This window comes from Agelaius phoeniceus, chromosome 1, assembly GCF_051311805.1.
Source record: "Agelaius phoeniceus isolate bAgePho1 chromosome 1, bAgePho1.hap1, whole genome shotgun sequence".
NCBI classification, from domain to species: domain Eukaryota; kingdom Metazoa; phylum Chordata; class Aves; order Passeriformes; family Icteridae; genus Agelaius; species Agelaius phoeniceus.
Window position 1 is genome coordinate 147147165 of NC_135265.1, and position 144179 is coordinate 147291343.

General features: G+C 44.0%; 1 protein-coding gene and 2 long non-coding RNA genes across 8 annotated transcripts in view; 2 read left to right on the forward strand and 1 right to left on the reverse strand.

Annotated features, from left to right (window-relative positions):
• Nucleotides 1-8396: 8396 nt before the first annotated feature.
• On the reverse strand, nt 8397-108137 carry ST3GAL1 (ST3 beta-galactoside alpha-2,3-sialyltransferase 1). 3 transcript variants are annotated; one of them, XM_054635154.2, is made up of 7 exons: nt 108102-108137; nt 34882-35681; nt 23988-24184; nt 20640-20819; nt 15638-15683; nt 13325-13444; nt 8397-11918 (listed from the first exon to the last, which is right to left on the reverse strand). In XM_054635154.2, exons 2-7 carry the CDS (start codon nt 35191-35193, stop codon nt 11745-11747), a joined length of 1029 nt encoding a protein of 342 aa, XP_054491129.1. In that variant the 5' UTR covers nt 35194-35681; nt 108102-108137; the 3' UTR covers nt 8397-11744. The 3 variants fall into 3 exon arrangements, with proteins under 3 accessions (XP_054491129.1, XP_054491113.1, XP_054491121.1); XM_054635138.2 differs by lacking the exon at nt 108102-108137 and adding an exon at nt 88177-88424; XM_054635146.2 differs by lacking the exon at nt 108102-108137 and adding an exon at nt 64713-64808.
• On the forward strand, nt 87230-108802 carry LOC143695581 (uncharacterized). 3 transcript variants are annotated; one of them, XR_013184956.1, is made up of 3 exons: nt 87239-88125; nt 91174-91573; nt 98225-108802. It is a non-coding gene; the product is annotated as an uncharacterized LOC143695581 (long non-coding RNA). The 3 variants fall into 3 exon arrangements; XR_013184955.1 differs by lacking the exon at nt 91174-91573 and having other exon boundaries at nt 87230-88125; XR_013184957.1 differs by lacking the exons at nt 87239-88125; nt 91174-91573 and adding an exon at nt 88882-90599.
• A 29348-nt stretch (nt 108803-138150) lies between these two features.
• LOC143696155 (uncharacterized) overlaps nt 138151-144179 on the forward strand; it is a 20017-nt gene continuing 13988 nt past the window's right edge. Inside the window, exons 1-3 of one of the 2 annotated variants that reach the window (XR_013185569.1) lie at nt 138151-138389; nt 141140-141256; nt 143969-144179. The exon at nt 143969-144179 is cut by the window's right edge and continues 25 nt beyond it. This is a non-coding gene — a long non-coding RNA (uncharacterized LOC143696155). The remainder of the gene's footprint in view (nt 138390-141139; nt 141257-143968) is intronic. The other variant, XR_013185570.1, reaches the window with a different exon arrangement.

Here is a 144179-nt window from a genome sequence, read left to right on the forward strand (position 1 = left end):
TACTGATCTGTGTGCTGTGAACTCCCTTCCCTTGCCCATTCCCATTTTGGTAGGGACTGCATTCGTGGCATCATTTTCTTTGTACAGCTCTTTTCCAGCATAAATCACTTTCCATTGTTCCAGTCCAACCACCAAGTGGAAAAGAAAACATGCATGGGCTTTGATTGCCATCTCTCTTGCTGGTAAAGGAGAAGTGCCAAACCCACTCTGAGTCAAAGCTAACAGTGGGTGGCCAACACCTGCTTGGCAGTGGGGAGGAACGGTGAGGAGATGGCAAAGAACATGGGGATGGCTCAGCCTGCCCCTGGCAGAGGCATTTCCTCTGCTGCAGAGTGTTCTGGTGGGATCTGGCTTTGAGCTGACTCAGGTTGGGTCCACAGTGATGAATAAAACACAGACTGAAACCCTGTCCCACAGCTGTCCTTTCTGCTTGGTTGTTTGCACACTTGCTGGCCTGGTTTTGGGGGCCATTCTCAGGAGGCAGCACCTGGAACATGGATCTACCTGCAGCCAGCTGGGTGGATGTGAGCTGTGCTAAAGCTTTGGGACATGGACATCACCTGCAGTTCTCATCCAAACCCCCTAAAAACAATGGAAAGATCTCCTGGTGGCTCCTGCAGCCTGTGTGTCATGTCCTAAACTGGATTCAGGCCACAATGGGATCAGACCAACCTCACTGCCCAGGCAGCTTTGGGCTGATGCCAGTGCAGTGGTTGGTGTGAATGCTCAGCAGCAGGGCTGGTGTTGGGGGGTGAGAGCTTCCCCAGGGATGGATGTTGCTCATCAGGTGCAGGAGTTTATAACTGTGAGCATGACAAGTCCAGTCAGGGTAAATTTTGGAACAGTGGCCTGGGTAATGGTAATGACTGACCTATGGAATAAATAATTGTAGATGAAATCTGTTAACCTCATGCTTAAAGCAGCCATGCTGTTCTCTCCCTCTACAGATGAGGGTTTTTTCAAAACAGAATGGGATTTAATAACTTATAAAATAATAACTTAAAGTTATTAATTTTTTCCAAGGAAAATTTTCACTTTGTTCCAGAACCTATTGCTACTTGTAAATACAGATGCTTTTTACTCTTTTCTCTGACTTTCAAAATTACTCCACAACTCTTAAAAATTTGGAGGTGGGAAAAAAAGATTTGGACAACATGTTAAAAAATTTAAAACTTAGGCTCCAAGGATAGCTAGATTTTTGTTGTGTAAATATATGTATATTTCTATACAACCCCCTTTGTAAAAATAAGGTTAAGATAATTTTGAAAATTATATAGTCATTAATTCCATTTCTTCATTATTCTTTGTAGCACAGTAGCTACATTAAATATTTACATAGGCTGTGTATCTTGGGGATAGGAATCATTTCTTTTCTGTGTTTGTGCATCTGGTAGTGAGGACAGACACCATTATGAAGACTGAACACTTTTGCTCCAGCAACAAGGACTCACCATGTCACTGTCATTTTGGTGACAACCTGTGGCCCTGCTGCATGCCATTAAGTGATAGGATTTTTAGGAACCTGTTGAGGTACAGGAAAACATTTGACTGACAGACAAGTTTTGCCAGGCTTTCTTTTTCATGGCTGCTGAGCAGATCCAAACTGTCTGGTCAAGGCCCAGATCTTCCTGTGCTAAGCTCCAGGCAAGAGTTTGACAAAAGACAAGCTCAAAGTGTTGAATGAATGGATACCAAGTATGGCATACCTATAAATGCCATGTGGCATTTCCATAAATCCAGATCCAGAAAGTTAAATTCAAGGAGAAGGTACAGGTGATTACAAAATTGGTAATTTTTAAACTTCTTTTTTGGTTTTTTTCTGGGACTAATGGAAAATCATGCTGCCTGGTGTAAATTGATGTAGCTTTGGCCTCTGGGGGAGATGATCTACATCCATGAGAACATGGCCAAGTATTGCTGTGCTGCAGGACTGCACAGGAGTGGAGGGTCTGAAGGGCACAGCTTTCAAAGGAAGTGAGTACTTGAAACACAAAGAATTAAAGTTGTTCTGTACCAGTTGTGAGGCCAACATTTGTTGCTGTAAGCACAGTAATCTCTCTATCCTTCCTGCAAAATAGAGCCGCTCCCAAAATAACCTGGATGACAGGACTCTTCCCTGATGAGTTTAAAGGAATTTTTCTGTCTTTTGTTCCAAATCCTGCAACATCAGCTGGCTCACTAGAGCTATTCCCCTCCTGGTATAACCCCAAAACCACAGCCTTGCACATCAACAGAAAAATACTGTTCAATCAGTGTTTTTTCTCCCTGGAAACCTCAGCTGAAAGGACTCTTGGGAGGTGTCTGACCCAAGAGGGAATCCACAGTTCTGTATGAGACCAGAACTTTATCTAGCCATGCCCTGATCTCCTCCAGGACAGAGGTCCCATTTCTTCCCCTGGCTGACCTGTTTCCTTCTCACCCTCCTGGTGAGAAAGGGCTCTTGCCTCATGTCCAGCCTGAACCTCCCAAGGTGTAATGCACAGCTGCTCTTGCTTCTCTCCATTTATCTACAGAAATGAATGTGTCTCAGCCATCTTCACCTCCCCTTTACAGAAGGGCAAGGCATCAAAGCCAGACAGCATTTCTTGGCCTTTTTATACACTGTTTGCTCATATGGTAGAAAAGAAGGCTCAGGGCACACATTCATTCTAGGGACTAACCAGGACCTGATATCATCAATGTTATTTAGTCCATAGTGTGCTTGCTGGCACTGCTTTAGCTCATGGCTATCCATCCCCCCACAGACTGTGCCTGGGACACAGCATCAGCCAAGAACTGCTCCCAAACACAGCAGAGATGAAGCCATCCAGTATTTTTAAGACAGTGAGGTTTAGCTGTACAGTCACACTCCATGCCCTTGGTCACAAGAATGGGATATGATCTATCTTATTGCATCCTACTTTTATTATGTTTATATATCTACAGATATCATAACATCCCAGAACATCCTCTTAAGTGTCAGCTGCCAGGTTACCCTTTGCAATTCCAGCATTCCCTTCCTGCCACCTCTGGGGACACAGTGCAAACATTCAGCTTCATGTCACAGGAATCCCACTCTGATGGTGCTGCTGCAATACTCCTACATCATCTCATATACTTTTATTTAAAACACATGAGTTTAAGGAATACCATTATTTCAGGTAACAGTATTTTAGGACAGTACTTGGGGCTACAAGAGATGCAGGGTTAGGGGCTAATCAGAACAGACATGGTCAGTAGCTGGAGAGAACTCATCCTCAGCACAGGGGGGGAGACCAGCTCCAAAAAATTAAGTCTGAGCAGTGCTGATGTAGCCACAGGAATGAGTAGTTGTCTGTTCCTGGAAGGATATCTAGAGCTGGTAGATGAGCCTTATTGTGCTTCCCATTATCAGGAAGAAAGCACTGGGCAAAGAGCTCACACACTGCTGGCAGCCAGCAGCCAGATAGACCTGTTTTCATTGAACCCAGATAATTAATTTGCAGCATGGATTGTTTTTTACAATATATCTGTGCCTCATTTAACATTTGGTACTACAGCTGAGAATAAATAAATCCAAAACTACACAAGCTGATGGTGTAGCATAACATGCAAGTCCTTCTAGAAATAACTGAGTTGCCTTTATGGTCCACAAAGGACATTTTGTCTGCTATAACTAAAGCCTTTTACATCCCCAAATAAAAGTTTTGTACCACTACAACATAGCCAGGACCCCCAAATATGTGTTCCTTATCAGGAAATTAGGTTACAAGGGAAGAATATTTTATTTATTTTTTTCAATGATGAGCATTTCTATAGGGTCAGAGAAAAAAAAAATCCACAACGTATCTGGCGGTGCTGTCCCCTTTCAAACAGAAAGGAAAACTGCACAGAAAGCAGCACTGATAGAAACCCTTAGGGTGTGAAGCCTTGCAGAACTTCTCCCATCTTGTTCTCCCTCATGGCCTGTGGGCTCTTGCATTTAGTTATTACCCAGAGGCCAAAATAGATAGATTCAGCAAATAAATCCCAAGCCTTACAGCTGTGAAGACAGAAGTGTCAGGAGGGAACACACTCTGAGCCTGCGATGTGACGCTGCTCTGAGAGGGCTCCAGAAGCCAGGGATAACTCATGGGAACGGGAAAAGAGCACTCTCTAGTGGGGGAATTATTAAAGTCTGTTAGAAAAATCTGTTAGAAAACAAATAAATCACTGCACTGAATGCTGCATGTGAGAGCAGCTGCTGCTCCCTGTCTCTGTCCAGTGCTTCCTCTCCCACCACTGTGCATCTCCTGTCACTTGTTGGCCCTGGTACCCCTTAGCCTGGGCAAGGGGACAGTCCCTCCAAGGCTGTCCCACTTCTGACTCAGCTTGGGCTGGTTTAGGGAGCCAGAACTGGGGTTTCTCCCTTTGCCTGGCTGAGTGCACTTGGCACAGGGCAGGTTTGTCTGTGCCAGGGTGGCAGGGCCAGCAAGGGGGGCGTGGGAGGACAGCTGGGTCAGACCTTGATGGCAAAGGGCCCCCTCAGCACAGTGATTAGCAAGATCCTTCCCTCTTCCTTCCACTGTCACACGGTGGCAAACTCTGTCTCCATTAGGAAGGAGAACTCATTACTGGCAAAACAGACACTAATCAGATATTAGTTGTAACCATTAATGAAAGAGCTAATGAGGTGCTGAGATCCCCAGCTGACTAAAATGAGTTAATCACATCTCACTGCTCAAAGGCCCATTAATCTGTGTGCATGCTGATGTTTCCCATTCCTTTGCTTATTACAGGGAATAAAAACCACTGTTCTGGCTTCATTTGTGTGCATCTGCTGGATCTCTGCTAAGCTGTAAAGCCAAGTTGCAAAACCTGCAACTAGTGACAAGCAGTGACACTCCCTGGGCCCACAGGAAGCCACCACAGAGAGGTGGAATGGCACCCACCTTCAAGGAAGGAAGCAAACACCATTCCCACAGCCACATAACAGTGATTCCTCACTGCCCCTGGAGTTTGGTCTAAAATGTTATTTCAACCCTAAGAAGTAACAAGAAGTGAAGGGCCACCAATGCCCCAGGTGCATTCCTCCTGAAGCAGCTTGTAGTTTTTTCAGCTACTTTCCTGTCTTTACTGCTACAGGTGAGTATTAATGGTGAGTATTAATCTCACCTGATTCCAGTGGGAAATCTCTGGAATGGATGGGTAATGAGAAGCATGCAGCAATTGAGGTAGTTAAGTGTAAATTTGACCTAGATTTATTTCAGGTGTTGTTGGCATACATGTTTGCAGACTTCCAGAGATCCCCTGGAATCCACAAGATTCCTCCAATGTCTAGTTTATTTTAATCTGCCTGGATTGGAGTTAGTTTTATTCCTAGCACCCACAGAGTGCTGTGCTTTGGATTGGTGGCTGTGGGGAGTGAGTGAGGAGCTGTGAGGGTGCTTGGCTACTGGCCAGGGTCAAATCACATTTGTGCCCAAAAGCATCACCAGCCTAATTCACTCCTGGCCCACCTACTTAGATGAATCAAACAAATGGGTAAAACTCTGCTTTTCTTCAAAAGGTTCTCCAAAAGATCCATTTGCTTTATCTTTATGTATCCTGTCTTCACCTTTAAACCTGTTTATTTTTATTTCCTTACCTACCTATTCAAATCAAACCCTCAGATGATAGAGCCTGCCAGCTTGCAGAATTTCTCCCTGCAGCCAACTCTTTGGTGTCCCCAGTGAAGAACCATCAGTCATCAGTTTCTCCCATACCTTTTTCCTGTGGCTCTACCTCTGCAGGCAGGAGCTCTGTGCCTCATCAGCATCTTGGGGAACTTGCTCACTCTTACCCACCCTCTGATACCTGAATTCTTCAGCATTTAAAGGAGAAAGAGCTGAAATGGTGGTGGGACAAGGGGGAACAGTTTTAAATTAACAGACCAGAGATTTAGATTAGATGTTATTAAGAAATTATTTACAGTGAGGGTGGTGAGGCACTGGCACAGGCTGCCCAGAGAAGCTGTGGATTTCCCATCCCTGGAAGTGTTCAAGGCCAGGTTGGATGGATCTCAGAGCAGCCTGGTCCAGTGGAAGGTGTCCCTGCCCATGGCAGCAGGAACTGGATGATCTTGAGGGTCCCTTCCAAGCCAACCATTCTATCCAACCATCTCTGTGTTTTTGAATACAGCAGCAAAAAAATTTCACTTTTCTTTATCCCCCACTTCTCTCTTGGATCTAGTTTTAAAGGCACAAAACTTATTTCTGGGGATGAATGGGGATACAGTTCAGCATCATAAGGCCACCCCAGGACACGATGATTCTGTGATTGGTTCTGTGGCTGATGCTATGAAATCACTGTGCTATTTTGTAGCACGTGAAACCCCCTCTGGTCTTTGCACAGGCTGACCATGGGATGTGGCTGCAAACCCAAAAAAACACTGAAAAAAACACTTCAAAGCACAGCTCAAGTGAGTGTGGCCAGTCCATTCACAGCCCCAGCCCCAGACTGTGGGTTTGGGATGGGGCTGGGGGAGCAATGTGCAGCTTCCCTGTGGGGTGGCAGCTCTTTGGGGCCAGCCCCAGTAGAGCAGGGAGAGGAACACAAAAATGCCCCTGGGGAGAAAAGGCCGTAAGGGGCTCCTTGATGTAACACTTGATTTGGGGCATCCTTGGGGGTGCTGCACGATGCAGTGTTGGTGGAACAGCTTAGGAGGCTTTCCTCACGGATCTGGGTGGACAGGGAGGCCAGCTGGCAGTGCCTGTGTAACTCTGGAGTCCCTGATTATGTGGAAACTATTGTGGAAAATGTCCTCTCTTAATAGGAGTATTAATGTCATGGGGACAGACAAACTCCCACAAGGATATATTTCTATTCTGCCAGCCAAAGGTTACCTTAGAAACTACAAACTAAGGGGTAGACCAACACAGTAAATTTCCTACAGGAGAAAATTTAACTGAAAACACAGAGATTTTCCTCTGCATACAAGTAGCTGACCATGAAGAACTTTTCACTGTGTGAACCCTATTTTATTTCATATTGCCTGGAGACAATAAATGTAATGAGATCAACTCCCTCAAATTCTATAGAAAAGACAAGGGAAATCAGATTTTTAAGGGTGGCAAGGGACTCCTTTGCCTTTTCATTCATTGGGTTTAATTGCTACTCTGACTGTGAGCCATCAAAGGAACCCATGCCGTGGACTGAAGCCATAGAGTTCCCCTGTGGGTCCTTTTGTTCTTCATTTGATGGTATAAGCAAAGTCCTCTGTCCAAGTCCTGTGGCTGGTCCATCTGTCTGCATGCTGCTGTTGTTGTTGCTGTATGTCTTACTCGTCTCAAGTGGTTTCCAGACTGTAATTTTATGCAAATTACTTTCCTGACAAAATAATTTCAGATCTGGAAGCTGCATTGCATTGCACCTCTTGTGAGTGGACGTGAAGCAAAATACAAAATGAGTTCTAAGACAGCTGTTCCCTGGTGTTATTTTGCTTTGCTGAGGATAAGAAAGGAGCAAATGCTTTGCATCTCCTCTGCACATGAAGTGACTGGAATAGCTCCTCAGGCCTGTGTGTCTCTACTTTCCACCTATTTTCAACAAGTGTGATTCTGGCTGGGCTGTATCCATTAATATCTTACTGATGGAGCCTGGGTTGAAAAGCAAAGTGTCAAGAGAACCTGATCCTCTCAGGGTCACACTAGACAGCAGCTCCTACTGTGACCAGCTCACCACTGCCTGTGTTTGAACAGGAGCTCCCTGAGCTGACCTCTGGTGACTCCCTGAGCTCCTTCCACCAGCATGGTTCCATATCAAAGGGCCCCTTGCATCACTGCAGACCATCTACCCTACTCAGTCCCTTAAACAATGAAAAGGAAAGGACAGATAAGGAAAGGGAGCAGTTGATGAGGTCCATGAGAGACAGCCAAGGTGGTGTTTCCACATGTAGAGCCATGGTCATGCAGATGTGGGTGTGACCTGCTGAGGGGACACCTGACCACAGGGAACCATTTCCTGGAGGGATTCTTCTACTGGGCAGCTGAGCCAGCCATGACTGCAGTGCCTGTGTGACCCTGAGAACAGGGACCTGGGGTGGATCCTCAGATCTCAGCCAGCTCACACAAGCTGAATTTCTTCTCAAGTCACTGATTTCTGAGTCTGCATTATTTTCCCTTATTTATCTTTAAATAGAGCATAGATCCATCAGGAGACCACATGAATATTAAGTTCAATTCTTTTCTCCAGAGAGGCCTAGAGCTGCCATGTGAGCAGTGTGATGATCACAAGCAGCCTGAAACATGCCACTGTCACCCAAGGGATCACAGCATCATAAAGGCTGGAAAAGATCTTTAAGATCACTGAGTCCAACTAGATGGGTGTGAGGAATAAGTTTCATTACACTGTTCCATGACAGAGGAGGTTCTAGGAGTTAATGAAAGTACTGGAGGACAAAGAAGTGTGCACAGAAACACTTTGATTTGATTACAATAAAAAATTTATTTTGATTCATATCATACTGAAAAATTAAATAAATAAAGTGTCAACAAATGATTGTGTGAGACTCCCACCATTAGAGAAAAAAAATAATAATTGATTGTGTAGTCAGAGAAAAGTACAAAGAAAACCTGGACATGGGAGGAAAAAAGTGCTCAAGAGATTCGGCTTTGGTAAAAAACATAACACACACTCAAGGAGTGCTTCAGAGATTTTGCAGTGGTGGCAAATACAGTCCAAGAGTTTGAAGCCTTGACATGTTGTTAAATGTTTTCCTCGGTTCTTTTAAACTAAATAAACCCAAAAAGTTTCTAATAGGAAAACAGTCTTCAACAATGCCAGTAGGAATTAATTTTTCCCTCAGCATCATCTGTTGGTATCTCCTGATTCTGAAGGCAATTGAAAGAGCAGCAAAATTGTGGAGAAACTGAGACAAGACTCAAACACAACAGTCAGCTGCCTAAAGGACTCTAGAAAAAGTTCCCCTGGAACAGAAACATGATGGCACAGACTATTCCTCATCCTACACCTGGAGAGATCCACTCTCTGCTCTCCCTACACTCTGAAAAATGGACATCAGTGGTACACAGTTACTGCTTGCTGTTGGCAACAAAATTAAATGGGAATTGCAGCTTGTTCCATGATGAAGACACTAAATCTATCTGCATGTATGAGCCATGAGGTTTTATATGTGCTGTCAGAGGCAGAATGTTCAGGGGGAAATAGAAATTTTATTAGAACAGCAAAAGAAAACTTTCAAATAACACAGGCTAGAATATAGCTGGCTTCTTTTTCCACTATTTTTGATTCCAAATTGATTTGATTCCCTGTGATTAAAAAAAAGAACAAAACAAACAAAAAAACCCCAACAACAAAACATCAAAGGGATTTAACCACCAAGAGTTTTCTTCCAAGTCTTTCTAAAAATGACTGAAAGAGCAGTCAGTGTTTCTGAATTACTAATACTTGTCTATGAGGAAAAAAAGAAAAGTACTTGAAGCTCCAAGATCCAGCCACACTGTGAAGCTATGACTGGCATTTTACACTAGTCTTTTACCTCTTAAACTTGCTTTGTTTGTATTACTGCAGCATCTCACAAGAGCCATATTGATTAACAGCAATCTAAACAAGCTGGAATCCTTAAAGCAAACAAACATGGTTCAGGCAGTAATGCTTCATTCTTTCACAAAGGACTTGTAGAAGACAGTGAGCCCATCAAATCTGCTGTGCCTGTGACATCCAGGTCAGTTCATGCTGGGAAATGGCTTCTTGACATGAGGATTGTGAACAGGTCTCATCATGAGGATTTGAGGATTTGAAAATCCTGCCCTTTCCATATTGCTGCAATGAAGGGTCACACGAGCTGAGGGATCTCAACTCCCACACAGGCTTTTGGCATTCTTGGCTCTTTATGAGCCACAAGTCCAGTAATACTCACATGGGTAAAGCAATTCATGTTGGTATGGGGTGCTGCCTTGGAGGCCCAAAATTCCAGTGCCCAGGACACTGTGCCCAGGACACTGTGCCATGTGCTGCTGCCTTGGAGGGCACCTCACTGGTACCAACTGGTGCAGAAAGACAAGGGGATAAATCTTGGATGAAGTACATCACTGTTGAAGGGTTTTCACTGACTCAGAAACTCATCTGCTTGGACATTCTGCCACAACTGGTGCATAGAAGAGAGGAGGTTTAGATGAGGATTTTTTTTTGCCAGAAATTCCAACCAATGTGATACATTAAAAATTAAATATGCCATTTTTCCCAAGCCTGATCAAAAGTTCTTTGAAGCCTGTGGCAAGAACTCCTCTGGTTTCACCAAGGCTGAAAGTGGATCCATAATCCATGAGTCCTGTTTTCATCATACGGAGAAGAAAGGACCACAGTTTTCTATTCTTCACTGACTGAACTTGGATTTACACTTTATCTGTCCTTGAAGCTTTAATGCATTGATTCCAGCAAAAATCTGTGAGAATAAAACCTCCATTGTAACTTCCCTCCTCTCACTGCCTGGGGGTAGTGACATCAATATACTCATTTCTCCAGAGATGTACATGATTTTGAAATTGTCTCATGCTCTAAGATGAGCTTGGACAGACTGTGTCTTTGTAGGTGCTGCTACAGAGCAAAAGATTCTTAGTGTATAACTAGTTAATATTCCAAACCATGATTTTTTTTTCCATTTTGGATAGAGACTTTGTAAAGAGATACTGCATTTTTAAACTTGTAAAAAAAATTAAGAAGAAATTTTTCATTGGGACTTTTGAATATTTTTCCATAAAAAAGGTAAAAGCTACCTTCAAAAATTGTCTTATTTGTGTTTGTTCAAATACAATATAGGAGTTGTTATTATTGGTTTTGACTACAAAAGCATACCAGACAGAAGCTAAACTTTGGTTAATTTTTCCCCCTTTTATAAAAATGTTGAATTTAGGGTTTGTCATCTTAAAAAAAATCACATTTGTTGCACAATTATAAAAGGCACATATAAATGACTTGAAGAAAGTCCACTTTCCAATTTTAAACTGATTAAATAAAAAAAATAAAAAAAAAAAACCCAATCCAGAGTATTTTCCACCAAAACACCCCCAAAAACCCCAAAAATTACATATAATCAAACGAGACAAAGAAGTGGCTAAAAAGGCCATTTTTTTCCTGGAGTTTTCAGTATTATTTCCTCCATCATTATGGCTGTGTAGGAAGCAATATTAAATAATACATGAGATGATTTGATTCATATTTTCTAGACACTATCAATGCAAAATGAGGCAATGGTTGAAATATTTACTCCTCCAGGCAACTTCATCATGTTTTTCCTTAATACAGCATGAAAACAGAAGTAATAAGAGAACAGAGAAGAGGTGGTTCAAAAAGAACACCAACAGCAGAAGTGAATTCATTTCTTTGAGGTAATCCTTACTATGATGTTCACAGCTGCCTTAGCAGATTTCAGGTCCCAGAAGTAACTTTCACTCTTCTTCAAGGATCTGCTGCCTTGCTCGAGGAGAGAACAGACACACAGACAGCAGTTCCCGTGCTCAGGCTTCCTCTAATTGCAACAGGCAGATCTTTCATCAGTAATTCAAGAATTGAGCCATAGAGCCTAAGCAGAGATTAATTTATTCCAGCTGATTGGCAGCTCCCAGCTATCCCAGGATGGGAAATCATGTGCAGCTTGGAAGCCTCGGCCTCGTCCCTGCGGTGTGAGATGCTCCAAACCCACTGCAGATCCACGCATTCAAACCTGGCTGGTGCCCAGATCACCTTCACTGAGCTTTGTTCTGCTGCATGCTGGAAATTGCAGCCCCCACTTGTCCCCATGGCCAGGGTCATCTGCCCTTGAAGAATTTTATTTTTTCAATGGAGGCAAGAGTCAAAGTTATATTGAACTCAAAATCCCCGTCATGGACGCCGGTCTTCCGGAAAGCCCCTCCTGAAGTGTTGTTCTCCCAGTAATGGTGCCAGTGTCCTTTGCTGTCTGCTCCAAAGCCATACACATTCACCTAGGAGGGAAGGGAGAACTAGTGTTATGGACTGGAAAGTAATTGCTCTTCATCTGAAGTGCTGAAGAAACTCTTTCTTCTCAGTATATTTACAGGCAGCAGCACCTGAGGTGCTCAGTGGTGTCCTGAGCTCTCCTGCTGCATGACAGGACCACAGAGAAACAGCCCAAGGCCTACCCAGGGCATGTGACATCCTAAGCTATGCTGAGACACCACCAGATCTGAACTCAGAGGGAAAACGAGATTACTATCCATTAATTCTTGTTTAGCAATATGAAAATGCATTCCTATCCCTTAGGCATGATTGACCTCAGGAGATCCGTGGCTTGGGATGGGAATCTCCTCTTCAGCTGATTTAAGCCACAAAAAGTGAAAAAAAATTTGGTTTTGTCCTGGTCTTCCAAATAATGACCTAAGGTGACTACCCTTATATGCTTGACTATATGATATTTGCAGTTACTTCAGAGAAAGATGGATTTTATGTTCTTTGCATGTGTACCCAGCTACAGCCTCTCCCCTCCCAAAGGCTCATTTGTCAATGGCTGTGCCTGTCTCCTCTGATGGTAACAGTCCAAACATCACCAGTGATTTATTTACACTGAGAGTGGTGGTAAGTCTTGCTGGATTAGAATGGGTCATAGCCCCAAACCAGCTCCCTAAACCAACCACACCCAGGTCCATTCAAATATGAACTATTTTTGTTTTTTGTAATGTCAGAGCCTTGTTCATTGCCTGCTTATCAGAAAACAGGCTCCAGCCAATCTGCTGTGACTATGATAGCATTTCTTCCAGTATCTTTAGGAGTATTTCCATCACCTCTCCAAGCAAAACTCTCAGCAGCAGATGTGTGTCCAGGACAGGGATTTTGCCAGCAAAGTGATTTTGATGCACCATGCTGACAAGCCCATACTTGCAGGATTTTGTAGAGCTGACCTGGCCTTACTCTAACTAGCTGAGTCTCCAGTCACCTTGGGGCACCTCACATCACTCAAACCAGGGAATTTCCCCAGGTGACTGCTGGAGCAAAGGTACTTACTACAACCTACAGTATAAACCCACAAGCCTGAGTTTGAAAATAGGAGACAAAATAGAATTCAACCTTTCACTAGCAAGATGGGCACAGATACCATTCATGTTTAGATGTCTTTTGATACCAGCTGGAATCTCTGTTTATGTTTAATTATATTCTCCTGGAGTAAATAGTAAACCCTATGACTTGCTGACATTAAAAAAATCTATCACTGGCACTGGAGCGTGTCTGCATGCTTCTGAGGAGTCTGCACATGTTTGAAGACAAGGTGGAGAGGGGGAAACAAAGGCTGAGTGAGTGGCCAGGGGTTGTTCCTGGCTCTTCAGGGGAAAAGTCCTGATTTTTATCCATATATCCACACACAGACAGACTTTACCTCATCACAGACATGGAGAGCAAACATCAAAGACAGAAGGCCTGTGGAGGGGTATCTCCCATGATGCTCCAGCCAGTTTTCATAGATGTATTTCATAAAAGCTGGATTATAAACCAGGATCTAGGCAAAATTGGAGAGAAAGACTCATTAGTAACATACCCTGGGGAAAAAACAATGGTAGCACATCATTCCTAAAGGACACTGGGGTAGGGGATGGGGTAAGAAAGGAATAATAGCTATTTCTTGGAGGCAAAAATAAGTCCCATATTAAGGGCATTCAGGAGTATTTCCCATGTGCAATTACACATCAATAGCCCTTCCTTGGTCTTGATATCCCTCCTGCTTGCAGTAATGTAAATCCTGGAGATTCCTACTGAAATCAATTGGAATGAAACAGCACAAGTGACATGGAAATTAGGCATTGGCCATTCAACTCCCCCGGCAGCCTGCAGGTGAGCTCTGGGGAGCTGGAGTCCTGAACAAGGCAAACATGAGATGCCACAACACATTTCACAGAACCATGGATTAATTCAGGTTGGGAAAGACCCCTAAGATCATCAGCTCCCATCAGTTTGAGTGGGAACATAAGAACAGCTGCCTTTTCTGCACAATGTGCCAGCCATGTCTTGGTACCTCTACAGGTACAGATCTAAGGAAACCAAGGGCCAAATGCAACTATCAGGAAGCCTATCAGGTCGTGTATGCTTCTTTTATCTTTTTTTATCTTTTATCTTGTTTTTCAAATATGCCATTTTTCTATGCTGTATGTTTTTTTCTTACAAGACATAAAATGCATTTGTTTATCTCACAAAGGTCATCTCCCAGAGACAGAGCACTTAAGATAAGACCTGAGAGTACAGTAAATCCAAGGACTGGTAGGAGCCCTTGGTTTGAACCCCCTCCCCTGAGTGAGGGAAACAGAGATTTTTCCCTCCATGCTGTGTTTGTAATTAGAGTGACAGCATTTCAGTGGTATTTGGTTAGCTGCAAGGCTTTTCCTTTTACAGAGTCAGAGGTTAATTGCTGATGTTGCATCTGTGTGTAATCTCTTCTCACAGGCTGTTTTGCATTGCACAGTGTGGGAAGAAACACAGGGTTCTCCTCTCATGCTCAGGAAGCTGCTGCATATCACTGTACCCTGGGCTGCTGCCACTCAGCTGTGCTGTGAGTTTAACAACCTGCCCTGGTGCTTCTCACAGGGGTGTTGCAGAGGTTGTCATGTACCTCACAACAGGTCAGGATGAGCTAAGGGATTATTTATTGCACCCTAGAGGTCCATGGTTTGAAGCAAAGGAAAATAAACTGATACTAGCTCAGGGTGTCACCTGAAGGCTTTGGCAAAACCTGGCCTCTTGAATGAAAAGTGTGTGCCTTAATTTGTAATTTTAATGTTCTGGAACTAATGCCATACCTTAACAGCCTTTGATGGACTAGACACCTGTACTTCTTTGGAAAATCAGTCTCCCCAAAGGCTAAGAGAATGAGACCTTCGTTTCTCTGGAAGCCAGAGGTTCTCTCCTGGTTATAGAAGAGCCTGCCTGGGTTAAAGCCAAACCATGCAGCTACACCAGCAGAAGTCTTTGCACAGGGGCTGAAGTTCCTCCATGGGTATCAACATCCTGCCCCATGGCAAATCCTGCCTCCAGCCTGTCCCTGTCTGTGCTCTCATGCACACTGTGCTTGAGCATTGCCTGTGAGACCTGGAACAAACCTTGCTGGACCTGGCCTGAGCTCAGCCTCCAAGCTTGTTTAATTGGGTACAGGTAATTACTGCAGCTGTGGGCTAAGAGCCTAGCACCAGGAATTCTGCACTGATCTGGAAACACACTGCTTTATGTGTTCAAAGTTCACTTAGCTCCTTATTACAAGGAACTGACCTGGGAGTCAGGAACACCCTTGGTGTTCAAATATTAAAATTATTCAAGAAAACCTCTGAAGTCTCTCCTCAGTATCATTACATACAAATGGCTGCAATGGGTAGGAACAGAGCATTTACTGTGGAGGACAATGCTGCACTTTTTATGTTCCTGAGCAGCACCAGAGGAAGTGATGCAACCTTCAGCACAGAGCTCATGCAATGGCATAGCCACAAAAGCAATTTCTTTCCAACCACAGTTATTTAGTGGTTGATCTATGGCCTAAATGGCACACAGGAGCCAAATCTTAGCTTAACTGAGCGTTTTAAAGTGTCTGTATTTTGGCTGCAAGTTTTTATCAATGTCAAGGGCTTGCTTGGATTCTTGCAGTCTCCCAAACAGGCAAAAGACCTACAAATAAATTAGCAGAACAAATCCACAAACCAGCACTGCTCACCTTTTCTTTTTTGACTTTGATTTTCCTTGGAACTGGAACATAAGTGCTGTTAAAGAAAAAAGAAAGACAGCACCATTATCAATAAAAGCCCAACTTATTAGTATTTTCATCTAATTCCAAAGAAAGAATATTCTTCACATACAGTGATAAATTCAAATTATTCTAAAGTAATAAATTCAAGAAGTTGTAAAATGAGGCTGCAATTAAGTAACAGCAGGAAAAAACCTGAGCTGTCACTGAAGCAATTTTATAGGAAACTATTACATTCTTAAATATTCAAGGTAATTATTGACAGTAGGACACGAAGATTTAGTTGAGAAAATACTGTAGAGTCAATACTATGTGGAGCTTGAGACTTCTAATTCTTGGATCATTACTGTTGCAGTCTTTGCTCTTTGATGATGGGAAAGACTTTCCATTTAATTTCATGGCAGAAAAACCTTCTCCCACCAGGGGGAGACTTTTCCTCTCCTAACACTCGGAGCTACCACATGATTTTCAGAGCCGGTGGCAGCAGAGTTCACCAGTTCTGTGGTTATATGGAACTCGGGCATTCCCAGCACATAGCCCCTCTCAGAGAGCTCTTTCCCTCCTCCTCAGGGGGATGCTGAAGGCTTCCTGCAGTTTCCAGCATTAAACTTCCAAGTTACACCTTATGACTGGGTTGAAATCACGAGTCATGTCTTGAAAATGAAAAAAACTTTTATTCCCCATATCTCATACACAGTGTGTGCTGGCATTGCACAGCTCATCACGAGTGCTATAAGAAAAAAATCATCCTGAGTTTGTTTCAAGTGAAGAAATTTGGGTGAGCTGGCCTTGTAATTGGAGTATATTCCAAAATATATCCTGCACACTTTTTAGATGGGTTGTGCTAAAGCGCCAATTTACCTTCCATTAGTTCAATCTCAATGTTTTCACTTGGGTTTTGGTGACAAGGTTCCTGTCATCAAGGTTTTATTTTCTTTGAACCATGGAACATCATCACTTTTAAAACTTAGTCTGAATCTGCCCAAACCAGTGGTGACCTGGCAAAGCTCTCCTGTATTCTGGGCTGGAGGCAGTGAAAGAGGAGATGGTGGTTCCAATGCTCCTAGGAGGTGATGCTGGTGGGGAAAGGGACACTCATGCAGATTTCTCAAATATGTCCTTGCAGCTGCAGCCCATGCCTGACCTTGATCAGCAAATCAGTAAACACAGTCTTGGTGATCCCATCCCCTTTTTGTGCTCAGGAAGACAAAAAGGGCTTCTTTGCTGGTAGAATCTACTTAGTATCATATAAATAAACAGGTAATCTTTCCTAAAAAGGTGATGTGGAAGAAACAAGAGGGCTGAGTTTCATGGATAGATACAGTAGAAGACCAAAGAGATGAAAATGCAGTGTCATGACAGTACTTGTGGACATCTCTGATCTAACCAGGAGACTGCTGGAGCTTTTGTCAGATGATATATTAGTCATTTTAATCAAGATCTGCTTCATTGTTTCAGAAGAAATACCCAAGTCCTGCTGTCATGTGACTGCAGAATTTCATAAAATGACACAGAAAATATTGGCACACTTGGTTAAGACCTCTGCTCTGATGCTCATGTAAAACCTGGGCTGCAGGGCAGCCAGGGAATGAGTGACCCAGGAGGTACCAAACAGGACTGGTGATGGAGGTGATGGAGGTGGCTGCAGGCAGTGGAACATCAGCTGGGAAATATCTTCCATGAAGCATTTTTCAGGGCTCCAGTGGAATCTGTCAGTGACCCTGTACAAAACATTCATTTCATTGTACAAAACATTTACTGAACCCTTGACCTGAGATGTGTAACATTTTAGGGAATACAGTAACTGTCTTTGCCAAACAAAGTGGAGGTTTTTCACCATACAGATTCCTAGAAGGTTTACAAGTGAAGGCAACCAGGGTAAATATATGGCTCCTGAGGGTCTGAAAGTTTCCTACCCCAGAAAAGGCATTTCTTAGTCTTTTCTGGAACAATGCTTAGTCTTAGAAAGATGTTTTTAGATGGAAACACATCAGTCAAATGGGACTGAGAATGTCTGAGAGAATCACTCAGCTGTCAATTGAAGCTAATATTAAGGCAATCTGAAGTTTGGCTTTTGTTTTGAATCATAAAAAATTGCATGGATTATGGTAATACTAAGAGAGGAATATATTTAACTCACAGGTTTTGAGTTTGAGGAAATTCTTTCATACAGAAAATTAAAGACTGTGTAAAAGTCTAACCAATACAGGATGCTTATCTTTTTTTAGCTATGAGTGCACTTGGGTTCTTGTTAGCCTAAACTCAGCTGACACTATGCAGCCTGTGCACATGGAACAATGCCCAAGCAGACCAGGGTAAGGAGATAAGTACTTCTTCCTTTCTAAAATACTGACTTTCAAATGTGTTTTATTTTTCTTTCATGCTTTCTTCCCTTTAAAAATGTGCACTCAACAATTTCCTAATACCCATTATCTGACACTGTGTGTTTAATGCAGGCTCATAGGTTAATTCTACAAGGCTAAAATTATGCTGTGTACATTGCTATGATTTGCATGCTTATGATTCTCTGCTTTTACTATTCCAGCTTATTAATTATGCAATTTCTCAGTTTTGAGTACGGCAAATATCTTAAAATAGTGGTATTTCTTTCATGTGGTTAAATAATTGCACACTAATTTATACCAGATGCTTACCAAGCCCATGTATACAATCTAATTATAAATATATAATATATCCTGTAATTTATTAAGCAAAGGTGTTTTCCCTTTCATGTGCTGTGACTGCATTGTGGTCAGTTATATCTCCCTAACAGGCTAAGGGCTCACTTGAAATCAGTGCAGGGCTCAGAGCTCAGAAGCACCAAGAGCTTTCTCCTGGGGCAGGGGCAGGCAGTGGACCTGCTTGAAAAACATGTGCCTATGTAAATTATAGAACAATAGAATCATTTAGGTTGGAAAGACCTCTAAGATCATTGAATCCAAAAGTTAACCTACCACTGCCAAGTCATCACTAAACCATGTCCCTAAGAGACACACCTATAGTGTTTTAAATCCTTTCAGGGACAGTGACACCACCACTCCCATGCTTCAGTGCTGGACAACTCTTCTGGTGAAGAAATTGGTTTTGATATTCAATCTAAACCTCCCCTGGTGAAACTTGAGGCATCTCCTCTTTTCCTGTCTGTTGTTATTTGAGAGAATAGACTGACCCCCACCTGCCTACAGCTCCTGTCAGGCAGTTAGAGAGATTGGTAAGGACCCCCCTGAGCATCATTTTGTCCAGGCTGAGCATCCCCAGCTCCCTCAGCTGCTCCTCATCAGACTTGCCCTGCAGACCCTTCCCCAGCTCCATGACCCTTCTCTGGACAGGTTTCAGCACCCCAATGACTCGTAGTGAGTGGCACACTTTTCTAAGTGTACTGATTTTTCCAAGTTATGAGTGTGTCTTCAAAGTGGATTTTTTTCAAGACAGTTTGTGATTGTATATTAAATGCTGGTGATAAAAAAGGTAAAAAGAAGCTAACACAGATTTTTTACAAGTTAAGGGAATCTTAATAATAAATGAAAAGAATCTAAAATGTATCTACAAAGAGAGAAAAGGAAATGAAGAGAAGAAATAAATCTTCATTTGTTTTTCCATCAAAGAGTCTTAAAATTGGGAAGTGGGTCTTATGCCCAGTCAGCAAGCCCAAGACACACTTTTCCAAGTTTAAATATTCTGAGACTTTGAAATTGGGAAAAAAGTTTAAATGTCTTGAACTCTTTCTCTCTGGAGTAAAGCAATCTGATCTGCTCTTGCTGCCTGTGTGTAGCAGAGTGTCACCAAGCAACCCCACAGGGCTGTGGTTTCACATCCAGCAGATAACCTCACACACAGTACAAATGTCACGTATTTCATTCTCTGGATTAGGAAAAGCCAGCTTAGAGGGAGGAAAAGAATCTGCTAGCAGGCTTCCAGAAGAAACATGCATTTTGATCACATTTCTAATTCTGGTGCTTCCATAAATCTAGCAGGAGACAAGCTTTACTTCTGACAGCACTCAGAAAAGAACTGGGGAATAAATTCCAATGTGCCACATCATTGCCAAGTAGAACTCTTGAATTTAAGGCTAAGACATGCAGGTGACACATAAAACATTGTTTCCTCTGCACAGTTCTCAGTCACATTCCACCAGGAAAGACAGACCAAATTCCTGACTAACATATCCAGGGGAGCTCATCCTCTGGACGGGGCACTAAGTGCTGTGGTGTGCATCTGCTCTCCCTGCCTCAGGTGAGCAGCCTGCACAGCCCTCTCTGCCTCCTCATCCTCTTCTGCAAGTGTACTGACTCCCAAGGTGTTATTCTTGTGCTGAGAATAACACAGGAACAGGCAGGAGGTTGTATTGTAGAAAGAGCAAAGAAGGCTTTACTCAAGAGAACCACACAGTTTTTATAGTGATATGATAGATTTTATTTGATTTGCTAACTAACAAAAACATCTTCACACTGTCTTTAAGAAGAACAGAAAGATGAAGTAGAAAAACACCATTTGCACATTGTTTATACTTAACAAGTTATTACATCTTTACAACTCTCTAAAACTTCTCACAAGCCGCTGTGAGAAACGCTTGCTGTTTCTCTCTCTCTGTCCCATTGCATCCACACCAAGGATGTGTCCCAAGGAACCAGAGAGGAGGAAGCATGAGCAGAAAAGCCCAAAATGAGGCACTGAACCCCAAAGCTCAAGTCTTCTCACCAAACTGGTCACCTCCACCAGCAAAAACTTCCCTTTTCATTTCTCTGAGACCACTGGAGACGTAAGGGACTGGATCTCGATCCTTGCCTCAACAACAATCATAACATTAAACTTTTCCTAGAAATCAAGTGTTTAGGGCTGAACTCTGAATTGAGAGGGTCTGTAAAGCAGCCCTAGGCCTTACCAGAAGCAGGGATTTGCCCCACATAGGCTACCATCTCCTACAGCAGCATGAAATATGGAGCTCCCACCCCTTGTGCCTGCCCTTACTCACAAATTGATGGTGCCTGTGGTGAGAGCGGTGATGACCCAGCGCAGATCCAGGGTTTTGAAGGGGATCAGGATCATGCTCACATTTGCTGCCAGCTCTCTGTAGCTCTCAGGATAAACAAAGTGGTGAGTGGTCTTGCTCCCAACATCTGATTCGTAGCCAGCAGTGGGGGCACGGTTCATTCTGCAGCCCGAAAATAAGAATTGAGACAGAAGGCGAATTAGGGAAGCACAAGAACATGTGAGTTTTCACCAAGTCATTTGCTTGGGGTCAGGAATATGCTGCCATGGCTCAGGGGAGTCCTATATGCAGGGTCTTCAGACAGCCCTGAGAGGTGTAGGGGTCCTCAGGCAAGCTGGAATGATCATAACCCATGTGACTGAACAGTAAATGAAAGCTCAGCTTTAGTGTGGAATTCCTTGGACTGAACAGGAGTGTACCAAGTGTATTTCTGAGCACATCCCTGTGTTCCCTTTACAGTCATCAAAAAAGTGGTGAGTCCATGAGGACACATCTCACTTCATCCTAAAGCTGCATGCTCCAGCTGGTGAGAAAAACATTGCTCTGAAGTACATCAGCTTGACTTCTTGCAGTTCCATTTCCCCCTTATCCTTCCAGGTGTATTTGTATATCTTAGGGTCAGGGTAACAGACTATGCTATGTGTGATGAGAAGCAGCAAATATTCCTTATGGTTCTTCCACAAAAAGGCACAAAAGTCAGTGCCAAATAGACACAAAGACAGTGACAAATACAAGACCTGCTGCTGACCCTTCATTTTCTCAAACCTTACCTTTTCTTTGTAGTAGGTACTCCAACAGACACTCAGGGTCACTGCACACACATGGGGTGCTTTAGGGAACCCTGGGGTCGGTGCATAGAAATCTGCCCAGGGCCTCCAGGGCTCAGTTAAGACATGTTGGCCAAACAGGGCTGCCCTACCTCATGTTGGATGCATCACAGATTCACAGAATCAGGGGATATTCTGAGTTGGAAGGGATCCACAAAGATCACTGAGTCCACCTCTTAAATGAGTGGCCCATACAGGGAACAGAGAGGGGATTTCTGGACTCAGGACTGCAGAAATGCCTCTGTGCCTGTGTTCACTTCTGAAAGCCAGTCTGGGAACACATCAACAATTCTCTCCCTGATGCTTTAGCTCCTCAGTGGCAGAGATTTGCATATTTCTGTGGTGCAGCACAGTGCACATTAGAGATCCCTGAAGCAACTTGTACAAATCCATGGTGCTGTGCAAAACCATGGAGAAACCCCTCAGTTGTCTCTGAGCAAAATGTTTTTTTCCCTGCAATAACATTATCTCAGCTCCTGGCAGAAGCACAGGGAGGACAAGGAAGGATGTAGCTGACAAGGTAATGAGGAGCATCATACACTGCCAGGCAACATGCTGCCCTGGTTAATGATAACAGGAGAGGCAAAATCTGTTTATCAAGTCTATGCCAGGCTGTGTTATTGCAGCTCTCCCCCAGGTGAATTACTTAAGTTTCTTCTAACTCCCTTCAAGGGAGTTATTAGTGTAGTTAGAGTATCCTGCCAGCTCGTGGATTTGTTACTGAGTTCCCTTTTACTGCCTTCCCTGCCAGAGACCCACACCACTGTGTAGAAACACTGGAAAAGCACAGGACTTTCTGTGTTTTGCCTTGAGATTAGTCAGTCAAAGGTATCAAATATGGGTCTTTCTTTCCATCAAGACAAAGCCAAGGGTGACATGTTGGTTATCTTACAGCCTGCCCTTGGGTCCATGTACCTTTCCTGCCACCATGGTGGGGCTGTTGGTGCCATACAGCAGAAGGCAGAGCTCACACCCAGGCTCAGCAGGAAGGACCAAGTAGGAACTTCCTTCTGTTGGAAAGTAGATAGTTATACAAATAAAAGTGGGGTATTTGGAAGGAAAGGTGCCTCCTCAGACTCCTTGGTTCTCCTCTGCACTTGGCTATCTTGCCAGAGCATGTGGAAGTGAATTTCAGGTCAGAGAGATTTTGTGTTTGATGCATAGAGGGGTCACCTTCTCTTCTCACCCATGGTGAATCCTAAAACCTTGTGCAATCCTCTCAGATCTGGCTTAAGATTACTGAAATATAAATCTGAGACTGAAGGAGTCATTAGGTCACCCAGAGTTTTGCCCTTGCTAGGGATGGCTGGCTATGGGATGGACAAGGCCTCGGAGCAGGAACATGCACCTGGATGTGTTACTCTTTAGTTATTACTACCAGCTTTTGAGTCCAGCAAGGTCTTTTCTGCAGGGGTCTGGAAATGTAAGACAGGCAGTACAAGAAAGTCCACAGAGGAATGGGGCTGTCTCCTTAAGGAAGGACACAGAGTTAAGCACCACAGCTTCCCACATTTACAACCTGTAGGAATAATGTTGAGGGCTCTCCCTTTCCCTTCATGGATCTGAAGACCAGGTTGGTGCCTCTGTCTTTGGGGAGGTACTTCTGGCAGGGAGCAAGACATGCAACTGAAGGAAGCAACTCCTGATACAATTTGTGAAGATGTAGGTGTCTCTATGCCATGCTCAAGCCACATCAGAAGCCAAGGTGGCTTAACAGTTCAAACAGTGTTGACCTTTTGTTGATTTGTTCTTGACTTCAGTGCACAACTTCCTACTAAGGCTTTTGTTGCTTTTGAGAGAATATTCCCCCATGTGGCATTTCAAGAGCAATCTCTCCCTTCCTGCCCTTTATTGCTCTCCAAATTGTACTGTGCTGACAGCTGTGGTGTGAAAGAAAAAAATCATCCTGAGTTTGTTTCAAGTGAAAAAATTTGGGTGAGCTGGCCTTGTAATTGGAGTATATCCCAATTGCTCTGCTTACCTAGCTCCTGCTTGCCTTTCAGTAGAACAAAGTAGCCAACCTTGCTGCCTCAAAAGGGAGAAACAATGCCATCCTTACAAATTACCTGCAGCCAAACAGGTGACTCCTGTCCACTGAAAAGTGTGTTTGGCTTCCCCACCCTACCACTGCTTAAGAATGAACTAGTGAAAGAAAGTCAAATCTAATACAATCAGCTAAATGTCCAAAAGATCACTCGTGAGCACTGGCTGCAGAAATAACTTTTACTCATAAATGCAAATCTTTTTTTCTCCTTTATTTTTTAACACAGGCAATTATGGGCTGTGCAGAACAAGCTACACCATCAATACCTATTAATGTTTTTTCATCCAAGCTAAAACACAAGGTGATATCTCCAACACACATAGTTGATACCCCTGAAACTTAGACTTAAGTACCAGGTTTCACTAGGCAGACCCTGAAACCTTGTTTACTCACTTGTCCCCCCCATTACCAGTGAATTTTAGCCAGCAAAGGCAGCTGTAGCTGAGTGTTTCCTCTCACCTGAGCACGAAGTCGTGGGAGTCGATGTCGTGGCCGTACTGGGACTGGCGCAGGTTGCCCGAGTTGCCCACGACGGCGCAGCGCCGGCAGGAGTCGGAGCCGCGCTCCTGCAGAGGATCCCCGTCCCCAGGGATCAACCCAAACAGCTCTGCCAGAGTGGCATTCAAGCTCTTTGGAGCTTTCTCTCCTTGCAGCTTCTGTTAGGGAGAAAAAGCACTCCAGGTTACCAACACTGGCAGCTTTTCTGTGAGGTAGAGATGGCTTGGACGTCTCCTCAAAGAGCAATCCTGCAGCTACCCTCAGATACTGCCTTCTGCAGTACAAGGCTTCATGTTGGAGCCAAAGTGTGAAAAAAATCAAGTGGAAAACTCCTTAACTTTTCAAACTTGGCTTCCTTTTTCTCCTCCTCCTCCTCATCAGATTCCCACACTTCCTCTATCTAGCCATGACAGAACAGATCAGGTATTTTCCCCGAGGCTGGCCTTAGCAGAATAAATGTTCCTCTGGTGTTCTCTAAGCCTAAACCCACTCTGGGTCAGGTATTTTCTGTTAGGATATGTGTGAGATTTCTTTTATTTATTTATGTTTAAGATTTCTTTTAACTCTCCTATAAATGACAGAAAAGCCTCAGGGGAGCTGATGGAAGACAGAAGTGGCTGATATCCCTGCCACAAATTTTGGCACATGCCAAGAGTGGGAGAGGGAGATGGGAAGTGAACTGTGGAGGAACCAGCTGCTCACACAGTAAGAAACTCTACTAGAGCTAGCCCTGAGGGCTGGATATGTATGATCATCTAAAAAAGCCTCCAGGATGAAGAAAACCACCCGGATTTGGTCATTGTGGCTGTTGCCATGGAGGGGAACTGCTCTGTAGCAGCTCTGTGGTGCATGGTGGAAACAATGGCTGCATTGGGAAAGCAGAGGCAAGGTGCAGGGCAGGTGATGGTCAGACACTCCCCTTCTGGGGCTCAGCTCTCTGAGATTTACTGAAGAGGCTGGCAGTGCTGGCATGCTCACACACTGCATTGCTCACCCTCGTGGTGCCACGCGCTTCCAAGCTCACAAAAGGAGAACAGCTCCAGCACAAGCCAAAAAGGCTCTGTCTTGCTCTGCCAGCCCAGGGCAGGGAAAGACAGGGAGGGAGAGAAGAGAAACACCTTTTCCCACGACTCCAGGAATGGCCTGGGCTAACCTGGCTTTAGTTTCCAATGTGTTTCCCTTGACTGCACCAGGAACTGTTAATTTCTCCTGCTCTCTCCCTCTCTCACACAAACAGGTGCAGCACTGTAATTTTTGTTTATATTCTGTGCTTTTGGCAGGACCTTATTTGCACTGAAACAAACAACAGGTCTCTGGAGCTCAGAGCTAGAAGATGACATTGAGAACTTGGAACAAAGAAGACAAAGAAATGCATACACAGACTTAACCTTCCCACTAATCCTTCCTAATCTATATACATATATATGGACTGCACAAGGTGATTAGGATGCAAAGTAATTAGGATGACCAGACAAGCATTGTAATTATGACTGTGTATGTCACCATTCAGTGCAAGGCTCAATTATATAAATAAAAAAGGTCATTTTCTAAATTTGTGTGTGATCCAACAAACACATGGCCACATATCTAACCTCTTGTGTGTTCTTTATGAATAGAATCTAACCTTGTCTTACTTTGAATATGAGAAAAACAATGTTAGAAAACTTGTAGCCTTCAAAATAATTTGCGGCTTCACAGATGTCACAGAGGCTAGTACAGGTGTATAATGTAGTAAAATACAATCTTTTTTGAAAAAGGTACTTATTTTGAGTCATTTGAACACACATTTACAAATACCATATATAATCTCTTTCTCTGTAAAGATGAGCTGACTTTAAGTGTCTTTAAAAAATGAGAAGGAAACCCACCAAAACCTTATTCTTGAACTGATTTTGCCTGAGAAAATTCAAGAACAGGAAGGCAATTTTCAGAAAATTCCAAGTACCTGAGTGCCCTTTTTAAGTTACATTTTCTTTTTGTCCAGATTGACAGCGTCAGAAAAGGGAAAGACCTGGAGTAGTGATGCATTTTTGCTGCATTAAGATAGTAAGAAACATCCTGGATAGGCACCTCCATTTACACAGCTCAGGCATCCACCATTCTTTTATGTTTCTGTCCAGAGTAACTCTACTGTAACCAAGCTGAAACAACACCAACCTGAAAGCAGGACACCATTGTCCTACAATCCCTCTGTTGTACCCAATTCCATGGGGAAGACCATTACTAATGCTAGAAATTCCCTGAGTGACCTCAAATACAGTGATGACCTTACTGCAGTGTGTGCTGAATATCCATACAATGACACATCTGTCCTTAACTCATTTCAAGTGCTCTGTTGTGATTTCCCAATGATTATCTGTTTGAAATACATGTTTCAGGCCTAATCTTCTATCAACACTGGTTACTCTTTGACATTTCAGCAAAACAAAGAAGAGGAAGCAAAAAAGCTGATTAACTCCAAGGCATATTCAGCTTATAAATGTTCAGACTTAACATACAGCCAGTTCCTTATTGCACAATGTTTGCTTAGCTTATTGAAAAAAGATCACATTCATAGCATTACAATTACAAACCAATTATAGTTTATTTTCACACACCAAATTTTTATCCTATTTTTTTAAAGTATTGTTGTCTTTTCTTATTTTTTTCTCCTCCTTGTCAAGCTCCCACCAGTCTGGCCTTTCCCAAAAGGAAATCAACAAAATCACAGAGTGAAAGTCTGTCCATGCTGTGCAGGGCAGAGCCACAGCAGTGCCATGTGGCTCTGCTAGGACAGCATTCTCCCTCCAGGTGCTGTGGGTGTGTGACAGGGACATGAGTATGGATATAGCTGCTACAGGTGGCCTTAACTACACTGAAATACTCGACCCCCATGTCCTGAGTGAAGTGGCTGCTTTTCTCAGAAGTCTGTGCAAGTAATATGTGTGTCTAAAGAAGCAATTTAACTTTTTGTCCAAGACCATAAAGCATCTTTAACCCATGTTGTGCCCCATATAAAATATCACTCAACAGTCCAGCTTCCCTCCATAAGATCTTTGTGTGTCACTTGAGAGTCAACTCTCCACCTCAGATTGTTATAAACTGTATTTGGGAGTTCAAACTGAGAATTTTCCTTAATCATTTCCCAACCTTAGAAACTCCCCATTTCACACACAGAAGTGAACAAGCCGGTTTTGCATCTTCTCATTTTAAAAAAGCAAGCAATGGAAAAAAAAAAAAAAAAAAAAAAAAAAAAAAAAAAAAAAAAAGAGAAAAAAACCCTCAAAGTCTCAAAGTTCATGCACTCCCTTTATTCACCCATCAATGGCTCTCCAAGGAAGATCCTGTTGTTTCCTTCTCATCACTGTGCACTCTCCCACTGAGGATAACAAGGGATTTGCTGCTTTTTTAAACTTCTCAGGAGGTTTCACTGGGCTCTCAATACCAGCACACTGACAGCACTACTGAGCAGCAACACCCAAAATTTGGCTAAGGGGTTGCAAAGGGAGAGTGTGAATTCAGCCAAGGCTGCTCAGAGCTTGGAGTGGTGAGAACACAGCTGAAGCCATGGATCACCGAATGGTTTGGGTTGGAAGAGGCCTTAAAGATAAACTCATTCCAATACCCCTACCATGGGCAGGGACAGGTCCCACCAGACCAGGCTGCTCCAAGCCCCATCCAACCTGGCCTTGAAAACCACCAGGGATGGGGTATCCACTTCTTTGGGCAGCCTGTGCCAGTGCCTCACCACCCTCAAAGGAAAGAATTTCTTCCTAATAACTGATCTTAAACCTGTCCTATTCCAAGTTAAAACCATTCCTTTTTGTGCTATCAGTACATGCCCTTGTGAAAAGTCCCTATCCAGCTCTCCTTTCAATATCTCCACTCAATATCTTTAGATATTGAAAGCTGGCAATAAAGTTTCCCCAGAACCTTCTCTTTGTCAGATTCAACAACCCCAATTCTCTCAGTCTGTCTTTACAAGAAAGGTGTTCCAGGTATCCTCCTGGCCTCCTCTGGACTTGCTCCATCCACATCCTTCTTATCTTGGGGCCTCAAAGGAGTCAGGAGAACCTCCAAGGAAAGCTCTCCTGGTGTGCATCCAGCACCTACAGCTAAGTCTGGCAGTGTATGAACCACAGCTTCAGAACCCCAAATTATTAGCAGGTGGAATAGATGAGCCTGCAATCATGGGTGTGATGTAGATGCAGACAGACCTTGGTTCAAGGCAGAACCTCGTGGTGGACAGACAGGCACAGCTGTGGCAGCAGCCAGCATGGGTGAGGCAGCCCTGCCAAAACACAGCCAGGCAGCCTGGAGCTCTGGGGTAGCAATACTGGGCTTTGTGGCTTTTCTAATTTTTTAAACTGTTTTTCAAAGATAAAGAGCAAATGAGAATGAGAATCTCTTTTACCCAGCTACTAATTGCCTCACTGCTGCAGTTTGGAGGCATTAACACTCATGCAACACTTTCCAGCTACAAGATTAATCCTAGCAAGAGTCTGGTGGGGCAAATCCAGGTAATCTCTGTTCTAAAGGCTCAAGGAGAGCCTAAAAGGAAATCATCAATTTTAAAGATGCCTCTTTGGTCTGGAAAATATGGCTTTATTCTTGTTATATTTAATGTCCTTCAATTACTATGCATGAGTTGAAGGGGAAGAATAGAGGAACTGTCAAGAGTTTGGGCTTTGTTTATTGATCTGTGTAGTAAAAAAATTTACATTCTCAAATATAAATATATACATGCATATATTTTGCAAATATCACACAATAATATGCTGAGTTGTACAATTTCTGACTTCCATGGTTGGTATGGGTCACCTCTACACTACTCTGACCCTTGTGCTGAGAGAGACCTGTGAGCTTGGACCACCTCCACATCCATCTGTCCTCACCATAGGAGGAGCAGCTCCAGCCCAGCTGGACTTATGTGGGGGCTGCCACTGAGGGTGAGAGGTGGCCCAGGGTCAGGTTCTTCCCATATGTCCAAATCTGGTCTAAATGTCAGACTTAAAATCAAGCAGCTCAACTGCAGGTGGGGCTGGTGGGACTGGGACCAGAGCCTGGAGCCTGGCCTGGATTTGGGATTTGGTACCCCCTTCTGCAGTGATCTAGAAGCTGCATGCTACCTTCAAAGTGCTGAGCCCTCTGTATTGCTTTCCAAGTGTCACAGACAGCATCCCAGTTTCAAAGGAAACTTCTGGTGATCAAAGTATTTGGACAGATTTTCCTCAGAGAGCATTCAAAATGCATGACTCAGGTGCCAAGCAGCTCTGCTCCTGCCTTAAAAATCAGTGCAGCTGCCCCAGCTTCCCCACACGTGTTGGGTGGGGATGCCCCTTTGTTCACCAGCTGAAAGCAAATTTTTAAGCCATATGTTACATTTTTCCCACAAATATAATGAGTTTAAACTAATATTTTCTTTTTGATAAGCTAATAACATGGCCCCAAGATCTGAGCTTTCTTCCAAAGAAAATGCAAAACCCTGAAACATTTTAAGACTTGAGATAAAAGTTCTTATAACATGATAGTTTATGAACAATGTGCTACAGAGAAGATTGCCAGGAAACTCTGAGCCTAAATTTACTTATCACAACTTCAATCCATCAACCTCAACATTTGGGCTTAGAACAGCAGGTTCTGATCTCCTGTTTTTTATACTTTCTGACCACCAAGAACAATGTATCCAGCCCTTAGAACAAAACAAGAAAACTATAAATAAATGCTGTGCTTTGTCACAGCATGTAATTCTTGCCATGTTTCCTTACATATGGGTTAGGAGATTTAGTAAGAACATTTAGAGAAATTTAGTGAGAGCATCCACAGCATTTGTGTCATGGTAAAACAATGGAAAGCTTGCAGGTGAAGCAGCTCAGGGAGGTGAGAAAGAAAACATAAACAGAAAGGAATGTATCACATAACACCAGGTCCCACGTTGCAAAAACACTCTCACAGTCCCTGAGCATAAGATGAGAGAAGGCAGAGGAGAAAGAGAGAGAGAGGAGGTGGGAGACAGGAAGTGTGAGAGGGAGAAAAGGGAGGGAGGGAGGAAGGAATTTCCAACAAAATGTTCACAGCCTGAAGTGTTATTAATGCCCAGATCCTCCCTGAGAGAAGGGGATTCCAATCCAACTTTAAGTCACAAAAAGTACAGAGCAGCTGCAGGAGTGTATGTGGGAGAATCTGGGCCCTTGTTTGCTACCTGATAAAGCAGGGACAGTTTATCAGCTGTGTATATTTAAGCAAATGAGAAGCAGGGAGCAACCCTGACACATCCCCCTTGTTCCCATGAACAAAGGAAAGCCAGGTACATTTTCAGGGCTTTCTCTGGAGCAGCCCTGCCCCAGGCAGCAGGATAAGCCACTGCAGGGATGGTGGCACTGACCTTCTCCCCCCTGCTCCCTCCCACCTGCACAGGGGGCAGCACCAAACCCAGTACACACAAACACTTGCATTCAGAGCAAGCTGGAATATTTCCTTCTAAAGGTCACATCCTACCAGGCTGAAAGTGTTCAAACTACATATTCTCCAAATAAACCATGAAGCAGCCTGGCAGCGGTGGGAAGAGCTGTAAGCAAGGGAAACCACCCCGTTCTTTGGTCCCAAACATCCCTTTGTCTCCAATACTGGTCATTAACTCTGAAATCCTCCTCACTGTCCTAGTCCTGGAGGGATCCTAATGCTGCAGGACTATTGGGATGAGCAGCACTTATTCACATCTACAGCACAGGGTTAAGGGGGAGGGAGGGCAGAGTCTGGGGGACAGGCAAGGGCTGTGCCTGCTTTTAGGGCAGCACATCACACGGGTCTCCCCATGGGAGGGAAGGCACAGCCATGCAATAAAGAGCTCCAGTGCATCTCAGAGCCTCAGCTCAACAAAATTACAGCTCAACAAAACCACCCCACTGTCTGAAATCAGCTCCTGAGAGTGAACACACAGTCACCAGCCCCAAAAAGAAGTTGGAGCAATCTCAGGTTTCCTCATACCTCCTTTTTATGTACAAATATAGCAAAAAGTCACAAATTACTGAGCTGGTAGAGCACACAAGAGTGAAACACGGCCATGAGTAATGTTTTCTTAAAGACTGGCCAAAATCTCAGAATTGCTTTGAAGGTGAGCCTGAAAATGAACAGCAAACAGGGAGTTGCCCTCAGGATGCACCTGGGAATTGTTTCCTGAAGAAATGACACTCTCTTGGAAAAGCTTAGCCAAAGCAACATGTACATAAGGAATCAGCTGCAATGAGGAGGTGAGGCCACATCCTGCCTGGGGTTTACCCAAAACCATCTTTCAGAGGAGTCAGGGCACTTTCTTCATCTACGACACATTAGGGCAAAGACTTTCAGTGAGTAAAAACTTCCAATACACAATGCAGTTATGGGGGACATCAGAATATTTCACACATCCACGTTGAAGATTGAAAAAGTCTAGGAATCTTAGAAGATTTATTTTTACCATCTGAAAAAAAAGTTGCTTTGATTTTGTATTCTGAAGTGGTGTATTCCCTTTGAACATGATCTGAATAATAAAAGAATGAAAACACTAAAAGATGGTTAGACAGCCCTGAAAATTAATGAACAGCTTTTGTTCAGGATGGGGAGGGGAGACTTTCGGCTGTTCTGAAAATCTGCTTTTTTCATTCTGCTGAAAAAGAAACAAAACTCCTCTGAAAGAATCTGTTTCAGGCTGAGCTGAACTTTTAACACACTGGTGAGGCCACACCTGGAGTGCTGTGTCCAGTTCTGGGCCACTTCAAGAAGGACATTGAGGGGCTGGAGCAAGTCCAGGAAAGGCAACAAAGCTGGGGAAGGGTCTGGAGCACAAGTCCATGAGGTCATGAGGTGACTGAGGCTGAGGGAGCTGGGGCTGTTTAGCCTGGAGAAAAGGAGGCTCAGGAGTGACCTTGTCACTCTCTACAACCACCTAAAAGGAGGCTGTGGCCAGGTGGGGTCAGCCTCTTCTCCCAGGGAACTGGCGACAGGATGAGAGGACACAGTCCACAACTAAGTTTGGAAGGTTTAAGTTGGACATTAGAAGGAATTTCCTCACAGAAGGGGTGATTAGATATTGGATGGGCTGCCCAGGGAGGTGGTGGAATTACCATCCCTGGAGGTGTTTAAAGAAAGACTGGATGTGGCCCTTGGTACCCTGGTCTGGTAGACAAGGTGGTATTCAGTCACAGGTTGGACTTGATGATCTCAGAGGTCTTTTCCAACCTAATTGATTCTGTGAATTGAGGAAGCACTGCTTCTTTATTTTTCCTGTTTCATATTACATAGTCAGACTTCTGTACTGAGTCCCAAGCTTGCTTTTTCTCTTTTTAATTTCTTTTCCTAAGAGAGAATGCATCCAAACCTCATGCTTAAATCAGTGAGTTCTGAGTGCAGAATGCAGAGTGGCTTTGCTCATGGTGTCCATGAGTAGCCTCATCCTCTCATTACTGAGCTCAATCTGGGCTATGTCCACTCCTTTGAAAACTGCCAGAGGTCAGATCAGCCCAGCTCCCTGGTGAAACCTCAAGCCAGGCCAAGGACAAGGATCTGAGCTTGCCATCTTCCCTGCCCAATGCCCCAGCAAAGCCCAGACAGTAAACATGAGGACCAGAAAGCAAAGTGTCTGGAAGCTGCAAGAAAAACCACAATCAATGGGAAATCAAAGTCATGGCCAAGGGACAGGTGGAAAGATCCAGCACCTGAGCACTTGAGACTCATTGCAAAAAGGAAGGCCTCATCATAAAGCAATGATATAATTTATATAACAATTAAAGAATTACACAACAGATCAAGGTCATGGCCAAGGGACAGGTGGAAAGATCCAGCACCTGAGCACTTGAGACTCGTTGCAAAAAGGAGGGCCACATCATAAAGCAATGATATAATTTACACAACAATTAAACAATTACACAACAAATCAAGGTCATGGCCAAGGGACAGGTGGAAAGATACAGCACCTGGAGCACTAGAGACTCATTGCAAAAAGGAGGGCCTAATCATAAAGCACTGATATAATTTATACAACAATTAAAGAATTACACAACAAATCAAAGTCATGGCCAAGGGACAGGTGGAAAGATCCAGCACCTGAGCACTTGAGACTCGTTGCAAAAAGGAGGGCCACATCATAAAGCAATGATATAATTTACACAACAATTAAACAATTACACAACAAATCAAGGTCATGGCCAAGGGACAGGTGGAAAGATACAGCACCTGGAGCACTAGAGACTCATTGCAAAAAGGAGGGCCTAATCATAAAGCACTGATATAATTTACACAACAATTAAACAATTACACAACAAATCAAGGTCATGGCCAAGGGACAGGTGGAAAGATACAGCACCTGGAGCACTAGAGACTCATTGCAAAAAGGAGGGCCTAATCATAAAGCACTGATATAATTTATACAACAATTAAAGAATTACACAACAGATCAAGGTCATGGCCAAGGGACAGGTGGAAAGATCCAGCACCTGAGCACTTGAGACTCGTTGCAAAAAGGAGGGCCACATCATAAAGCAATGATATAATTTACACAACAATTAAACAATTACACAACAAATCAAGGTCATGGCCAAGGGACAGGTGGAAAGATACAGCACCTGGAGCACTAGAGACTCATTGCAAAAAGGAGGGCCTAATCATAAAGCACTGATATAATTTATACAACAATTAAAGAATTACACAACAAATCAAAGTCATGGCCAAGGGACAGGTGGAAAGATCCAGCACCTGAGCACTTGAGACTCGTTGCAAAAAGGAGGGCCACATCATAAAGCAATGATATAATTTATATAACAATTAAAGGTGGCAGAGTTCAGTGGCATTTATTTTTCAGCACTAGATGCAACAGCCAGTGGAGTGAGAAGTGATAAATCTGATAGAGCCTCATTCCCACAGCACCTGACATCCCCTCCAAACCCAAATGCCCCCACTGCAATAGTGGGTGCCTGTTGGAGAGGCCCCCTCAGGATGCCAGAGAAGGCCTGAAAGCCCAGAATTCCACAACAAGGGTCGTGCTTGCTGCACGACACCAAGTTGCAGGCTGCTGTGGGCTCAAAGAAAGGCACAGGGGACTATTTTTCCAGAAGGGAGGGAAAACAAGTGCAGTGCAACTGTGATTTCACTGGTGTTGTTGCAGCAGAACCTGCACTTTAGCACCTCAGCAGCACAGCCAGAAGTAAATCAAACAACTGATGTCTTGTTTCAAGAGAACATAAAAGGGGCTTTTGTTAAGCAAAACAACAGCATCTTTTTCCCTTCTGTGCTTTATGAACAAGGCATCCACTCACTTTCATGGTGCTTGGATCAGGCTTCAAGGGGTAGCTGGACCACCCTGCTCAAGGATACACCTGGGGCTGCTCCTTCCCAGTGACCCACAGGCACCCATGAGCTTTCTGGATCTGTTTTACACCATCAGCCACAACAGAGAATGTTCTCATAGGCATGGCATAAATAACTTCCCATTTAATCCTGCTAATTATTTACATATCTTATGGTAGGGAGAGCCCCTGGGGGAATCACCCACTTCACAATTAGTTTGATTATCCACCTTGATGAATGGCAAAGAGCCCATGTGAAGCAGAAACAGAGGGGTTACAAAGCCTGGTCTTTGGAAGAGAAGGGAGAAAATGACAGTGTTGACATTTGCAAATTCTGGATCTACCACCTAACTCTGTCAGGGACTTCTCAAGTCTGGGGCAAGTGAATGTGCAGTCCAAGCCCCTCTGTGCTGAACACCAGCACAAACACCCACTCCTTCCAATTCCACCTTGTCAGCTGAGACAGCCAATGCCTTGGGCAGAAAACATCTCTTTCAATGTGCCTGACACCACCACTGCCACCCAAAGCCTGGGCTGTACCCACACCCCCCACTTACCAGCCACCACCTGTAGCTGTCTTCTGGGATCAAGGCATTGTGTGAGGTCAGGAAAGGTTGCATAGTTGAGTTGAATCTCTGGTCGAACCAGAGGGAACGCCCCAGCTCTGAAATGCACGTGTGGCAGCTGCAGGGTCTCCTGGGGTACTTGAAGAGCTTCTGGACGTGCTCTGAGAACTGCACCACGAGCTGTCGGGGGTACCAGGAGGTGGAGGTCACCTGGTGAGTGTAGTTCAGCAGGAAGGATGTCACTGTGATCAGCAGGAAGGCGAAGGTGAACACTTTCACATTCCTCCTCCTCACCACAACCATCTTTGCCCCTGGGGTTCCACCCCAGCGCTGGCTGAGAGCAGCACAGGGTCCAACTTAAGGCAAAAAGGAAAAGCTGCAGCAGGTCCCTGCCAGTCACCAGCCCAGCCCAAGGCTGAACTGATTGACTCCACTACTTCCAGCCATAAGGGAGAAACTTCATCTTCCCCAGATGGGCTTAAAAAAGGACAAGCTGGGTATTTCCTTTCACCTTCTCACAATGCTTCCAAGCTCCTTCCACCTCTCTGTGTCCTAAACCTCTCCTGGTGAGGGTTTACTGAAGGCAGACCCTTGTCTTTCTGCATACAGAAATTAAAACTCAAGTTTTGTGTGCGAGAGCAAGCCATACACTAAAACAAGCAAATTGTAGAAAGGATTGTATTCTTTTTCTTGGAATTTAATTCTTGAAGAATTGGATCATCTGGGGTTGTACATTCCATCAGAGAGACATGCTTCAATGTCCATTTAAGCCATGGAGAGAAGTTTGCAACCTAGGGACACACAGACAAAAAAAGAAAGAAAAATGGTCAGATTTTTTTTTTTTTTTTTTCATTCCTCCTAACCTAATTTCTCTGCTTTTCCCTCCCCATCCCAGAACTTCTGATCAGGTCAGAGTCCTTGAAACAGCAGCCCTGGTTTCAAGCTCTGCTCTTGTATTTGCACACTGAGGAGTGTGAGGGTGAAATTTTGGAAAGGGCAGAGCATCGACCTGTGGACAGAGTCTCTTTGTACTGAATCAGCCTCCTGGCTCTGCTCTGGCCTTATTTGTATTACAGTTTGTAGCTATTTGAATGACAATGAGTCCCCTCCCTCCTTCAGGCTGACCTTGATAGCCACAAGATATGCAGCAAAGTATTCAAAACTCAGAGCAGCTGAGCAGCAGGCAAAGGAGGAGGAGCAGGATGGGGAGGAAGAAGAATCAGTTCTTTTTCTTTCCCCAGACAGTTTAATTTCTTAAGGATTGGGATTGGATTTGAGATTAGAGAAAGCCAAGAAAAAACAGCTCATATGTCCTGGGACAAACAGGGGAAATCAAAGTATAAATGGCCTTTGTTTCACATGGAATATTGTTCTTTTTTCTGTCAAAGAAAGGTAGGTGACAGCAGCTTGACCCCAGCCTAGGCAGAGAGGCACCAAGCTGCTTTGGAGGTACAGAGGGACCCAGAGATGCTCCCCCTTCCCCTCCTGGCAGCAGTGATTTAAACAAATTTTTAAAAGTCATAACATGAATCCCTTCTTCCCACAGTGTTCTGTAGGAATGCCATTGTGGGACAGGCATTGTTTTGTGGGAAGAAAAACATGTTGTTTATAAAACTTCAGATGTTTACAAAAAGTCCCCAAAGTGCCATTGCTTAAATAACACTCTTTGTTTTCTTTCTTTTTTTTTTCAGCTCATTTTTTTTGGTTTTTTTTTTGTTTTGTTTTGTTTTGTTTTGTTTAGAAAAAAAGGTAGGAAAAAAAATCAGAGAAGCAACCATGTCAGGATATGTGCAACTTATGAACAAATGAAAGCTCAGGGAGAGAAGTCTCATTCACTGCCCAGCTGCAGGCTTCAGCCCAGCAAAGAGCCAGCAAAACTGCAACTGTCACCACAAAACCTCACTATTTTAACCCATTTCTGTGCATGGCATTGAGGCAGGACCCCCCTCACTGCCTCACCCAAATGTGCTGTTTATCCAGGCAGGAGGGAAGTGCAGCTGCAGCATCCCCAGCTTTCCTGTAGCTCCTCTCCTGGGCATGTGCCAGCAGCTGCCCCAGGCCAAACCCCTTCACCACCTTGGGAATGGCTTGGATTGTAGAGGTGCTGTGTAAATATTTACAGAGTCCCACACAGCCAGTTCTGAAAGCAGGAACCTCAGACCTCCTTTTTAAGCCTTTGCCCCAGGCTTCTCCTCCCCAGCACATGATGGGCAGCATGTGCCCTTCAATTAGCTGCTGTTTGCCAAATGCCTCGAGATTTAAAGTCTGGCCCCTGCACGTGCATTTATAGGAGCTCAAGGGCTGACAAGTGGGTCAGGCAGGATAACAAAGGGCTGTATTAACCCCATCTGCTTGGGCTCTTGCACCAGTACATCAGGGAGCCATCCTGCATTCACTTTAATGTTGCAGAGGAAAGTTTTTACACTAACCAGAAATCTTCTGAAGTACTCCTGGGTAAAATTCAGGAATCTCAACCTTAGAGACATGATGGGGATGCTGCCACTATGCCTTGGAGAGTGAGAAAGGGAGCTCAGAGAGCAGCCCCAATGCACAACCCCATCCATGCCAGCTCCTTTCTGTGCTGCAGAACAGCCCCAAACACATTTGCTTTCCAGCCTGGATGTGGTTGTGAGTCTAAACAAAAACACAGCCTCTAACAACCCGAAAAACATGCCCAATCCCAGAAGCAAATTGATTTTCCATTTATGGAGTGGATAATTCAAGGGCTGTAATGCTGGAGGGTCAGCCCCCCACTGCTGTCAGCCTGGGCCAGGGCAGCATCTGCAAACACAGCTCCTGCTCTGCTCTGGGGTTTGGAGAGGAGAAGGGAGAGGGATTATCCAGCCTGTCTTGGAAAAGCCTGTAAAATGGAGTAGAGTGGATTAAACAGTTCTGGCCTCCAAAACAAGCACCCATTTCGCAGATTGATTGATTGATTGATTGATTGATTGTAACTCAGCTAAAGTAAATTTATACTTATAACTCCAGGAGGAAGAAACCCAAACCAGTGTTTACACAATGTCTTCAAATTCCTAATCATCCTGTGTTTTTTTAGCATATGATGGGAAGGTAAGAAACCAGAGTTCCCAAGGCCCTTTTTCCTTGTGGATATGAACACTGGATACTCTATTTTAATTCTTACTACTTACAGTTTCCTCTGCATGTTCATGCTTCCTATAGATACTTATGATAGAAATATGTATAAAAATATATACACACATACACACACACATATATATGTATATGCTGACAGAAAGGCTCCAGGGACTATATATTCAATTTAGGGCCTGAAGAAAATGATAACTGAAATTAATGTAAAGCTTTTTTTTGAGTTCATTGTCACTTGGAGCTTTTTTTTTTTTTTCCTTTCTAAAAATACTTGGAAGATCCAACCCAGATATCATTACTTTTATTCTTCACAACATCTTGTATCACATCTCAGCCTATCCCTGTGTCTGTCTCCCTCCCTCTGCTCACACAAGATGCATAAATATTTGCAGAACTGTTTCCACAGGATTCACCAAGGTAGTGGGAAGTGCAAGGTCAGGGACTGGTGTGGGAAACCATGCAGGGATGCCAACCCCAGCTGCTGGGAATGTTTCACTTCTGGATACTACTTGTGATAGTTAAATTAAGCCATCACAAGTAGCATGATACCAGCCACAGTCCTTATCACCATCCCTGGCATGACCTCAGCATTAGCACATCTGTGAACAGGCTATTTTGGCCTCAGATCCAGAAACAATTTCTGGGGACTTAAGGTAGGGAGATTTAGTGCCCAGCCCTCTCCCAGCTACAGCTCCCTGAGAGATAAACAGAGCTCAGCACTGCCTGCCTGCAGCTGTGCCTGTGCTCAGAGACCCCAGCTCAGCCCAGGCACCAAGCAGGTTAAGCTACCTTAAGTGATTGGGTGCTTAAGGTCTTATTTCTGGGCTGGATTTTGCCTGCTCCCTTCCCACTCCCTCCTCTTTTAACCATGTCACTGTCCCCATGTGAGGCACCTCTGTGCACCCCAGGGCAGTTTATTTATGCTGATAATACACAGTGATGTGCAGGGCAGGGAAAATGCAAAGGGCCATGTCCCAGGAAGAGCAGAGAGGCAGGTTCAGAAGAGAGAAGCTCCTCCAAACTCTGTCCTGAGTGTAAAGTGGGTCCAGGGTGATTAAATGGTTGTGAGAGTTGAGCTTAATCTTCTGTCTACATTTAACGTTGTAAAAGATACCAGGATCAATCAATTGTGATTGTCATCATTGTCTTCTCACCTTTTAGAAAGAAGACCAGAAGACCCTTTTTTTAAATTTTTTTTTATTATTTGGGTTTTTTTTGTTGTTGTTTTTTTCCTCCTCCAAGACAGAGGAGGAAAATTTGCATTGTAAACTCACAATTTGAAGAATGTCCCTGGTCCCCTGCCAATCCAGTAATCAACAAAGATAAAACCCCATCGGTTCATGACAAAAGCTCATCTGCACACCCACAAAGGAGGACAGAAAGAAAAGGGGAACCTGAATAATGCCCGGCTGAGCTGCTCCCAGGCCCATCCCAGGAGCATCACCTGCACCAGCCCAAGGAGCCTGGGGGCACAAGGGCAGGTGGGAACCTGACACAAGAGCTCCCAGAAGGGACACCCTGCCTGCATCCCTCCCAGGGCTGGCCCTGCACAGCCTCAGCCTCAGGCATGAAACTCACCCAGGTGAGTCAACTCTGCCTTTGGGACTGATTTGTGCTGCTGCCTTGGGCATGGAACAGCTCATGGGGTGCAGGGGAGGGGCATTTGGGCATTACACAACATCTGTGTGGTCAGCCACACAATATTAATGTTAATGGTTAATAATAACCATTATGTAATGGTTATTTTTTTTTAATTTCTTGTAATGGGTGGGCCTTAGACAAAATGCATGAAGAAAATAACAATGAAAAAAACTGAGAAAATCACCATACTACTACCACTCATCCCCCCACAGTGTAAATGTCCCAGTACATTGGTGTTTGGCCCTTTTTTGATGCCCACTTTCCCAGCAAAGAAGTACTTTGTACCAGCACCACATTGAGGAGATCTTTGTCAGCCTGGGTTAGATGCTGGTGGTTCAGGATCCTGCTTTTCTGGTCTGTAACTCACATTAAGACCCTGGTGTGAAATGCACTCTCTAGTTTGAAGCTGCCAGAACTTTCCAGACACTGTGTCAGGCAGAAGAGCACAAAGGCAGCAGGGAACAGCAGCATCCCAGCACAGAGACACTGCCAGTGCTCCATGCAGGGCTTGAACTGCTCAGAGGTCCCAAAATCCTTTAGACTCAAGCCTCACATATCCCCCTGCCCTGTCAGGGAAAGGACACTGTGACCTGCTGCAGCTCTCTCATGACTGATGGTGGCCATCACACAGCCTCTGGACATCCCACAGTATTTTACAGCTGGAAACTCTACACTTGAAGGAGTAAGTTCAAGACTTGCTGCAATTTTGGCTTCAAGAGGATGTGCTGTGCTAGAAAGGCCTCAGCAGCAGAACTGCAAGTGCCCATTTTCAGAAACACAGCTCAGATTCCTGCCCTGTAAAGCCTACAGAGATTAAGTAGTTTCTCAGCTAAGCCACTGACAGCTTTGATGTTATAAATTTGCCAACACCAACAGTATGTCCCTAAGCATCCTTCCTGCCATTTGAGGACTTTTTTTCTGTCCACACTTCTTGTGAGCAACTACTTGAGCAACCCTTGGTCTCAAAGCCCTGGCCTGGGAGGTTAAATCTTGCCTTACTGAACCCACAAGGGCCCAGAGCAGCCATGAAAAATCTCATTCTAGGACAACAAAAAGCACGTCCCTGGAAAAACGCTCATAAATTCACACCCCAGGTCTGTGCTAGGGCTGGAGGGAAACAATGGAGGGAACTGTTTCACTCCAAACCACAGCCTTGTCTGCCCTGCCCAGGCTCATCACTGCCTGCTTCCCCTGGCCAGAGCTGGCTGACATTTAGAAAGGAACATTTCCTTGGTCTGACACCTCACCAGAGACCTCTGAGCTCTTGCTCTGTGAGACACAATGTGAATTACAGGACAGCCTGGCAGGCAGTCAGAGCTGAGCACAGGGAGTGAGCCTGAATCTTAACCAGATGGTGTTGGGACCCTTCAGACCTTTGCTCCTTGTCCTCAGCTCCAGCAGGTCAGTCCCACCAAGCTCTGAAGGCCCCAGGGAGACATGGGGGGCCCCAGCACAGCCCCTGCCACTTCAGCCTGTTCCATGCTCTGGCAGGCAAAGCTGAGCCCTGCCCTTATAGGGCACCAAAAGCCACCATGTGACACAAGGTGCAACATCCCTTTCCTTTCTTCCATCCATCCATCCATCCATCCATCCATCCATCCATCCATCCATCCATCCATCCATCCATCCATTCCTTAATTACATTATGGATTCCATATAATTCCTCATCCCTGGAAGTGTTCAAGGCCAGTCTGACTGGGGTCCTGAGCAGCCTGGCCTAGTGGAAGGCGTCCCTGCCCACAGCAGAGGGGGGTTGGAAACAGATGATATCTAAAGTCCCCCCCAGCACAAACCATTCTATGATTAATTACAATCAGACTGTGTTTTGTCTCTCAGAACTCACTGTCTCTTTTCTCCTGTCCATCATTACATCCCCACAGAGATGGCATGTGTGTTGCTGTCCTGTGTGCTCACAGACAGAAAGGCAGACCCAAGTCTCACCTGCCATTTAATCAGGGAGAAAATGATCTGTAACTCTTCTGCCCCATCACTGGCCATGCTGAGAGGCATAAATCTGTTTGATTGCCACTGTCAAATGGCATGGCAGCATTGAAATCAGGTAAGGTAGTTGGTATATTGCTCTCAGATTTATTAAAATGTCCACTCCAAGCAACTTTTGCCTGGAAAACAAAAGCATTCAGGAGCATTTAAGCCATGAGAAAAAGTAGTTTCAGAAAAATTTGAATGCAGCAGCTCCTCTGTGCCTCTTGAATGTGAAGCCAGCTATTGGGCAGTGTTACATCCATCACAGAGAATAGAAGAAAAACTGGAGATGGTTTATGGAGCGTAACCTGAACAGCATTTTAGGTGCCAGTGATCTGAAAAAAAAATCATTACCCACTTGTGCCTTATCAGTGAGCAGTTTGGCAGCAGGCTGGGGCTGGCCAGGTCCAAAAGAAATGTGCCTATTGGTACTCTGACACAGCCCATCCTCCCTACATGCAGAACAGGTCTGTGAGGTCAGGGTAAGCAGGCACCTCTTTGTGCTAGATATGTATGGGATCAAAAGAAGCTTGGGTGGGGAATTTTCATTCTGCTGCCTCAAAATAAGTATCCTGGCAGACTTTATCAGGCTTGTTGCTGAGTGGTCTGGAAATGAAAACTCCCTTGCAGTGTTTGAAGAAAGAACTGGAGGATCTGGCTTGGAAAGGTCACGAGTCTGCTCCTATCCTTGGGTGTGGAGAGCTGGCATCCCTGCCACCTCCCACCATGGTGAAGACATTTCTTCCTCCACCACATCCTCCTCCCTTGCATTCCAAGAGTTCACTCCTGCAAAGGCTGGAGAAATCACACTGTTAATACCCAGGATTAATTGTGCTGTCCTCCATGGGCTACAGTGTGTACTCATGACTTCAGGCCAAGTAGGAAATTTTGTTTTGAATGGGACTGCAAATGCCATGAAAGATTATCTGGCTCCAAAATCTCCTTCATGAGGTTCAACAAGGGCAACCCCAGGTACCAATAAGGATGAAAAGACTGAGAGCAGATCTGAGGAGAAGGACCTCTCCTATGAAGAACAGGCTGAGACATCTGGGCTTGCTCAGCCTGGAAAAGAGAAGCCTCTGGAGAAACCTCAGAGCAGTTTCCCAGTTCTTAAAGAGGGCTTAAGAAAGGTAGGGAGAGACTCTTTAGTAGAGCCTGTAATGACAAGGTAAAGTAAAATTATTTTAAACTAAAAGATGGAAGATTTATACCAGATTCAAGGTAGAACTTTTTACAGTGAGAGTGGTGGAACACTGGAACAGGTTTCCCAGAAGGGTGCTAAATGCCCATCCCTGAAAGTGCTGGAGACCAGGCTGGATGGGACTCTGAACAAAATGATCTAGCTGAAGATGTCCCTGCCTTGGCAGAGGAGCCCTGTTGGACTAGATGATCTTTAAGGGTCCTTTCCAACCCAAACTCCAATTCTATGATTCTGTGACTCTGTGACTCTAAGAATAAAAAATGCTGATGATCCATTCTATGATCCCAATAAATTCCTCCTATTTGATAAACATCATGTCCCCTACCACCATCTCTTCACACAGCACCTGACTTCCAGCCTTGAGAGAGGAGGTGAAAGGAGGGATTGTGGTGAAGGGAAAGGGTGGGAGAGCCCAGCTCCCTCCACTGGTGGCACCAGCTCTGCAAGGATGGCATTCACCTGGCTATCACTTATCACTCAGAAACACATGAATGTCTGGGAGCATGGAGATAAACTCCTGATCAATTTGTTTCCACTGGGAACCATAATGTGAGTAAGTCACTGTTGATATAATGGCCTTTTGTTACTGCAGCCAGGCTTGGTATCATGCCAGGTTCACTGAAGAAAAGCACACTGGTAATGCACCACAGCTTGCCAGTGGGAGCTTGCTCTTAAGTTTTCCAGGTCATTACCGTGCCAAGGGAACACTCAGCCTCATCCTCATAGCAGGAAACAACCATGAGATAAACTGGGAGAGGCCAGGGAAAGGCCTGAATTTGTTGATGAATTCAAACCTAACATGCAGCTTCACTGCTGACCTGTTTATGGTCCATTCCTCTGGCTCAATCCTCTGTTCAAGCATTTTCAGGATAAAACAGGAGCACTGGAATGACAGAACTGTCCAGCCAAGTTGTGAGCAGTGGCATTTATGGCCAAGAGGTTGGAGTCTGCCAGGTCAACCAGGGATGAGTTGAAAAACAACAGTGGAAAAATAAGCTGCTGGTCAGAATGTCTTCCACAGCCCCTGTCTTGTAGAAAGTGATTTTGGAGGAGCCCTACCTCTCTAGCTCTTTGCACACACTCCATTAATCAGAAAATGGCACCTCTGCTTCCCTGGGGCTACTTCATTTTCTTTTATATATTCCAAATCCCCTTTCCCACAGACACATTGATGTTTTAAATAGCAAATATATTGCTACAAGTTCTTAAAAAAGAATCTCTTCCTTCCTTATCCTGCAGTTTGCAATGCTGGACAGACACATAGGTTTAACCTGCTGGATGAGAACTTCTCTGTGGCCAATATTCACCATAGGTTGGGATGGGATTTTTTTGGGCTGCATGCCAAGAGTCCGAAGGTGGGACAATGAAAAGAATAACTCTGTGGTGAAAATCCTAAATTAAAATTCACTCAACTCACTAAAATTTATTCACTCTGTGTCTGTGAATTGCTCTACTTCAAAGAGTTCTTTAAAAACATCCAAGCAGACAACTGGACACATAAAAATTGCTGTTTGATTCCTGTTGACAAACTTTGATAGCAAAGTCCATGGTGGACAGACTGCCCAGGTGCTTCCACATCCTTCCCATGCCATTCAGTGATTTGTAGGCTGTGATCAAAGCTCTGCTACTCTTTGCTTGGAAAAGAAGAGTTATCAAAGGGATTTCCAGGACACCTATGTGTGATTGCACCTAGAAGAATTTTTCAGTGGTTCATGATATGACAAGTCTAGAACTGGAGCTGGTAAGGAGTTTCTCAAGCACAATTTATTTTTATTTCTGTCTTGTTTCAAATGAGTTTGTCAAAATTAAATCTATTTCCCATGTTTGCTGTATTAAGAAATTTCTAAAAAGAAGGATCTTAGACATTTTAAATTAAGAAATCTACTTTTCATTTTGCAAAAGTTTTTTTTTCTGGAAAATGTGTAACTTTTAGTAATTAAGGGAAAGCAAAACATTTTGAAATTCAAAATAAAACAAAAACACCACCACCACCATCACTGTCCAAATACAAAGCACTCCTTTTACTCCTTGTCTGAGAAAGGAAAATAAAATCACCTCTCCTTTTTACTTTTAGTTTAATGTTGGGATGACTATGGATTGTTTTTAAAGTCTTGCTAATTCACCAAAGACAGTAAGAAAACTACTTCCATGTAATTCAAGTACATAGTGGCTAATCAACAATAGCAGCAGTAGTAGAAAGAGATACAAACTAAAACAACTGAAAAGTGAATCCTGAAGCTGCATTATTTTAATTTTTATAAGATAACAATTTTTATAATGTATAAAATATATAAAATATAAATATAAAATAATATAATATAATATATTAATATTATAATAAATATAAATATTATATATAATATATTATATAATATATAAATATTATATATAATATAAATATTATAAATATTAATAATAAATATAATATATAAAATGTATAGGATTATTTCAGACTGTAGAATACTCTGAACTAAAGGTGTGTAGTGGGTTGACCCTGTCTGGGTGCCCATGCTGGACACAGGGGCAGCTTCTGGCAGTTTCTCACAGAAGCCAACCCTGTAGCCCCAACCCCAATCCCACTACCAAAACCTGGCCATGCAATCCCAATACAAAATGGAACCCAACCACAGGTGTTTTGCTACATCATCTGTGAGTATGCAGCTCAAAAATATTCACCAACCTGCTCCTTGGCTAAAGCTGTAGGGAAATGGATGTGGCTATAAATACAGTTGTTTGTGACTTTAGAAAATGTGTGGTGAGAAACATTAATTCCTGATATTAAGAAAGTGATTAATGCACTGCAGGGGATGCCATGGCATTACAATTCTGAATGCCAGGAAAGATTAGATGGTAATGATGATAACATTGATGATATTGTCAATAATCCCAAAATTCCAGGAAAATCTAGGAGAAATGTTTCTCTGCCCATGTGAGCACCTCTGACTCTGCTTGCTGGGATTCCTGCCCTGAAGCCATCCCCAGCAGCTGCTGGCACTGTGGGGCTGTTGAGTGGAGCTGAGCTGATGGGATCCTGTTAAACCAAGAGCCTTTCTCTCCCAATCGATGGCTCCATCTGACACAGCACTGCATTAAACATTTATTCATTGGGCAGACTGAGCTCACTCTGGGGAAGATTTAATGACACCACAGGGATTTTCTCATTCATTAACCTGGGATTTACATTTAGTCTTTATGGTGCTACAAAGGTGTCAAACTACCCACAATTAAATTCAGAGGTGTTTTAGCATCTGTGCATACTCTGGACCTGGCATCCACTGCAAACCTTGCAAGAATAAAATAATACTTCCAAGTTTTTTGTCTTGCTGTGCACACTATGATAAGTCTGGCAGCCACAGAAAGTTTACAGGAAGTCCATAAATAACACAGTAAAATATATTAGAGATATAAGTAACACATTTGATAACTCACATCCTGTGTTACAAGGCAGAATTGCAAAGCCATTAGGCAACCACTTTAACTGATTGATCATTTATGTAGGTGTACTTGACCTATTTGGATCCAGCTGCACTGTGTGCTCTTGCCACCAGCCCAGGCATCACTCAGCCTCTGTGTGTGACACTCCCATTCCAGCTTTTGCTCTGCATCCACAACAGAGGTGACAGTCAAGGAAGAAATGAGTGATTCAGGCTGCCTCTCATCCAGAGGAATGCTAGATCTCAGGTTGCCTCTGATACCTGATGGATACAAGGAGCTGCCCAGAGCAGGGCACATGGATATGGCCCTTCAGCACACCACTGGTGGAAGCTTTGCTCTGAACCATGTGGGAGCCTGGCTACAGAAAAAACACAGGGTTTCAGTGAAGAAGAAATATTGTCTATTTGTCTGGACTTTTTTAAAGTGCTTTTAGAGAAACAAAGATTAGCATACATCAAAGTGGCACACAAAAAGCTTCCCATAATCCTGAATATGAAAATATGTCAAGAGCTGCATGCAAAATGGATTTCATATATCAGAGCTGCACATACAGCACTCAGCAGGGCATCCTGAACTGCATTAAAAATGGTAATACTGAGGTTTTGGATGCTGATAATTGAATGCTGGAGAAACACACACACAGACATGCACATAACTATGGCATCTTTTCCACTTGTCTTACACTTGGATGGCTGAAACATAAACAGGGAGTCTGCTAAGGTAACCAGCAACACTGAATATTTAAGGCCTTCCTCATTCAAAGAGAAATTCAAAGTATCACTTAGCCATACAGAAATAATTAGCAGAGGAAGCTTCAATTAATTTAGAACTTAATTTTTCAATTCTAAAATGGTATCACTGATTTTGTAAAAGGAGAAATTTTAACACAAGAAAGTGGTGACCAATTCAATATTGCTTTGGTCTTGCTCTCTGCAGTGCTGCCAGCATTCTACCTAGAAATCAAGCAGGGCAGATGCTGTGGAAACATCAGCCTGAATTTATCCTTTTACCTATGACAAAGAGTGGCAGAGAGGAGATCTCGGTCCTTTGGGCTCCTGTTAATTGAGGAGTTTCCTTCCTTTCCTTCTGGGTGGAGAAGCCCCAGCTGCTGACTTTTCCCCAGTAATACTTTCCAGTTAGTGACACATAAGAAAACCAAGAACTTCTTGTGCATCACCAAAGACAAACACCAGTTCTACATGGGCTGGTCAGAAACCTCAGCTTTAGCCTCAGTGTCCTGAAGTGACCATAATTGTGAGAGCTCTTTGTCAGCACAAAACCCACAGCAGGGCAACATCCAAAGCTAAACTCTGTCCTTGGGTTCAAGATCACACCTCCCATTCAAACACTGAGAACAGGATCCCACACTCACTGCAATATTCTTCCCCACCCAAACCATCCCTCCATTTTCAGTGGAACAGGGGAGCTTTCCTTTGGGACTGCAAGGTTTTGTGCATATGACTATTGCAATGAATATGGGATCCTGCTCTCACTCCAATGAAAAATTTCATGGCAACTTTAAAAATGGAGTTTATGAAAATGTCACCACTTGCTCTAGAAATAAAGCTCCTGGAAAGTTTTAATGGGCACACTGTTAAAAACTAACAGTCCCCAGTGACCACAGGCAGTAGAGCCCTGGGATTTTGGGTTTTCTCTTAAATGAGCCACCAATTTGTGTCCAAAAGCTTGCTTTAAAAGTGGCAGCTACAAGATTTTTATTTGTGTTTTGCCTTTATGAAGGAAAGGGAACAGAAACTTTTAATTAAAATCTCTCTAAGATTTGCAAGGAAATGTATATCAAGAAACTCTGGGAAATGCACTGTTCTGCTTGGCTTGGTTTTAAACAGGCTAATACAAGTTTTTCTCTTTTTATACCACGCCTTTCTTGCTCAAAAATAAAAAGTGAATGCTGAAAAATAATGACAGCATCCAAAGGGCAGTCATTCCAAACAGAACTTAGACATTCCCAGAGGAGAATTGACCTATGACTTATGGAGGAGATGCATTGGCTGAAGGGCACCATTGTTTTTAATTTCCTCTAAAATGAGATGTGACTTCCCAGCCCCAGAAGTGTTGTCACACTCAGCTACAGGGGGATGATCCAGTACTTGGTAATTGCTGTTGCTGGGGAGTTTCCATCCTCAGGAGAAGAGAGTGGATACCAGGGGTTGCTGTCCCATGGTGGATTGCTAGATCTTTGTTTGAAAGATGAAATTTCCAAGTTTCCAGTTCCCAGCATCAATGCTGTCAGGGTGTTTCCAAACGTGCAGCTGATGGAAATTGTTCTCATTTTGCAGCCTCCTGTATTTTTTGCTTCTGAATGTCATTGCCCCAGCCCTGGTTGATGTGCATGGCAGATGTGGTGCATCTCTCATCTCCTCAGTGAGGACAGTGCAGAGAGGCAGGGCAGTGAGGCTCACAGTGACTGCACCCACCACATGGAGGCAAAGTGATCCTTCTTTCCTGAGTTTTACAAAGATCTGCAGTCATTGCTGTTCATGGAGCTACCAGCCAGAACTGCAGCCAAGGACAAGACTGCTCACCCCTAGAGCCCCTTGGAGAGGTGCAGCTCCTGGCTGACACCCGAAACTGAGACAGTTTGGCTTCAGTCCTGGACATTTGTTCATAGACTCGTGGGAGGCCCAGCTGGGTGAGGTGCTGAGAGGTTTCCTCCCATGCAAAGCAGTACCAACCAGTCACACATAACCAATAGAGGACTTTTTAACTCCTTCTCCACAAACAACCAGTACAGGAAGTTCTCTTGCCTCTCTTGATTTGTTATCTCCACCAGATCATAAGACAGCAGCAAAAAATGTGTTTCCCCAAACTCTTATTTAACAGTCTTAAAGGACTGAAAGCAGAAACTGAAAGAAGCCCAGCCTGCAGATGAAACACTGTGCTGCCATCCTGTCAGTCCTGAATAAAAACCAAACTCTTTGGGATCACTCAGCATCATCCCCCTGCAGAGTCCATGAGCTGAAGCTGCACCCTGGCTTGCACAGCAGTGCAGGGGGCAAGAATCACAGAATCACACAGGCTGGAAAAGACCTCTGAGATCACAGAGTCCACCAGTTAACCCAGCACCACCAAGTCATCACTAAACCATGTCCCCACGTGCCACATCCATATGTTTGAATATTTTCAGGGATGGTGATTTCCTTACTTCTCTGGGCAGCCTGTTCCAATGCTTGACAGCTTTTGTGGTAAAAAAAAATTTCTTAATATCCAATCTAAACACACCTGTAAACATGGCCTGGCACAGTGTGAGGCTGCTCCTTCTCATTCCATCTCTTGTTACTTGGGTGAGGAGACTGACCCCCACCAGGTTCCCACCTCCTTTCAGGGAGCTTAGAGAAAGTCTCCCCTCAGCCTCCTTTTCTCCAAACCAAATGAACCCAGAAGGAAATGTCCCTGATTTTAGATACAGGCAGCCTGGGAAATCAGCTCAGCCTTATTTACAGGACATGACTCTGTGCTGGGAAAGCTGGGGGAAGTCCTGGGATGCCATGATCCAGGCAGTCCTGGGGGAAGGAGCAGGTGGGGTGGGCAGACTGCACACAGACACCTGTACAGAGCCCACAGAGACAGCAGGGGCCAGGCTGCACTTCAGGGAGGCTGATTTTGCTCTCATGCCCCTACCAAAATGGCTAAAGTGTGTTTCCACAACTTTCCTTCCTCTCCTTCATCCTCACCTTTTTACTTCAAGGTGATGGAAGCAACAGAGGAAGGTAGAGGGAAAGAGGATTTGCCAGGATTAGCAGGGAGCAGGAAGGGGTGGGAGCAGGTTTACTGACCTGCTGACAGGGCTTACTGTGGAATTAACCCCTATATGGGTCATGCTGCTGCCTGCAAGGAGGACAGGAGGCACACAGGGATGTCCAAACTGCTGCTGGTATGAACCAAACCAACCTCCCATTGAGATAAAACCCATCTCCTATGGCAAAGGATAAAAAATGAGAGAGACATTGCCCCTCTTCCTCCCCACAGCTTTCATTAGAGTCATGGAATAGTTTGGGTTCCTTTAAAGGCCATCTAGTCCAAGTGCACTGCAATGAGCAGGGACATCTCCAACAAGATCAGCTTCCTCAGAGCCCCATCCAACCCAACCCTCCATGTTTCCAGGGATGGGGCATCTACAACCTCTCTCAACAACCTGTGCCAGTGTTTCACCACCCTCCTCATAAAAATTTCTTCCTTATATCTTCCTCAGTCTGAATCTAAACACTTTTAGTTTAAAATCATTACCTCTTGTCCCATTCCTACAGGACTACATCCTACAGATATGTTTGGTGCCTTTTCCAACTCAAAAAGTAGGGCTGGGTCTGCAATAGCATCCATGGGGTGAAACATGATTTACAGCTCAACTTGTCTAACACAAGCAGAATAAAAACAGGATTTGATTTCAAAAACAACTTTACAAAACCCATGGAGGTGAGCTGCACATTTGGTATCCAGGCTCCCCAGCACTGTCACAGCACACAGAGCAAATCAAGAAGTTTTTGCAGCCTCACCAGTTCTGCTGGGCAAGAATAAAGCTCCTTCATACCCAGATGCTGTCAGCAAGATCCCCCTGTGCAGGTGAGGTTCCTGTGGGTGATACCTGCCCCAAGCCCACACAGTACAGCCCTGTGAGAGCACAACTCTCCTGTCCCCAGGCTGTCTAGCCCTGGTGTGCAAAGCCTTTGGCTTGACAAGTGCTGCACATTAATTTAATTTGGCCAGACATCTTTGAATGAGTGAAGAAATACCAAGCTAATTAGCAAATGAAAATAGAGCCATCTTCCTGATGAGCAAGCAAAGAAAGAAAAATCCTAATAGTGCTAGACCAAAAAAAAAAAAGAAACCAACAAAAAAACCCAAAAAACAACAAAAAAAAAGGTCAGAATTGAAGTAATAAAATTCAGGTGGCATTTGTGGCTGTGCAATGACAAACAAGGAACAGCCAAAGCACTCACTGCTTCCATTTGTGGTACTCCACACGAGATGTTTGGGGTATGAGTTTCCAGAGATGCTGAGAGCCCACACTTCACTGTTTTCCACAACTTTTGCCATTCAGTGCCCCCAGGCAGGCAGAGCAGAATCCTTCAGGATTGGTCTGCTGTTCCTCAGACTGAACCTCACAGTCCAGCATCATCAGCTTTGCTCTGACAGCATTTCTGGCCACATCCATGCACAGAGATCACAGCCCTCCCAGCTGCCACAGGCTCCCTTACTGTTTATGGAGCTCTTTGGGAAGGTGTCACAGAATGGACTGATCACCTCTGGTTCCATTTCCTCACCCACTCAGGTTCACTTGCTGTGGGAGGAGAACCCCTTGGAGGGGAAGGTGACACAAAACAAGGAGGTTATTCAACTTCCATGGCAACTGTTCATGACAAGCCCTTTTTTTTGGTAATCCTTCCAAATTCCACCACACACAAGATATGCTGGTGCCAGCTCTGCTTTGCAGATGTGGAAGGGGTGAGTGAGCCTGCAGGCATCCATCTTATTCTCACCATTCCAGAGCTTGAGGTAGAAATGTAACATCCATCCCTGGCTCCCAACTCTGCTCCTAACTCCACTTCTTCCCTCTCCCAGAGCTGCTCAGCATTTTGACAGTAAATCATCAGGAATGAGAAGCTGGTGCAGCAGCAGACTCCTTACTTTGCCCTCTGCAGCCCCTTCACACCTCCAACCTGCAGCTTTTTCAGGGCTGTGTTTCAGCCTCTGAACACTTGTTAGGCAGCCATCCCTGCCAGGGGTAAAAATTAGTTTAAGATGGAGCTGGCTGCTGTTCCCCTCACTCTTTGCCAAGTCTGATGCCTCCCTCAGCAGATTTCCTGGCATAGCTGGACTGAAGGAGAAGCACTAGCTGTGCAAAGTCTACTGATAAGGGCCATTTAGTTTACAAATGCATGGGTAGATCTCTTAGCGATAAGCAGGTAGTGGGGGATTCAAGCCATAAAAATGTGCTTCAAGGCTTCTCTTGTCCAGCTCACATCCTTGTGCATGTGATTGTGGCAAGTGGAGCTGAGTTCCATGGACACCCATTGCAGGGGAAGTGCTGATCCCCACGGGCACTGCTGGCAGTGCAAACCTGCAGGCACAGCAGCCACTCCCCATCACAGCAATGGGGTCCCCCTGAGACCCTGGGGGTCTCCCTGAGACCCTGGGGGTCTCCCTGAGACCCTGGGTGCCCCCAGCCCCGGCTGCACAGGGACACTGAGCCCCTCTGCCACTTGCAAAGGCTCTCATTTTGCACTGGTTACAATGGCTCCTGCTGGAGATCTTTCCTATTCCCACACTGACACCAGCAGAGCTGCTAATGTGAATTACTGTCCCCTGTCCCCCACACAATAATTTCCATATATACAAACTCCAGAGTTAAGGGGCTGCATGATGCTTTTTATAACTTTACCACCAACTCAGTTTTTAAGAGCCTTTTCTTCCACTGTTGTGAACAAGATTAGCCTCTGCAATTTGATTGTGCCGCTATGGCAGTAATAAGAAAAAAGTAATTTCTTTTTCGTAAAAAAAAAAAAGAAAAAAAATCAATAATTGGCATTCCTGTGTAAGGTCTCTGACATTAATTATAAATAAATGTTAGACCTACTAAAATAAGAAAGTGAATTTATGGCAGCAGGTTGCATGCTGCTGCTGAAGCCTGTGTGGCTGCTGCGATACAGATGCAAAATATAAAGTCTTGAGGACTGCAGTTTGTATTTTATTGCCTCAGAAAATAAATGTGTAAATAGCAATAAAATGCACAATTATTTAGCACAAAGCCAAAAGACTCCACAGCATTTATAGGCTGATGGATGGCTTGCCTGCCTGCTCTAATTTTCCATAAAACAAGGAAGACAAGGATGGAGGGAAATAAACAATGGCTGCTGTCACTGTGATTAGCTGCAAGGCGCCAGGTGAGAGCAGCTGGTCTCTGGAGAGGGGAACACTGAGCTGCTTCAGCTGCTCTTTGCTGCAGGAACTGAGCCCAGATTGCAGCACTGCCTGGCAAGGGCAGCTGAGCAGGGAGGCAGTTCCCAGGGTCAGGATGTGCCCCATCCCTGGTGCCTCTGGAAAAATGGAGCAGCCACCTGGGGTGGGTGAGGAATTAGTGTCTGCAATGGGAGGAGGGGGTTGTAGGCAGCCCTGCCACAAATTGGCTTCTGGACAAGAAAAAAGACCCTGATAATCTTGGAGGTCTTTTCCAATCTTAATGCCTCTGTGATTCCATGAAAATCTTGCTGGTGCAGAGGTCAGTGGTCAGGTGTCAGGGGCATCACCCATGATGTGATGAAGCAGGGAGAACCTTAAAAAAAACTGGGGGGAAAAAGGTGAAAGTCCTTCAATGTCATCTGTTAAAAAGCAAAGAATGGGGGGCAGCATTTGAAACTCTTTATGGGATAAAGAAAGCTGCAGGCAGGGAGCTACCAGCTGGTTCCCTGGCTGTGATTCCATGACCATGGTGATGCCTACAAAGGAGCCACGGGGCTCCATGCTGGGCCCTGGCTGCAGGAGCTGCTTTGCCTGGCACAGCCACCACACTCATCTGCTGCCTCCACCTGCTTCTATCTAGGAGAGGCCATGCTATTGTCAGCCACCCTATGCAAGAGCATTTCTGAGTGTGACACAGGAATATATTAACAACTCCTTTCTTATTTGTTTTCTTCTAGCTATGGAAGTCCATAGCTAGGCATACAAGCCCAAATTCCACATACTGCCTTTCTCTGGGTCAGAGAAGCCACATGCAGCTATTCACATTTGCAGAAATCCTTTTAGGTCCCTGGGGTTGCAAAGACATGGATCTGGGTGAAATCTTAGTGTGATATGAACAGCAGGTTGCTTATGCAGAGAGCAGTGCTCCTGCAGAGGGTAAAGTAAGTATCCTTGTGATGGTGGAGCAGGTGAATGGAGGTGCTCAAGCTCTTGAGTCACTCCTCATGAGCACCCAAGAAAAGAGCCAGGATGTGCAGTTCCAGCCCATTTCTGAGACAGAAGCCTCAGTCTCATGCTTTCAATGCACACTTGTAATTTTGGAGTTAAATTCTTCCCCTGAACAATCACAGTGCAGAGACTCACTCCCACCACTGGAAATGTGGGGAGCCTCACTGTGCTGGGTTGACCCTGTCTGGATGCCAGGTGCCCACCAAAGCCCCTCTGTCACTGCCCTCCTAAGACAGGGGAGAAGAATATAGTGAAAAACTTGTGGGCTGAGATAAGGACAGGGAGAGATGAGAGATCACTCACCAGTTACCATCACAGGCAAAACAGACTCAACTTGGCAATCAGAACAGGACAATGAGAAATAAAACCAAATCTTAAAACATCTTCCCTCCATTCCTTCCTAATTCTGAGACTCAACTTCACTCCTGATTTCTCTTCCTACCCCACCAGCAGTGCAGGGAGACAGGGAATGTGGGCTGTGCTCAGTTCACACTGTCTCTGCTGCTCCTTCCTCCTCAGGGAGCCAAACCTCCCCAGACTCCTCCAATGTGAGTCCTTCCATGGGCTGCAGGAACTGCCCCAGCGTGGGACCCCTGCACAGGTGCATCCTCCAGGAGCCTGTGACCTCAGGGTGTGCAGAGCTGCTGGTCCCTTACCCTGCCTCCCTCCTCCCTCCTCTGGCTGTTGAGAAGAACTTTTCCCTCTTCTTATGCACCTTATCCCAGAGGCACTACCAACACTGCAGATGGACTCGGTCCTTTTGGAACCAGCTGGCATTGGATCAGCTGGACATGGGGGGAAGCTTCCAGAAGCTTCTCACAGAAGCCACCCCTGTAGTCCCCCCACTGCCAAAACCCTGCCATGCAAACCCAGCAGACTTGCATTCTCAATTACTGGGCTCCCAATTTAGAAATGAAATTCAGTGCCTAAGGAGAGCCAGTGAGAACAGCCCAGAGTGCAGAGGAAGGAGAAATATCAGCTGACAACAGAGATTTTTTTCACTGCTGGACTTGTCAGTGTATTTTGAGCCTGCTCCAACTTCACGCAAAGCCAGCTGAGTCTTTCAAACGATTTCCACCAGCTGTTTTATCCAAAATCCCTTTTTAAAAACAATTAAGGATGAATTTTAGTATTGCTCCTCTTTATAACAGTGGACATTACAAGCAGGATAGCTCCTATATTCAACAGAATCAGGACAAAACTCCCCAAAATAACAGAATAGAGACAAATGCTGTCTATCCACATCAAGTCCACTCACTTCAATGAGAACTCCAGAAGCAGGTCCTGCAAGAAGGGATTACTCTTGCTAGAGGGAGTGTCCTGTGAAGGACTCTTGATGTAACTTGTCAGACCTAGTTCACATCACAAAGCCAACAGAAAAGTTTCAAGTAACACATGGAACATCTTTCATCAATTACCAAGCTCCAATGTGGAATCAAAAGAATGTTAAAGACTGAGTTCTGCCTTTCCTCAAACATTTCTCTGTGTAAGAATAAAAAAATAATCAGTAATCATCAGGATGACTGTCTACTTGGATTTGGAAGCAGATAATGAATAGTACATCCGTTTTTCACTTATTAATAAAACTAAGCTTGTTGCATAAGATCTGCTTATTTTTGGAAAGCAGCCCTTTCTACCTGTCCCAACAGCACATTACTGTGTTGGCAAGAAGCACGAACTTTTAAGTGAATAAGAGAATTTCTTCAGTTTGAACTCACTTGCCAAATATTTTGTCTTCAAAGTCTGGGTCACCCATTACAAGAGTTTTTGAAGGAGGAAGTTCCCTTGACCAGCTTTGCCATAGATTCCATTTCATTTGTCTGTGTGTGATGCCTGCAGTTTATTTATCTCAAAATGATTACAAAAAAAAAATTTGGTAAAGACTCTTCTGCCAGATTGCTCTCAAGAGTGCTGAGAAGACACATCTCCTTCCACCTATCTTTGCTCAGGACAAAACCTGTTGCTCCAAACCCAGGGCTAGACACAGAAAATGGTCTATGATGGCTTTCATCCCATGCCTGTGATGGTTGTGCTCCATGGGGCTGAAGGATTGATCCTGAACCCTGCAGAGGATAAACACCCCCGAATAGCCTGGCTGGGACTGAGCCCTAGGAGATGTCATACCTGCCCCACAAACAGATCTGCAACAGCTGAGGACTTCTCTGCACTGCTCTGTGCTGGCTCTTAATAACTGGATAGACTGGAGGTACAGCCTGAATACTCAGCCCTACTGTGGCTGTCACCCAGTGTTTATATTCCTCAGTCCAAGTCTCATAAAAAGCCCAATGTTGGTCTTGGAAAGATAAATCAGTATTTCAGTATTTACTCTTGCTTCCATGAGGTGCTATCAGTCACATCCAATATCTGTTTTATAGTGCTTCTCTTTTCCTTTGCCTTTTCACTGTACAAAACTCAGAGCTGGGGGAAGGAACACCAGCCTGTGTCTGAATGCAAACAATTACAAGGTGTGAGAGTCCAGGGTGGTGTGTGGGACCTGTATCTGTTTCTGTATCTCTGAATGGAGTTCTCAGGGGTTTATGAAGACAACAAAGACTTGGGATGTCTTAGCCCTGCTGTGGTCACAAAGCTGAAAAAGGAGAAGACCAAAAGCATTTACCTTTCCAACTCTGCTTAGTCTAATTTGGTCCTTGCAAGGGATAGTCAACACTGCACAAATACAGTAGAAAAACAAATTAGTTGGCACTTTAAATGGCTCCTAAAGTCCCTCCACAGCCATGCAATGTGCTGTCATCACTACAAGCCAGGCACCAGATGCCTTTATTTCCTTTATTTTTAATTGCACTGAAGAGATACTGGTCTCAGGGAGGGCTTTGCCCAAAGGCAAGACTGATCACAGCCCCTTCCCAGGCAAGGGCTGTTCTGAGATATCATTTTCCCATGCACTGAAAAATGCTCCTAGCTCAAAAATTCATGGCATGGGTTCAAATGTCTCCTAGAAGCTCTTTCAACCACAGCCACAAATATGGTTTCACTCTTCAAATCCTGCATTGGCAGCAAAATCAAAGCTTTGCCACTGCTTGGCCATTCCAGTTTGGAATCAAATTTTTTAGCCAAGATTTCTCCAGTCAACCAAATTCCCACTAGTCATCAATCACAGCAGCCTGCTCAGATGAAGGTGAAAACACTGAATTTGTCTACAGCAAAGTAACCCCCTGATTTTGGTGGTCTTGTGGCTTTTCCTCAAAGGTAAATTTCTTCACATGAATCATTCCACAGAACCCCTCTGTCTTCCAGGTTGCTATTGAACTATCCAGGAGGCAGCATTTAAATGCAAGAAGGTAAAACAACAGTATTGACTGTCCTTTGTCTGGGTTTATTTAATTCTCTAAAGCAAACAGTTTGTGTGAATTGCAGTAATAAAGTCGTCCTGCACATTTGCTTATAGATGGTCACCAGGGAGAGCAAATGCACCTGTACTCAGCAATAAATGTTTGACTCTGTGTTGCACAGCAATTATTCAAAATGAGAGGGACTATTGGATCCAAGGCTGCTGCCCTTTAGGACTCAGCCTGTCAAGCTGCATAGCTCTGTACTTTTTATCCAAGTGGATTTCATCTCCACAAAATTATTACTGGGTGATATTCCAGTCTTTCAGTCCAAGCTGCACCAAGCTTGCAAAACATTTGACTACCAGACTGCCTTTTCTTTGCTATAAGGGGCATTGCTTTTTTTATTATTATCATTTTTTATCAAAATCCCATGGCATATGAAAGGAGCAAAATTTAAAATGCATGGGTGGTTTATTCCGAGAGGACAGAGAAAGGCAGAGATTTCAACTGAATCATGCCTAAAATTGCTTCATCCCTGGCTTTAAAAATGCCATAGCTTTAGTCATCAAGAGGAAGTTATGATGCTGGCATATATTTATTTTCTCATGGTTTTTTGTACTTACTTCAGAAATTTATCAGGAATGTGGTTTTCTGTCTTCTTAAATTAAACAAGGAGCCATTAATGTATTTTACAAATACATCCTTCTGTAGATACTTTCTTGACATTTATTACATATCTAGACTTGCACTTGATGTACTTTCACATATTGCTCAGCAAAGAGAAGTGCAGCAAAATTCCACAGAGCTTAAAGTGCTTGCAGAGATGTGAACCAAGTTCTCCTCAAAGTAAGATTTAATCAAACAGTGCCCCCCCAACCATGACCAGATGATCAGTCACCATGGCTTTGAGCAATATCTTGGGATGTCTGAGCTTACACACAATTACAGATCACTTAATCACCAAACTTAATCAAGATAATAATTAGGCACTGCATCCTGTTTAATGCACAAGGATGTGAACTCTCCAGCTCCTGCTGCCAGATCAGACCTGAACACAGGAATGGGGGTAAAGAATCAGCAAAATCAACAAACCATATCCATAATTATAGAAGAAAAGCTAAACTAAGCTTGCCAAATCCTTAAGAAATGCAGTTTTTTGTGCCAGCTGAAAACCCAAGCCTACATGATTCCTTCAACAACCTATTTCTTCAGAAGACCAACTTATTATTTTGCATTTGACCAGGCTTGAGAGATAAAGCTGAGGGTCCTGGCACAGTAGGTGTTCAGCTGGTGCTTAGTAAGCACTTTCTGCTCAGATAAACCCTGCTCTGCAGAAGGGATGAGGGGGAAAAGGAAAAGCTCCATTAAGTGACTTTTTGAAGGTCAAAAAGCAGAATAGAAATCTGTCAGTCTTCTCAGCCACTGTACTACACTGCCTCTTGCAACAGCTTTGTAGGTCCAAGAAAACAGTTACAAGACTCTGCAGTTAATACATTTTTTGAAGCACCTCATATTAACTGTAAGCTAAGCAAAGTCACTTTCTGGGATAGATTCTATTAAGAAGATTTTTCCCTATTTTCCTCCAACTTCAAAGTGCCATGTGAGTCTCCTTGTTAGAGCCCAGTGACATCCACACATCCCTGAGCTGGAGAACAGCTGCAGCAGCAATGCATCTATAAACATTAAAAAGCCCAGAAACATGAAGGCTTGCAAGAAATAATGGAGGGCTGTAGAAAATTGGCTAGATGACCCAGTAGGCCACATCTATTTCTAAATTCCACAAGCCCTCTGTGTTAAAAATAGGATGAAAAGTTTTGGTTTTTTTTTTTTTCTTTTAAACCAGTGGGGATATTGGCTAACACTTTCTATTCAAAAAGTGAGTAAGTTTCAATAAGGGCCAGCAGGAAACCAACCCCAGAGAGTGATGGGAAAGTAAAATCCTTTCTTTACATACTTAAAAAATGAGACTTAAAAAAATAAGACTTAAAAAATAATAAAATAAAAGTAGAACTGAATGATGGTTACATTTTAATCTTCAGAGCTGCTGTTAGCTGCAATAAATCCCTTTTGTAAAATTGGTGTCTTGAGCAGCAAATTCTTATCAAGAGTGTTATTATCAGCCACTGTGGGACTGTGAACAAGAATTCTCACTGTATTTTAATGGCTGCTGGCCATATCCATCAAAAAGGGGACTCTAACACACATACAGTTATCATTGTTCAAATTTTAATGGATATATGGTATTCCCATTCATGATTCAAGTGACATTCAGATGCAGTTTCAGTCAAAGCTGCCTCTTCATAAATGTTATTAGCCACAAATGTGCCTTTAATAAAATATTACACTGTGCAAAAATAAAGCATTGTACTGATAATCAAAGGAAAATCAATGGCAGGAACTAAAATCCACAGCAATACAGCCTGAACTCCTTAGTCAGTCAAAAACCTCTTTGATTTTAATGACCAGTTTCTCAGAACCAGCACAGGAATGCAGGATCAGGCCCACTGGGCACACACAGGACACAAAAAAACAACTTCTCCAAACTCTTGTGGCTTCCATGCAGAGTGCTACCTGATTATTTGAGTCAGAAGGGGTCCATCTGTGCTCAGTCTGACCACAGCTCAACAGTACTGTTTGCAAATCCAATACACATGGACACCTTTACATTCATTATCCAACTGCTTGGACAGCACACCTCAGAAAACCCTCTGGAAATGAGTGTTGTACATGGTTCAGGGCCATTAAGGGTCTGCCCTTCTGGTGAGTGCTCATTTTTGGGTTTTTCTTTATTAACTTGTGTGTTGAGGTATCTTAAGTTTGGCACTGAGAACTGAAACATCCTAAATTTCATCAGGTTGCACATGCTGGCCCCAGACTCAAGCCAGGAAACATCTGTTTGTTTTCTCTACATTAATACCAGCTCAACAAGACACAAGCACACACCTAACTTTGTAACCACAGGATCATTCCCCACTCCCTTAAACAGTTCAGATACCAATGCTCTGCTGAATCAGTTTTACAAAAACCCAGTAACACTGAGTAATAACAAACCCTGAGACTGAGCTCTGCAGCCAGGAGGCTGGAGCACTCTGCTGGGATCTCAAACACAGCGTCCCCACTAATGCCACAGGGCTGTCCCCACTGCCCTGCATCCCACCCAGCTCCAGGCCCTCAGCCACACCCTCTTGCTCCTCTCTGTCTGGGAATTAGATGTATTTCTACATAGAAGCCATCTATTTTGCAAGATATATCTGGGGTTTCCCTGCCCTGCCCTTCTAACTGTGCATGTGAGATGGAAATATTGCCAGCAGCAAGGCTGGGTGTCTGAAGCAGGAGGGACTGGAGCAGAGGTGGTTTATTTTCCAGAGCAGAAGGCTCTTCTTCTGCAGCAACTTTGCATGAAATTGGATTTATTTCTACCAGGATGAAAGAACAAAACACTTCAGTGGAGTTGGGAACCTACCCCCACTGAGTATAGACAGAACGTGCAGAAGAGGAAGGTAAAACCAGATCCTGCTAAACCTGGTCAGTTTAGATGGAACTCTGGACTCTGCTCAGGAGAAGAGTCAGAGAGACAAGAAGAAGAGGATGCCTGACTGCAAACTTGGGCATCTAAGCCCTCCTGGTCAGTAGCCCTCTTCCCACACTGACACCTAAACTCTGCAGAGACTTTGTCATAAAAGAAACAAAACCAAAGTAGTAGCAGTGGTAATGTTCTCAGAGAACCTGGTGTGATGTCCCTGCACCTCTAGAGAGTGAGCCCTGTACCTCATGGCTGCATACAGCAGGCACCCAAAAATCACTCATTTCCCTCCCTCTGCCTGTGCTTCCTCAGGGCTCCCACACTGGACATGTTGTGCCCAACACACAGGGACAGGATGGGCTTTTGCAGAAAGGCGGTTTTGTTGAGAGGAAGACTGAAGGACATCCTCCCTTCCCACCTCTGAGGGCTCTGCTCAGGCTTACACCTGAAGGATTAATAATCTATGACCTGAAAGAAGACAGTCAGCACTGGCTGCTATTTTTTTGGAGAGGAGGAAGAACTTGGGAGGTATTTTTGGGTGAAGGTTTGAGCTGAAGGATCAGGAGCACAAAACAGGCACTCTCCTTGTAGCCTGAGGAAGGCCTTCAAACAGGTGTGACTTCATGCACGTGGAGGATCTGGCCTTGACTGGTGTACAATACATAAGTTACCTTAATGGCTCAAGAAAAAGGACCAAAACAATCTCCTAACATCAGCTAATTCAACAGCTTTAGGAGAAGGATCATCAGCATCAAGAAAGACATGCCCAGGGAGAGATGCTCAAAGACAATATACAGTTTTATCAGAGTAAATCTGGATTAATCCCAACTGGTATGCACACTCATCCTAAAGAAGCACACCAGTTTTTCTATATATCAATAATATTTTTTTTTCCCCCTACAATTTGGGTAATCCTTTCAGATATCCACCATTTGATCCTGAAGATTCAATTTCATAAAGAAGTTTCAATGGGAAGTTGTTATCCCTCCAGCCTGGGTGGAATCTGTCACTGTTGTTGTTTTAGAAGGTGACCATAAAAAGACATCTCACCCAGGCTACAAAAACCAGCATTCTAATCTTGACACTCTTCCCCTATGCAGGGTTATTTCCATGGAACCAGGAGGGAAGAAGTTCCCTCTTCACTGCTGCTCCTCACTTAAGAGTTAAAACACTTTCCAAATCCTACATTTTTAAGCAAGGTGATTCCTCAGAGCCTTGTCTAGATTTAAAAATGAAAATTAAAGCATTATTAAGGGGCTAAGGGTCAGGCATATACACAGGCAACTATTTGGCAATGACTCCACCTGGAACAAAGAGATTCTAAAATAAATTTTTTAATGAGAAGGATGGAGAAAAGCCAAGCAGAAGTTGCAGAGGACACCTCATTAAAGAAATTGATAAGCCCAAGTCAGGTCAATCTGTTTAAGTAACTCAATGGCTTCAATCAGACTGGAATATATCTGTTTAATTTGCCTTCAGAAAAGCAGCAGCACAGTGGGAGTGGAGGAGGAGACCTCGCAGGGAGCCATCAGTGCTCTGTTAAAGTTGGTAATTTTGCAGAAAGTTGCATTTGTGGTTTACTCACTTGGAAGAGAGACATCTCACATGAAATGAGCTGAAGGAGCTGGAGGCAGTGAGAGCAGCACTCTCAGCACAGGGGGACAGGACTGTGGGACCTCCCATGCTCAGCCACAGCCCGCACGGGGCACCACCAAAAGAGCCAATCTGGCAAACACAAACACTCAATTTAAGGCATGAGCCAGAGCCTGGCTTATTTTTACACCTTTGCAGCACTGAGAGAGTTTCAGCAGGAAAGAGGAACTGATTTTCTGCCGGAACAAAGAGCTCAAAATATGGTTCTCATTTTGAAATTCAAGCTCGGGGGCCCTGAAAGGGAAAATGAATTCTTGCAGTTCACTGTAAGGACTGTGCTGTGAACCAAGCAGCACTGTCTGGTCTCTGTCAGGATGTCTGCCCTGACTCTGCTCGTGTGCTGATCAGAGTTATCACTCACTCCAGGATTTCCATGATGCTGAGAGCAGCCCAGCCACCAGCATGCCTGGCTGGAAACTGCCACAGCCAAACAGCATCTTGGTAATGAATGCTGCTTCCAGGGCACTGCATCAGCTACACCTACTAAAACTGCTACTAAACCTAAAACTGCTGCTAAACTCAGGCACCTCATCTGCAGGTACCTGGGTGACCTCACTGGTGAGACTTTGGGGCTTATTTCATCACTGAGCAGAAGAATAATGTCTTTAAGTAATTGCATGGTTTGATAATAGGTAAATAAGAACCTTGACTCAATAAAAAAATTAAAATAAACCCAGTGCTGCTTTTATTGGGCAGATCTCAGCAGCAATACCATGGGAGGTTTTGTCGTGCTTGGACTTAATCTGCCTTTTAGAGATGATGTAGAAGCAATTATGGTAATGATTAAGAGGCAAACACAGCGCAAACGGAGTCCCTGTCACCCAGTCTGCAAGCAAGCATTAAACTTTATAATGTATGACTGTACACGGTAATGAATAATCTCTCAGAGGCTTTTGTTCCTTGCAGCTCTATTCTGAGGGGTTTGGTGCAGTCCCAAATATTAAACACCCCTCAGTAGGCCCTCAGGAACCATGAGGTTTTGAATTCTTTGAATAGACCTTCTGGTCTCAGCACTGAGAATCACACTTCAATGCTTATTCTGCTAATAGGAAAGTTTGAAAAAAATATTAAAATATGAAGGGAGAGATTCCCACATTGCCACCCAACCTGAAAAGGAGGCATTTTAGTGAAACACCATTAAGATGACCATGACAACATCATTAATCTTATCAACACAGCAATAACCCACAAGACTAAAACCTGCAGCATCAAAGTGAAACCCGTTTATCTGGAACTGAGCAGATTATATTTTAGCCTGGAAAAAGGTACTACATCCCAATTGAAGGTTCTCCTGATTTTCCAAAAGGGGACATGTTAGGCACATACTTCACCAGGGATGTGGGGATCCCAGGGGTCCCAGCCATTTAATGCACTACTCATGACAAACAATCAGAGTGGCTTGGGGTGGAAGGACATTTAAAGATCACGCAGTTCCAGCCCCCTGCTATGAGCAGGGACACTTTCCACTAGACCAGGTTGTTCTAAGCCTCATCCAACCTAGCCTTGAACACACACCAAGGCACAACAAGGACCCTCTAGCAACCCACCACACACCAAATGGTTCCCCTTTGGGAGGAAAGGAGCTACACAGGTTGGGGACATGAAGATTTTAGCCAGGATTTTGGATGGATGATTACTACAGACCATTAAGCTGCTCTCCTCTGGCTGGATTTATTGTTGACTCAACAAAGAAACACAGCAGGGGTTGGGTACCTGCCAGGGCTGTGCAAAGTTGAGCCAAATTTATTTAAAAAAAGGAAAAGCCAGTGTAAAATAGGAAGGAAGCAATAGACACTTGCTTCTTCTTGCACCTGCAAGACCAAAGCTAACTCCCCTCTCAATGGGAAAACTGCAAGTGCAGAAGCCAGAAGCTTGTGAGAAATACACCCCACCCCCCTCCTTGCCACCAGGAATATTCCCAGTGGATGTTTAAAAATCCCCTCTCCACCACACACTTCACTTCCCAAAGTTGAGCACATTTTGCTTCACCTTCTCCTAGCAACTTGCAGTTCCTTTTCTAGGGGGTGTGACGGGCAAAGCAATGAGAAGGGGAAAAAAAACAAACCTGCCAAATGCCCCTGTCCCCAGGGCAGCCAGCTCGGAGCAAGTGCACACGGCGGGAAGCACGGGAGCCTCAGGAGTGCTGAGAGATGGATGATCTGGATCTGCAGAGAGCTTAGGTCTGTCAAATGACTTCTGCAGGCTTTGTGCCAGGACGAAGCAGAATGAAACAGAGATAATCCTCTGAAAGAATGCCCCATACAGCAGGGGAACAGCCAGATGCTTCCTGTGTATGATATTTCAGGGTGGCATAAGATACAGATCACGACAGAGGTTCAGCAAGGTCAGCAGCAGCAGGTCAGAGGGGGAAAAAAAGATTTAAAAAATTGGAATACAACAAAGCAAAAGCAGAACTACAGGGCAAGTGCTTTGTTCTGGGAAGTTGTGACACCCTGAGCTCTGGCACTGAGAAAGGGCACTCAGAGCACCAGAGAGGCACCTCAGAGCAAAGCTGCATGTGGGTGGATGGTAATTTGGGAGGTTCTGCAAAGTCAAATATTCATAAAAGGTTCAGAAAAAAACATACAAATAAGGAAAGCATCATTCCGAAACAGACTTAGTACTCCCCAAACTGGAATGCAACTTTTGATGCAAAAGCTTCCAGAGTTAGAAAAAAAATGAAATACATAAAATAAAATAAAATAAAATAAAATAAAATAAAATAAAATAAAATAAAATAAAATAAAATAAAATAAAATAATTGACATGCTAAAATGGCATACAGTAGAGGTTTCTTTGTTGTTTTTTTTCCTGGAAGCATCTGAAAATCTAAGGATCATCCATAACAGTTATGTTAGACCTCAAAAGAACTGCCCACAACTTAGTTTTGTTTCTTTTTAACACACTTCCTTAAGTATCTAAAATTAAGTATTTAAGAAAATAGTGCCTCTAGCAGACGTCTGGGCTTTCTGTGGTCAGATTTTCCACCTATATCATGTGCTATTTAACACAAAAATCATGCGCTATTTAGCAACATCTTTCCTTGTATTCAAGTATTTTGGTGCCTCAGGGGATTTTAGATCACATCATAACTAAGGCTATAGCTGCCCAGCTAGTGACAAATAATCAGAATATTATGAGTTGAACACACAGAGAGACAGACAGCAGAGTGTTGAGAGCCAGAGGTGTGATGCAGAATTACAATATAAAATCTTCTGAAAGTGAATCGTGTTTTCACATCCCTCAGCTGCATTTGCAAAGCATTGCTCCTTTTACTCCTCTATGACTGACCAGTATTTTTGGCTTTATTCTTTTACATACTTAGCTGTTAACAGAGAAGAGAAATAATGCTTCTCTACTGAACAAATTTTACTTCTGCATCCCCTCATCCCTTCCTGAGAAAAGCCAACAAAAAGCACACTTTTGCAATGACAGTGAACGTGTGTAAGAGCAATGGGCTATCAAATAAAAGACAAATGTGTTATAATATCAACACTGACTTGCATGCACAGCAGAGCTGTCCTGCTGGAAAAGGAACTTATGAATCCTCTGCTACAAACCATCAGAAAAGTGCATTTGAGCAGTGTGAACGAAAGGGAATTGCCAGTGAAATTACAGCTGTTCAGATGGTTGTACAGGACAAATTCCATCCTCAGGTTATCACCAGCAGCTGGTGTTCCAAAAGACCACCAGAACATTATGAAAGGCTCTTTCAGACAGGAAGAGCCATTTCCTCCTTACCCCTGTGGAGGCAGCAGTACAGCCCAAACATGAGACACAGCACCTGGTGTATCAGAAACCCTGCCCCTGGTTTACTCAAAACTACAGCACAGTGCAAGTTTCAGGGCCAACGAGACTAATGAAGCATCACCACTCCACTGGAACTTAAATGTTGCAATTCTTTCATTTGAGAAAAAAAAGAACACCCTAACATTTGCCCTGTGCAGAGGGCTCACAGCATCCTTTCAATCAGGGGGCATGGCAAAGTAATAAACACTTGAGAAAGTTGTTTCCTCATATGGAAAAAAAAAAACCAGTTTGAAAAGGGTTCACTCACTGCACATGTGGGCACTTGGGATGGGGTCAGTCTGGATCATCTATCCATGGTTGTGTACAGGGGGTGTAGGCAGCAGGAAGGCACCAACCAGCTTTCAGCTGAGCCATGGATATAAGCACAATTCAGTATTTGGGTTTTGACTCTGTTTCATGTGTTCAGGTTTTATGGAAAAGAGTCTGGGTCCTCGGGTCTGCAGGACACATCTCAGTCAACCAGGCCAGTGATTTTTTTTTTTCTTCCTACAGAAAGAGGAGCAGATCCTGTTCATTTTGGACCATAAGGAAGCTTCTTCATCTCTTCCACTTTTGTCTAAAAGGAACACCTACATGTAAGATATGTTTCAGAACATACACACACACACACATATATATATATATATATATGTTTTTATATATATATATATGTTTTTAGTTGGTTTGGGTTCTTTTAATGACATAAAAGAAACAAGGCAGCATGGCCCTCACTGACTTTCATTAAGATGCAGACAACTCAGTGCTGTTTGGGCTCTGAAAGTCTCACACCAGGTTACTGGATGGGCACTACCTTGGTGCTCCAGTTCTCCACAGAAGGAGGTAACCACAGACCCAGCATCAGCTCCCTCCCCAGCCTCTGCCCTCTGGCCCTTGCATCCCCAGCTAAGAGGTTAATAGGATCTCACTCCCAGCTGTGCTGGGGCAGGACCCAGCTGATCTCACGTCACACCTCAATGCCCCAGCAAGTCATCAAGGCTTCTTGAACTGTCAGCACAGAGGAAGTCCCACCTCCAGGGCCTATTTTTCCAATGCCTCCTTTAAATGAGACAAGTTACATGTTAAAGTACCTATTTCTCATTGTGACCCATAAAAGGAGGAGAGATTACCAGGTCTGACAGCAGCACATGCTTTGCAGATGCTTGTACTCTGTCAGATGTACCCAACATCTGCACTCTGGAGTATCTGCACTCTAAGGAAGCTCTAGCACATGAAAACTCTCCTTGTTCCATAAGGAATATGAGTTGTTTTCGTCCTAGGGTGACGTTATGATGCTCGTATCCCCATTCCTGTGTTCTGTTTATGCTGGATATTATGTTCTGTGCCTTCCAGAGTGGCTCTGAAAAGTGAAGTTTTGAGTTTTGTTTTGTTATCAGCCTGCTCACTCCCCCACAGTCGGTGGGACACAGACGGGGCAGTACGTAGCGCTGCTTTTGCTTTTTGCTCTTGCTTTCGCTTTTGCTCTTGCTCCTGCTTTTTGCTCTTGCTTTTTGCTTCTGCTTGTTGGTTAGTTTAGCTAGGCAGTCTGAATTTCCCTGGACTGTCTTTCTTGCCTTTTTCTTGGAGCCACTCAAGCCTGCTCCAGACTGGGACCTGGGAACACCAAGAGTTTGAACCTCGTGGCTGCAGCAGCTGCCCCAGCACCAGAGGGGCTGATAACAAAGCGACCACCCCCAAGAGAGACTTTCTGAATTTGTCATCTTTTTCAGAGCAGTGAAAGAGTGTTGCCATCTGGTATTGTTCATTCTGTGTGCTGGGGGTGCTGTGCCTGTTAATAAACAGGTTCTTTCCACTTCTCTCCGAGGAATCCTTCCCAAACCCTTTGGGGGGAAGGGGCCGTGTGGGTTTGCTTTCTGGAGGGGCTCCCTTTGGAGGTTTTCTCCCAAATTTGCCCTAAACTGGGACAACCTTGTACCATGCCTGTCCTCCATGCACCCACTGCTTTTCATTTCATAAGGAGAGCAGTCTTCTTCTGATTGAGAGAAACTGCTGTATTCTAAAAAGAAAATGAAGATCCAATTCCCTCCGAGACTCATTCCCACAAGATTGTTTTTACATTATGGGGTTGCAGCAGGGTATTATTCCCAGTACTGATCCTGCCAGTGGCTCTGTCAGCCAGCAGTGGGGAGAAGGGGCAGAAGGAGTGGGAGTCTTGTCCATGAGAGCCACCCATGTGCCCACACAGCTCTGGAGCAAGATGGAGAAACCAAGCCCTACCCTCAGTGCTGAAAGGCAGGGCTTCTCACCAAACACGAGCATGGTGTTCCTTCCTATCTTCCTCATCCCACATGTTTTTGCTCTCCACTTTGCTTCTTAAGGAAATAAGTCCCAGAAGCCAGGTGTTTTTCCTAGCTGTTTGTTTTCCTGTTTTCTTTGATCACTGGCTCCAATTGACAGCTCTCTTGTCCCTTTCTGTCCTCACCATCAGCCCAGGACACCCAGGACAGTGCTCTGAGCAGCCTTGCCTGAAAAGCCACAGAAATGAAGAATAAAGACATGTCTGGGAACAAAATGTACTGGAGCTGGAATGTTCAGGAAGCCCTGAAAACCTAAAACCACCTTCCCTGGCATGGGTACAATTGTCACATTTCAATCCCCCTTCCCAGCACGGGGACCAAGAGGAGAGAGAGATAAAACAGTGACAGGCTCCATCCTGCCAGAGAAGAGGAATGCCATGGTGGCAGCTCCCTCCACTCTCCATCACTGCATGACAAGCACAGTGGGAGGAGAACATCTCTCAGTGGTCACCAGAGTCCCTGCAGACTGTACAGCACCTCAGCTGATGGACCTGCCTGGGCAGCAGAAATTCCTCATGGATTTTCCATGATTTCCACCAAGGGATTTTCTGCTTAAAAGGGTGACACCTTTGCAGTTACTTTGGGCCTGGCAGCTCTCCAAGCTCCCATCCCATAGGGCCCTGCTGTGCACCTGGGTTGATTCACTCCTGCACCTGATTCACTCTGCACCCTTCTCTGCTCAAGGGTCATCATGGCTGGGTCTCACCTCTGCTTTCCTGGCAGGCAGGCAGCAGCATCCCACTTGGATAACACCTTCAACAGTGTCCCACATCTTTGCCATGTTGATAGCAAATCCTGCTGAGGGACATCTACTCTCAGCACGCTGTCAATCACTGCTGTAACCATGTCTGCTATGTACCAAGATTCATCACAGAATGGCTTGGGGTGGAAGGGACCTTTGAGATCTTCTTGTTTCCAGGGAACCTTCCATTAGAGTGAGTTAGTCACAGCCCCACCCAACCTGGCCTTGAACTCTTCCAGGAATGTGAAGAATTCCACAGCTTCTCTGGGCAGCCTGTTCCAGTGTCTCACTGCCCTCTCAGCAAATGAGCCACTCATTCTTCTCATCCAGTACATTAAAGGCTACAGGGTTGCAATTTGCAAAACCTAAACCATTCAGTAAAAATTCCATCTAAACCTGCCTCTGTTTTTCTTTCCTGTACATCAGAAGGCAAGACAAGTGCTCTATTTCTCTTGTTGCAGACTGGGACCTCTCAGTGTAGACCTAGCTGGTTTTTATTATTCCCACATGCAGCAAAGCTCCCCTTCCCATTGTTACCCTCTGACACACTGTCACTGCAGGGGCAAAAAGGATGGAGAAGAAGGTAATGACACAAAACACAAGGTTTTAACCTGAAGTTTCTTCCTGTTTGGCTGTCTGAGGCTACTTGAAATATGAATCCAGTTCTGCTGTTTAAAACAGGAATTACCCAAGTGACTCACATCTTGCTGAGAGAGAGACCACTGGCTTTTTCATCATGTGCCAGTGCTCAGGGCATGCCACTTGTCCCTGCTTACAGCAAGAACCCAATTCCTGCAATTTATTCCTGAGTCTGCTGTGGATTGTGTGGCTTTGGGAAAATTGCAATGAAAACTGGAAAACTCGACAATTTTAAACTGATGCTTACATTCTCAACAGCCTCTTCCTGTACAGATTGTTTAAGCTCCAATGCTGAAGCTGAGATTTCAAACTTGTGCTTATATTGTGAGTTTCATTCACATAGTCATTAGCAGCATTAAATTGGGGGAGAATCTGCTATGAAACTTAATCAGCTGGTGCCATGAAAAAGTGCTGGCATGGCTGTTTGATGCTATGATAGAGGCTGGTACTCCAAACCAGGAGAGAGAAGAGCTTTTCAAGTTCTGCTCATTATTGCTTTGCAATGACACAGGAAACAGCAAGGGTTTTAATCGCTAAATAATTTTTCATTCAGGGATCTGGGAAACAATCTAGAGGATATAGAAGTTGCTTTGTTTTGTTTTCTCCATTAAATGCTTCATTAAAGTACTGCTCATTTAATAACAAGCTTGGGAAGAAAAAAAAAGGAAATAAGTGATGTGTTTTTATGCAAAACCAAGACTGTGACACCTCTTTGCTCTTGTTGTGCTACAAACAAGCTTGCTTGAGTTGCAGGAGACTTGGCTTTGCATAAGAATGTTTCACAGAACAAGTGGGAAAAACAATTTTAAAACACAAGGGAAAAATTAAGAGGGAAAACACAAGATAAGATGGCCAGATGAGCAGTTAAAGACTCCAACACCTTGATCTCAGCACATCAAATAGAATGCATCTACTTACATGCAGCCTGTGCCCTCTTCCTAAAAATACACTGCCTCCTTGGTGCAGATATTTGATTTCAGATCAAAGCATTCTCAAAGGTTGTTTTTTTTTCTTCTTCCAGCCACTTCCTCCAGTAACCCTCACTGCTCCAAACACCCCTTGATGCTCTGAATACAGGGCAGCACTTGGGATTCAAGTTTCAGGGCTGTACATCATCATGACTGATGAGACTTCAGCAAAAAGACTGTGCAATGAAAATTTCAGGAAAAGGGAGGATTAACTTCGGTGTGATACCACAAACCAGTCTTCATTTTGGAGTAATTAAGCCCAGCAGCTACAAGCCTGGCTACACTCAGGGCTGCTACAGGTACCCTGCAGCAGTGAGAGCTGCAAGCTCTGTGACTAACACAGATTTATGGAGGGACTCTGCCCAGCAATCCCAGAAGTGAGAGCATTACTGCAACCCAGAGCAGTGGTGGGTGCTCCACACCTGGAAACATTCAAGGTCAGCACAGAGAGGGCTCTGAGCAACCTGATCTAGTGGAAGGTGTCCCTGCACCTTGCAGGGGGTGGGACTAGATGATTTCTAAAGGTCCTTTCCAACACAACTCATTCTGTGGTTCTGGGATTCTTCTCCCCTGCCTGCCTATCCCCAGGGTCAGAGGCAGAGTGTGATGCTTGTAGGTCAGAGGAGCAGCAAATACAAGAAGCACCCAAAGAAGCCACACTGGCCATTCAGGCAAAACGAGGTGAAGTCCTGGCCATGGTAAATTTGGTAAAAGCTGCAGGCAGAGGAAGGAACTCAAGAGCCTGATTTGCTGTGGCTGGGTTATTTTAAGCATAGTAGAAAATGCATCGATGATCCTTGGTTTAATAATTGAGAGCATCAAACTAAAACTTCAGGCCAAATTATGTTCTCATTTTAGTTCATTTAGATCTGTGAAAATGAATTGAATTACTCAAGATCTTCATCGATGTAATAAACCTGGTCATTTTGGCACTGCAGTCCATGGGTACTCATTACAGCAGCTAAACCACAGCCTTGCTCCAGATGGCTTCTCTCTACAACACAGCATTCATCCAAGGCACTCCAAAAACTAATCACCCACTGATCATATCCCTTCAATTAAAAATTACTCAATATTTCCAATTGCTGGCATCCATTTTAGAAATAACAGAAAATTACAAAGTGCTTGGCCAGTAATATGCAGCTTTTCCTACACTGCAGAAATGTCAGCTAAGCAACATTAACCAGTTCAGCAAGGCAGTAGATTTTATATCTGCTTTGTGGTGTATTTTAAAATTTCTCCGCCTTTACATCTGCTGTGACAACAGACTTTGTGGGACCAGCTGAGAACAGAGACAAACAGGGAAAAATGTCTCTTACCCTATAGCAGATATATAGATGGAGAGAATTTTTAGAGAATTTGATTCAATCAAACAACAAAAGCTTCAAAGGAAGGCTCAGTATCACTCTTTTTCACTGAAGAGGACCCAGGTTGATGCACACATTGCTGCAGAGACAGGATTGAAGGAAGGGAGAATTTTGCTGAAGAGTGGGAATTGACCAGTTCTCATTCCTCCAGTAAATCCCACATTTGCTTCCATGGCCCTTCCTCTGGCTTATATCAGGTAAATATAGAAAAGTGGAGAGATGTGGACCTGAGATGATGATGATGACTATTTTATGGAAAACAGAAAAATGCAGAGATCTCAACAAAGAGTTTTCTGGGTTACTCATATGAACTATGGACACAAAGCCAACTGGGTTTTTTTATTCTAATGCCAACTCCTCAGAGCATTGCTCACCAGCTATTTCAGCTTGAATCAATGAAGTCTCACCTCCAGGAATAGTCATTAGTTCCTCCAGTCTCTGCTGATAAGACAGGCAGGGCTTACATCAGCCATGGCTAACAACTTGGAGTGACTAGCAACAAAACTAAATACACCTTTGAGGAAGAAGCAGACTTTCTTACTTATTGCAAGGAAAATTAAGGGTACTTTCCAGACAAATGACTGTGCATGTCAAATTTGGTTCAATATATTTAATGTCATAACCATGCTCTCAGGTTGGAAAGGAAAAAGCAGCTCAGCTCCAGAGCAGGAGCAGATGTTTGCATGGGATGACTGAACCAGGGTGAGCAAATTCTTCCTCTACTGAGCCTTGTTGATAAGTGAGCCAGAGGTTCAGTGTTTTTTCCATTGTGCTGGGTGAATGATGGGATGTAGGCATTCTACAGTCCATAAAGACAGCACCCTCCACACTCATCTAACTACTGTAGTCTAAAGCTTGGAGCATCTCAAATTGACAGGGCAATGAGACAGCTACTAAGAAATTTGAGCTGATAACAGAATTCAAGAACAAAATCTAAAAGGAAATAGGTGGGCCATTGCATGAGGCTGCCCATCTGGTTTCCACTGTATGGCTGCACTCAGTATGTTCAAACACTGTGTAAATGTGTCACCACACCAAAACTGTGCTTTGCAAAATGACAAACATGACCTGTTCACTGGAGAATATGCACAGGTGTATAATAAAATACCAGTTTCCTTTAGAGCTACCCCATGAAAAGGTGTGTTCAGCTTTCCCTTAATCTCAGTGTAAACACAGCCTTAAAAATGAGCACGTAGACAACCAAAACATGAACAAAAAAATATTCATTTGGGGCCATAAAGAAGTTGGCATGATGACTTAAAGGCAACCTGTGCTTTCCCACCCTGAAACTGTACATTTGCTTTTGGTACCTGTCTCAGTGAACACTAACTGGACCTGTGCTAATAAAAATCAATTTTCTTCTCAGCAGCTAAGTATGACATAGCCTTTTTTCCAGAAACCCCAGTATTTTCAGCTAACAGCTTCACACTGTTCTAGGTTGCAGACCTCTTCTTACAGATGCCACTCATGACCAGAGACTCAATGTACTAACTTATTTTTGCTTCACTGCTAGCAACCAGAGTCGTGGCAGGTCATTAAAGAGATTTGTCTGGCTGAACAGCTTCCAGAAGTGCAATGAAGTAGTTGTTTAATATCCTCAGATGAAAGATGCTATGCAAATGCAGAGCACTGTGTTGCACCAAAGAGGATCCTCTGATTTCCTCCTATTAGTCCAACAGAGGTAAATGGGTTCTAGCCTGAGGTTTTGCAGTTCCATTTCCCTGCTAAACAAGCTGTAGTCGACTTAGCTTGACAAATTTAAACAGTTAACCCACAGGAACTCAGGTCTCCTTTTCATATTTGCAGGTCAGCTGCCTTGAGACAATGTCTGAAGTACAAACAGGCTTTCAGGGCCAGATTCTGATTTCATTCAGGATGGTGTAAATCAGGAATAATCCCTTCAGAGATTAGTAGGAGTGAGATCAGATTCAGGCTCTTGGAATTAAAAAGTACAAACCATGTGCTTGTGGGCTTATTCTAATTCTGCTAAGTACAACACAATTCTCTTTCATGTCCTTCTCCCATTCTGTCTAAAGCACTCTGAGCTGAAGAGCAAAGAAAGTCCTGCTCTGAACACACTGCAGAAGATTTTCGGCATTGCAAAATATTTTTGTCTACAAAGTTCTTAAATAAGCCTTGTGCTTGAAAAAGAAAAAAACAAAACCCAACCCAAAAACTTCCATTAATTGACACTAAAAAAAAGAGAAAAAAGGCCACCTTCAAATTACACAAGCAGAGTGAAGATATGTTTAAAGATCCTCCTTACCCCCAAACTATGAAATGAACTACAGTAACCATTTTTACAAGAAATCAACACATTTAATTACTCTATTTTACATCATCTGTCTCTGGTTCTGGGCATATATCAAAGGAAAGAACAAGCAGAGCCTTTGCCAGATGCCTTCAATATCCATAGGAAGCATCCCAACAGAAATTTCAGCATTGCTACAAATTAATGCAATGTCACCTGAAAGTTACTTGTGTCCTTTCCATGCCACTGTCTCCTTTGGTAGGTCAAGCAATGAAAATAAAACCATGCCAGTCAGCACCTTGTTTATTTTTAGGTAAACTCAGGAACCACCTTAACGAAAAGTTCACCTCTGTCCAGCTAAACCAAAAGGATGGAACTTTTGCCATTCACCATGGTGTGGTGCACCCTGCTAGCATAGTGGTTTTCAGTGTGCACCTAGAGAATCCTGGTGAAAGAAGCCAAGTGACAAATCTCCATCCTGTTTAGATAAAGACACAAATCCCACAAGTGATGGGGAACAATGAAGTTACCCCTGGGCCTGCACAAACACTGCTCCATTTGCTGTGGAGTGGTGGCTGATTTGGGCCAGTATGGAGCTGTGTTTTGGGGAGTCCATGGGAAGCTGGGAGGAGACACAGCCAGGACAGGTGACCCCAAGTGACCAGAGGGATATTCCAGACCATGTGACATCATGCTCAGTGTACAAGGTGGGGGGGACAAGGAGGAAGGGGGGACATTTGGGGTGATGTCACTTGTCTCCAAAAGTCACCATTACCTGTGACAGGGCCCTGCTCTCCTGGGAATGGCTGAACACTTGCCTGGCTGTGGGAAGCAGGAAATCATTTTCTTGTTTGTGTGCATGGCTTTTGCTTTCCCTATTAAACTGTCCTTATCTTGAGTTTTCCAGCTTTTACCTTCCAATTCTCCCCCCAGCCTCTGGTGGGGGAGTGGTGTTTAGTTGCTGGCTGGAGTTAAACCACAACAAGTGTTTCAGTCTCTCTGCCATGATGGTTACATCACTTAATGCCTCCTAAAATAGCCAGCTGGGGAGGCTGAAGGACATCTTTCATGATAATGCCAGTGCTGTGGCTTTGTTCTGCACCTCCTGAAAAAAATCCAAACCAATTTTAACTCTCTCAACACCCAAGACACTCTCTGGGTGCCTGCTGCATGCCCTAAAGATCACTCATCAGGTTTGAAATCTTTCACCATGTACTGTTGACAAGGATCCCTTGTTCTGTGTCCTTTCAGGAACAATATCTTGTTAACCATCTCATGTCCCAGCAATTTTGGACAGGAAGTTGAAATTCAATAAGAGCTATAAGTAGACTGTCACACCAGTGAAAGAATTTCCTTGGGGAAGGGAAGAATAAGAAAGAAAATTTTGTTTTTACTCACTTTCAGCTAGACTTTCAGACAGTGATGACTGATGGCTCTAAGGAAAGGGCTCTGCTACACAGATGGGAGAGTCCTGTTGGCTTTGGGTAAGGGAACTATCATTGACAAGCCTGCTCATACAAATGCCATGTGCTTTACAGACTATGAGAAGTCACAAGCTTTGTAAACCTCAGTAAGCAGATGCCAGCTTCAGCAATCAATTCAAATACATGTGCTGAACAACATTCCCATGCTCACTCAGAGGGAAGCATGCTGCCCTCGCTGACTTCTGAAATATTTTGGTCTGGCCTTCAACAGTCCCCAGGTAATGAGCAGCTCAAGCTCTAATGAGCTCACCAGACACGACAAATCCACACTCAAGGTTACTGAGCACGACCCTACTCTCTCTTGGACACAGGGCAAAGTGTTATGCAGCATTTTTTCCTGATAGAAGAGAGTTATCATAAAAAAACCACAGGACTCGATCTGAGATGCAGAAAACCCCCTCCTTTCCTTGGAAATCAATATTGTTGGTGCCAGGCACAACAATGCTGACACTTACCTGCCCAGGAGTAGCAATAAGCTCACAAGAGAGTACAGCAGCTGGATGGGGAGAGCTGAAAGATTGCTTCTGACAGCTATAAAAGCAAGAGATTTTTAATATTCAGAAAAATCTCAGCGCCCTAATAACAGAATTTCCAGCTCCAAGAACTAGAGTTGTCAACTGAAGTCTGAACAGATACAAAAGTAACAAAGGCAAATTTGGATGGGTTCCCTTTGTAGAGATGAAGGACTGTGAAAGAGATACTTTTCAAAACAAGTCAATCTCTCTCCCAGTCTTGCCCTTAACTTAACCCTTGGGCACAGGGGGCAGCATGCCACATCTCAGTGTTTAAGTGAGGAGGGTGTCAACAGCACAGCAGGTGGCACCAGCCCCAATGGCACCAAGTTCCACCCTTGTAAAGCCACCTGGTCTCTTCCAGGAGTGGAAAGGGTTAAATGTCACCCTGGTGATCCCACCCTCAGGCTGTGCCCCTCTGCCAAGCAAGCCTGAAACTCCCACAGCAAGAGCATCAAGTTCCCTTGGGGTCTTGTTCCAGCTCCAGTCTGTTCCATGAGAAGCTCCTCACTGATATCTTCTGCATAGCAGAGCTACTAAATTTCCAAGCAAGACAGTAAAGGTGTAAAAAGTGTACTGGAAGACAAGAGCCAGACTCATAATACTATTTTCCAAATTCAGAGACATGCCAAATGTGAGGTTAGTGGCTCTGAGAGCAAGGCAGGGGAGAGTTACACCTTAATGAAAAGTTGTTTTCCAAAATGGAGCTGTGCCTGGTGGGTTTATTTCATACAATACAGAGATTTATAAGCTTGTGTGGGGTAAGATAAGTCAGAAAAAAAAGACATTTCGAGCAATGCTTCTTTAAAAATTCACAAGCACACACAAAAAAAATAAAATCTGGGTGTGTCTCTGACAGCTTGCCTGAGGAGGATCTAAGGACTGCCTTCTGCTGCACTAAGATATGACTCTTGGTCCAGCTTGTTCCCACAAGACAACTGTCCTTTTTCCAAGATAGTAACTTAAAAATAGGGCAAATTTCTTAGGATTGTTTCTCAATTAGTGTGATGACAGTCACCAGACAGGACTTGGGTATTTTAAGCCAAAGGGATAAAGGGCTACTGTCACTGGAGTGTGGGAAGCTTTTCTCCAAGAACAGTAGAGACAAGAGCCACACTGAGCACTCCTGTCTTAATCTGGTAGCTGTATATAGCTGGTGAAGGGGCTGGAATACAAGTCCTATGAGGACCAGTTGAGGGAGATGGAGGTGTTTAACCTGGAGAAAAGGGAGATCTTCCCTCTCTCTACAACAAGAGAGAGGTTGTAGCCAGGTGGAGATCGGTCACTTCTCCCAAATAAAAAGTGTCAAGATGAGAGGAAATGGCCTCAAGCTGCATCAGGTTAAATTTAACATTGGGACTTTTTGTCCCATGAAATGGGTTGTAAAGCATTGGAACTGGCTGCCCACGGGAGTAGTGGAGTCACCATCCTTGCAATTGTTCAAAAAACTTGTGGATGTGGCACTTGAGGACGTGGTTTAATGGTGAACGTGATGTCAGTGCTAGTTTGATGGTTGGACTTGATGATCTTAGCCATCTTTTCCAACTTGATTGATTCTATGATAGAATTCTTCACCCAGACCACTTGCAGGCAGAGAAAAAGCATGCATCCTCCTAAGACAGCAAATGAGCTGCTCTCCTACAGCACCAGCAGGTCAGGTGGCAACAGAAGAAGAAACAAGCAGCCTCTTCTGGTGCTCTGTGAAACAGAGACATCCCCCTCCAAAGGAGTTAAGATTGGAAATTCCAACCTATTGATTCTTTTCAATACAGGCCTCTGTCATTTTCCTTTATTAAAAACACTCCAAAATTAATTGCAATTCCATAGCAACATCCTCTGCCAATACTCAACTCAGTATCAACAGGAGACATTGTCCTTGGGGAGAAGCAGCTTATCCTAAACTCCTTTGTTTCATTGCTACTTCCAAGTGTTTCAGCCACTTCTGCAACTACTGTTTGTTTTTCAATAACCTTGTATTTTTCAACAGCCAGTTTCCATCTCCCGCTCCTCTGCTCTTTGGCCTCACAACCAGTTATGTAGTTGCTTGAGGTAATTTCTATTTGAAGCATTGGGTGTTCTATGCAACAGTTACAGAGCTTTTGGAGAAACACAAATCAGTGTCTTACCTGGGCATTAACACACAACTTTTGTTGGTGTAATTACCTGTCTGAATTGTGAGCATTATGTCAAATTGTTCCTGACAAATCTGGTGGTCTTCTGCAATGAGCATACAAGGGTCTCACAATGCTATGGGATGAGGGAAGAGCCATTGGCATCATCTACATGAACTTGTACACGGCATTTAACACACTGTCCCACACAACATCCTTGTCTTTGAACTGGAGAGATATGGATTTAACAGCAGGATGCAGGACAGCTGTGCTCCAGCATCCTCACAGCTCTATCACAAAGTTGTGAAGCTGCTGCTCTTTCCCACATCCTGCCACCACAATACAGGCTTTTTCTCTGTAAGTCCAGGTCTGAAGCAGTTTTTACTTTTGCATATCTATTTTTGCTTACTTTTTAACAGAAAATCTGCTGTGACAGCCACAGTGAGCCAATGACACTCTGCTTCTCTGTAAGGTCTTAAAAAGATCTAGGCAAGCAAAAAAAGTTCATAAACAGCCCCATGGATAAGACACCAAACTGCACAATCCTTGTAGCACTATGGTGATAACCCCATTGCAGTAAACAAAACAGAAATATAGATGATTTATATTGCATCAGCTGTGCTTTTGCACATCTTTGATGACTGCACCACTCAATGAAGTGGCAGAGAGTGAATCCCTTCTCTAAAGCTCTTTTCTCCATGTAGTGGATTTCCCTTTACTTTCGTAGTTCAAAAATCAAGCTGTTGGTCAAAAGGGCAGTGTTTACAACTTTACTGGAATCTCCAACCACTTCACAGGCTGAACTGAACCCCCAGGAAACTGAAATACCGTCCTTTGCATCCAGAAAGTCTGGAGCAGGGAGCTGAGAGGGGGCAGGCCTTCATTCCAAGTTCTCAGCCATAAGTGTGTCCTACAACACCACACACTTGGCCTCAGATGCAAAGTTGAAGAGTCCAAGTGTCCCTGGCTCTCCTGCTGTCTTGGTTCACTCTGATCCTGGCACACAGAGAACAAAGCCTCAAAGAGAGGGAAGGGGGTTGGTGGAAGCTGCAAGAACAGTCTGTTTTCTCCAAACAAGGAGAATTTGAGGAAAAAGGGTGGATGAGAGGAATTATGTGCAAAAGGATGCTGCTGGTTTTGGCTGGGATCATTAATTTTCTCCACAGTAGCTGGTATGGGGCTGTGTTTTAGATTTGTGCTGGGTGCACTGTTGATAACACAGGCATGTTTTCATTATTGCTGAGCAAAGCTTACACCAAGCCAAGGCCTTTTCTGCTCCTCAGCCCACCCCACCCCACCAGCGAGGAGGCTGGGGGTGCACAAGGAACTGAAAGAGGCACAGCCAGGACAGCTGACCCCAGGTTATCATAGCATACAGCATCATGGGCAGCATAGCAAGATGGGAGCAGAAGAAGAAAGGGAGACCTGTTCAGAGTGATGGAATTTACCTTCCCATTCACCATTATGTGGGATAATTAAAAAAAAAAATAAATCACCCTGCTTTCCTGGGGATGGCTGAACAATTGCCTGCCCATGGAAGTGATGAATGAATTCCTTAGCTTGCTTTGCTGGCCATGTGCAGCTCATGCTTTACATATTAAATTTGTCTCAACCCATGAGTTTTTCACTTTTGCCATTGCAGGGAACGTGAGAGAGTGGCTGTGTGGGGTTTAGCTGCTGTCTGGGGGGTTAAAGCATGACAGGGAAAAAATCCTGAAGAGCAGACTAAAGAACATTTCAGTACCTACACAGGAAGGAGAGAAATGGAGATGAAATTAGAAAACAACTGTCCTGAAGCTCTGAAGAAGCTCTCACTGTCTCACACACACTCTTGGTACTTCCATGGGCACTTCACATCACCATATGGCAGACATCAGAATAATCTTGGTGGAGCTGACATCTGTTCCCCATAGCTGCAATCTTGAAGCAAAGCCATATCCTGACCCCACAGATGTGTGCCCTGCCCAAATTTTCTCCACGAATCCACTGCAGAGTCCCCACTTACAGCAGCAAACCAACCATAGGCATTTCTGGCAGCCCAGTAGAAGGGAGCTGCCTTTTACCAAACTTATAAAGCATCCTCACATTGCCCTCCCAAATTGTTTTCTTCCTCTTAGCACCAGAAAAGACAATTTTGGTTTCCATATGATATTTTCTAAGACCAGTTTACATTTCAGTATTGCCTTCCTAAGCAAGAGAAGTTTTTGCAAGGGTCTGCTTAACTCCTGACATTTTACAAAGGGTAATGCAGTTCTCCCTTGTATTTCTGTGTTGCCATTCCAGCACAGCCTCCAGAGCACAAGAGAGAACTTCATCACAACATCACAACAGCAATATAACACAAGAAAGATAGAAAAATATTAAGAAGTGTCCAAAGGAGAGCTGTGAAGCAGTGAAGGGCCTTGAGGGGTGGCCATGAAGAGCAGCTGAGGTCACTTGGTTTGCTCAGCCTTGAGGAGACCTCACTGCAATTACAACTTCTCCAGGGGGAGAAGACAAGGGGCTGGCACTGATCTCTTCTCTCAGGTGATCAGTGACAGCACTGGAGGGAATGGCCTGAAGCTGTGTCAGGGCAGGTTCAGGGTGGACACCAGGAAAAGGTTCTTCCCCCAGAGGGTGGCTGGGCACTGGAACAGGCTCCCCAGGGCAGTGATTGCAACACCAACCTCACAGAGCTCAAGAAGCATTTGGACAACACTCTCAGGCACAGGGGGGATTCTTGGGATGTCCTGCACAGGGCCAGCTCAATGATCCCTTGGGTCCCTTCCAAGCAAGGATGCTTTAGGATTCTGTGATAACTTGCACAGTTCCAGTGGCTGTGGCATTCTCAGCTGCTGTCCATGCATCAATGTCCTGCCTGCAATTTAGTTTCTACCTGCTTTGTGGTATCACCAGTGCTGCTGCTTGATCCCCTGGAGATATCAGGCAGCCCTCAGTATTAGAGTCTGAAGGATGAAGCTGAACACTTGATAGTGGGCAAGCAGAAGTTCATTTTCACTCTTGGGTTTAATTTTTAGGCTAGAATCAAGCCAGCTGCTTGAGAGGAGCAGCAGATCTGTTTTAACAGGCAGAGTGAAGTGACAGGAGACCTGATCATAAAGTCAATGCTTGTCCATAAAGGCAGATTTTAACTGAAGGGGGAAAGCAGAGAATACAGGAGCTGAAAAGAGAAGAGAGATCAAGAAGGAAGAGTTCTAATTCTTCTAATAAGCACTAGACTGAGCAACAGGAGAGATCCTTTTCTTACTTGAAATACATAGAATTGTCCCTGAAGAGAAAAACAGGGTAAACCTTCCCAAGAATAATAACTTCACTACAAAAATCGTTTCAAAAAGAAAAGAAACAAAACCCCAGATTCAGCTATAACATCAGTATTGCCATTGGCTGACAAACTGTGACAATGCAGGTCACATCAAATTCAGAGGAATCATTCTGACATGTCTGAAGGCAAACTTGGTTCTTTCAAAATGAGTGATTTTGACTACCTGAGAGGTTTGAAATGGACCTGGAATTAAGACAAAGTATATCCAAAAGCAACAATGCATCACTTTCTCAAAACCATAATTATTTTGACCTGCCTTTGCTTAACTAAAAATTGCTTCAATTCAATGTAAATGAGTATATTTCTCAGTGTTGTCACCAAAAAAAAATCTAAGTCAGATAATTTGCACAAACTGATTGAAGTGAAGCTCTAGTAAAAGAAGGATTAGATGCACAGAGCAAAAGCATTTATAGCCAAAGTCTTGCAGTAATGCAGGCTGCAGGTTCCATAGAGGGCATCACCACCTCCCATCAGGCTAAAGGAATTTAAGATACAGGCGTGGATGTCCTTATCACACCCTGGCAGCTTTGGATGCACTCCAGAGTGTCAAAAAGAGACAAAAACTGTCAGGTCAGCTCTGATTCAAGTTGCAGGTAGCCCTACACCATGCTCTTTACACAGGAGTTTTAGAAGTCTCAGGGTGGAGTAACACAGGTCTCTGCTTCAGGATTATTCCCAAAGGACAGTCTGTAGGACTCAAACTGCTGTTTCAACCCAAATATTCAGATGACATCTTCCAATTTCATCTGTGGTTTTGCATGCCAGGATGCAAGAAGTACCTCAGAATTTTTTTTTTTTTAATCCAAACCTGGCCATGTGCACTGTGCTTTGAATTTGAGCTGGCAGTGGGAATCTGATACCTTCCTAAAAGAACTGGAGGTGATGCCTTCTGCTTCCCTGGCAGGGTCATATTAACTGAGCTGGCAGATTTGATAGAATTAGATTTCTTTTCTGAGCTGGTACAACACTGTGATGTGTCAGCACACAAAGTATTTCAGATAAGTAAGATTAAGTTCTTGATTGAAGATCCAGCCTCTAGAAATAATGCAGTGTCCTTTAAAAGGCAAAATCTTTGTTTTGTTTTGGTGTTCCAAAGCTCTAAAAACAAAACAAAAAAATACAGAACTCCATGGCTCCTGGAAAACTGTCAGCGGCAATTATATAGTCCAGAGACATTTTAAAATTGCATCAGACTTAACACCTCAGTGTCACTCTGCCAGTTTTTACTCTGCAGAACAATCCTCCAAGAGGATGGCTAGGGAGTCCACTGCAGGAGTTTTGGGGTACCAGGAGAATGTGTGATCACCTCCATGCCAGCAGCAGTCCTCTGTCAGGCACCAGCAAGGTGGGAAATGCTTGGACCCTGTGGGCTCTAACCTGTCACCCCTTCCTCCTTGTCCTCCCCTCAAATCTTTTGGGATGGAAAGCTACAGTCCTCAGCCTGCATTGAAAACCTGAAAAGTTACAATAAAAAAAAAAAAAACACAAACCAAAAAGGTCCTATTGAGATGATGTCCTCAGAGAAAGACAGCGACACTTCAAACATTTGTCACCAGGTGCAGGCTTCAATCACTTCTGTTGTGTCTCTGTTGCATTCTAGGACACCTTGCAATTGCTTGGCAGAAATAGCTGAGGGACTGGCCCAGAGAAACAGATGTGGTTTGATGAGGTTAACAGGTTTCCTGAAATAGCACAACTCCTGTCTGCTCTAAGGTTTGGTCATCTCCTACCCAGGGCACAAATCTTCCTCTCCCCGAGGAGGGACATGCACGTCAGTCCAGATGAAGCAACTTAATCACAGCACTTCCAAGTGAAAGGAAGCCAGGAAAGAATTGCTTCCCACCCTCCTTTGCCCCAGAATTGCATTTTAACAATTACTCCAGTCTTTACAATTGATGACATTCCTAATCTTATCTCATGCTTCAGAGCAAGCTTCTACCAATACTATGGGTGAGTTTCTTTTAAAAAGAGCTCCCTGTCTGTCAAGGCCCCCCATTTTCCACATTCCACAGCTATTTCACAGCTTCAGGGGGCTGTGACTTAAAAGAGCTTTTCAAAGTTTTATGGGACATTTTACTTAGTCCTTACAAACTCGAGCATGGGACACTTGGCACCAGTGGGAAGAGGAGGTTGGGTAAGATTGGGAAAGGTGACCAGAAGGGACAGCAGTTCCTCTGTGGCTGCTGTTAATTAGTGCCAGGTCAGCCCAGAGCAGTTATCAGGACAAGAGGCGTCACAAGAAGTGACAACTTTGAACAACAGTCATACATCCTGAACAGAGACCACTTATGTTGATAAGGTTATCTATTTCATAAGATAGAAATTGGTGCCCAGAAAACTCACACAGCTCCCACAGGGTCGATTCAGCTGCCAAACACATTTCAGGTGCCACTGAAGATACCGTAGGCATCAAACCCACCCTCCTGAAGTCTCAAATACAACACCAGGTGTCAGAGGACAGGGACAGCTAGTCCAGGGCAGTTCAAACAGCACTAAGAGCCTACAGAAGCCAAGGTCCCTGAAGCCTGGCAGGAGATCCCAGCTCCCTGTGCAGACACATGCTGGGTGACACAGAGCAGATGCCTGCTGGACAGTGGATCCCAAGCTGGCCACAGAGGGATGCAGACCTGCTGTGGATGGGCTGCAAAGGCAGCTGTCCATCCCACCAGGCACCCATTCCTGCCAGGAGCAGAGAGGCACAGGGGAGCTGTCACATCCCTAGGCCAGCCACGGCCTCCACTGGTCTGCTGGCTGCTGCCACAGGCACTGTGGCAAAAAGAGCAACACAAACATTCACAACAGCATTTTGCCTGCAAGGCTGCATGTCCTGAACAGGAAATGTCTGTATGGGTCAAGGAGCTTTCTCCCTGTTGTAAGCAATTCCTCTGAATTGTGAGCTGACAGATAAGCCCAGAGTTTACTTTCAGCTTGCATACCTGTGAGTTAGATTTTCATTTATCAGTTAGGAGGCACACCATAAACATCACAGACAGGCTTTGATGCAGTCAGGCAAGACTGCAGCAGAGGGGGTGAATACCTCTGCCATACTTCACCTTAATTCCTGGAACTCATGCCCATGTTTTAATAACCTATATCAGGAATCTCAGATCAGTTCAAAATGTATCTGCCTCTCTGCTCCTTGCAAGCTTGATTGAACACAGGCTGTTAGCAAATATTTTATAGTAAATAAAAATTTTATAGTAATATTAATATAAAAGTATAAAAATTATTAGTACAAAGCTAACTGGGCTTGCACTGAAAGGTTCCACCAGAGTATCTTGGCAGAGGGGCTGGTTATTAAAAATAATTATTTCACTTAAAAGTGCTTGTAGGTGAAAACTTCACCCCCTACTTCACCAGTTCATCTATCTGCTGCTTCACATGAGACATCAATAGCCCTATGCTGCCTTCTGCAAAGTATAAAAGATACAGAATGATAGAAAATTAATTAAGTCTGCTATGAAAAAGAAAAAAGTTGAAGAAACTACATGTGGCATGTGACAGTGTTGAAACAAGACAAAAAATGCATCCTTTTCAGAGTTCTCTCAGCCAGAGCCATGAAAAGCTCCACCAGGTGGTGGGATTAACAGCACTTGAAATATGCTGGGGAGCTGAGTTTGCTCTCTCTCTTCCCTTTGCTTTTTAAAAGCAGGGTTCTGCTTCACTACACTTTTGAAAATAGGTGCAAAAGATGTTCCAAGTAAAAATTTATTTCTACTATCATTTAATGGCAGCATTTGCAACTCACTTGACATAAAAGATGCTTTTATAACTTAGAAGATGGAACTGCCATCTGCATGACCTTAATTTCCTCTCAAGCTGCTCCCAGTTTTACATAAACAAAAAAAGAAAATTGATAAGCACATACCAAGTCTTACACAAAATTATGTTTAGTTTGAAAAGTGACCTTCCTCAATTGAGAGGCCATTACCATTAGCAGGATAATCAAGTTTGGAAGAAAAACTGTAAAGAAGTGCTCAAGTTTGTTTCTGGCAGAGATGTGTGACAAATTCATACAAACAGGGCAACTCGCTGTCTCCCCTGCAGAATTAGACTGTGCACCAAGTGAGTGAGCCAAAAGAATAAGTAATACATTTTCTCCCCTCTTTTGCACTTTCAGAGACAATGCTTCTACACACTACTAAGCAAAAAGCTAAAACAAACGTGTATTAGCAGAACTGCAATTTAAAAACTTAGTGGTAACTTAAAAGCTGGTGTGGCAGAACCACAGACTGGGACTTTGATGAGGCACAGGACTGAAACCTCCTGACACAGAAATGTTACTCTATAGCAGCACCAAAACAGAGTAAACGAAGTGAGAAATCAGCAGAGGAACAGAACACCAAGCTCACCACAGACCTGTGCTGGGGCTTTGTTGTTTCCAGGACAATCAGGAAAACACATGCTATTCTCTAATAAACGAATTCATTCTTTTTATTCACATCCAACCATTCCCTCCTTTACCCCACTGGACATGTGCTCAAGCAGATTAGAAACTGTCAGGTTCCCAGATAGGTCCAGAAAGGACCCTGAGCACAGCCGTGCCCTGCAGGTAACATCCTGCCTCTGCTGAAAGCAGGAAAGGGAGCCCAGGGCCACCCCAACTTCTGACACCAGAGCAGCTCTGTCGAGGCACTGAGCACAGTGGGCAGAGCATCTCTGGCTCTGGACTGGGACAGAAAAACTGAGGAGGGCTGAACACGCTGTCCTGGGGAAGGTGCTGGCTGGCATGGGTGGCACAGGATGCTGTGGGTGTAACAAGCCAAGGGTTTCCAAGCAGATGCTTCACACAGAGCCACCCCTCCAGCTGAAGCTGTGTAAATAATGTACGGGAGAAGTGCGCTGCTAATTGAGTACCTCCCGAAATGCCAAGAGGCAGGAAGACTCCAGTTAAAGGCAACTCTTCATTTTAACTTGTGTCACTGAAGAGCACTAAAGTAAATGAACTCCTGAGGACAAGATCAAAGTAGAATAAGAGACTCTTTTTTTATATCCTTGAATCTCCTGTCCCTTTTGTACACTGAAATTTAATTTCCTTTTCAAAGAGAGGTTTTGGAGCTTATGAAAATTGACCCAAAAGATTACAAGGGCTTTGTCACTCTTCCAATCTCTCTGAAAGATCCATAATTAGGGAGGTTTTTCCTTCAACATATGTGCCCAGCAGACAAATATATAATTCAGACTTACAATTGCATGAAAGAGTTATTTCAGTATATTGGATACATACAAGCCCAACCGTTACAAAGAGTTGGAAAATCTTGTCTGCCTCAAATGAGTAAATATACATCAAGGCTTTTTTTTTTTTTTTACTGGCTTGTTTTCATTTGTGCCAAGACTACCCACAATCACACTAAGGACCTGGGATAGACGTTCGCTACGGAGATAAATATACCAAGTACAATAAAAACAAACGGCTGACCTCGAAGAGTAGTTATTTATGCTCCTCTAGAAATTCATTCTGCAAGGAGGAATGTGCGAGCGGATACCTAAGACAGCTAGTCTGCTTTTTGCCCTCTAACGGAGTAACACCGGCTTTACTCCTTCGGCACACAGCCTTACCCAGGGGCGAAGGAAAAAGCCCAGCACAGCCGGGGCGCGGGGCCGGTCCCTCCCGCAGCTCCCTGCCGGCGGCGGCGCTGGGCAGGACCGGTCCGTGGGGCAGCTGGAGGGGGGTTCCCGGCGCCGTCGCCCCCCGAGCATCGCCCGAAGGCGGCCCCTTCCCCCGGAGCCCACCCCGGTACCCGCCGCTTCCCCTCTACCTCCCTCCGGAGGGGAAATCCCAGCTGGATGGATGGGGAGAAGCCTCCCCGCTCCGGAGCGCCGGGGGATGCTGCGAGCAGCGCCGGGGCCGCCCCTGCTTCTAAATCACAGAAATATTTTTTTTTTTTTTCAAAAACCCCAACAACTCAAGAGCCGAGTGAGGAGTCAGGAGGCGGGGAGGCTCCCACCGCGCCTTCTGCAGCAGCGCGGATTCGCAGGTGAGCGGCGAGGAAGGACGGGCGGGAGGGACGGGGTCCCGCGGTACTCACGGCGGGCTGAGGGGGACCGGCGGGCGGCCGAGCCCCATGGCCGGGGGGGACGGACGGACGGGCGGACGGGCGGTCGCTGCTGTGGTGGCTGCTGCTGCCGCTGCTGCCGCCGCGCTGTCTGTGTGTCGCGCTGTGTGTCTATCCGTCTGTCTGTCCGTCTGTCTGCCGGGCCGAGCCGCTCCGGGCGCCCCGTCCCTCCCCTCGCTCCCTCCCCGGCCCTTCCTGCCCGCTCATATAGCGCGCCCTCGGCCACGTGGACGGCGCGGGGCCCCGCCGGCTCCTCCTCGGGGCCGGGCCGGGAGGGGCGAACCCCCCCTACCACCACCACCACCCCCTCATCACCTCCCCTCAGCATCCCCCGTCTACAACCCAGCACCCCCATCTCACCGTCCCATCAATCTCACTTCCCAAGCACCCCCCCATCACTGCCCCCATCGCCCCCATCTCACCCCCCCATCAACCCCATCTCACTCCCCAAGCACCCCCCCATCACTGCCCCATCTCACCCCCTCATCAACCCCATCTCACTCCCCAAGCACCCCCCCATCACTGCCCCATCTCACCCCCCTCATCAACCCCATCTCACTCCCCAAGCACCCCCCGTCCCCCATCACTGCCCCCATCTCACCCCCGTTCCCCTCCATCGCCTCCCCCGGAGCGGGGCTGTGCCCCAGGAGCTGCGATGCGAACCCAGACTCACCCCCAGCGCCCTCGGGATGAAATCCGGCTCTCGTCGGGTCCTCCCTAGAGAGTCACCCCCCAGGAATGTGTGTGTGTGTGTGTGTTCGCCAAACTGCTGTGTCTGGAACTGGGCTGCGTGACCCAAAGGTGATCGCAGCAGGGAAAGTGGGAAGAAATTTGGCGCTTCTCAGGGCAGAAAATCTATGTGGCATTGCTAATAAAAATAGTCGATATTCACAGAGTCACAGAATGGTTTAGGTTGGAAGGGACCTTAAAGATAACCTGCTTTGGACCCCCCTACTATGGACAGGACACCTTGTATTAGTCCAGGTTGCTCCATCCAGCCTGGACTTGAACACTTTGACGGATGGGTCATCTGCACCTGGTGTGGTCCTGTGTCTCACCAGCCTCACAGGAAAGAATGTCTTCCAAATATCTAATTTAGCCTACTCTCTTTCATTTTAAAGCCATTCCCCCTTGTCCTATCACTACATTCCCTCAGGAAAACAAACAAACAAACAAACAAAAACATTTCCAGTTTTCTCGCAGCCCCTGTAGATACTGAAAGGTGCTATAAGGTCTCCCCTGTGACTTCTCTTCTCTGGGCTGAACAATGCCCACCCTTAGCCTGTTTTTATAGGAGAGGTACTTCAGCCCTCTTCTTTCTGTCCAGCATCAGACATTTTTAAGGTGCCTATAAAAAACTGTAGAATTAAAAAGAAAGCAGCATCATTAAAGAATTCCCCAGGCAGATACATTAAAGTGATAAAGTGTCTGCTAAAACTATTTAACAACATAATGCTGGCTTTTTTAGTGTTGATGCGTAAAGGCTGGAGCCATGAGATGTGTAAAGACTGGGGCCATGACTAGAAGTGGGGGGATTATAGCACCTCCAAAGAAGCAAATGATCTCTGATCTTCTCTCCCCCACCCTTCTGTAGGCAAGCGAATATGCACAGTGAACATGCACAGCACATATCAGAGGGGAGAATGCATTCCTGAGCTCTGAAAAACATGTTCTGTAACACTGGACAGCCGGTGCACAACTCCCTTTGTGAAGCAGATGAGTTTACAGGTGATTAATCTACTTACTGAAACTGCCCACGTTGTTGGGTTATTAAATCCAGCACCAGGTACTTGCAGTGGAAACTGTAACGTGCTATGTAGGAGCTGTAATTCATCAATCACCACTGAGCTTGTTTCCATAGAGTTGTGTTAGTAAAAGCCTGAGTGTGGATTTAGACCAGTGTCACATCATGTACTGTGCTGTGCAGGCATTTGCATGCAGTGAGAGCACCTGTGACAGCCTGAGCTCTCTGCTCAGGGAGCATAAGCCCAAACAAGCCCTTCAAGGGACTCACCCCATCACTAAATCCTGCCTCTGCATCCTGAAGAGCAGCATAGTGTTATATCCTTTATAAACAGGGTTTGGAAGGGATTTAATCTACAGTAATGAGCAGTAAAAAAAAAAAAAAAAAAAAAAAAAAAAAAAAAAAAAAAAAAAAGCGCATTAGTCTTCTTTTACGAGGAATGTATCAATACAAGGAATTACTGTGTGGTGGAAACAGTCTATTAAAGAGCTGTTCAGTGCTTTTTCCCAGGAGCTGCTTGACACTACTGGAGGTGAGATGAGGAGCTCCAATTTGATCATCTGTTAGTGTCTCTGTTACCTTTTTGCCTTGATGCTCTCCTACTTTCAGGCAAATTGGTTGAATTTGGTGCTTCATTTGCTTCACAATAATGGTGAGTGACTGGGACTGTTTATGAAAAAATATCTCTGGGGAACAGCTCACCAGTAATAGGGCTGTGCATCAGGTTTGGGGATTTCTGACAAACATTTCTGGAGGGAGGGAAGGAGGGAGGGAGTGAAAAAGTGATGAGAAAGAAGAGTCTGAGCACTCTGCATTTCACTGCCTGTTGTACCACACCTGGTCTGTACATGAGTTCAACAGAAAGAAAAGAATGTATCTAGTAAACCAGCTGATTTATCATCATACAATTTATAATGCTTCACTAGGTTGGATCAAGGAAAGCTTAACCCAGCAGCCAAGAATGTCCTAATTATTAGCAGTTAATCAAGTTGGCACTGGCACAGGCTGCCCAGAGAAGCTGTGGCTGCCCCATCCCTGGCACTGTTCAAGGCCAGGGTGGATGGGGCTTTGAGCACCCTGGAATAGTGGAAGGTATCCCTGACCATGGCAGGGGGGTTGAAATGAGATGATCTTTAAGATCCTTTCCAACCCAAACTATTCTATGATTCTGTGACTGAAGAAAGGGAGTGAGAGATGTTTTGTTTTGTTTTTTCCTGTGTTTTCAGTCCCATCTGTGCACCATTTCTCTGGAGCACACAAGAGAGGATATGGTGCACCCCTCCAGCCACACCAACCTTGGCCACAAGTTGCAAGGAGGAGATATGGGGAAGAGCTCTGCAGTGGCTGGATTTGCTCAGAAAGGCTCCTTTCTGTAAAGCAAGGCACAAGAGGAATGTGTTTGCCCCAGAGATGCCTCAGGGAGGCATGACACAGTGACAGGGGTGCAGCATGGAGAAGATCTGCAGGTCTCTGCCAGCACCTGGCTGAGCCAACAGCAGAGAACAGGACCAAATCCACCTGAAACAGCAAGTGTGGAGCCTATTTCTCCTTTTTATATCAGTGTTACACTCACTTAATTCATTTAGATGCTCTCAGCCTCCCTGATGCACCCCAAAGAGTGTGGAGGTAACAAGTGCTCTCTGATAATGCCATTGGAATTACAGCAGGGTCCAGCCCAGCATGCTGGATCTGATCCCCTCATGCCGTAGCATTTCACTAGCAAGTGTCATTTAGATGATTTTAGGAAAGAATCCAGGATTTGTTTCACAGACAGTATTTCCTCAACAGCTCAGCGAATATAGAATAGTTTGAACTAATCATGCAAATCTTGCTTGTCATCTTATGTGGAAAACTATATCTATTCTAAAGTCTGGGCCAGGGCTTTCAACTGCTGATGGGGGATAGTTGTGCAGACTTCAAAGGAGCTGTATCAGCTTTTACCAAGTGGGGATCCAGACCTTTATTCATGTTTTAAAATTCAGAAACTGTGCCTAGGTAAAGCATTTTTCTCTATATTTTTAAATAGCCAGTTTTTTATTTTATAGCTGCTCCCTCAGTGGCAGGATTGTTTCTCAGTAGTCAATGTTTAAAGGCCCTTCAAGGCTGAAGGAATTAAAAATGAATAATTTAAACCTGGTCTATGATGCATAATTTTTAACATATGTTTTACAGGCCATGTGGAACACTTTTTGACTTGTCAGTAGATATTTTACAAACATGCTGTGCTGGAACCTTTTTTATTTAAGAGTTAGATTGGAGCCCTCCTATGCTTCAACACAGCAGCTTGCTGGAGTCTACAAGCCATAACAAGGAAACCATTATCACCAGCACTGATCAGAACAGAGGAGAAATGAAGCAATCGCAGAACTTTTTTCCTGTTACACACACTGCTAAAACAAATGTGGGCAGAACTATGGCTCTCCCATCTTAAGGAGCCTCATCCCAAGGTACAGGTAGAGGAGCTGTGATTTGTTTGTTTTAAGACTCCAAAAGGGATGGACCTTGATGGTGCTGGAGAAGGAGCCTTGAAACATGTTGTCTTTGGGTTATTTTTTGAAGGATGGCTGGAGTATTTTTTTGCCAACCTCCTGTTAAATATTGTGCTAGGAACACCATCTGAGTAATTCTTGACAGTTTTAATAGGCAAAGCTAATTGCTGGTGAATAACAACTTTTTATGAATTTCATTTCTTGTCCCCTCCTGACTGCTTGCAACAAGAAAGGGAGGAGGCATCTACCCTGCAGTCTGGGTTTCAACCTTATTGACTAGTTCCCACACTCTGCCTTGTTTTCCTGGATTGTCCAGCTTTTCATTTCTATTTTAAAGTTACTCCATATTTGTTGCTAAAAATAAATTGGTTTGGTTATTTCAAAAGCTTCTTGGGCCCAAACCCAATTTCAGGTGTTTCGCCAAGCTGTAAATTGAGGCAGTGCACTGGGGAAGCACAAGTTTGGGCTCATGTTTGCTCCCCCTTCATTAGCTCTCCCTTCAGTTCATAATCCATCATCTTTCAAACAAGCCAATTGCCATTGTGTCTAGAAGTTAAAATAGAAAATCAGCATTTGGCATGTACACAGTTGCCAAGAAGCTATTTCTCCTCGCCTATGTAAATAAATTGTCGTTCAAAAATGGTTGGCTTGCTCTAAAAGATGTGCTAAGCACTGTGCTCCCAGTGGGAGGAAAGAGGAGAGGATCCAGAAGTGTGGCCAAGCAGTGCCCCATCCCCATCTTCTCCCACTCATTCTGGTGAATGGGACTGTTCTTTGCACTGGCCAAAATGCCATTGGATAGTTCCTGTCTCAGTGAACAGGGCAGGAGGGATTATTGACCTTGCTGGTTATGACCCAGATCAGGGCCAAGCTCCACACAGGTGGTTCCCATTAAAAGTGGTAATCTATTTAATTATATTGGATAATGATTTGTATTTCTTTTATACCATACAGAACACACCTGTTGATCAGTATGACTAGATGTGAAAGAGAATAAATACTTCCAAACTTTACAGATATGAATCTAAGAAGATTGACCATGGATGGACTGTGCACAATTTATTTGTTCTGACAGGCAGAAGGGACAGCTGGTCTATGTACATATTGCAGGTGAAATATGTATACCTACCTTACCTCCACTGAAGAGGTACATCCTGTTCTGTATGTAAATATGTAAGAGTCACTGCCCTTTTTTTGTATAACTTGCAACAATAGCACTTAATACACTGTGCTAATAAACTTGATAAGGCTATTTGGTGGCTGTACACTTTGCCATGAGTGACACACAGCTTTATCATGTTTGTCTTGGTCTTCTTGCTGGCTTTTTTTTTTTGCAAACTATGCCCCACACTTCTGACAGATGTCACAGGACTGTAAGAGCCTTCCCTGTTCCAGAGTCACCTAAGAGCAAGTGGTAAGAGTGCAGGCTTAAAGCAGGCTTTTAGATCACATCCTCAGCCTCCGCACTTCACGTGGGCAGGCTCTGGCACCAAGGTGCATTAAGAGCAAAGAGAAAAGAAACAATAAACAGCATCCCTCCCTGCTTGCTCTTGGAATTCAAATGGTGAGGAGTTGCAGGGGCTCTGTGGTACTGACACACAGTCAGTGGTGTCAGCCTCTGCTTTGCAGGACCAGGGTGCAGGCCCACATCAGAGACAGCTGTGACATCAAAGGAAGATTTATTGTGAGGCTTAAACTATTGCACAGAGATGTGTTTTTACCTGCCAGCACTCATTAGTGCTGTATACAGGAGCGTTGGCTATAGGTAAAGGTTGTGATTTGGTACAATCTGCTCTCAATAAATGTCTGTGAAAGTCAGAGAAACCTTTCAGTATTGCAGCACATAAAAACACACAGTAAACACCAAAAGCTCCAAAACCTGGTTTTTTAGAAATATTCAGCAAATCTGGAGCTTCCAAAAACTCACATAAAAACCTCTCTGTGCTTTGAAATACTTCTTCGCTTTTGTACTCTTGGATAAATGCAAGTTTTGCTATAAGGACAGTATAAAGCCTGAGAGGAATAATAAACACTTATAAAAAATTTTAAAAGGCACTTATGGGATATGAAAATAGAAAAAAAAACATGACTCAGGTAGGGGTGGGATCACCATCTTTGAAAGTGTTCAAGAAACAAGTTAATATGGCACTTCATGCTATGGCTTAGTGGGCAGGGTCAAAGGTTGGACTTGACAATCCCAGAGGTTTTTTCCAACCTTCATGATTCTGTGATTCTACTTCTGTCAGGATAAAGAAAGATTAAAACAATATAAAAACAATTTGCTATAAATATTTTACTGCAGAAGGAAGAAATGGCATAAGCACCTAAAATGAGGGTAAAGGTAAGCAACTCTATGGCAAAGAGAGGCAGAACGTAAAATGAGGATAAAGGTAAGTAACTCCATGGCAAAGAGAGGCAGCCATGTGTACTTTGTGTGTTTCACAGATTGAACTTGTAGCACATTCAATCTCTCCAATATAAATGACCCTTCTTTGCAGTTCAGATGTCACCTACAGAACATCACAGAAGTAAAATAAACCTAATTTACCTTTGGCCATCTGGATCTCACAATGCCTTGAGTACCATCTATTCCCAAGCACAGACTTGAAAATATGTGCATTAAGTGATTGGGAAGTTATTAGCATAATGTAATTTTATTTCATTTCACTTGTCCCCAGGACAGTCAAGAATAAACCAGAAGGTGAAATTAGACCCAGAAAATAAATGTTGTTGATTAGGTTGAAGTGTTTATTAGGCTTCTGTTTGAGTTTCCAGCCCACAAGAAGAATGGCAAGCAAAGCCTGTTAAAGACACATTTTGACAAGAACGCAGTTTTCTGTGGCTCCAACAAAATAAATATAGCAACACAGATGAACCTTTTAAAAGTCAGGCTTATGTGCTTGTCTGATCAGCACCAGCTAACAGTTTCATCTCTCCTGAATGTCACAGAAGCACACGAGCTGTGCCACCATGCAGTTCTCAAATTCTTTTCCTCAAAGGACATCACACACATACCAGGGGCTGTACATTCTGTATTCACTTAAACACAAATAACACAAAATGACAATTGCAGGTGGACTTCATCTCCAGGGAAAATTGTGAATAAAACACTAAGGCACACCTGGCAGATGTTACTCACAAAGCCTAATTTAGTATGGATAGGCATTTATTTTGAATGGTAGTAAAACAATATAGTAACACAGGTAAGATAGAAAAGTTTGTGTGTTTTTGCTTTCTTGCCAGATATATAGGTTAAAATAACTTTTTCAGTCCATTCCAGCTACTGAGATAGGCTGGGAAGGGATAAATGGTATAAGCAGAATCCCTCCAAGGAGGGATGGTGAGTGCTTGTGCAAGGATAATTCTGAAATTCTGCTGTTAACCCACAGCTTGGAGCTCAGTGCAGGACAGGCCAGCTGAAATGCTGCAAAAGAAAAAAAAAACCCTAAAAATGTTTAGAAATTAATTTCCCAGACGTTGCCTAGAAAATACCTATGTCAAGTTATTTCTGTGTGCAAAAGCTCGTAGAATGCGTCACTAAAGCAGCACCAAGTCAGCTGCAATGCTGTTTTAGATCTGATATTAACAAATCGATGTTTAGAGAAAATCTTGTCATCACAGGTCACTTTGAGTACACTTCCCTGATGTCAGAAGAGTGAAGTTGTGTAAACCAAGGAATTTAATGTTTAGATACGAGATCTGGACAAAAGATTTCAAAGACTTGAAACTGGTCTGGTGTAAACCAGACAGGTGCTGCATTCAGAGTATAGCCTACCTCTAAGAAATAGGAATTAAAAAAAGATCTAGAAAACCAGAGAGCAATTAATCTAAGCTGAATACAGTGTGATTTCTTAGAGTAAATCTAGAAGGAAAAAGAAAATTACCATGCGGAAATAAATACAAAGTTAGATAAAACGCAAATCTGTATTTATCAGAGAGACAATAAACCAGATTCTCAGGAAAAGATTAATATAATACATTGTGTTTACCTGGACTTAAAACAGAAAGAAGATACCCAGATAATTGGCTGTTTTCCTGGGGGCAAAGGGTAGAGCCAGACTGGTGGTGCAGAGTCCGTGTGTGCTAAGCATGGTCTGTCCCAAGCACAAACACAGACTGCAGGATGAACAAATTGAAAGCCCTGAGGAGAAGGACCTGGGGTGCTCATGGATGGGAAGCTGAACATGACCCAGGAATGTGCTCTGGATGCAGCCCAGGAACCAAACATGTCCTGGGCTGCACCCAAAGCCCCATGGGCAGCAGGTGAGGGAGGGGATTCTGCCCCTCTGCTCTGCTATGCTCTGCTCTGCTCTGGTGAGGTCCCAGCTGGGCACTGCATCCAGCTCTGGAGTCCTCAACATGAAAAGGATGTGGACCTACTGGAATTCCAAATGAGGCCTTGAAGATGATCAGAGAATTAGAGCACCACTCCTATGAAGACAGGCTGAGAGAGTTGGGGTTGTTCAGCCCGAATAAGAAAAGTCAGTGAGAAGAACTTCCAGCAACTTTGGAGACACCAAGGAGCTACAAGAGAGCTGGAGAGGGACTTTTTCTAAAGTCATGTAGTGATAGGACAAAGGAAAATGGCTTTGAAATGAGACAAAGTAGATCTAGATTGTGTATTATAAAGGAATTGTTTCCTGTGAGGGTGGTGAGGCACTGGAATGTGTTGTCCAGAGAAGTTGTGGATGCCCCATCCCTGGAAATGTTCAAGTCCAGGCTGGATGGGAATCTGAGCAACCTAAAGTAGTGAGAGGTCTCCCTGCTCATGTCAGGTGGGTTGGAATTAGATGATCTTTATGGTCCCTTCCAGCCCAAACCAAACTATGGTTCTATGAAGGTGCAGACAGAGCCTTGGGTGCTTTTAGTGAAAGCAGATTCAAAATAGCTTCCTATGGATACATGGGAGCATTTCCCAATCTCCCAGGATCCCATTGGATGTACTGGTTTTTTCCTGATGTTGGGGTGCTCACCTTTACCCAGCTGATGCTCAAGACTGTGCCTGCAGCCAGGGTGCAGAAACAGCCCCTGGAGCAAGGTTCATGGCCAGTGTAGCTCAAAGTGCTGCACAGCACACCTCCATGAGGCAGGCTGCAGTGTCACCCAAGAGAATAGGCAAGCCCACCACTCAGGAAGAGAAGGTATCCAAATAAAGCACAGAACAGAACCATGGAAACATTCATATTGGAAACTCTCTCCAAGATTTGTGTAGAAGGAGTTTTACCTGGCTGAGAGATAAACTGCTGGAAAACAGTCAGCACATTTGAGGGAGCTGTCAAGATGTCCTTTAGGGCAAGGTAACTGAGTGAACCTCACCCTTAGAAATTTATAAAGCAATCTGCCTTGGGGTAAGAGCTCTTTACTTGCTTCTAGTGTAGGAGGGGAAAGATTGTGATGACTTTAAGCTGCTGGCAGGATGCAGCCCTGAAATGGGTGAATTGAGATTTGCTCAACCTTGTAAAAGGAAAGCTGAGGTGGGATCCTGTTGCTGTTGATTGATAGGGAAGTAAATGTCAGGGAAGGGAGGATGTATAGCAGATGAAGGAGAAAACAGGATCATGTGCAGGTGAAGGTATTCAGGCTGTAAATTAAAACAATGTTGGTAACCATCATATCAAAAGTCAAAAAAATGCAAGGATGAACAAATTCTCTGAAGTTTGCATATGGGGCTTGATGTATTCCTGACAAATATATTGTATGGTTTCCTGCCTTAATACATTAGACCCACACTTCCTTGTATAAAGAACAGTAGCTTCATGTTTTCACAAAATTATTTCTTGTTTTACAGCAAGGAAAATGTGCCAAGCAAGAAACAACACATGTAAAGACATGAGGACATAGCACAGTGCATGCATCACCTCCCAGCTGCCCCTGTGATGCTCTAACTCTGCTGCACAAAGGAGTCAGAGGAGCCTGCAGCAGTTCACGTGAGGCAACAGAACATGTTCTACTGAATTCTCTGAGATCTAAACTGAGCCAGCAATGCAGAGCTCAGGGCAAATATTTCTCGTTATCTCTGAAACCAGGTGCTTATGGACACCAGTACCACCTGGAGGGGGCTGAGCAACCCCTCTGACTTACATTTGTCACTTGGAGTAAGTACGAGTCTGAAGAACCATTGATTCTGGGGGCAGCAGCTCAGGTGACTTACTCTGTTTGGCTTGCAAAATTGTTCCTGCCTTTGCAGATGAAATTCTTGTGCTCACTGCCCTGACTGTGTAGAATGCAGTTATTTTTTAAAAGGATTATCTCTCTCTAAAGATGAAAGAACCGACTGTATTTCTATGTGTTTATTTATTCCCCCTGCAGAACAGAGGGGAAGACTGTTAGATATAGAAAAGTATGCAGGTTTTAAAACAAATTTAAGACAGGGACTAGCCAGACATTTTGAAGTAATCTGATCTGGTCTGATTTATGGAGCACCACAGTTTTATTCAGGTTAATAGGTTTATTCATTTAACCCACATTAAATGGAACTGGAGCTCTGATGTTTCATAAAGACATTGGAGGCTCCCAGAGATCAAGAAGCCTCCTCTTCTGCTGCTGAGCAGTGGCTTCTTTCATTCATTGTACAAAGCCCTTCATTTTGTATTTTCCTTGCATGTATCTTGCCTCAGCCTACACCTCTTAATTTCCTTGTCTGCTGTTAACAATGCCCATTGGAAACAAAACTGTCCTTACATGAAGGTCTCCTTGATATGTTAGCACTGTGATCTGCTTCTGATGAATTAAGGAGATGGAACTTCTCAGGTCTCTCACATGGATATATCTGGCCAGATGTGCACTTCTACCCAACAGACAGCTGTACAGCACTAGTCACCCTCCCCCTGGAGTCAGCTTGGAGCAATGAGCCCTTTCACAGTGAAGCTCATCTCATCCCAGAGCGAATCTTTAAACCAGACTGGATAAATGTCCCTCACAGCATTCCTGTTTCTCTCTAGCAACAGTCAAGGAACCCTGTGCTGGCTACCTCTCCTATCACAGCCTGCATTATAGACTTCTGTATTTAGGCAAGATGAGTCTGACTTTTGGACTGAGGCATTTTCCCAGGTTTGAATCATTTCCTTGGCTTCCTCCTCTGCACATCACACTGATGAGGCTTTGCAGATCTCCAGCAGATGCATGGTGTTATTGCCTATGTATGAGAGGACTCACTCTCAAGTGCTGGGGGTGCACACAGGGGCAGCTCACTGAAAAGCTGGTTAGGGAGATAGAGCTGGATTTCAATACTTATGCTGTCCACAGTCTGTGCTTGCTATTGATTGTACCTTTTTAATGAGTTGCATGTGGCTCAGATAAGAAAATGCCTTAATAATTATGGTCCCCTGGAAAAAGAGCAGATTATGTAACTATTGATCTTGATATTTTTGTTCCACAACTATTTCCCCTTTTTCTGATACTAAAAAGCATTGCTGCATCACAGGTTTCAGCTCCTTCCATCCAGTTTGGTTTCCAACATTAGCCATTCAGCTGTATATACTTGTACCAGGCACAGCCTCTAGCCCTGCCAGACAGCTGCCAGGTGTTTTACTGTTAAATAAATTCTTACATCTGTCAAGTTATAAAGCAGAAAGCAATTAATCCATTCTTGATAGCTTTTTTTTCCTCTGTCACTTTAATAAGGCATGCTAAGAATTACATACTCTCTGCAACAAATGTCAAAACATTTGTGTATCTCAGCAGGTTCCCCTTAATTTGTACAAAGTGTGTTAAGTGTTGGGGCGTTGACCATCAATCCATTGTGGCTTATTAGGTCTGAAGGAGAGAAGTGTAATGAAAATCCTTTCTCCTGCCCAGCATCTCATCTCTGTGTTAAGAAAGGCTGGTTGGAATGTTCTCACATGATAAATATGATTGATATGTTTATATATTGCCCACTTGTATGGGCTGAGGATCTTCCAGTCTTTCTGGCTGGGAGAAGTAAGGAGTTTTCCCAAGAGAATCCTGCCGTTCCTTATGGAAGTCTTCCACCACAAGCTGCAGGAGCAGCTCAGGTGAGTCCTATCCCCATCTGTCTTTCTCATCCCTCTGTTTTGCCCATTCTCTCTCCATCCCTGTGTTCTTCCCCCCAGTCACTTACTAGCTCTGATTGCAGATACTTCCAGGAAAATGAACAAATGAACTTTGTCTAAAAGGAACTTTTGGACAAGTGTTGCCATTTTTACTTAGCTCTGTGTCCCCACAGACGTTCAGGCCATCCTAGAGCCAAGTTTCAGCTGACACTTGCTCTGTCATCTGAACATCAACCTCCTCTTTACCCATAAACTGGTCTGATACAAATAATGAAAGCAAATTCATGATGTCATTTATTACTTTGTCTTATCACTTGTTCTTATCACTTCTTTTGGGACAGGAAGAATGAATTGCAGCAGAGAAGAAATTCCCCCCAGAAAAGATTTTTCTTGTTGAATTTTGCTGTACACTATTGCAGTCAGTGAGCTGAGATGAGCAGGTGAGATCACACCACTCCCCTGCAGCTCCACATTGCTCTAAAAGTGATTTGTATCCATTTAGTTTTAGTTGGTAGGAATCAACTTCAGTTAAATCAATATAATGTGGGCTTGCATTGGTTTGAGAAGGTTGACACAATGTGTTGTGCTGGTTTAAATAATCATTTTCAAGATCTTTGGAAGCTGTAGTTAAAAAACAGCACAGAAGCCAGTTTGAGAGCTCCAGATAAACGGAGTATTTTTAGTGGTGGATCATTGCAGGGGTAGTAAAGTCTAGGCAAAAGTGAAAATCTTGTGGGATAAATGTGAAAGTGTTAAAAACATGAAACAATTCACTAAGAATTCAAACCATGTCTGGCATTTTGAAACTAATCTTTACTTAGCTAATGTAATCCTGCTTTAAAAAAAATAAATGTAGTTTGTTCATTTCTTCACTTATTTTACTGCTTTTTATATCAGAAAATGTTGGTGATTGTCTGTTCACAGACAATCATACAAACAACCCTGTGACAATTGGAATAATGTTTCCTTGAGGATTAGGGGCATTTGTAGGAAGAATCATTACTTCATGTGGGAACAATCAAGCACTCTTTGGAGGCATCTTTGCTGCTTAATTTCTTTGTGCCAGTACCTTGATTTGTTTCTCAAATTTAACAAAGAAGTGTATGAAGCAACAAGAAAAAAAAAATTCTAAAATTACAATATAACCATATGCAAATATTAAGTTAAAGAAGTCTAAGCACTTAAACCAACTGTTCAGGGTATTTTCCCCTTAATGTGCTTACATAAATCACATTAGTTTTTATGAGAGGTATTTTTCAAATTTATAGACTTTTTCAGATGGATCTTCATCTCCCAAGGTAGCATATGCAGAGGCTGAGTCTGTTTCTGCAAGTTAAACTCTGTGGAATTCAAAGTTTAACTCTGACACTGGATTTGGGGATGTTATTGCATAAGCAAGTTATTCATGGACTTTTGGAAATAGCTTTTACTTTTTAGTGCTCAGTTTTAGAAAGATGAATTGTCATTTCTGAATACCCAGCATTCAAATTATGGATGTAACAAGCAATATTTGTGTGGCAATTCTAAAACTGATCTGTGCTAAGGCTTCATCCCTAACAAAATCTGAAGGGGAGAAAAAACACTGTCACTATTTGAGCAAACACAGTGCACAGAAGTGTTGCTGTTTCACTGAAATCCCCCATTTCTGGAAATAGCTTTTTTGAGGGTGTTGTGGTTTAACCCTGATAGTCAGCTCATCCCCCTATGTGGGATAGGGGAGAGAAGGGGAAGGGTAAAAGTGAGAAGATTCGTGGGTTGAGTTAAAAACAGTTTAACAGGTAAAGCAAAAACTGCATGCCCAAGCAAAGGAATTCATTCCCCACTTGAGGCAGGCAGGTGTTCAGCCATCCCTGGGAAATCTGGGATCCATCTGCCTACCTGGGAAGAAAAACACCTGCCTGAATGTACCTTTTTCCTCCTTCTTCCCCAGATTTATACACTGAGTGTGACCCCAAATGGTCTGGAATATCCCTTGGGTCAGTTGGGGTCAACTGTCCCTGCTGTGTCCCTTCCCAACTCCTTGCTCCCCCCCAGCCTCCTCACTGGTGGGGTGGGGAGCAGAAAAGCCCTGGACTCTGTGTCAGCTCTGCTCAGCAGCAATGAAAACATTGGCTTTCAGAACAAATCCAAAACACAGCAGCACCATATGAGCTGCTAAATTAACACTATCACAGGAAAAAAAATTGGCAAGGGAATATCTTACAATTTAGAAAAGTAATATTTCTAGGTTTGATGAATTATATTAACATTTATGTACTTAAATGTTTATATACTAATACTTTAATATAATGTAAATGTATTTTAATTGTATTTTAATTTATATAGACACTATTTCTAATTTTGCTAGGAACATGTACTGAATGCGCCCTGAAGGTTCAGAAACCATCCGAAACATTCCAAAATTTATTATAATATTGAATGCTATTTTAACATTGATTTGGAGATTTGGGAATGATTCACCTGGTTTGAAATTTGCATTAATGTCAGAATCAATGAGGATCTCTTGAGTGCATTTGGGAGCCATGTGGGCTGATTGGTAGCCCTGCAGGGAGTTCCCATGGAGCAGGCAGGGTTCTGTGCCTGCAGATACAGCATATTGAAGATCTAGGGAGAGGCTTCAGATGCTCAGTTAGAAGTCAAGAAGCAGAAACCAGACAAAGCACAAAGGTTCTAAGTGCCTCACACATCTGCAGCCCAAACAGATTTTGCCTTGGAGCTCTTGAATTCACCTTTAACCAACCTTTTTGTATGATTCCTTATGCAGGTGTGGGGTATTTTGGAGTTACAAATTGCCTTATACTTCCATGTACAGCTCCAGGTTCCCTGTATCCAATGAGAGACAGTGTCTGAAAAGTGAGTCTAAATACATTTGTAAGGTGAAAGTTCATCACAACAAGGCCAATGAATAAACAGCACAAAGAGGGGAGGTGTGCTGCCAGCTAAACCTGCCTTTGGGACAGAGGGTGGGTCCTGATTCCTATTTCACTCAGTGCTTAAGCATCTTTGAATGCTGGTTTTAACTCTGTCTCACCCTGGTGAGACTTAGAGACTTATCAGAAAAAGGAGAACAAAGCTTCACCAGAAGGTCAAAGTGAGCACCAAGGAGGTTTTGTCCCACCTTTGATGTTGACAGTAACCCTCACAAACACTCAGCTCCTTGCAGCTGTGAGAGGGGGCCATGAGCTGCTGCCCCTCTGCAGTGCTGAGGGATGGAGACCACCTCTGGAACAGTGCTGAGGGATGGAGACCATCTCTGGAACAGTGCTGAGGGATGGAGACCACCTCTGGAACAGGCTTCTCCAGGAGGATTGGCTGCTTGGAGCTGGGCTTTGTGATGTGTGCGAAGCCAAGAGACATCAACGAAGAGCTTAACTTCTGAACAAGCTCAAGGCCCAGTATCTGCCCTCTGAGGCAGCAACCAGGCCAATTTTTGGGCCTAGAGGATGTTAGTCCAAGCTGGGACATGAGAGCAGTGGGATGAGAGATTTTCCAGGCCAAATCCAAGCTCCACCTCTAACATCTCCTCCGTGAGGGCAGTGGGGTGTTATCCATCCCTTGATACCTTACCCCAGACTGAGAGTTCAGGCTGGCTCTGTGCCCTTCTAAAGGACTCATGCTCAGGCAGGAGCCGTGGGCTCAATGTGGGAAATGCTGCTGTACCTCCTGCAGTTCAGCAGAGATGACCACAGAGGCTCCTGCTGGCCTTACAGCCACTGTTTACGCTCTTGACCTTGATCTTAGACATCTTTTCCAACCTCGTTCTGTGATTCTCTGATATAAGAGAAATTTTTAAAATTCTGTACAAATGAAGTTATATTACCCTAAGAATAACTTAAGGATCCTATATTCACACTCAAAAGCACTGCCTCCAGCTCTGGGGCCCCCAGCAGAGGAAGAACATTGATCTGTTGGAGCAAGTCCAAAGGAGGCCACCAAAATGGTTAGAGGGATGAAGCACCTCTCCTATGGCCTACATAATGCCTGCCAGCATCTCAGCCTTCACTGACTCTGACCTTAGCTTCTCCAGCATCACACCCTTGAAAAGCCTTACAACTGCCTGCATCTGGGTTTTAATTGCTTTTCTTGCTAGCTGTAGTCTAGTTCCTACACCTTAAAAAAACAGCATTTCCATTTAGTTTCCAACTCTCATGGCTATGAAGTGGGGTGAGTTGAACGGGCCAGTGAGCACAAAAACCACACCTACCCAACTCAGTGGGTTGGTGGTGTGGACTGGTGATTGTGCACATCACACAGAGACAATGTGGACATACAGAGATAAGGGAAGAGGCATTGAGTGATTTCACAGGAAGTTTTTTATCTTTGAAGTCAAGTCTTCCGCTTCTTATTTATTTTGGGGAACAGTTTACTCTCTTTGTTTACCCAAGGAGTCAAACAGAGCTGCAACTCCCAAACTGCAGGGTTGGAAGTACGTCCTGAGTGGGGCAGTTACCTGGATTACATTTCAAAGAGGCAAAACCCACTGCTGTGTGCTAGAGAAAAGAGCAAATTCCTTTCCCATTTTAATGGCAGCTGACATCTGTACTGCCAAATGGTCTGTTCAATGAGCTTTTTAAAATAATCACCTCAGTGTAGCCCAGATCTCATCCCCTCTCCTTTTCCTTTGGCTGCCATGGAGAGGGAAGGGTTGTGCTATGCCAGAAAGGCAGCAGAATTACAGTGCACAGTAACAGCAACCAGATTCCTTCAGCTTAAATGGCATTAAAATAATTCTTTCCTTGCAAGAAAAGCAAAACAAGGAAGGCTAAGAGGAAAGTCTATGTGAAGGAGTAGGGCATGTTAACCAGCTGGGTCTGTTCTGTCTTCTGCAAAGGGACATTTCATGGGAGACAGTTCTCTTCAAAATGCAGAGGTGTGACAGAGCTGAAAGCTCAGATGCATCAGTGCCTGTCCCAGTGGGCTGGTTGTTGCATGATAGCTGTGCTGCTGTAGACTGGTTAAAACAATCTGCAAATTTATTCTAAAGTTGTTGCCTTGATGTTGCTAGAGAACTTGATATGTTGAAACCTCTCTTTTTGCAGCCTTTCCACTTTCTCATGGTTCTGCCATCTCAAGGAAAGACCTTTGAAAGTGATGCCTTAAGTTTGAGCTTTCATATTTTCCAGATTCTGTACTGCATTAGTATGGAACTCTGAACTTCATAAAAAGTCTTAGCAAGTTCTCTTCACAGTTTTGTCAGACAAAACAATCCTTTTCCAGCCCAAGAACCAAGGACACCATTTCAGATTCAGGTCCAAAAAGTATAAACAATAGCAAATTGAGGAGAGAAATCTGGGAGGATGTACCTCATAACCTGAAGCTGTAATTGGACAACTAACCCAATATGTAAATGGGCCAAAACTTATAAAAGTGTGAAACTCATGACGTGGGGTCCATCTTGGGTGTAGCCTTGGCTGGGCTCTTGTACTGCCCAACTTGTATCCTTTGAAGGCCTTTTTAATAAATACCTACTTTATTCCTTTAACACTGTCTTTTATTCCTTTAACACTGTCTAGCTTTTCTTCTAGGTAGCCTCTCAAGGCATCAAAACAGCTTGAGACACTCATTCTCCTTCTTCACAATACCCATGGATGAGCATTTTTTCAGCCTCACAAGTCTCCATGAAGAACTATCTCTGCAGCTCACAGCCCCCTCCTCTCTCTGCATCAGGTGTTGGAGACCACCTGAAGAGCTTCAGACTCAGTGGCAACAGAGAGAACATCCAAAGATATAACCCTCCACAGATAAAGAGCTCAAATACATCCATGGATTTCAGTTGTGGTTTTTAAAGTTACTTAAGAAAATGGGAGCTTTAAGATTCCCAATTTCCTAGTCAAATAAATTCCCTTTATCCCTGAGTCTTCCTTTCCCCCCGCCTTTTCTTTTTTCCCCCTAATTTTACCAAAATTTCTGCATCTACAGACAGTGCAAAATCTACCCATAAATATGTTTCCAGCCTAGTAGTCCCTGTTGTTCTGACACTGATTAGTGCTGCAAGCAGCAGGTAAGTCATCTGCCAGGAAAATTGTGCAATGAGCCCACTTCTCTTTCCTTCCCTGGGCACCACACAGCTGCAGGCAGGGTGCTTGGGTGATAACAGGGTGCTTCTGCAAACAGCCAGCTGTGAAGTGACACTTTCCTATCAGCAGAAAACTCTGCAGCTGTTCTTTAATCTCAACAGAGCAAACATTTCTGTGCCACCCTAGCAGGGAAACCATCTTTGTTATAGCACATCTGAGCAACTTTGTTCTTTTCCAGAATATGCTACAGCACATCTTGGTGTGCCTGGGGAGCTGCACCAGGCAGACAAACCTGCTGACTGAGACACCACTGGACACAGATTTATTCCTGAAGAAAAGGTTGAACAAGACAAAATCGTCATGGCAGCATAGAGGTATCCGAGGCTCCAGGGAACATGAACAAGCTGCAGGGTAAAGCCAGTCACCATCAACAGCTGAGTGGGTAATTCACAGCAAACCACAGCTTTGATTAAGTGCACCCTTTTCCCAGCCACAGAGAAATTGTTAAACCTCTTGGAAGTTCCTTGCTTGCTTCTGGTAATTACAAATTGAGCCCTTTATGGAGAGGACCAGTGAAAGATCTGTGCATCTGTGAAATGCCCTGAAGCCCTGGAAACAGAGGATGTCACAACATTCAAGGTATTTCAGAGACTTTGAGAACCTTGTCAGTGCATGGATTCCACCTGCTTTTCAAGTCTTGCCTTTTACAGTCAAGAGAATAAGGCAGAACTGTCCTTATCTCCTGTCTCTAAAGGCAGGAGCCCAGCAAAAGGAAAACATCATGCAGAGTACATGAGCAACAATAAGGCTGGGAGACACAAACTGTGTCACTGCTTTCTTCATAAAGATTAAAGGTCATCTGTGCTTGTCCCCCTCCATGCATGGAGCATGCAGGAACATGGAGACACCCAATCAAAGTCCATAGCTACTGCAGAGTCAATGTCCCTGTGTCAGTGACATCCACATTCCCTGATCACCCAGCCTTTCCTACACGTTGGCTTCCAGTCTTGCTGTGCTCCAGTGCCAGCAAACTTCAGGCACTGCAAGAACCAGCTCACACATGGGTATGGATTTAGCCTAAGATAGTCAGGGAGCCCACATCACCATAGTAACTGCATGCTGTTGCATTAATTTCAGCAAATAAATAAAGCTTGTAAGTCAAGGGGTATTTGTGCAGAGCAGTGCAGGAGCACACAAAGAAACTGCAACAGTCCTGAATGAGGCAGCCAGGCTTCCCTGGCTTCTTTATCCTGCTTTTCAGGAGGACTGATTGCCTAGCTGGAAGATTCCATCAATATGATCAGCCTGCTTTCTGTATTTGATGTGGTGTTTTCAGACATGACTTGGGTATACATCTACACAGCACAACACTGAACCATGTAGGACCAACCAGAAGTATGAAAAAGCTTCTACAGTAATGTGCACATTTTCAAAAACTGAGGTTGCTATAGAAAAACTTAGCAGGTTTGAGTATTCCCCTTCTGACTGGTGATGTTTGGTTAGGAGCTTTTAAATATTGATAAAGATTGAATGAAATGTTCTTTATGAGGAAAGCAAGAACTTAGGGCTAGGATCCTCATTTTGTTGCCAAAAGCCCACCCACTATTCTTTAAAAAATGAAACAAAAAATGCTCACCAGGGGCAAACACAGGTACGAAGTTCTGGTTCATCCGAGCTGACTGAAAGACAGCCTGGCTGGGAGGGGAGCAGCCAAGCACTCGGCTTTTTGGCCACTCTGACTGCCCAATCTCATCTGTGCCTGCAGGGTGTTGACTTCCCCTTTAGTCACATGTTTGCAGAAGAGTTATAAAAAAAGAGAATCTGACTAATCCAGGAACTCTGGAGTCAGAAGGAAGAAAAGCATTTTTATTGGGTCTGTTTGAGATTGAGTACATTTTCCCCTGGCAGCCCTCACTGTGCTCTGCTGGGCACTGATAGCTGGAAAGGCGTTGGTAACACAGAAGAGAGCAGAGCTGGCACAGCATCAGCACTGTCTCCCTAGGATCCCCCCCATCAAGGGGCTAGGAGTGGGCAAGATCCCAGGAAGGGACACAAGCAGGCCAGTTGACCCAAATTAACCACAGGAATATTCCATACCACACAAAATCAGTTCTGATATAAAAGCTAAGAAAAGGAGGACAAACAGGGTGCTTTTGTTATTTACAATATTTGCTGTCTGAAAAAACTGCCACCCATGCAGAAGTCTGGCTTCCTGGGAAGTGCCTGAACATCACTTGCTGGTGGGAAGTAGAGAATACAATTATATTTTTCCTCTTTGCTTCAGTGCATGTAAACTTTTGCTTTTGCTTTAGTAAATTGCCTTATCTCAACCTCTAAGTTTTTTTCCATCTTATTTTCCCTCTGCTGAGAAGGGTGATAGAGTGGGCACCTGGTGTTCAGCCAAAGTCAACCCACCACAACATTGAAAAGAATGGAGATGAGCAGAAGTATTGCCATAAATAATAAATATTCTGAAGATGGCAGAGGTTCCAGAGATGGGGCATCCCCAACTTCTCTGGGCAACTTGTTCCAGTGCCTTACCACCCTCACAGGGAAGAATTTCTTCATAATATCTAATTTAACCTACTCTCCTGTAATTTAAAGACATTGCTACTTGTCCTATCTCCATCTACCCACGGAGAAAGTCCCTCTCCAGCTCTCTTGTAGGCCTCCTTTAATTACTGGTAGGTGTTTTAATGCCCCTTGAGAGCCTTCTCATATCCAGGTTGAAGAGCCCCAATTATATCAGCCTTTGTCCATAGCAGAGGTGCTTCAGCCCCTGCTCTTCACCCTCAGGGCTCATACCAAGAAGTCCACACCCTTCTTCTGCTGGGGACCCAGAGCTGGATGCAGCACTGTGGGTGGGGTCTCACCAGAGCAGAGCAGAAGGGGAAAATCATCTCCCTTGACCTGTTGCCCACACTGCTTGGGATGCAGGGCAGGGCACAGCTGGTTTCCTGGGCTGCCAGAGCACATTGCCAGGTCACCAAGCTTTCCAACAATCAACACACCCAAGCCCTTCTCCTCAGGGCTGCTCTCAATCCACGCCTCTCCCAGCCTGTGTTTGTGCTTGGGATTGCCTTAACTCATGTGCAGGACCTTGCACTTGGCCTTGCTAGCCACCCTCTGTTGTCTTGTTTTTGTATTTGAGTTTGTCCACAAGCTAACACAAGTCTGTCCTTCAGACCACCAAAAGGATTGCATATCTGAGCCAATGCCCTCCTGGCAGTGCATTCATCCAGAAGTGGGGCAGGATACACCTGTCATGCTCACAGCTGCCCAAGAGGTTCCTCCACCCCTGATATTTTGGCAGTGACTTGGGAACATCATCTGAGTGAGGGCTCCAGACTGCCAGAAGCCTTAAGCCTCTGCTAGCTGCAGAACTCCACTGGGATGATGCTCATACAAAATGGGAGATGGTGTGAGGACAGCCCTCAGCCATGACATTCCTTTGAAGGTTGTTTTTTTTCAGGTTACTGGAAACTCGATCAGCATCTAAATAAGTACAGGTTGGAGAATGCATTTTGGGGGCTTTAGCTGCAGAGGGCACGAAGGCAGTTTGGAACATCCCTGACCTGTGATTCACCTGGACCAGATGAACTTTGCAGCCTGATTCATCATCAAGAGTATTCTGATTGTGTCTCTTTGCTTATAAACAATATAAGGAAGTGGGTTTTTTTCCTTTTATTTAGAAAAATGTCATGTGCCCCAGCCTGATTTCTTTTCCCTGCAAAGCTATCCATTTTCCAATAAACCCTCCAGCAGCACAGGCAGTGATAATTCAGGTCACAGGTTTTGACAGAGAAACCACATTGTCAGCAAGTCACTGCTAATGAAAATGGTTTTTTCTTCCTCCTTGTGCATTTCTTCTTATGTCCAGACCTCTGCTGCTTGGAGTGGGAGTAAAAGATTTGTTGCAGCTGTATCTTAGGAACCCTCTAAATCTTTGCATGGGGCTGCCCTTTTGCAGAACTTTTAAATCCACAAAGTGGGGGTGAATTCAGGATATGAACAAGGTGAGCAGCAAAGTCACACCCCACGCTGGGAAGTCTGGAGGAGGCATCATGCAAGAGAGGGAATTTCTGAAGGCATCTCCAGGATCTCCGCAGGGGCTGGATAAGGATGTGGGATGGTGGGAGCAGCACAGCACACATCAAGTCCCCATTTCCACACAGAAATTCAGGGATGTTTTGCCCCTCAGCTGATGTGGCAGAGGAAAGGAGGACACTTTCTTCCTGTTGCTCCCACTTGCACAGGGATAGGCAAACATGACAATGAATTTACAGCAAAATTGACATTTTTCAATCACATCATGATGTTCCACCCCAGAATCAGTGCACCCAATGTCTGTTTTTTCAGAAAATTGAACCAAAAGAGCTCAAAGGAGAGTCAGAACATAACTGGACAGCAGATCCTCTAGTGCATTGACTTCAGCACCTGTGTGAGCATCCTGAGAGCTCAGGGCTGAGTTGAGGCCGCAGACAGGTTCTTGGAGGCAGTCAATTGCTACTGCCAATGTTATCTCTATAAATCAGTTATATCTCAATTGATTTCAGTGACATTCTGCTGGATTTATACCTGAGAGCAGACACTGACCTTAAGCACATGGTCTGAACAGGGCCATTCCCACTCAGCTGAAACTATTTGGAGGTTTTCCAATGCCATTTGATTGGCATTGAGGCTGGATCCATAATGGGAGAGTATATAATAGGCTGAGAATAGAATCAAATAAATCTAATCTGGGTCAGATCCTCAGACAGGGATGTTGATGGATCATAAGCCAGTTTAGTGCAGGTTTTCACTAAAAATAAGGACATGGCTCTTTAAATGTCACTGTGAAAGGCCCATATTTGATTGCATCTTAATCATATTTTAATCTGAGCTTGTTCCTCAACAGCACACATCTTCCTTGCTCATTAAAATTAATAAGCTACTTTCTCTGTGAAAGACAATGCCCACATCTGTGTTTCAGGAAGAAGGTGACAAGAAAACAGGGATGACATGACAGTTCAGGAATGCTCAAAGACCTTCCTTGCCTTAATTCAATGCAGAGTACAATTTTGCACAACTCCTTAGCTGGAGCAGTTCTCTCCCTTGGGCTCTCCAGTCTCTAATTTCTATGACCCTGTGAATTTAGTGTACACACAATGCGTGACTGATGCTTCTACATGGAAAAAAAAACACATTAATTTTTTATTCTCACCAACCACAAAACTAGAAAACTGCTCCCAAGATTGTGTGAAAGTTCATCCCTACAAAGACATTTGACTTTGGTGGGTGGATTTGATCACAGGTTAGGTTTGAGAAGGCAGGAAGGACGGAGGCAGCAAAACGTTGGCTAGATTTGAGGAGTAATTACACATTCTCCCTTCAGAAGAGAGGGGATTGGTGAGATGCAAATGGAGGAGAGAGAAAGGGAAGAGGGGCTATGGAATCCACAGATCAGGCAGACTCAGGACTGATGGATACAGCTGCTACTGCATCCTGGGGCTTATAGCTGTGCTCTCCTCTTCCTGCTTTCCGTGGCCTTTTCTGCCAAGGCAGTGATGCTGGGCTGACAGAGTTGGAAACCATTTCCCATCTGTGCCTGGAGGTGTCATGGCAGTGGAAGTGGCTGCTGCTGAGGGAGGCTGGCTCCAGCAGTCAGGAGGAGGAGAGTCTGGTGATTTATTAAAAAATTACGGATATTGATCTAGTACCGATATCCAACTGTGATGGACAAAAACTCTCTAACAGTTTAAAGTTAGAAAGTGTATGTTTATTGTGGGACAGCTCTCAAATACACACCACAATTTACAGGTGATTATAGAGTCATTTTATCTATACAAGTATTGAATACCCAAAATACAAATGCATATATTTGCATATATATATATACAAATGCATGTAACTTTGGTACATCCCATTCCCCGCTTCATGTGGTAATTAGTTCAAAAGCAATTAAGCATACATAGTTTGTTCCTTGACATGGGCGGTCCCTTTCTTGGGGAGGGGTCCCAAAATGAGGAAGTAAATGAAGCCTTCCTCATTCTGACCTTTCTACCTTTTCAATGCAAATATGACAAATGAACCCTTGGTAGAACTCCCATTCCCCGTCTTCAATTGGTTTCAGAACAGAGGAGGCCTACAATTGTCTTATGTTCCTAAAAGCTGTTTATCAATTGCTATCTTCTTCATTATAAACCCAGCTAACCAAACATTGTGTTGACAAGCAATCAATTATTAGTTAACTACTAACCCTTAACTTCATCAAGGCCTACCCATTTATTTTAATTAACTTCAATAAAGCTTAACTCTAACTAAAATCTTAGCTTCTCTAAAATCTCTGAATTCCTTAAAGTTTATGTCTCACGGGCACAGCTCCGTGCCCCAGGTCCCAGCAGCATCCTGCAGGCACACACACACACACAGGACACACCTACACACATTTACACAGGTGCATAAATCCTGGACAGCCAGGTTACAGACACAGAGAGCACACACGACACAGTAAGCACCAGTGCTGGCACCTGGAGATGCCAGCCCCTGGGATCACAGCTCCAGCTCAGTTGTTATCACAGACCAGTTTGCTCACACTGGAAGCTCTCTGGGACTCCCCTGGTGTCTCCAGCCTCCTTTGGTCTTGACCTCAGAGGCTTGCTGACCCCCTTGCTCCCAGGCCACGTCACCTGCTGCCTGGCTGGTCCAGCTCCAGTTTCCCTGGTGACCACAGACTCCGACCCCTGCACCACTGACACAGGGATCCCGTGGCTCCTGGTCCTGTAACACTTGGAGCTGTTCCCATATACAAGCAGAGAGTCTCTCACACAGAAAAAGGGGGTTTCAATGAAGTTTGAGATGGAGAACACAGGACAGATAGCATTTATGAGGCACAGAGTATGGTCAGGCAAGCATAGTGCCCAGCAGCCTGTTTACACTTGACCAGCCACTTTATCTCCATATCCATCTATTTTCCAATGCTTGTTCCTAATCCTTGCAATGCTTTCTTTCCCTTGCCTTGGTTACCCCCCCCAGCACCCCTTAACAAGCCTTGCACAATCCAAAGATGTTGTCCCCATGCATCCCTGTGCAGAGACCCTCCTCAATCAATGAGGAGACCCAGAGAGGTGCTGCCCACAGCAGGGGTGCCAATCTGTGGAGCCAAAGCTCCTTCTGGACAGCCCTGGCAGGTGTTTGAGCCTCTGGCTGGGGTACTGGGACTGCCCCACATCCCTTGTGCCTCCTGTGGGTGTGGAGATGAGCTTTTTGTGATGAACAGTTGCAAGGAGGGGATGGAAGAAGGCAAGAATGGAATGTTCCAGCATGGGGGTTCTGCACTGCTTATGGGTCACCATAATGGCAAATCCAAGATGAAGTACAAAGAACCAAAACCTCTAAAAAACAACCAAACAAAACCAGCAACAACAACAATAACAAAAAACATGCTTGCACACTTCTAAAATTGTTTCAATAATCTTAAGGGCTTTAGGGAAAGGTCTGAGTGTCCCAACCCACTGAGCCTCCACACTCCTGCTTGGTCTCGGGTGACAAGGGCTGTCATCCTTCAGTGCTGTGTAGCCTTTGTGCAAATGTGCTTCCTCCCAACAGCTGACAGTGCTGCTGCTGTGAGGTGGGGGGAGAAAATTAATCATGAAAGTGGGCAGAATGGAAATCCCAGGAGTAAAGAGGACACTGTGAGCAGAGCTGAGGACTGGGGACTCCTGTATTGTTTTGCTTAAAACTGGAGCCTACATTCCCTTGGATGCTGCAGCAAGCCAAAGTTAACACTTGGGTTGACAAAGGCTCATTTTTCACACTAGCTTAGGACTAATTTTCAGGATGTTTAGATATTAAACTTTCACTGAAAAAATGACTTTAAAAAGCTGTCTCTGAGTCTTCTTCACTGCATAAGAAGAGACTTGGCCATCAGTAAAATTCTGCCTCATTCCATCCATGTGGGATTTCTTTGCTGAGCTGTGAGACATGGGCAAGATAACAAGGAGCTGAAAAAGGTATCATCAGCCTGCTGGGTCACATCTGTTGGTTTTCAATCCACAACCAAACATCTACTCTCCTGCCAGCATCTTCCTTAAAGTGGTACTAGAAAAATTGTGAAGATATACTTACTGAATTTTAATTAAAATTAACTGTTTCAAATAACTCCAATCTGTGCATAGGATGGATTTAGCAATGCAGGGTCCAGCGATGTTATGCCTCATAAAAATATAAATATTAGGGTAATGCTCAAGTTAATAACTTCAGCCTGATTGGATTTTGCTGCTGATCTTTCCCATTGGAATATTGCCTCTTAGTTTCCAGATTCCTCCATCCACCTCAGTTAACACAGAAAGTCTGAAAATCTCTTGTCAGCCTGGGGTGCCCATGATTTCCAAACTTTTATGATAGAACTGGGAGTGGTACCAAAATCTAGCATGAAGTTTTTAAGGATTTGGGACTACTTGGGAACTGATACTTGGTTACAGACCCTAATACCTTATAGTAGAAGGGAGAGCCTTGGGACCCCCTATGGCTTCCAAATTCAAAGGTACCATGCAAGTTTAGAGTTTAATGGAAGATTGCTACAATGAATACATTCCCATGGATATTTCAAATCAGCATTTTCTAACAAAACTCAATTCTACAAACATCATCATCTTTATTTTCTTCTGGTTGTACTCAATTTAAAACTCTAAACTATATTCTTCTTCTGTTATGGTATGAAAAGACCAAAGTGACCAACAACTACAGAAATTAGAAAATCTTTTAGGGTATTGTGAATCCCCTAGGAACAGAAGTGTCTTCAATGTAATTTGAGATCTACCAGACCTCTTTTCAATCTAAACCTATCAGGAAATCTCAGGTTTCTATTCTGGGGCAGCTTTTATTTCCATTGCCCTGTAAAGACAATATTACACTTGAAGTCTGTTTTCACAGTGTTTTTTATCATCTCATGACTGATAACAAGGCACAGATGGACCAAGATTTTCCCTCCCTCACATTGGTACCTGTTCTTGAGACTTCTTATCTTCCATTCCTTTTACTTTCCTGATTTATGCATGTTTATGGCATGGAAAACAGGAAATATTAAGGGGAACCAGACTGCTTATCAAAAGTTAAAGATTAACTACTGAAAGGAAATAACCCAAATAATTTATTTGAATAGAGATCTGGGGCTTTGGGGTTTGGTGTGGTTTTTTTTTTGTTTTTTTTTTCCCCCAAGGAGGCTTCTGCTCTAGTGTCTGGCTTCATCTAGGGAAGGGGATCCTACTGAGCCAGGAGAAAGATGCAGCTGCTGTGCCCTTTGGCAAGGACCTGATGGGCTGCCTTTTCTTGACAGCTGAACAACAGAGTAAATGGACACAGGAAAGTTTATAGATTTGCTGTCATATAAATGTAGTTTGCACGAAGTGATGAATTCAGCAAGTGTAGTAGTGCTTTACCTTGGCCTCAAGGGAGAAGAAGAAACAAGCATCAATATCTGCATTTAATGCCCCAAAAGAGGAAGATGGACAGACTACAGCCCTCTAGGGCAGCAAGGCTGGCATTGGAAGTTGTGCAGTATGGGATGAAGGATGTGTGACAGCACAAGGTAGCACAGATCCAGAGTTCTGGTCTTCTCCTGTCCCATGTCCCCCTGGAGTCTTATTCCATGATGCAGAAAGTGCAGATCACTTCCATACAGACAAGATTTTCCAGTGCTCTTTAAATTAATACAGATGTCCCAAGTGCCCACAAAGTATCCTTCTCTCAGAACAGTCGTGTTTCTCTCTTCCCTTTTTGTTTCTAACACAGTCCAGATGAAGCACATCCCTCTGCGTTCCTTTCTTTAAACCTTTTCTCAACCAAATCTTTGGCAGTATCTCACAACCATTAAAAAAGTGCCCAACACCATCACCCTCCTCCACTTCACCCAGTGTGTTATGTCCCATGGTACAGACTGAGAAAGTGTTTTATTCAAAGCTGCATCTACAGATGCAGAGCCAGAGGGTTGTCCTCAGGATCTTCTTTCATCTGATGTGGTGTATTTTGGAAGAACTCTATTGTGTTGTGTGATTGAAGGCTCATCCCACACACACAAGCAGAAGGACAAGCCACGGAACCACAATATCCCAGTCAGAGACACAAGACTCTAAACTGGGCAGGGGCTGTTCCAGGAGAGCCTCAGCTTCAGGGGCAGGAGGTAAGACCCTTCCCAGGGGAAACAGCTGCCCAGCTCACCTCACAGCTGGGAGAGGCATCCCTGCCTAGGAATGGGACACATGAGAGGATGTGGAGGAAGAGCAGCTGGGGATTCCACAAGACCTGGTATGGGATAGGCTGGGGGAGAAACCAAAGACAGGGAAAGGGAAGGATATGACTGGTGTAGAGAGGAACAAAGGTGGGAGAATAGAGGGAAAATGGGATTGAGTGGCCAGTCCCAGGTGAATAGGTTGCCATTTGGTGTGCTTGTATGCAGGACATGTTCCCCAGCAATGAGAACAGGGGAAGAGATTTTTGGGGAGCTGTTAGCAAGGGGATGGGATGGCCCTATTTTACAAGAAGATCTTTCTTTTGGCAATTGCTTCACACCTTGCTCTGGTATGGCACAAGTGAGGTGCTATTCTCACCCCAAAGCAGCACTCATGAGTGATAAAGACAGGAATGCATCTTACTTTTCCATTCTACATTCCTTTTGTGTCTTTGTAGGGATACTGTTAACAGAACAGAATGAGGAGCTCACCCCCTGAATTCCTTAGACTCTGTTGTGATTATGGCACTAAAAGTCTCACTGAGAGCAAAATCCAAAGGGAGTCATTTGTATTAAAATCAGACAGATACAGACCCTAAAGCAATTTGACCATATAAGGAAACTTCAGTCTTGAATTAACTTAAATTCAGTTCTGAATTTGCTAGTTAGAAGTCCAAGAGCCTATAAAATGCTTATCATGAAATGCAAGTCCCCACAATCAGCAAAACACATAAATCCTGTCTGTGCTACTTATTTAGAAGATGACAGCTAGAGTTGTTACATACACACAAGGGTTTGGGTTATGACCCTGAGGAACTGATGGATATAGCCAAAGGATGATTGGAATTTCCTGTTAGCTATAATTTCTTTGGGCCTACTTTTACTGTGTTTGGCTCCTGGCAGGATGAAAACCATGATTTCTGAATCTGGAAGCCTTCCAATCTCTTGCTTGCCACCAGACTGATGTCCTTGTGAGGTTCACAGCAAAGATCAGATGCAGTGAAAGGGAGCTTTGTGTGTTCAGAGTCACAGGGACATAGAGAAGATCCACTGGGCTGATCCCCTGCCTTGGATTACTGCAGGTTTCTTCTCAGATGCCAGATGTTTTCAGGTACATCTACATTTCACTGAATGCCTGGGCTCTGTACAGAAAGACCTGCAATAAGATGGTTATGCAGCAAACCCACACTCACCAGTGTAAATTTTCTTCTTTGTATATTTTCTAAGTATTTGCAATTGCTTTAAGAAGCCATCTTTTCTGTTGCCCAGATCTCAAGCATAGTTTCACATCAAACCTACTCCTGAAGCAGCCTGATTTATACCACTCTGTTCTCATGCATGGCGAAGTGACTCCTTGAATTGAACAGTTCTAGACAAATTATAATGCCATGAAAAAGAAGTAAAATTGAGGTCTGTAGGCAGTTTTATGCCACTCAAAATATCACCCTTCTTCCCACAGTGATGTGTGCAAGTCCCACTAAAAGACAGCACTTTCCAGTTTATCTCACTGGCATTTGCTTTCTGGGTTTCAAATCATGATCAGGGTAAATCCTACTTGAGTAGCAAAAGTCCTTCTGCTTCTGAGAAACAAAATTCAGTTTTGAACACATGTCCATCCTCACACTGGCAACCTTCCCCTGTATGCACACTAAGCTCCTCAAGGAAATTGAGGCCCTCAGCTCTCACTGGAGGGCACAGGGAATGAAAATGCTTTGGCCTTTACTTGGAGTATTGTAGAATGAAGCCTCATTTCATGCTTGTATATTAAAAGGCCTAAGAGTATTTATTTTTGCATTAAGCTATTCTTTCCTCAAACAACTGGTAACGATATGCCTCCCTTAGGGTGGAAGTCTGTTCTGATGATATAATGTATCTAATGTTTCTCTGTAGCAGCTGGTCTTCTCAAAATATCACATTGGATTGATAACCTTCAAGGAAGGGTTGTACTGTGCGTGGTGACTGCTTTGTGTTTTATCATGACAGTGAGAATTGCTTTAAGCTCTCCTCCTCTTTCATCACCTACAGGACCTACAAGGAGGTAGGTGGCACTTATGTGTCACCTGCACTGGTGGTTCAGGCAACTCTCCCACCAAATCCTGTCATTGGTGCCTTTGGTAATCATCTTGGGGCTCAGAAGGAGGCAAGCAAGATTAGCAGGCATGAGAAATAGAGACATCCATACTATCACTCAATGCATGCATGGCTTAAAAGCTGCAGAAACTTTGTAAATATTTCCCTTGGAAAAAGAGCTGTTTTAATTTTGTGAGTTCTGAGCTCTTCCATGATGGTGATTGATAGAGACTTGGACTCCATGGTTTGGATGCATGAAGCCAATTTTATTGATTCCAAAAGCTCAATATATACCTTTTCAGCTATAGCTAAAATTAGCAACAATCACATTTCTTCAAAGCATACCAAGCACACATTTTGCTTCCATGTTCAGGGTTCTGCCTTGACTTGCCAGGGCTTGTGGCTCACTAGACTTAGCACATCCACCTCAGTCACGAGCTGAGCAGTGTGCTCTGAGTCTGCTCTCCAGCTGTATTCCCACCCTTTCATGGTCATTACCCATTACAGAGAATCAGTATTCCTGAGCCAGGTTTTCAGAAGGGCTTGCCTTTGCTGGTAACACTAATTGAAACTAATGTGGGGTCAGACATCATCCTTTGGGGGTGGAAGACTGAATTTCTTGATTATCCCAAATCTTATCTATCATGGAATTTAATTAGGGGGGAAAAAAATCATACACAAGCTGAAAAAGGTTTTTCCTAAGCCCTTTGAAGTCAATGGATGAGGTCCTACAACCCTTCCCAGTCTCAGTGATTGGATCATAGGCACTCACTGCTCAAAGTGCTGCGGTGCCAGATTTCCTCAGCCCACCTAGCTCCTGACACCGTCAGGAGAGTGGGGCACCCCCAGAAAGCTGCCAAATCCAGGGTGTGGCTGTAGGGCACAGCTGCTCTATGGCATGGGTGGACTGAGTTGGAGACAGGACTGCGCCAAGGGTAGGGACAAGGAACACAGAGAGGTCTTCTGTATGTTTTCCAAAGCTGTTTATTCCCCAGAGGGTGAGGTACAGAAAGACACTGAAGCAAAGGCACTCAGCAACTTATAAACAGGGGAGGTCCAGGGGAGGATTCAATCTTTAGCCAATTGGGAGAAACTGGGGGTGGAACACAAGGCTGGGAATACAGTGTTTAAACCAATAGGGGATTACAGGGGAGGAGAACAACTTAAAAAAACCAATGGGATTTCAAAGGATACAAAATTGATAGGGAAGTTTCTAGAGAAAGGGGCAAGCTTGGGGAGGGATTGACACTCAGTGGGAGGAGGAACCAGAACAAAAGGGCAGGTCTTTGGGGAGATGGACAACCAGGGCAAAACCAACACCACGGGGGAAAGGAACAACCGTTGGTAATAAAATATGCTGTAACAATACAAAATAGGAAGGATTATAAAACTGACTACTAGAACTGCATTACAATCAAAAACACACAGTGCAACACAAAGGTTACAAACATTGCTGCTGATCTGGTCCTGAGAAGTCTCAAATCAGGGGCAGTGAAATAATTTTCTTAGATTATAGGTGAACTTGGGACAGCAATGTGGTTTCCATCTTGCAGACTTACAGTGTTCATGCCCATGTTTTTAATCACTATGCAAATTCCCTGTTCCCTTCATTAGGCACATCTGTCCCACATGGCTCATACATAAGCATTTCAAAATACACAAAATGCCTCCAGTCCTAAGTCCAATTTTATTACATTCTTAAAAGTTTATTTTTAGAGTTAGCAGGATGGACAAATTCCACTGCTGCCTAAGTAGTGCATGACCTTTAGCTTTCCTTTAAATCAGGCTTCTCCATCTGTGTGATCTTTACAAATCAAAATGTCGTTCAATTAAATCTAATCTTCAGCTTGCAACTCTTGCCAGGGTTTCCTCCACTGCTGCTTTGGGACTAGCTGACTCTGTGTGGACCAGGTTCCTGTGTGAAAAGGAAAAGGCACATGGAGTGAGGAGGAAGTTTCTCAATTGTTATTTAAGTTGGTGTGCCACACTGCTCATACACACCAGCACTGGGTCAGGACAGGGTTAAGCCACTCCAACTGCAGTGTAATTTCACTAATATAAAATGCAAACTATATTGGTTCATTACTAAGATGATGCTCCTCATGCTCCTTCCTGTGAGAAGTAGGTGACTGCTATCAGCTCTCTCCATGTCCTCCAGCAATGGAGTTTCTTAAATCTTCTCTTCCCTGCTTCCTTCAAAGCTCTTGCAGGTCTTTGAATTGCTGCTAAGCAAATGCATGCTTTGATACTGAAGTAATGAGCATTATGGAGGAAAAATACCAGTATGTGTACATATGTGCAGCTCATATCTCTGTATATCTGTTCATGATTCAGTCTATATCTTTAGCCATCCTGTCTAGAACTTATGGGTTGTTTCAATATTAAAAAATTCATAGTAGGTAGCATCAGAGCCCAGACCAAGCTTATGAGTCATTCCCTTCCTTCAAAGGACATAGATTAACTGTTTTAAAATAACACAGTGACTTTCTGATCAACAGCTGAGACCTGGTGCAAGAATCTCAACAACTATGTGACAGACTTTCATGCCCAAGCTCCCCAAACCAAGTTTAATGTGTTTTATGCTCCCTTTTAATCTACGTTCAGTGACCTGTTTCTTGCACTCATGTTGTTATACACAAAGGAGAAGTATTGTATGGATTTCAAAACCATGGTATACATCCAGATAACTAGAGGCAATGCCTGAACTAGCCTAGATGTAGTTCTCCCTGGACACCTTAAAGCACACCCCACAAATATGTCCACATTTGTTTCCAAGAAGAAAGCCGTGGTGCAGCCCCTTGTCTTAATTGCTGTAGCAATTGCAGCAAAGCCTCTTGGAGACAGTTCTTTGAATTTGTAAAACTATTGTCACTCTGTGAAGGGGAAAGTCCTGGATCACTCCCCACATCCTAGTGATTTATCCTGTTCTGCAAAAGGAGGGTAGGAGTGCCTCTGTTTTATTCTAAGTAGTCTCTGATGCACAGTACAAATTCTATACCACAGCAGTAGATAAACTCTAGGACACACAATAATCTGGTCTTCTCATTGTCTGCACCTTGAGAACGGCAGGTGGATAAAATAATCTTGTTAGTTGTGGGCACTGACTCACTCCATCCTTAACCTCAGACATCCGGGGGGGTTCTGAGCTTCTTAGCCAATGTGTAAACAAAGTTCTGCCAGTTGTCTTGAGCAAAACTAGATAAAACAACATCCTTGAGTGAGGAGCCAGAATCTACTTTAGGGGGGTGTGATCAACCTTCTTTATTGACAATAAGATTAAAAGGGAGTCTGGGAAATACGTGACAGTGACATCACAGTGGAGCAGGAATACAGACATGCATTAAAGGACAGGAACAGTGACAAAGAGTCATTCTCTGTTAGCAGCTAGAGCCACATGTGGACATGGGCTTTTTTAGGGACCAATAGGTTGTTTCATTCAGAAAAGTGATGATCTGCTTCATTCTTTCACCCTTGATGGATAAAATTATGGTCTGAAGGTAAAGTGGATTATTCCATATGTGGAAATTGGATTATGGCTGAAGGAAATGGAGTACTCTGCTGTTTCAGCTCATTAGACAGAGGATTAAGCTTCACCTTCCTGCAGATCAGCTTGGTCCAGGTGCTGGAGACACACACTGTGAGTGATGCCCACTGATGTTGTTCAGGGCACAGGTCAGAGCACCTGGCAATTCCTTTGCTGCTGTAGATGTGAAAGAGGATCAGGATTTGACAACTGTCCAGAAAAAGCCCCTCTCCTTTCTGTTTGACTAAACTTTCAGGGTTTGTTTTCTTTACATTCTACTTTACTTAAGCAAGATTCATTTTATCTTCTTCCTGTGCCCTCTTTTGACCAAGTATTGGAGGTGGCTTAGGTTTTGTTTGAAGAAGTCAGCTGACACAGCTGAACAATGTGATCACTGGATCTGGCTTAGGCCCTTGTGAGCCTTTGCCACTGCTAATGTTCATACCTATGACAACAAGGCTCTCTTGTTACCAGCTCAGAAACAGGTCTCTGACGCCTTTTCCTCTCTGGGCTGAATATAAATCCTGTCAGGACTTTTCTGTCTCATCTCCAGCTCACCTCCAAATGTATTGCAAAGCTGCACTACAAGGAATGGTATGAGAGCCTTTTAATGGGAGCCTTGTGCACTTCCTCCTTCCCTCTTCATTGGCACTGGTGTGATTGAAGGCTGGCTTACCAGCCCAATTCACACTGCAGTGACAGATGACATTTCAGTCATTTCAGTTATATATGAGAAACAAATTCAAAATATGTGTCTCTAGGACCAAAGGAAAAGCAGCATTTGATACTGAAGGAGAGTCTGTGACTGCTGCTATATGTCACCCCTAAAAATGAATGGGCAAAGGAGACTAAGGGACCCCACACAGCTGGGCAATGAGAGAGGCACGTCCTTCATAATACCCCAATAAGGTCTCATAGGTTTTATTTAGATAGACTATTTCCCTAATATACCTTCTGCAAGGATGAAATTTCTGCTGATTCCCTTCCCTTCCCTTCCCTTCCCTTCCCTTCCCTTCCCTTCCCTTCCCTTCCCTTCCCTTCCCTTCCCTTCCCTTCCCTTCCCTTCCCTTCCCTTCCCTTCCCTTCCCTTCCCTTCCCTTCCCTTCCCTTCCCTTCCCTTCCCTTCCCTTCCCTTCCCTCTCCTCTTTCACAGATGTACCCAGCAGCACAGGAAGCTGATGATTATTTTTCCCTTTCCAACACAAATGAAACAAAGGACTCACTAATGAGAGCACTACTGGCAGCCATAAATTAGATTCTGAAAAGTCAAATTCTTGCTGCTTTATCAGTGAGTATGGTTCCTGTTGCACAAAGGGCTGTTTGGAGAAAGAGAGCTGCAGGGAACAATGTCAAGGCAGTGAGATCCTTTGCCTAGGCTGGGTGGCAGTGATAGATGTGCAGTGGTAGGGGTTTTATCATCCATTTATTTTCCAATGTTTTAAGGCTGTAACTCACCATAAAAATCCAGTTTTTGCCTGCCCTGTCATATCTTCTTTTAAAATATAAGTGATCTTCCAGTCTAAATTTGGCAAGGGCATGCTATAGACATAAAAGGTTACAAATAAGAAGTGATTTGGTTACAGACAATATTCAAAACCTCTGTGGAATCAGCTTTCAGGAAAACATTCTTGAATGTAACCTTACAATTCATTGCACCTTCTTTTTTAAACCAACCCTAACTAAACCCTTTTTTGGGTAAAGTATTTCCTTGTCATCTAATTGTGTTCTGCTCACATTCTGATCCCCAAGGGGATTCCCTGCTGATGCAATGATGGTGATGAACCACAGCATTCTTCACCTGGAAATTACCTGTGACTGCTGTGGTTTTGTCCTGTGATAGTGGCTCTCTCTAACCCTTACAGAGGGAGCAGCCAGAGGATGACCTGTGCGCTCTTCACCCCACCTGGGGGCTCAGTGACATGTGAACAGCACTGTTTGTTCTCCTGGGGTTCAGAATGTCTTTGGGAGGGGACAGGTGTGCTTGGACACACTATCAGTGTCTGGGAGACACCAAGGTGTTAAGAGACTTGGGGGATGGACTCACCTTGCCACAGTTCATGGAGAGCTGTTGCTCATGAGATGGACTTGCTTGGAGAAGTTCATGAAGACCTAATGGTAGAACAGATATAGGGATGCAAAAATGTGACTTGCTTTACAGATCTACTTTGCTGGTCAGTCGAAATACTAGAAAATCAGAAAAAGAAGCCATTCCTCCTACAGCTGGATATTTCCAACACTGCCTACTCAAATGCCTTACCAAAATAAGAAACACCTGATCCTTCCCTCACCATTTGTACAGACCATGACACAGCAGAAAGGTGCAGAGATGCAGGACTTTTCCTGACCCCCCCAACCACTATTTTCTGGCCTCAGCATGAGACATCACCCTTTTCATACCTAGGTTTGCAGGGTTACTGATGCCCCAACTGTCCAACACACAAAACCTGGACTTCCATCACCACAACACACAGGGGAGGCACTAAAGGCACTGCAAAGTATCATCCACAGAACTTATTAACAAATAACCAAGCAGAAGGATTTATTGCTCATAAATTCTAAAACCAATTATATCTCCTTTGGGGCCTTGGTAATTAAAAGTCTCCTGTGTGTGCTTTCAAAGCACTATAAATCTGATGTATTCTTCAGTGTCCTCACATAGAAAATGGGCTAGTCCTGTAGGCTGCAGCAAGCTGGATGCTCTGGTTATTGTTACCCAGCTACTCTGAACTGGCAGCAAAATAAAGAATTCTATTTAGGATCTGCAAACTTTTTAGTAGTGTGTTTGGTTTTTTTGTTGTTATTGTACTTTGATTTTTGACGTGGTTGATGTTGACTTTCCTTTGGTGGGGCAGTGGTGTTTGTCTGTTTAAAATAAAATAATGGCCACTTCTTGAATGACCTATTTTGAGTTGTATTTAATTTCTATTGTTGCACATTCCAGGATGCATGTGGATTCCTCTCCATCAGTAAACAGTCCTCATAACTGTAGTTGTAGAGTAATGGAAGGACAGAATTTTCAAGGTACTTAAGATTTTTCATCTTAAAGCACCTGGATCTAAACTGATTGTAAATTTAAATTTCAAAAAGTTCTACATGTCAATCCTTTTGCAGAAAAAAATTAGGAATGGTGAAGAGAATATGTTTAAGTATTAATAATTACAAGACTAGGTATATCTACACCACATGCACCTATTAGCCTGAATAATTATACAGATGGAGAGGGAAAACGTGGCTGAGAAATTGTCAGTGTCTGAAACTAGATCCAGCAAATAAGAGAGGTGGGTTGAAAAGCTAAGCCTAATGGCCAGGGTGTTTGTGCAGGTAGGCATTTCTGCTTGGTTTTAACTGACTTGGGGCAGCGAGCAAGAAAGCAGTAGCTCATTGTAGATCCATTCTTCATCCTGAAATTCACTCCTTCTTTGTAGCCTCTATATGTTGCCATCTTTCTTGGTAGCAACATTTGGGACTAAAGGCTTTATTGCTCTGCAATATGTTCATGCATCCTAAATTTGCTGTACCAGGCTTGAGATGAACCACACAACTCGTAGGGCATGCTGTAGCTCAGCCTTGTTTGCAGGTGCAGTTTTGAGCAGTGCTCTTTGCTACTTGCAGCTGCCATCCAAATTTTAATTGAATCCTCAACTAGACTGAAATGACAGGCTGACATTTTTTCTATAGGATCTGCTCTGTTGGGTGGTATCTGTGGAGAGACAGCAAGGTGGATTTCTGGACTACAATGATGCAGTATGAAAGAGGATAATAGAGCTGAGGAGTTACTTTTACTGGGAAATGACGTGATGCTGAGCTCATGTGTGTATCAAACTGCTCCTGCAGTCCTGGGGTGAAGGGAATGAACTCAGAAAAAGGAAAACACCACGTAATTAGATAGCCTGAAAAAGAATTGGTACAAGAGACTCTAAACTAAGAAGTGAGTAGCCATCACTGCTCTACTTCTTGGTGATGGGTAGTTCTAACCAGATAATCAACAGTGGAGGATGTTTGTTGACTTGTGCTGCAGTGATGTGCTCTGCCTCAAGCCACAGAGCTGGGCACCACAGGGAAGAAGAGATCTGCCAAGCTTTGGGCTCCAAGGTGTACCAGTCATGACTTGGTTCCTGTACCTGGCAGCAAAGTGCAAAGGGAAGAGGAGCAAAAGGGCATAAAGCCAACAGGAAATGGAGATGGGAGGTTGGCATGGATTTGTTAGATAGAGAGAAACAAGCTTTGGGATGCTGTATCTTTTGACAGGAGCAAGGAAGGACTGGAGAAATGCAACCAGAGACAGAGAGGGAGGTTTTTACTTCAACTTTCTGACCAGGACTACAAAGAAAGGGGAGGGGTAAGAAGATAGCAAGGGTTTGCTCACAAGAACAAAGAACAGAAATAGCATCTGTCGTACGGAAGAGAGGTTCTCACTAAAACTCAAACTACTGAAGCTATCAAGGAATCCCACTCTGGAGTAATTCACCTCCTAACTGTGCTGAGTAAAGTGATTGCAAGACCTTAAACCATCTCTGACACAGAATAGCAATGGGTTCAATCAACTGTAATTGCTGCCACTATGATGCCAGCTGGGTGTAGGAGCTAGAAGGAAACCAAACCCCTGCAAGAAAAGTTGTCTGTACATTCCTGCTGAGGGCAGAGGGGCTTTAATTTCATTCTGTCCTTCCTTCTTGAATGCTTAGAAATATGAGGCTGAAACTTGTTCTCAAGTCTCAAAGAGGCTGCTTTGACTGTTTTGTTCCCAGGAGAGGCAGTGCCTCTCCTGTAGCACAAGAGAACAAGAGAAGCATTTATGGTTATTTGGTCTGAGATATCTTTTGCTGCTGATGTACTGTTGCTGGGGAGGGCATATCTTTCTATTCATTCAACTTGGGGAGAAGTAAGGGTCCATACCCCGCTCCAATTCCATCTTATTTCCATGGAAATATTTGCTGTTCTGGAAGTATTGTTTGTTTTCTCCTCTGGTCCTCTGTGCTCTGCTCCTTTCTCCATCTCCTTTTTCAGGCAGCACTTTTTCATACTCTTTTCAATTAATTTCCCTATCCCTCTCTCTTGCCCCAGTTTCTGTCTTCTTTCAGTCTCCTCCCATTTTCTCCCAATCTGCCTCTTTGTCTCTTGCCCTGGTTTGCTGTCCTCCTCCCTCTGTGCTCTCACTTTGATCTTCCATCTCTCTTTATCAACTTTGTCTTCTGCACAATCCCCTTCTCTGCTTCTTTCCTTGTTCACTCTTCCCAGCCTCCCCTGGTGCAGATCACTGTCTGCTGCTGCAGCTTCTCTGGTGGCTTGAAACACAGCTGACCTCTCCACAGAGGAACCAGAGTTCCAATTTGATGCAAGAGACATCTTAAAACTTAGATGTTTCACTTGTGACAGCAGCACTTCAAGTTCCTCTGGAGACCTGCCTCTCTGGGTCACTTAAGATGTCACCAGAGGCATCCAGTTAACTACTATCTGATCTATAGCTTCAGATTTTTCAGCCTGTTCTCTCTTTCCTTGTGAGTGGTGGGTAGGAGCAGCCTGCTTCCTTCAACACCTGGATCATCAGGAGGAAAAGGAGACATCTGAAGGGAGTTTTAGTCTGCCTGGCTCTCCATGAAGACACTCACCTGAGAGGGGCATGCTGCAGAAGAATACCTGGGCATGGCAAAGAGCTTTCCTGAGCAGCAGGTGTCCTGGAAAATCAACATTTTCACAGTGTGGCCTTACATGAAGGGCATGCACAGGCAGAGAGCTCTGGGGAAAAGTCTCTGCAGGGGACCAAGGGGTACAACATTTACAGAAAGGCACTGAGGCAGTGCATTTATTGGATTGGAGGAAAACTGAGAAATTACAACTGCTTTGTGTCTCTCAGGCATCCCTTGGCCCTCTGCCTCTCCAGGTGAGCCTCATCTGCCTGCTCAGCTACAATCATAGAATGGTTTGGGTTGGAAGGAAACTTAAAGATCAGCTACTTCCAACCTCTTTGCCAAGGGCAAGGACACCACACCAGGCTGCTCAGAGCCCCATCCAACCTGGTCTTAAACACTTCCAGGGATGCCCACTGCTCTGGGCAACATGATCCAGTGTCTCATCAGCCTAGATTAGATGTTTCTTCCTAACGTCTAATCTAAATCTCCCCTTTTGAAGCCTTTGTCATGTCTCTATCTGCTCATGTAAAGAGTTCCTCTCCATTTTAGTTTCTCTCATTTTAGTAGTTTCCTTTAGGTACTGGAAAGCTACCATAAGGTTTTCCTTGATCCTTCTCTTCTCCAGGCTGAATAGCCCCAGCTCTCTCAGCCTGTCTTCACAGGGGAGGTGCTGCAGCCCTCCTCTGGACCTGCTCTAACAGGTCCATGTCTTGTGCTGAGGAGCTGTAAGAGCAGGTCCAGAGGAAGGTCTCACAGGAGCAGAGGAGAGGGACAGAGTCCCCTCCCTTGGTGCTTTGGATGCAGCCCAGGATGTGGTTGGCTTTCTGGACTGCCAGCACACATTGCCAGGTCATGTCCAGCTTTTCTCTCAAAAGGAACCCCAAAACCTCTCTGCAGGACTGCTCTCAATGAGCTCTCCTCCCAGTCTGAAATTGAGTCTGGGGTTGCCCCAATGAAGTTGCAGCACTTTGCACTTGGACTTGTTGAACTTCATGAGATTCTTGTGGGCCCACATCTCAGGTTTGTCCAGGTGCCTCTGGATGTTCATCCCATCCTTCTGTTGTGTCAGCTGCTCTGCTCAGCTTGGTGTCACCTGCAAATCTGTTGAAGGTTTCCCTGTCTGTGTCACTGATTAAGGTGTGGAAGAGTCCCAAGGCACAGCCTGAGGGACACCATTCTTCACCAGACTCTACCAGGACACAGGAGCCATTGACCACAACTCTCTGGCTGCCTCCATCCAGACAATTCCTTATCCACATCAAATCCACATCTCTCCATTTGGAGATAACCATGTCATGCTGTGTCAAAGGCCTTACAGAGCTCTTGGCAGGTGGCATCAGTCAGTCTTCCCTTGTTGCCTCCTGTAGTCACTCCATCACATAATGTCACCAGGTAGGTCAGGCATAATTTTCCCCCTTAGTGAAGAAATTTAGATATTTTTAGCCTTTCAGATCTATGGACCAAGGCACAGGGGTTTTCTCTCTAAGCCTCATTAGTCTTCAGCTTTCAACTTCTTTATAGCACAGCTTGACTCTGAAAGCTCTTATCCTCAATTTTCAGTGCACCTCTGCAGATGAAGGAAAATGTGGTAGTAGGGTCTCTGGGGATGCTCTGCTATTGGAAAGCAAGAGGAACCCTCACTCTTCTCAAAGGTTATGTCAAGGCAGCAGGCAATTAAGCATAGTTATAAGTGAATTTCTTTTAATCTTAATAAAAGCAGAGGAACTCCCTGCAGAAAATGCCTGAGTTCCTCTTACTGACAATATATGTGCCCAATATAATCCATACCAGACTCAGAAGACATCATTTAATGTGTAAAAGTTTGCAGTTATAGAAAAAAGAATGTCCTATATTTATAACTGAGTCTGTGCTCCTTTCCCTCTCTCTCTCCCTTGACTCCATTTAACATTCCCAGAGGATGGACTGAGACTAATGGGGAATGTTCTGGACTGGTCTAAAATGACAGGTCTACTCCCAAAGATGTAGGACATTAAACAAGATAAAGCAAAGGGTTTATAGCCCAGATTACTGCAATATTGCTCCAACACATACACAGCACAATAAAATATGATATAAACTCATCTAATCTGTCAACACAGGATGACTAATACTGGAAAGTTGAAAGTTGTTTCTATTTTTCTCACATTAAAAGTGCCTTCAAAATTGGTAATGTGGTAAACTGATGACCACTTGTGAAATATTTTATTGGAAAAGCAAGACCTTTTCTGCCAGGGAAGTTGTACTGTCACAACTCTTCCTGAGTCAGCTCCAAGGGGGACTTTCCTAGGCAGAAATAGTAATGGCTCTTCCTGGGTTTTTCCATCTGGCTGCATGCCTGGTGGCAGCTCTCCCCCTGCAAATCCCAGCAAGTAGTGGAAGGGTGCTCAACAACTTTCACTATATTCAAGTGTTTTGTCCTGGAGCAAACCTCATGTCATTTTTTGTGAGGGCGTGGTCTGGCTGCAGCCTTAACACAGCAAGGAAAGGACCCAGGCAGGGCAGGGAAAGGGACACAGCTCCTCTTCCTCTGTGCTTCTCACTCTCAGTTCCCCAGCAGGGATGCCCTCAGTGATGCTCTATTTATTCCCATACTTTGGCATGTATTTCTGCCTCTTGTTGAGTTTCTTCTCTGTTTTAAAGTTACTCAAAGGACTTATTTCTGAAAGATGGGATCAGTTATTCTACAAAAGGAAAGAACAACCTCATGCACCAAAGCTGGTGGAAAACACCATGGAAACCACAGATGGAAATCCCCTGTGCACTACAGGAGGGTCCTGGTGGGCACCAAGTTGAACATGAGCCATCAACATGTGCTTGCAACAGAGAGGACAATGGTGTCCTGGGCCTGATCAGGCAGAGCACTGCCAGCAGGATGAGGGATGTGACCCTTCTTTTATTCTGAGCACTGGTTGAGACACATCTGCAATGTTGTATCCAGAGCTGAGCTGCCAAACATGGACATATTCGAAAGAGTCCAGCAAAGGGCCATGAAGATGACGAAAACAATGCAGCATTTTTGATAGGCAGGAATGTGGCATTCACATTCTCTGAAAAAATCCCTTCGCCCAGGATGTTTCTCGTGGGAAGCTGAGAGGCCTCAGAAAAAAGGAAAACAATTCTTAGCTCATTTGTTTCTCCTCTGTTTTGCTCATGTGGAATGTGTCTGGACATTGTTTACCCACAGGTGATTGTTTCACTGGATTCTGGTGTGAGTTGTTTTCACTCATTGGCCAATCAGTGCAAAGCTTGTTGAGACTTGAAAGAGTCACAAGTTTTCATTATTATCTTTTAGCATCAGTAAAAATACCTTTCTGTATTCTTTAGTATAGTGTAGTTTAGTATTCTTTAATATATAATACAGTATAATAAAGTAATAATTTAGCCTTCTGAGAACATGGAGTCAGATGCATCATTCCTGCCTTTGCTGGGACACTCCCCACAAACACAATACAGAAAGGCTGAGAGAACTGGGACTCTTCAGCCTGGAGAAGGCTTGAAAGGATCTTATAAATACAGATAAATACCTGAAGGTAGGGTACAAATTAGATGGAGCCAGATTCTTTTCCATAGTGCCCAGTGCTAGGACCAGAGGCAATGGGCAAAGACTGAAGCAGAGGAGGTTCCCTGTGAGCACCAGGAAACACTTCCTTACTGCAAGGCTGACTGAATGCTGACACAGATCACTCAGGCTCATCTGGAAGTTTTCCTCACTGGAGATATTCAAGAGCCATCTGGACATGGTCCTCAGGAGCTGGCTGTAGGTGTCCCTGCCTGAGCAAGGGGTTAGTGCTGGATGACCTCCCAAAGTCCCCTGCAGCCTCAGCCTTTTTGTGGTTCTGTGATTTATACAGTAGAAATGCATATGCTGCTCTGCACTTTTTCCTTTTTAAAAGAAAAAAAGAAAAATGAAAAACGATTCTTTATGAATAGGCAGCAGCCAGAGATTCCCAGAGGAAGAGACCTTCTTCCCCACACCATGCCTTTGAGAGAGCTCTCCATGCTTCAGGCATGATGAAACAATTCAGTTTCCACAGCCAGCCAGGCCTTGGCTCCTCTCTGACTAGCAGAGTTTGCAGCTCTGGTTCTGTGGGGTGCAGGCTCTGCTCAGCAGCACTGGGCTGGCACTGGGAGCTGCCTGCTGGAAATAGAAGCATGAGAACTGACTGCACATGTAGTGAAGGGAGTAGCAAGTTTCTTCAACAGGAATTTTTGAAGCAAAGCACCCTCTCAGCCTGTCCAGGAGGTTGCTGCCAGCTGAAATCAAGCCTCACTCTGTCCTACCTGATGAGTCCCTTTTGGTGTGCTGCAGACAGCAGTGCTGGATGCTGGTGGTGGCAGCTGCAGCACAGCTGTGGTGGCAACAGGCACAGATTTGGGACCTTCACATCTGCCCAGAGCACAGATCATGTGCTGCTCTTTCTCAAAGGGTTCTCCCCACAGTAACCCAGGGCAGCTGCTTGCAACAAGAGAGGCTTTTAGAGCTCAGTTTTCCAGGAAGGAATAACACAAAGTAAAAATGTCATGAAGACCACATGATGTGTGAACAAAAGCTTGAGGATCAGTAGTGCTGTGAGAGAGCATTATGAACATCTGCTCTGAACTAGTCAGCACCCCCAGCAGCTTTGCATTCAGCCCAGCTTCCTCTGAGAGGGCTCCTCAGGCCCTGTCCCTGCCTTGTGCAGGAAACTGCCATAAATCTCTTGAATTTCTCAGTTAGTGGTCAAGCTGAAGCAACAGAGCAGTGCAGGATTCCCAGGATGTACAGCCTAGAGTCAATCAATCACCTTGTTTTCTTGGGAAGTGCATTTCCCTGCTCCCTATGGCAGCTGGGGGGAAGGAGAAGCTATGGGGGTTTCACCTTCTTTGGGAGTGTCCTCTGCCACCAGCACACTTCCCTCAGTGCCTGGACTGATGCTCACTGTCCTCCCACCTGCTCAGCAGGGCCAGGCTGTGCCAGCATCCTTTGTTGCACAGCCCACCCCATTCCACATAGAGATTTTTGCTTTTTCATCCCAGAAATGACATTTGTTTACCAGCAAAGCAACAAGCATTCATTCATTGTCCTGCTCAGGTAGCACAAACAATGTATTTGTCTAATACCTGACTCTAGGAGGTGACTTTCTGAGCTAATTAAATTTTGTTTGTCAATTTGCACTGAATTTTCCACAATTATTAATCTGCTATCACTTGGTAGGCTGATGGAGCCTTCAAGAAATACTGCAAAAGAGTGCATCCAATTTCTTTTTCCCAAGCAATTAATGAAAAATATCAAAAAATCACAGCAGCTGTTTTCAGGTGCCAGGATTTAAAACAAATTCCTTTATTTTCTACTGTCTGAGATATTTGTGGAAAGTATTAGTAAGCCTGAGTGACCACAGACATTTGTGGTTTTGTGAAAATTGACTTTTGTTTCAGTAAAAAAAGAATAAGCATTAAAAGAAATATTTTAAACCCATGGCATGTTTTCAAAAACCACAGATAAAGGAAATGGCTTTTAAAATGCCATATTTCAACAGGAGGAGGGGGATTTCCAGAAGTCACAAACTTGAATATTTCTGGATCAGGAAGCAATGGAGAAATGATCTCCAGCTGGAATGAACACACAGCTGAGATCTTTGGAGTGTTAATGGCCACTGCTTGCCCTGGAGCAGGCTCAGCTCTGCCTGGGATTCGGTGGGAGGTGGGAGGGAAGGTTCTCCAGAGCCCTGGTGGAGCAGGGACAGTCTCAGACCAGGTGGGTTGGGCTTTGCCAGTGCCCTGCCAGTGCTGAGAAACTGCTTCACACACTGTGGGAGGCCAAAAACAACAGCTCTGCCTTCTTGGAGATGGTTCTTTATTCTCCTTGCAGAAAAAGCTGAGTCTTGCTCTTTTGACTCAATACGGAAGATTTAGGGTGATTTTTTAATGTTGCTATTCAAAAGAAATGTTAAAAATTGTTACTCCCAGAGATATGGGAATTGTATTTCTGTTTTCTTTTCTCCCCTTCTCTTACCTCTCCCTTCTGCCTGCATTTACACTGCAGCAGCTAAGTGCACATATTGCTCTTCATGCACACTGTGCATGGTTTCACTATGTGCAGCAAGGCTGCATCTGCTACAGTGGAAGGTGAAATTTTACCCACGAGTTTCCTGCCCCCCCACTTCTGAGAAGGGAAGTGTTTGAGGGTTTTCTTCTTCTTCTTTCTTTTTTTTTCCCTTCCTTTATTATTATTATTATTATTATTAATCTTCTTCTTCTCCTTCTTCTCCTTCTTCTCCTTCTTCTCCTTCTTCTCCTTCTTCTCCTCCTTTTCCTTCTTCTCCTTCTCCTTCTTCTCCTTCTTCTTCTTCTTCTTCTTCTCCTTCTTTCTTCTTTTTCCTTTTTCTCTTCTTTTTTCTTTTTTCTTTTTTCCTCTTTTTTTCCCCCCTATTCTCTTTATCATTTTGATCTTAGGCATTTCATGGGTTAAATGCTGTGGCCTCACTTACATCATTGAGGTCAGGATGTTCCACCAGCCTGACTGCAACCCGTGTCACATGCTAAAGCCACTGTGTATATGTATCTGTTTCTCTCTTTCTCACTTCCCTGACTCATAATGGCTCGTAAAAATTTTGATTTTCGATTAAATGCCAGACGGGTCATCTTTTACACAGGAGAACTTAAAATCACTTCAAACCCTGGGCTTCCTTAACAGTAGCAATGATGAACAGGAAGTCATCTTTAAGGTATGGCTTCAATTGGATATTATCAACCTTTTAAAGAGAAGAATAAAATGCATGAAAGGAAAAGGAACACCACATAAGCAGACAAATATTCCCAAAAATTCTGGATTTTCTACTGGATTGTTTTCAGCTGGAGTGTTAGACTGATGGATAAAAGTGCATGGGCAGCAAGAACAGGGCAGTGGGTAGCACTGCATCTGTCCAAGGAAACGACATGTTCAAGCCCCTTCTTGCTGCCCTGCTTTGCCCAGGAATGTGTAGGTGCAACCCTGACAGATGGTGCACAACCCTGTTTAACCAGAGACAATTTATACTGAGAGTGATGCCAGTAACTCATCCACAGCCAGCATGTAACTCCCAAATATTGTCATCTTGGCCACATTTTACAAATATTTGTCTTCCCCTGTGATAAAGTCTCATTTATGCATCCTTTCCATGTGCTGGGGAGCAGGATTTCATGGAAGGAACCCGCCTGGAGTTCAGTGAGGGGAGTTCAGTTCATTCCTGTAGATGTTCATTGCTTCTGTGGTTGCCCAAACAAAACCAGGATCCAAATTTTTAAAGGATTCCTTAAAAGACACATCTAACCTCTCAATGACACTGGCATCTAAGTGCTAAATTTCAATTTTCAAAGAACATGAATGATGAAAAAAACATGACATGATTTTTCAGGGTGAGAAACGGATGTTTTTCTAGAAGGAGGCAGCAATGGTAGACTTAAAAATTGAGCCCTTTTAAGGATTATTATGCACATTTCTATTCCAAATCTTCAAATCCTCATTAGTAATTCTGGGTACACAACTTCTTTTATCAGACACACTTGAGAGAGCACTGAGCATGGTGAATCCTTAAAACCCAAGTCCCTCCAAGGTGTCTCAAGACACCCATCAAAAAATACAGTCAATTTGGAGCACAAGTCATTTCACAGAACTTTTACTGTTTCTAAATAGCTGCTGTCATCCTGTACCCAATCAATACAGAAACTCCACACCTGCTATCCCAAATAACTGCATTTGGGGTGGAGTTTTTTGGTAGCAAGCAGCACTGTACGCCCTACAAAACCCTTAAAGTGTAACAATGGAAGCACTGAATCATTTGTGAACTGTCATTTCTGATTTATATCAAATGAAATATTCCCCTTCAGTCTTCCTAATTACCAGTATTTTTTATTCCCTGGGTTTGTTTTCTTTTTGGTTTTGGGTTTTTTTTTTTAACAATATATTGGAGTATTTACTGAATGTCAAATGCCTTTTTTCATATAATTTTCAGTTTGGGAGATTAGATCATTGGTAGTTCTGGAGATGTTGCTTTGAATTATTTGGAAGGTATAAATCTATAATATTGAATGAATTTCAGGAGTATTTTTTCATTAAAAATGTATCACAGGGGTTCAGTGTGTGATTTCTTGAGTCACATTAGGCATTTTTAATTAATTTTTGAACCTGGCAAATTGCTTTTTCTCCAGTGTGAATAAGTTGTCCGCCAAAGGGAGTTTTGTGATGTTCTGAAATGTAACTTAGGCTGTCTAGCTTGTGCTTTGACTTATAAGAAGAAAAAAAGGGTGGGGGACACACACACGAGTGCTGCCCTATGAGACTCAAGTGCACATTACTGCCCATTATGAAAATACTCTTTTTTCAACGCAGACACCTTCATGATTCCTAAAATACTAAACCAAATCTTAAATGAGCTACGACATGGTCCTCAGTTTCTGCATAACAGCATATCACACATTCTATAAATTAAGCAGAAATTTAATTTAAAAATGTATAAGAAATGAAATCACCAACTCCAGCTTCTTTTTTGTTAAGACTTGTTTAAAAAAACTTCTAATGGACATGGTCAAATGAATTGTTTTTCTATTTAAAAATGTAAGTTTTTTCAAGAGAGTTTGATATTTCACCAGGAAAAGCTATTTTACAATCTCCCAGCAGTCAAAGAAGACATCAAACCTGTAATGAGAATTTCAGCTAAGGAAGCTGCAGACAGCCTAGGATTGCAGAAGGGACAGTGAATCTCCTCCCTTTGCTCCCCTTACAGTAGCAAGAGGAGGAGTGAGGAAGGAGCAATCTCACCCTCTGGCCAGCCTGGCAGATTTAGTGGGGTTCATTTCATCAGTTAGGCCTGAGACTCACAAAACTGCCATTTCACCTCTCCTAGAATTTAAATATGGAGAAACATTATCACTTAAAGAGTGCTGAGGGTTTGTTGTTGATGGCCTTTTCTTTCTCCTCCTTTTTTTTTCCTCCTGCCACTGGCTTGAAACAATCTGCAGGAATTGGACATTACCAGCTAAACATCCCACTGCACTCACATCCTTGTGCCACCAGGCCAGATGGGGAGGGCATCAAGCTTACAGCTCCCAGGAATGTGTCCTGGATACAGGGAAGGGGATCCAGCCTCCACGTTTAATCCTGCAGAAGCTGATAGCAAACATTAAATCCATCAGAAAACAGTTCACAGAGGTTCTCAGTAAAAGAGGGGGTGTGGATATGTCTCTTTGTACTGTTACCTGCAGCCCCTGGAAGATGTCAAATTCTTGCAAAGGAAGTATTTGCTGATCTCTATCAGCAGTTTAATGAGATGGGTGACTCAGTGTTGCTCTAATTAATGCATGGAAAGACCTTTTCTAAAATACATTTGGTGTGTTTCCTCCTGGAGACAGGAGAGACCTGCAACAAGCACATCCTCCCACACCTCTCCTGGGCACTTGAACTTATTAGTGAATCCCCAGGTGATGCTTTTTTACTAGGGCAGGTACAGCTGTAACAATCATCATGGGAAATGTAGGAGAGGTAGAGCTCAGGAGCTCTGGAAACAATTTTTAATTTCATCTTGTGTCATGAATCAACCATGAATCCTAATGGTCAACCATGTGCTAAAGGTCTGCCATCTCACCTGAAAATAAAATCTCTGTAAATAAAATGCTCCTGCCTGAAGGAGATGAGTAGACCAGTCAAAAATGATAATATAAACCTCTATGTCTCTGACATCACCTGTAGAGAGTATGGGGTATCTTTGGGGTATCCTTCCTTGCCATCATGAAAATTTCCTAATGTTTTCACAGGATTACTTGCACAAGCAAGTTCTTAGCTCAGTGGAAAAAAAAATCTTACCCAAATGTGCTGCAAAGAAGGAGATTATTTGAGTGAAATAAAAACCCACCAGTGGCCCAGCAAAACTTTTTGAAGCATTTGCTTATTAAGATTAGCTCATGCCAAGATTTTCTCACTGGAAGGATTGACAGGGTTTTCATTAAGTGTTAGAACTTCACAGCTCTGACATCTGTCAATATTTTTGGCCAGCAGGTTCAGAGGTTGTCAGTACAAATCACACAGACACACAGAGCCTAGTCAGAAAAACTGAATTGCATCGGTAACAGTGGGCTTTAAAGGAAAGTACAGACTGGCAAAAAAATGTTTAGCTGGAAACTGGGACTGCAAGAAAGGACTGGTATTACTCAGGGAGTGTGACAAAATTTCCCTGGTCTTCCCATCACTCCCCAAAGTTTGTATGGTTGTTGCTGGGATACTTTGGCACAGGCTGCTAGCATGGGACAGAGCAGAGAAATCTGATCTGGGGATGTGTCCCACAGGCCAGGCAGAGAGAGCACAGTGGGACCATCAAGCAGGCAGAGAAGGGCTCTCATCCTGGAGAGGAGAGGACAACAATGTGATGTCTCTGTCAACGTGCCTGTTTGAAACCCTCCAATCAGCAATGACCCCAAAAAACAGGAAACCAAAAACTCTCCATTAATGGCTTTACTAATGGCTTTACTACTGATGATTTAGAGGTGAGTCTGCCTTCCCTAGTCTTTCCTTCTTCCTGTGTAATGATTTTTTGATTCTTTGCCAGGTTCATTTACCACTGGCCATTTCACTTCTTACAACCTTTTTTTATATATAGATTTGGCACCGTTGATTGACATTTTCTGTGTGGTGGGTTGTTCTTGTCTGTCTGTCAGGTGCCCACCCAATTCCTCTCTCAGTCCCTCCCTTCAACAGGACAGAGTGAGAAAATAAGCTGAAAAACTTCTTGGTCAGGACAATTTTAGGAAAGAAAGCAAAGGCTATGTATGAAAGCAAAGGCCATAAAAAAAATACAAATTCACTACATCCCATATGATGTTCAGCTGCTTTCTGGGAAGTGGATATTAATATGTGTAGTGGTTGCTTTGGAACACAAATACCTTAATAACATATGCCCTGCCCCTACCCTTTCTGTAAGATCTTTTTGTTGAAATGGAATGGTATGGGACAGCCTTTTGGTCATCTTGGTCAGCTGTCCTGGCTGTATCACTGCCCTAGGTCGTGTCCACAGTCAGCCTATGGGTACTTGAGGGAGGAATTGAAAGATTTGATGCTGTGGGAACACTGCTCAGCCACAGCCAAAACACTGGTGTGTTGTCAGCTCTGTGCCAGCCACAAACAGAGCACTGCCCTAGCAGGGCTGCTGTGGGGAAAGTTAATTCCAGCCCAGACAGACCCACCAGAGCCCCACAGAGAGGCCAGGCTGAGCAGGGACTGCAGGTGCCCCTACAGTGAGCTGGTCTGGGGAATCTGTTCCTCAGATTTAACCCAGCTACCATCCCTGCCAAGGCTTCGAGGAGTGCTTGTTCCCTGCTGTGATACTCAAGACAGGGACTGGTGTGAGCTCTGCCTTGGGTTTCACAGGAATGTGCCCTCAAGTCAGCCTTGGACAATATTTCCTGGCTGTGTGGAAAACTTTAGTATCCTAGAGAGAGTCCTCAGGAGGGTTCTTTGCCATCTTGTGGAAGATGTATCACAGAATATTTGCATCTGCCTGGGCAGAGAGATAACAGCAGAGAGATAACTCTGCAGCTGGAGTGGAAACCTGCTTGTCCTGTCTCTCTGGGGACAGACTTTCCCATGCCTTTCCCCACACTCTGTGAAAACCTGGGCCATGAACTCACCCAGACTGGCATCTCTGCAGGGAAAGTGACTGCCAGGCCTTTATGAAAACACCAAAACTATTAGACTTTGTTCCTTTCCTCTTCCTTTATGGCTAATAAGAAGGAGCTAGGCAGTAGGGAGATGCTGTTCTTCCCAGTTGGTTTTAGGTATTGCAGGATTAGGTGAGTGGCATCGTGCTCTCCCTTATCTCCATCTCCACACCCTTGAATGAAGGGTGCTGAGGAAGACTGTCAGATGTAGCTTTCTGTATGGTAGAGATCTGTAGGTTCTCTTAAGACAGGCCTAGCATCGAGTGGAGGCATCTTTGTGGCTTCCTGAGTGTGTTGGAGCAGATGAAGGGCAGTAACTCACAGCTGATAAATTCTGCCAGACTGCCTGGATCTGCCTATGCCATTTAGTATTTTATCCAAAATCCCACAGGTGTTTCTCCCACTCCTTAGCCAGACACTTGTGTTCCTTGAGTTATTTCACACTTAGGAAGAAGAGCTGAGAGAAAAACTGAGAAAACCTCTTTTAAGTCATCACAAACAAATCCAAGGTTTCTTGCTGATTTAGCAATATCTTTCTGTTGTGTCAACAGAGGGCCAGCCAGGCCATTTCTGTGAGATGTTTTTGGTCACTGACAAACACTTTGATCCAGCAGATTTATAGCTGTCTGGCAGAAGTCCTCAGCTGGTGTTCATCATGCTGATTTACACTGGTTGAGTCCTTGCCTTGCTGTGCCTCCCAAATCAAGACAGATTTTTTTGTGTGCAGTTCTTTTGTTTCTTTAGGAGAAAAAAACCTCAAAAATATACCCCACATCCCATCCTATAAAATAAAAATGAGCACAGGATGCGCAAAATAAGCCTGCAAAAGGGAAATGTTGTCTCTTGGAAGAAAATTGAAATTCTTCTAAGTGAGAACATTATGGCCTATGGCACTGTCATGTAGCTGCACTTTTATAATGGACACAATATAATGAGTGCTGCTCATGAAAGCTGGTTATTATATCCTAGCTGGAGGTCATACTTTGGCATATATAGAGTCAGTAATTTGTATACAGTGGGAGTTCTGCTGCTCTTCTGGTTTTCTTAGGTTAAGTCTATATCATATTGTGCATCATACTCAAGCTCCTATTGCTTCCTAAACTACCCCATCCTCCTCAATTCAGAGATGAGCATTTGAAGCTCAGTTTCAGCCCAAGCCCTTAAGCTCTACTGATGTCAAAGCTCTTTCCTAGATCAGTTTGTAGAGTGCTTTGAGTGTGTCTCTGAGAAGATTGTTGCTGAGCTTGGATGCAAGGAGTGCCTCCTCTGGCCTGCCATGGTCTCAGCCTTCTGGGACTCTTCTGCTCCTGCTCTGTGTGATGCTGGACATGGGGTTTTCCTTATGCACATTTTTTCCATGTATTGGAGTTTGGGTAAAAGCTGTTATTGAGCTATTCAGTCCTTTCAGTGAGTGACAGGGTTTGGCTTATCCTCACAAGGGTATTGGCACTGAGATTGTGGGATGGCTGCAGGAAGGAAGATTTTTGACTGGCAGTGCCTTCTGTGGTCCCTTCCAGGCAATCATCAGTCTCTCTTTAGAAGTAAGGTACAAACCATTAATCTTGTTCCACCTCTCCTAGGATACTTCTTGGAGGAGTCAGAGAGAGTCTCTGGGAGATGCTGCTTTTGAGTTTGTTATGAGGCAAGAATTCTACATGGTGGAGTGATCATTGAAACAAAACAACTTCTGCTGACAGGTCTGACTGTGCTCATTGTTTTTGTTCATCTTTGGGAGCTCAGTAAAACCTCCAGGGTTTTTGTCTGAAAACTTTACATTGTTGTCTGTTCAACTATGAGAAAAGGGAAAATGGCAACTATGCCAGAAGTTTTATTGAAGTATAAAAAAATGAAACAAGCAATCTAAAATAGCTAATAAAATGGTGCCCTGTGCCCCAAACTACAAGCAAGAAATGTTACATTAGAACTGATACCTAATCTAGCAGATAAAGCAGCTCATGTCCATACATAAAATTAATTAGGCACAAAATGCTCTGTAGAGGCAGGCAGTCCCCATTATCCCTGAGGCTTTATTCTTTTTAAGTAAAGATAAACAGAACAAACATATTAAAAGTGTGGGGTTTTTTCAGTAACACATAACCAACACTGTTTTTCTCTCTATCACATAGCAGGCACCTTAGGTTAAGCATTAAAATTTCTGATGTGTTATGGATGACAGGATATCACACACCTGTGTTCTCTAGTGTCTCCTGATTTGAAGCTTGGACTGGGAATAGAGGAATTTTCTGGCTCTGCCCATGAGTGTGGTCAGTCTGCTCCAGGAAAACCTGCTGAGTGCTATCCTCACAAGTTGTCTCAGAGAACAAGAAGCTGCATATTTCCACACAGCAGTAGAAATATTAGCACCCACATTCGTAACATCTATCTTCCTTCATATTACCACCCTGTAGCAGAATAAGAGGAGGGTCTCAGGGGTACCTCCCTGAATGGACCATTATGTCTTCAATTCTTCAAAACTGTGCCATAATTTCCTGTCCTGTATGTACCAGCTTTTTCTTCAAGCACAGTGCCCATCTCTTCTTCACAGAAATAATCTGTATTTCCTCATGTGTCTCCTCCTCCCTTCTTCCCATCACAGCTACTTTGTTCTCTTTCCAAGCCTCTAGGTTGGTCAAACAGCATCTGCTGTATTCCCTATGGCTGAGGGACTCATCATGTCACTTCAGATGCCATGAATCATGGGGACCTCAAAATGAGAGCCAAACACATTTGCACTGCCACTCCCTGACTATGGTTTAATATTTTGGGTAAGGAAGGGCACCCATGTGTTCCCCTGAAGCAGAGAGGGCAGCCAGAAATAATTTACAGCTGAGTTTTTAGATGTAAATAACATTGCAGACTGCATGCAAATGTAACAGCACCTCTGCACAACAGAGCACTCTGCACAGTTGTATTTACAGATACTCACCAGCACTAAAACAGGCTTACCTACCAAAATCTCATTCTCAGCAATTTTCCTTGCTAATTAGGAGGCCCACCAAACCCATTGGAGCAGGATCCTGGCAGTGCTTTCATGCTGCATTTTGCCCACAATATTTTGTCATCTGCTTCCAGGGGAAAGCTGTGGGATACAGTTTGAATTGCATTCCTCACATCCAAAAGATACATCACTTTAAAATTAGTAATTATTTCTGATATATTCTGGCATCTCTGGGGAAAGCTTTCAAAGCACATGGAAAGAAACACAGCAAGAGATGGCCCATCCAAAGGGGCCAAGACATCATGGAACAAAGAGGGTTTCAATTTGCCTTCAACCCAAAGGGTTTCAAGTCAGGGCAAGTTTGTGCTGTTATTTCTTGCTTCCCACAGCATCAGGAGAGCAATGGACAAGGATCTGGAAAAGCACGAAGATCAGTCTGGGGAGTGGTCATCAGGGCCAGCAAGGCCAGCAAGTCATTTTGCAAGTAGCTCTGAGTGATCTTCTAGAGCCCCAGCTATTCCCAAGGTGCCCTAAAGGAGCCTGGACTAGAGAGGAAACAAGAATCAATAAATGCAGCTTTATAGTAGACAGGTAGTGATGTCTACCTGTGTCAAAAAGATCTCCAATGCACAGAGAAATAAAGTTTCCAAGCTTCTTTTATTTTTATTTTTTTTTTTTTAGGAAGTAATTAATTAGAAAGTGCAAATGAGCAAAAAGTTCCTTCTTGGGATTTTTAACTTCCAGGAATGCCTCAAATCAACCTGCACACAATAAAGAAAATGATAAAAGGAAACAGTGCCTTGTGCAAAAATCTCCACATCCCACTTTTCTTCAAAGCCAGGCACAGTGGTAAATTAGGCACAAAGGACTCTGTATTTCTGTGTGCTGTGGATACCAGCTCCTGAAACAGCTTGAAGCCCTTGCAAGGCAGGCTGTTCCCAGCAGAGAGGAGCAGGAGCAGCAGGTCTCAGCTGCGCTGCATGCAGGATGCTCAGTGCTCTGGGGCACAGCAGATGGAAACACTCCCAGCCTCTTTTTTATTTGCTTGCCTTTATTTCTGACTGTGTGGATAAACACTGGGGGCCTGTGTTCACAGGGAAGTGTAAACACTCCCAAGCAGCCCAGGAGAGCCCTGCTGCAGGGCAGAATGAAGGAGGCAGTGATGTGAGCAGCCTGGGAAGCTGTCGGGGTGGGTGCTGTGCCAAGACACGTTTAGCACCCTGTCCATCAGCCCCAGGAGGGCACAGCCACCCTGCCAGTGGCACTCCTGGGCTGCTCTTCACTCGGGTCCACTGCCATGGCTGCCAGCATCCTAATCAATGCATCAAAGCACAGGGAGGCTGCTCTGCTGGCAGACACCTCAGTGGCCAGGCACAGGGTTCCAGCTTGATCTAAAGTTGGTGTCTGGAATCTTTTCATCCCTAATGTACTGGTATGGCTGAATTGAAAACCTTTTTTTTTTTTTCCCCAGGTAACATTTATTTCCATTCCAAACCAGCAATGAAGGCAATCAGGCCAAAGGAGAATTCAGCTGATTTTGAATGTCTTGTTTCCAAAAAAGTGGAAACAATCTGTTTGGATTTTGACATAGCATTTCTTTTGCTTTGTTAGAATTTTTATAAGAAAAGGAAGTACTGCATGCCTATGAAAATATTTTTTTCCATCTGCATCATCCCATGTAA

Excerpts from the sequence above, each read along its gene's own strand:
- ST3GAL1 (XM_054635154.2), bottom strand. The coding sequence starts at position 35,193 with ATGGTTGTGGTGAGGAGGAGGAATGTGAAAGTGTTCACCTTCGCCTTC. Across the intron at positions 20,820-23,987 it reads TCCCACGACTTCGTGCTCAG|AATGAACCGTGCCCCCACTG; the intron begins GTGAGAGGAAAC and ends TTCGGGCTGCAG. Across the intron at positions 11,919-13,324 it reads CTCTCCATGTCTGTGATGAG|GTGAATGTGTATGGCTTTGG; the intron begins GTAAAGTCTGTC and ends CTTCCCTCCTAG.